We start from the raw sequence: 144,179 nt of genomic DNA, 5'->3' as shown, positions 1-144,179 counted from the left end.
AAGGATAGCATCTTCAACAAATGGTGTTGGGAAAACTGGAAATCCATATGCAACAAAATGAAACTGAATCCCTTTCTCTCGCGATGCACAAAAGTTAACTCAAAATGGATCAAGGAGCTTGATATCAAATCAGAGACTCTGCGTCTGATAGAAGAAAAAGTTGGCTCCGATCTACAGATTGTGGGGTCGGGCTCCAAATTCCTTAATAGGACACCCATAGCACAAGAGTTAATAACAAGAACCAACAAATGGGACTTACTTAAACTAAAAAGTTTTTTTTCTCAGCAAGAGAAACAATAAGAGAGGTAAATAGGGAGCCTACATCCTGGGAACAAATTTTTACTCCTCACACTTCAGATAGAGCCCTAATATCCAGAGTATACAAAGAACTCAAAAAATTAGACAATAAGATAACAAATAACCCAATCAACAAATGGGCCAAGGACCTGAACAGACACTTCTCAGAGGAGGATATACAATCAATCAACAAGTACATGAAAAAATGCTCACCATCTCTAGCAGTCAGAGAAATGCAAATCAAAACCACCCTAAGATACCATTTCACTCCAGTAAGATTGGCAGCCACTATGAAGTCAAACAACAACAAGTGCTGGCGAGGATGTGGAGAAAAGGGTACACTTGTACATTGCTGGTGGGACTGCAAATTGGTGCGGCCAATTTGGAAAGCAGTTTGGAGATTCCTGGGAAAGCTGGCAATGGAACCACCATTTGACCCTGCTATTGCCCTTCTCGGACTATTCCCTGAAGACCTTAAAAGAGCATGCTACAGGGATACTGCCACATCGATGTTCATAGCAGCACAATTCACAATAGCTAGACTATGGAACCAACCCAGATGCCCTTCAATAGATGAATGGATAAAAAAAAATGTGGCATCTATACACAATGGAGTACTATGCAGCAATAAAAAATGACAAAATCATAGAATTTGCAGGGAAATGGATGGCACTAGAGCAGATTATGCTTAGTGAAGCTAGCCAATCCCTAAAAAACAAATACCAAATGTCTTCTTTGATATAATGAGAGCAACTATGAACAGAGCAGGGAGGAAGAGCAGGAAGAAAAGATTAACATTAAACAGAGACATGAGATGGGAGGGAAAGGGAGAGAAAAGGGAAATTGCATGGAAATGAAGGGAGACCCTCATTGCTATACAAAATTACATATAAGAGGTTGTGATGGGAATGGGAAAATAAATAAGGAGAGAAATGAATTACAGTAGATGGGGTAGAGAGAGAAGATGTGAGGGAAGGGGAGGGGGGATAGTAGGGGATAGGAAAGGTAGCAGAATACAGCAGTTACTAATAGGGCATTATGTAAAATTGTGGATGTGTAACCGACGTGATTCTGTAATCTGCATTTGGGGTAAAATTGGGAGTTCATAACCCACTTCAATCTAATGTATGAAATATGATATGTCAAGAGCTTTGTAATGTTGTGAACAACCAATAAAAAAATGTATACAGAAAAATTAAAAGCTAGTTTATTGTTAGAATACTGTTAGGCTGTGTGTCATGTATAAGAAACCCAAAATAACAATGGTTTAAAAAATAAATTCTCTTGTAATTTCAAAAAAAAAAAAAATCCAGTGGCACACACCTATAGTCCCAGCTTCTTGGGAGTCTGAGGCAGGAAGACTGCTTAAGTGGTAAGAATTCGCTCAGTGGTAGAGCACTTGCTTTGCATGTGTGAGGCACTGGGTTTGATTCTCAGCACCACATAAAATAAATAAAGATATTGTGTCTATGTACATCTAAAAAAATTTTTTAAAAAAGATAAGCGTCTTGCTAAATAGCTGAGTTTGGCCTAAAACTTGCCATCCTTCTGCCTCAGCCTCCTGCATTGCTGGGATTACAAGTTGGTGCCACTGTGCCTGGATTTTTTTTTTTTTAATTTTTGAAACAGGGTCTTGCTGAATTGCATAGGACCTTACTAAGTTGCTGAGCTTGCCTTTGAACTGCAGTCCTCCTGTCTCAGCCTCTGGAGTTGCTGGGATTACAGTTATGTACCACCATACCCAACCTTAATAAATTGATTTTTAAAAGAAAAAAATATAATTATGCAATAAAAGAAAATTAAATATTTATACATGATGCAACATGGATGAGCTTAAAAAACATACTAAGTGAAAGAAGTCGTAGGTGATTTATGATTCCAGTTAAGTGAAATATTTAGGAAAAGATAAATTTATTAAAACCATATTTTGAGTTATTCTAGGCTAGGTTGGGAATAGGGAGTGACTGCAAATGAGCTTGAGGAGTTTTGGGGGTGTGTCAAATGCTTTAAGATCAGATTGTAATGATAATTAATTTTACACTTAAGATCAGTAAATTTTAGCTCAGTTTGTATAATTACCAATGCTTGCCTCACATGCAAAAGGCTCTTTCAATCCCCAGCATCACCAAAAAAAAAAAAAAAATCAGTACTTTTTGGTATGTAAATTGTACCCCAGTAAACCTGTTTTTAAAATATAATTGATGTCAGGTGCAGAGACACACTGTAATCCCAGTGGCTCTGAAGGATGAGGCAGGAGTATCAAAAGTTCAAAGCCAGCCTCAGCAACTTAATGAGGCTCTGAGCATCTCAGAGAGATCCTGTCTCAAAAGATAAAAAGGGCTAGTGATGTGGCTCAGTGGTTCAGCATCCCTGAGTTCAATCCCTGTACTTGAATAAATAGATAAAATATAACTGAAACCAGGTACAGTAGCAAATGCTTACGATCCTAGTGGCTAGGGAGGTGAAGGCAGGAGGATTACAAGGTCAAGGTCAGTCTCAGAAAATTAGCCAGACCTTGTCTCAGAATAATAAAAGGGATGGGAATATAGCTTAGTAGTAAAGAGCCCTTGATTTCAATCCCCAGAATGAGTATAAATATACATGTAAACATACATATAAACAAATGCATACATGATATATTTGTGTGTGTGTGTACTTACATTGAGGGGGGCTGGGGATATAGTTCAAATGTAGTATATTTGAGGCCCTGGGTTCAATCCTAGCACAGAGCAAAAGTAGTAATTTGCCATATGATCCGGCAATTGGGCTCCTTGGTATGTACCTAATAACCTGCATACCTATTCTTTTTGTATTTGGGGTGAGTGGTTGGGATCTTATGTTGTTGTCCAGGCTGGCCTCAAACTCTTGGGCTTAAACTGTCTTCTTGCCTTAGCCTCCCAAGAAGCTGGGACTGTAGGTGTGTGCCACTGGATTTTTATAGCAGTTTTTTTTTTTTTTTTGGTGGTGCTGGGGATTGAACCCAGGGCCTTGTGCATGCTAGGCAAGCACTCTTAGCAACTGGGCTATATTCTCAACCCCTATAGCAGTTTTAGTTGTAATTACCAATGCTTGCAAGCATCCGAGATGTCCTTCAGTGTATAGATAAATAAACTAGTAGGTGTATGTAGACAATGAACTACTATTTGGCACTGACAAGAAATGAACTATCAGCTCATGAAAAGCTAGCAGAGAAAGCCTAAATGTGTATTACTGAGGAAAGCCAATCTAAAAAGGCTGCATACTGGATGATTCCAACTACTGTATTTAGCATTCTGGGGACAAACCTATGGAGATAATACAAAGGATCAGTACCAGAGTTTAGGGGGAAAGAGGGATGAACACAGAGCAGAGGATCTTTATGGCAGGGAAATTACTCTGTGATGCTATAATGATGGATAAGTGTCATATATTTGTGAAAACCTAAAGAATATATAACACACAAAGTGTGAACACTTGGCTGTGGTAAACTCTGGATTTGGGAATGATAATGATTTGTCAGTGTAGTGTTATTGATTTAAGAAATGTAGGTAGCATCCTGGGGTGGGATGTTAATAGGCTATGCATGAGTAGCAGAGTATATGGGAACACTAGTTTCTGTTCAGTTTTATTTGTGAACCTAAAACTGCTCTAAAAAATAAGTCTATTTAAAGTGCTATCAAGCCACGAAAAGACATGGGAGAACCTCAAGTACATATACCAAGTGAAAGCTAATCTGAAAAGGCTACATAGCGGTCAACCAACTATGTAACATTCTAGAAAAGGCAAAAATTTTGACACTAAAAAGATCCCTGGTTTCCAGAGGTTAAGGGGATAGAAGGGAGGCATAGGAGTAGCACAGAGGATTTTACTGTAGTAAAACTATCCTGCATTGTACTATAATGGTAACAAATGTACAAGTATAGGGGTGTGGGATGTTGAGATAGCAGAGGAGACTACACATGTGATGGCAGGGAGTACATGCTGTATTTGTGCTTATTTTTGTTGTGAACCCAAAACTGATCTAAAAAATAGTCTGTGGGTCTGGGAGTCTGGCTTAGTGGTAAAGTGTACAATTAATATGTGTGAGGCCCTGGTTCAGTCCCAATATCAAAAAGAAAAAAAAAACATGTCTATAAATTGTGTAATTTGGGCATGGTAGCCCTCCTATAGTTAGTCCTAGCTACTTGGGAAGCTGAGGCAGGAGGATCACTTGAGCCCAGGAATTGGAGGCCAGCCTGGACAACATAGAAAAAATAGGGCTGGTGTTGTAGCTCAGTGTCAAGAGTGCATGCCTAGCGTACCTGAGGCCTTTGAGTTCAGTCCCTAACACTACCAAAAAGAAGAAGAAGAAGAAAAAAAAACATTTGAACAAAATCAGTAACGAAGTATCATGGGTTATTTTGTGGTAAAAGTAAAATACATGTCAACAGCATAAAGTGCAGGAAGACAAAAATCAAAATATATTAATGTAAGAATCTTAAATTGTGAAGTGATATTAAAACCTGGAGTGTGGAGTTGGGTGAGTTCTTTATCTCAGGAATTCAAATAATGAGATTCTCAGACAGTAGAAGGTGAAAATAAAGTAGAAGAATTTATTAGAGCAAAGCAAATTAAAACTCCCACAGTGGGGAGGGGACCTGAGAGTGTTGGGAGTGAATAGCTATTGTATAGGGTTTATATGGATCTATAAGTTTAAGGAAGTCAGTCCCTGGCCCAATCAAAGTATTGATCAGGCATTTTCTTTATTTGGAGAGCCTGTGGACTCTCCGTCATATATATCCTGATTTCCTATGGACTCCAGGTCACATATGTCCCAATTTAAAAATAACATTTTTAGTGGGGCACACTGGTGCACACCCGTAATCCCAGCAGCTAGGGAGGCTGAGACAGGAGGATTGCAAGTTCAAAGTCTGCCTCAGTGAAAAGCAAGACACTAAGCAACTCAGTGAGATCCTGTCAATAAAATACAAAATAGGGTTGGGAGTGTGGCTCAGTGTTTGAGTGCCCCTGAGTTCAGTCGCCAGTACCAAAAATAAAAATATCGTTTTTGTAAGTTTCTCAGCAAAAATTTGTAGCTGCTTTAGTGTGTGCTTTGCTGCCCAGGAAGTCACCCAGGGACCCATTTCCCTGTCTTTTTAGCCTTATCTCTTCCTCCTGATCTCAGTATAGTAATACTTGAAGGTAGACTGTGAAAAACTAAAGATGTGCATTATACACCTTGAAGCAGCTGCTTAAAAAAAAAAAAAGTATAGGTTGGAAACAGGTATAGCTTGGGCTGAGGAATTCAACTTTGTGGTAGAGTGCTTGCTTAATGGATGAGACCCTGGGGTTCAATCTCCAGAACCCCCACCCCCATAAAAAAGGTATAGCTAATAAGCCAACAAAGAGATAAAATGGAGTAAAATCAGTATTGATTAATTCAAAAGAAGGCAGAAAATGAGACAAAGAATAGATGGGACAATTAGGAAACAAATAGCAAAATAATATGTTCAAATATGATCATATCAGCAGTCACATTTTTGACAATCTAAACACCCCAATTGCAGGTTACAGATGATTAGAGTAAAAACCAAGACCTGACTGTTGTCATTCCTGCAGGAAAAGCTCTTAAAATACAAAGACATGAATAGGTTAAAAGTAAAATTAGGTCAAAAGATGTTACCATGCTAACAGTAATCCAATATAGTAATATTGGACAAAATAGATTTCAGAGCAAAGATACCAAGAATAAAGAATGTAATTTCAACTAAGGGGTCAATTAATGAAGAAGCCTTAACTATCCTAAATAAAGACTTAAAAATATACAAATCAAATTATGGGCTGGGGATATAGCTCCGTTGTGCCTGCCTCACGTGAACAAGGCCCTGGGTTCAATCCCCAGCACCACAATTTTTTTTTTAAAAAACACACAAGCCAGGTATGGTGGTGTGTGCCTGTAATCCCAGCAAATCAGGAGGCTGAGGCAGGAGATCACAAGCTTGAGGCCAGCCTCAGCATTTTAGCAGGGCCCTCAATAACTTAGACCTTGTCTCAAAATTTTAAAATGGGCTGAGGTGTAGCTTCGTAGCCGGATGCCCGTGGGTTCAATCCCAGTAACCACCCCCCACAAATAACTTATAGGACAAGTAGGCATAAAATCAGCAAGGATAGCCAAGCACAGTGGTGCACACCTATAATTCCAGTGGTTCAGGAGGCAGAGGCAAGCAGATTGTGAGTTCAAAGCCAGCCTCAGCAAAAGTGAGGCACTAAGCAACTCAGTGAGACCCTGTCTCTAAATGAAACACAAAATAGGGCTGGGGATGTGGCTCAGTGCCCCTGAGTTCAATCTGCAGTAACAACAACAACAAAAATAAGCAAGGATATAGTAGAAGTGAACAATACTATCAATCAAATTTATCTGGTTGATATTTATAGAAGACTCTATCCAACAACAAAATACATTTTTTTTCTGTTACATGGACTGTTTATCATAATAGTCTATGTTCTAGGTCATAAAGTAAGTCTATAAATTCAACAAGAACCAAGACATAGAAAAGTTAACTAGGTATCATTAAGAAAGATCTGGAAAATCCCTAAATACTTGAAACAGTGTACTTCTAAATAATCCATGGATCAAAGAAGAAATCAAAAGAGAACTTAGAAAATATTTTGAACTGGGGCTGGGGTTGTGGCTCAGTGGTACGGTGCTTGCCTAGCATGTGTGAGGCACTGGGTTCGATTCTCAGCACCACATACAAATATAAATAAAGGTCCATCAACAACTAATAAAATATTTTTTTAAAAAAGAAAATATTTTGAACTGAGCAAAACCATATCATAACTTATGGAATTCTTCTAAAGCAAAAAAATGGGATAAGTTTTTAGCAATAAACACCTTCATTTGGAGTATTGGGGTGCAGCTCAGTAGTATTTTCCCAGTATGAGTGAGGCACTGGATTCAATCCCCAGCATAAACAAATCTACCAGAAATTAATGATATGTTTATTGTTTTCAGACCACAGATATGTGCAACCATGCCCAGCTCAGGATGCTTTCAAAACCAAAGCAAGCTGATAATCCCCCTTAAGCCCTCCAGAAACCATTGTTAGAACTGAAGAAGAATCTCAAAATAATGACTTCAGTTTTCACTTAATAAACAAGGAAGAACAAATAAAACTCAAAGGATAAGAACAGAAATAAAAGGTAGAAATCAGTGAAAAACAATGGAGAAAATGAAACAAGATACTTGAATGCCAGGTTTCCTTACAGTATTATTGATAATATCCCAAAGGTGCAAATAATCCAGATGTCCATTAACAGATGAATCAATAAACAAAACTTCGTGTATCCATACAGTGGAATATTATTCAACCATAAAAATGAATGAAGTGCTAGACAGGCCTGTGGCAGGGAACACCTGTAATCCCTGTGACTTGAGAGGCTGAGGCAGGAGGACCGCAAGATTGTGCCCAACCTGGGCAATTTAGCAAGACCATTTCAAAATTTATAAAAGGGATGGGGATGTAGCTCAGTGGTAGACTGTCCCTAGGTTCAATCCTCACTACTCCCCCACCAAAAAAGGGAAAGGGGTACTGATACATTGTATAATATGGATAAACCTTAAATATTTGCTAAGTAAAATAAGCCACACACAAAGTCAAATATGTAGTGTATGACTTCACTGATATGAGATATCTAGAATAGTAAATTCATAAACAAAATGTGAATTAGAGGTTACCAAAGGCTAGGGGAAAGGAACGAGTTAATGGGGAGTTTTATTTTTTTTGTGGAGCCAGGGTTTGAATGCAGGGTTGCTTAACACTGAGCCACATCACCAGCCCTTATGTTTTATGTAGAGACAGGGTTTTAGTGAGTTGCTTACAGCCTCACTAAGTTGCTGAGGCTGGCTTTGAACTGGTGATCCTCCTGCCTCAGCCTCTCAAAGTGTTGGAATTACAGATGGCACCACTGAGCTCTACATGGAGAGTTATTTTTAATATGTACAGGGATTTGTTTCAGGTGATGAAAATTTAAGAAATGGTGGTAATAGTTGCACAATTTAAGAATGTATTCAATGCTTTTGAACTACATAAATGGTTACATGGGAGGCTGAAGTTGTAGCTAGGTGGTAGAGGGCTTGTCTAGCATGCTGGATTCCCTGGGTTCCATCCCAAGGACTGAAATAAATGCTAAATCGGCAAATTTTGCTACACATTTTACAATTTTAAAACAGTGTAATACTAACATAGTAGAGGCTAGGGTTGTGGCTCAGCAGCAGAGTGCTTGCTTAGCACATGCGAGGTCCTGGCTTCAATCCTCAGCACCACGTAAAAATAAATAAAATAAAGATATTGTGTCCAACTACAACAAAAAAACAAATCTTAAAAAAATTGAATTGTACTTTTCTCTTAATTTTTTTTGGGGGGTGGATAATATGGTGATACAGGAATTGCACTCGAGAGGGTGCTCTACCACTGAGCTACATTCCCAGCCTTTTTCTTTTTTAAATTTTGAGACAGTGTTGCACTAAATTGCCAGGACTGGCCTCAAAAGTTGCCACCCTGTCTCAGGTTCCCTGGTAGCTGAGACTATAGGTGTGTGAGCTACACCCTAGCTTGAATTGTGCACTGTAAATGGATTTACTGTGTGGTTATGTGAATTTGTATGTCAATAAAGTTGTTTTAAAAGAATGCATACTGTATGATTTATTTATATAAAACTCTAAAAAATGTAAATGGGGTTGGGGGTGTGACTCCGTGATAGAGTGCTTGCCTGGCATGCATGAAGCCTGGGGTTTGATTTCTAGCACCCCACCCCAAAGTAAAATAAAAGGACTGGGGGGCTGGGGATGTGGTTCAAGTGGTAGCGCGCTCGCCTGGCATGCGTGCGGCCTGGGTTTGATCCTCAGCACCACATACAAACAATGATGCTGTGTCCGCTGGAAAAAAAATAAACAATAAATATTAAAATTCTCTCTCTCTCTCTCTCTCTCTCTCTCTCTCTCTCTTTAAAAATAAATAAGTAAAAATAAAAGGACTGGGAGTATAGCTCAATGGTAAAGCACTCCTAGGTTTGATCCCCAGTACCTTTCCGCCAGCCCCCCAAAAGGACAAAAAACGTATACAAACTAATATATGGTAACAAAAAGCAACTCTAATTCCCTCACTACCTCATTTTATCCCCTTCATTTTTTCAAAAACCTTCTCTGGTCCTTAAGTCTATATTAATATTGGTCTTGGGAAAGTCAGAGGTCCAGACCTCTGAGTTTTCCAGTCTTATCTAATAGAGCATCCTCCACAAATAGTCTACCCAGCAGGCAATTTTCTCCTAAGCTACATTCACAATAAGAAACATTCAAGCCAGGCACGGTGGAGCTCTGGAGACTGGAAGGAGAGAGTGGTCTCATTTCGCTAAGGTAAAGAAGTCATTTGGTACTGGGGTTGGGATCTTAAGTAGTCCTTAAAGTGTGGTTTAAGAGCCTGTGACTTGCTGATAGCTAGGCGGGCCCTGGAACTCCACTTCCCAGGAGGTCTCGGGGCATCGAATGAAGACTGCGTCCAACGATGGGGTGGGACTCAGTCGCTACCCGGATGTGTCGCTGAGCTCTCACAGCTTGTCTTTCCTAGCCCCACTTAAGAACTCCCGGACGCTTCGCCAGCCGGCCAGCAGCAGTCCATCGGCAGCGCTGGATAAAGATCAGACTTTGCCGGGTAACCTTTATGGACAGACAGACCCTCCCACAGCCAACTACCTTCTTCTCTGCTAGAGTCTCCCTATTCCCCCGGGACAGTTGCCTTAGGATTTGAGCTACTCCCTGAATGGAAGGAATTTGCTGGGGGTGGGGTAGAGTGAGATATGTGTAGGTCTGCTAGGTCTGGGAGATTGACCCAACCCTTCCTATTTGTGAATCCTATGTTGTGTGTGTGTGTGTGTGTGGGGGGGGGGCACCTCTCTGTCCCAGGCTTAGTAGTCCTTATGAAACTGGAGTAAACTACCCTTGGTGGAGAATGTGAGGAAAGTGCTGAGTGGGCTTGTGGTTTCTGTGATTGGGTCACTAGACTTGCCCCTCCTTAGGTTAAGTTTCCTAGCGTCAGATAAAAACCCTCCTCCTCTTCCCACACCTCCCCCAGGGTTGGGAAGTGTTCACTAGGTTTCCATCATCCACAAGCGCCTTGAAAGTCTCCTTTGACCAGTCTTGAATCAAAGCAGTCTTCAATGTAAAAAGCTTCATTTGTTCTATAGATAACTAAATTGAAGAAAGTAGTAAATAAAAATGGGAAACTTATACTGAATTGTTTTGGTTTCAGAAAGTTACAGAGTAATTTTACATGGATGTAGACACAGACGTGGGAAGATTGCAACTTGGAGAATGTGTTATAAACAGTACTATTCTGAGCTGATCCTGAATATTGTTGATTTTTTTTTTTTTTGTACTGGGGATTGAACCCAGGGGCACTTAACCAATGAACCTCAGCCCCATCCTCCTTTTTAAATTATTAAATAGGGTCTCAGTAGCTGAGTAGCTGAGGCTGGCTTTTGAACTTGCAGTCCTCCTGCCTCAGTCTCCAGAGCTGCTGGGATTGCAGGTGGGTTGCCACCATGCCTGACTTGAATGTTGTGAATATATGGTGAATATAGCTTAGGAGAAAATTGCCTGCTGGGTAGACTATTTGTGGAGGATACTTGATAAGACTGGAAGAGCTGGGGCTGTAGCTCAGTGGTAGAGCATTTGCCTAGCACGTGTAAGGGACTGGGTTCAATCCTCAGCAGCCACGTAAAAATAAAATAAAGGTATTGTGTCCATCTACAAAAAAAAAAAAAAAAAAAGACTGGAAGACACAGGAGTGCACCACTAGATCTGGCCTTATTTGCCTTTTAATGTATAGCCTATCCTTTCCACCAAACTAAGTTTCTAGTTTTTACCCCTTTAAAGATCCCTCCCAGCAGTGCAGTGCCTAGGGTAGAATCTGGGAGAATATATGGATAGTGGTGGTGATGAGGTGAGGAAAATTGTGCATGATCCTTGACAAGGACAGCATGGTGCCAGATGTTGGAGTTGATATAAACCTTTTCTCATATAGGTGATGCAACCTAAAATATTTTCCTTTCTTTAAATAATTCCTAGCTTTTTCTCAGAGCCCCCAACCCTTTAAAATATTTTTAGCATTATTTTGAGACTTTATAACTATTAAAAATTTCAAACACATACATGAGAAAACAGTGTCCAGAATACATGGGCTTAATACAAATAAGTGAATTGTGCAAAGAAGCCCCCCCCCCCCCCCCCCGCCCTGGGACTTTTGCTAAACCCTGCCTTTCATAGAGATTTTGCTATGAATGAAGGTGTTTATAAGAAGTTGGTACTGCTTTGGATTTTCTTATTTCTGTGATATTCTGACTGCATACTATTACCTAGGCACCCAGCCATTAGTGTGCCATGTATAGTCATTATCTGTAGACCATATATGCCAGGAGCACTAGTATATCTAAACCAAGATAAACAAGTACAGATAACTTTTCCCAGTTATTTTAGGGGCTGAACTTAGGGTACAAAGTAGTCTTTGTGCTTAAGTTTTACCCTGGTTCTGCAACCTACCATCCCCCAATTGTACTGTTGTCCTGAAAGCAGTCCCTTTGAGCAGGAGTTTCACACACTGGATGATATCTAAGGAGGCTGGAAGTGGGGTTGCATAGGCTAACTGATGTAGGAATTCATAGGAAGAAGAGAATCCAGACAGGAAGTCAAAAAAGGCTATTCACAGGGAGTGTGGTGGTGGCTTTGCCCTGTTATCATAGAATTTGTGTAATTGTTATGCCTATTCCTAGGGCATAGTTGCCCATCAGAGCTGAATTATGCTCTGGACTTTTTTTAAGGTATGGGATCTATGGACAGTCTCCCTGGTTAGAATTATGTGAGCAGAGAGCTACCCCTAGTGGGCTTATGTGAAACATGCTCTGAAGGCCAACTTCTCTTTAAACTGACCCATGATGAGGTTTTTTTTTGTTTTGTTTTGTTTTTTCTTCTTTTGTTTGCCTAATATGACAGCAATATGGGAATGTTATTTCTCTAAATTACCAAGGTGAGAAATTCTTGTTTTTATTCCCTGTAACCAAATACATATGACAATCCCCTTCCTCCATGTTCTGACACTTGAAGAAATTAATGTTATAAAGATTGAGTCTGGGGCTGGGATTGTGGCTCAGTGGCAGAGTGCCTGCCTTGCAAGTATGAGGCACTGGGTTCAATCCTCAGTACCACATAAAAATAAATAAATAAAATAATGGTATTGTGTCCATCTACAACTACAAAAATATTTTAAAAATAAATAAAAAAGATTGAGTCTGGCTGGGCATGGTGGCACACACCTATAATCCAAATAGATTGGGAGGCTGAGGTAGGAGGATTGTGAGTTAAAAGCCAGCCCTCAGGGGCTGGGGTTGTGGCTTAATGATAGAGTACTAGCCTCGCATGTGTGAGGTACTGGGTTTGATCCTCAGCACCACACAAAAATAAATAAACAAAATAAAGGTATTGTGTTCATCTATAACTAAAATAAATATATATGCTAGTCTCAGCAATTTAGCAAGGCCCTAAGCAACTCATCAAGTCCCTGTCTCTAAATGAAATATAAAAAGGCCTGGTGATGTGGCTCAGTGGTTAAGTGCCCCTTGGTTCAATCTCTGGTTCAAAAAAAAAAAAAAGAAAGAAAGAAAGAAAGATGGGCTGGGGATGTGGCTCGCCTGGCATGCGTGCGGCCTGGGTTCGATCCTCAGCACCACATACCAACAAAGATGTTGTGTCCGCCGAGAACTAAAAAATAAATATTAAAAATTCTCTCTCTCTCTCTCTCACACTCTCTCTCCTCTCTCACTCTCTCTTTAAAAAAAAAAGAAAGAAAGAAAATGAGAGAGATATAGTCTGCTGAGTGTGGTGGTATACACCTGTAATCCCAACAGGTTAGGAAGCTGAGGCAGAAGGATTCCAAGTTCAGAGCTAGTCTTAGCAACTTAGTGAGGTCCTAAGTAATTTAGCAAGACCCTGTCTCAAAATAAAAAGGGCTGGGGATGTGGCTTAGTGGTTAAGCACCCCTGGGTTCACTCCCCAGTACCGAACAAAGCAAAATTGCAATAACTAAGAATCTAAAGTAGAATGTACTCCACATCATGTACAACCACAAAAATGGGAAGTTGTACTCCATGTATGTATGATATATCAAAATATATTCTACTGTCATGTATAACTAAAAAGAACAAGGAAATTTTAAAAAAAAGAAAGTAGAATGCTTTGCAGCTTAAATCGAGGGCAGGACAGTGATAGGATATTAATATGGGGGTGTAAACATGAGAGCACATGTTTATATATACTTTTGGAGATTATTTGTCATATCATTTACTCTGAAATACTTGTTTCATGAAGAAATGGACAATAGCATGGTGGTGTTGTTTTGTTCAGATAAGGTGGGAAGATGGTATGAGACCTCTGGTTTTTCTAGCATTGAAACCATATTACAGAATTTTTGTCTTCCCTCAGTAGTATAGTATTAGCAGAATTAAGAAGTCCAGGGCTGAGGGTGTTGTTCAGTGGTAGAGCAACATTCTGGCGTTTGAGAAGCCCTGAAATGGATTTCTAACACCACACACACAAAAATAAAACAACAACATCAACAACAAAAAATGAAACAAATGAACAAAATACATCATCATAGCTTCTAACATTTAATGAGGACTGTGTATATGACAGTGATTAATAACTACTACACATATCTTCTTTTATTTAACACAGGTTAAGAACTTGCCCAAGTTCATGAAGCTTAGGAAGCTTTCTGACTCCAGGAAGTCTGACTTCGGAGCCTTGACTCATTTTTTGGTACTGGGGATTGAACCTGGGAGGGGGGGTGCCTTGGCCCTGAAATACATCCTCAGCTCTTTTTATTATTATTTTTTAAAATTTTGAGACAAGGTGCCCAGGCAAGTATCCAACTTACAAGGCCTCTGGCCTTAGCCTCCTGAGTTGTAGGAATAAAGAAAGGCATGAGCCACTGAGACTGGCTACACTTATTTTTTTTTAAATTAATCAATCCCCATTTACTGAACACCTGCAATGTTAGCACCTTTGATAAAGTATATCCAGACCCTATGACAAATGTGTAACAAATAACTATTATATGGTGAGTACCATTTTTCAATCTTGGAAACCTTTCTATGCCTATGTTTTTTAAAATTATAGTTACCATTTCCTGAGTACCTGCAGTATGTTAGCACCTTTGATATAGTATATCCAAACCTTATGACAACAACTTATCATTCATACCTATGTATATGAATAGTTTTTAATCTGTCTGGATTTACAACTACTTTTGAGAATCTGACAACTTTGGATCTTCTTTGAAGAAAAATTTATTTATACACATACATATAATATTTTCACAATCCCAGAGGTGGCTTCTAGAACCAACTAAAGCCTGTCCTCTCACAGTCCACAAGCTCCAGTGGACTGTAAAGTGTAAAAACAGTCCAGTGTAAAAAACTCTTGTCCTATACAAGCTTTCCCAGATTACTCTTCTATGGTGTTAGGGGCACAGGGAGTGTGTGTGTGTGTGTGTGTGGGGGGGGTGCTTTCCTTTCTCTTCCTTCTCAGAAATGTTTATAAAGCTCCCTAAATTAACCAAATATCTCTGAATATTTTTTTTTCTCTTGTACATAGGATTACAAGGGAAGAATGCAGACCATCAAATGTGTGGTTGTAGGAGATGGGGCTGTGGGTAAGACCTGCCTCCTCATCAGTTACACTACAAATGCATTTCCTGAGGAGTATATCCCCACTGTCTTTGACAACTATAGTGCCCAAACATCTGTGGATGGCCAAATCGTCAGCCTGAATCTGTGGGATACTGCTGGCCAAGAAGAATATGATCGATTGCGGACACTCTCCTACCCCCAGACCAATATTTTTGTCATTTGTTTTTCCATTGGCAACCCATCCTCTTATGCCAATGTGAGGCATAAGTGGCACCCAGAAGTCTCCCATCATTGCCCCAATGTACCTGTTCTGCTGGTAGGCACTAAGAGGGACCTGCGAAGTGACCATGAGACAGTGAAGAAGCTGAAGGAGCAGAGCCTAGTGCCCACAACTCCTCAACAAGGCAATTCGCTGGCTAAGCAGGTAGGGGCTGTGAAGTATCTGGAATGTTCAGCCCTGATGCACGATGGGGTACATGAGGTGTTTTTGGAAGCTATCCGGGCAGTGCTTTACCCTGCCTCAAAGAAGAATGCTAAGAAATGTGTTCTCTTGTAGCTTTTGGGTGCTACTTTGGAGACTGCACCTAAAAATGTAAAGGAAGCTTCCTTTGATAGTAGTTGCAGGTGCCAGCATGAGCCATTTCTCTCTTCCCCTAGAAGCCCTAGACTCCTGGTTATTTGGCTTTTGGAGGAACCTAGAAGACAGACTATTTCATACACGGCTGCTTTTAAGTTTGGTATGAACCTTGTGGAGGAAGTTTGTGTGTGTCACAAGTAGTAAAAGGAGATGCCACTGAATGCTGTTCTTTTTTCTACTGGCCAAGCCATGATGAAGCACAGCAGTCTTCATGCTGTCCTTGGGAAGCATTTGCTTGTCTGCTTTGAAATCTAACTGACTTTCTTTGCTGTATCTACCATTGAGCAAGTGCCTCAGACAATGATTTTTAAATCATTGCCTTAAACTTTTAGATATTCTAATATTTTTTGTGATCCTGGGGATTGAACCTAGGGTCTCATGCATGCCACATAAGCCCCATTGAGCTGCACCCCCAGTCCTGATATGCTAATTTTCCCATATTGGTGAAACCTCAGGGTTCTTTACCACTTAACTACATCCCCACTCCTTTTGACTTTTTGAGACAGGGTCTCACTAAATTGCCCAGGCTGGCCTCAAACATGTGATTCTCCTGCCTCAGCCTCCTAAGTAGCTAGGATTATAGGTGTCCTAATATACTGAGTTTTTGAAAGCCATTTTATTTGTTTTATGCATGTTCCCAATGTTGACACATTCCTCTTATTCTTGAGATAAGACATTTTCACAAAAATGGTTAAGCAGCATTTTCCAAAAATCTGAGCTAGTAATAGATGTTCATTTTTAAAGGGTTCTATCTATTGTCTAATAAGCTCAGGAATCAGCAATTTATATAAAACCCATCAGGTTTCTTTACAGTAGAACTTTATAACTTATTATGTATGCATTGTTTCCCACACTTATTTCATCACTGAACATTTTTGGAGGTTCCATATAATACCAGATAATAGTTTCAGAGAAGTTGGGTTAGTGGAAACTGGGAATTCCCAATGAGGCTGTAAAAAAATGCAAAAAGCATAATGTGGTCCTGTTCTTTTTGATGTTTTCCTCATTATGCCTTTGAGACAAATGTTTATATCAGCCATGGACTTATTATTGGTTCCTCTGCTTCAGGAGATGGGTTTGGCATTTAATGATGATAGTGCATGCACTGCAGATAGGGTCCCACAATGAGATCTGCTATTAGATTTCACTAGCACTGTCGACTTGGTGATGTGGAAGTTATTCAATCCCTCGAAAAGCTGTATCTGAGTCTTCTGTGTGGCCCCTTTCCCTCTTAGTCACTTCCTGTAAAATAAACCCACTCAAGGTCAATTCCCTAAATAAAACAAAAACAAAACAATTAAACTGTCCTGCCAATCATTGTCAGGAGTTCTGTTTTTTTTTTTTTTTTTTTTTTTTTGGTACTAGGGATTTTAAGAGGCATGATTTACCACTGAGCCACATTCCCAGCCATTTTTATTTTAAGACAGGGTCTCAGTAAATTGCTTAGAGCCTTGCTTAGTTGCTGAGGCTGGCCTCAAACTTGCAATGCTCCTGCCTCAGCTGTCAGACTCCCAAATTATTGGATTATTGGTGTGCACTATCATGCCTGGCCCAATTTGTTTGTTTGTCTGGTGCTTGTAATGGAACCCAGGGCCTGGTGTATACAAGGCAAGCACTTTACCACTGAGCTATATCTCCAACCCTTTTTAATTTTTTAAAATTTGAAACAGGGTCTCACATAGTTGCTGAAGCTGGCCTTGAACTTCTTTTTATTTATATATATATATATATATATATATATATATATATATATATATATTTTTTTTTTTTTAAAGAGAGAGGGAGAGAAAGAGAGAGAGAATTTTAATATTTATTTTTTAGTTATTGGCGGACACAACATCTTTGTTTGTATGTGGTGCTGAGAATCGAACCCAGGCCGCACGCATGTCAGGCGAGCACGCTACCGCTTGAGCCACATCCCCAGCCCCTGGCCTTGAACTTCTAATCTTCCTGCCTTAGCTTTCCAAGTACCTGAGATTACAGGGTAACTTGTTCCAGTTTTTTTTTTTTTTTTTTTTTTTTTGGTACCAGGGATTGAACTCAGGGGCACTTGACCACTGAGCCACATCCCCAGCCCTGTTTTGTATTTTATCTAGAGACAGGGTCTCATGGAGTTGCTAAGCACCTCACCATTGCTGAGGCTGGCTTTGAACCCATGATCCTTCTGTCTTGGCCTCCTGAGCTGCTGGAATTACAGGAGTGCACCACTGGGCCCAGCTCTTTCTCTTTTAACAGCTCCCAAGAGTTGGAATGTGCCGTCCCCCTTGTGGTTATATAGGATATCAGGCTTTGCTAGAGTTGCTCAGCTTGCCATCTCCCAGTATGCCAGCTTCTCCTTTTCTCCTTGTCTTTTTGACCTTCATTTGGTATGGAAGGAATACTTCTTCATATGGCAAATAATGGTTGATAATTTCACTGTGCATACCCCATTCTACCATGCCAAATAGCACTGGGTTTTTGAGAATTGAGAAATGAACGTCATAAGATCTGTTCTTGGGCTGGGGATGTGGCTCAAGCAGTAGCGCGCTCGCCTGGCATGCGTGCGGCCTGGGTTCGATCCTCAGCACCACATACAAACAAAGATGTTGTGTCCGCTGAAAACTAAAAAAAAAAAAAAAAAAAAAAAAAAAAAAAAAAAAAAAAGATCTGTACTTACCCCTGCTGTGGGTAAAGCATTTATATATTTTGACTGATGTTCCCTGGGATGCTTACAGAACATAAAGGCTTATACAGGCTAGAAACATGGCTGCCACCTGTGTGGCTGTCTATGAGAATTAATGATTTAATTTTTATGGTGCTGGGGACTGAGCCATGGTTTCACACATTAGGCAAGTGTTCTACCACATAGCTACACCCCCAGCCCTTCTTGGGGAACTTTCTGTTTAGCTACTGTCTTTTTTTTTTTTTTTTTTGGTACTGGGGATTGAACCCAGAGATACTTTATCACTGAGCCACATCCCAGCCCTTTTTTATATTTTATTTAGAGACAGGGTCTCCCTGAGTTGCTTAGTGCCTCACTAATTTGCTGAGGCTGGCTTTGAACTTGGGATCCTCCTGCCTCAGCCTCCCAAACCGCTGGGATTATGGGTGTGCACCCCTTTGCCCAAGTTACTGTCATCTTTTTTTTTCCTAAATTTTTCTTAGTTGTAGTTGGACACAATACCTTTATTTATTTATTTTTATGTGGTGCTGAGGATCAAACCCAGTGCCTCACATGTGCTAGGCAAATGCTCTACCACTGAGCCACAACCCCTGCCTTACTGTTATCTTTTCAAGTGACTTTTATTTATTTATTTTGGTACCAGGGATTGAACTCAGAGGCACTCAACCACTGAGCCACATCCCCAACCCTACTTTTTATTTTATTTGGAGACAGGGTCTCACTGAGTTGCTTAGTGCCTCCCTTTTGTTGAAGCTGGCTTTAAACTCGAGATCCTCCTGTCTCAGCCTCCCAAGCCGCTGGGATTACAGGCAAGCAAGGCGCTTAAGTGACTTTTAATTTAACAGTGCCTCCTACTCCACTTTTGCCTAGCAAGTTACTAGGCCTGGGTTTTGTATGGGCAAATAGTTTTCTTCTAATAAATGGAGGTGTAATCCTCAAGTCTGAGTAGGAGTCCTTTTTATACCGGACTGATTTGATGGTCTTGAGTATACACTGACAACTTGTTTTTTATATTTAAAAGGAATTTGTATGAAGATCAACTTGCTGAAATTATTCAAAACAAATGATAATAAACTTTTCTGATTTTACCAGGTCTGTTGCTTTCAAAAAAATCAAAGCAATTCCTCTCCCTTCTTCTTTGAGTGCTTTCTAAATTCTCTTCAAATTGCAAAGGATGAAATAACTATAACTGTCATATTGCACAGTGCACCAACATGTAACTGTAATTGTTTTTCTTTACCAGATAATCAGGGTAGGGAACTGTGTTTTAATATTGACTCTCTCATTCTTGCCCCACATTTATCCATCCTCAGGATTTAGCTTCTCTTCCAGATTCTCATTTTTTTTTTAACAGTGATAAAATATACTTTTATTTACTTTGTTGAGTCAGAGGGTCATAAAAAAATTATTGCTAAAGTAGATATCAGGCAAACAGACAGGTGCTTTAGAAGTCCAGTTACCTTGGAATTTATTTAAACTAAGAGAAAAAGGTCATAATGTTTTCATGCAATACACACTTGGTTCTTTAAATAACAATTGTGACAAATAGCAGAAAGAATTAGGAATGCTGCACTGATGATCCATCCATACAAAACACCAAACATTTTAGGTTGTACATAATTAAAGAAATATCTTACTTTTCAAAATACTGTAATAGCCAATACACAGAGGCATGCCTTAGGTGGGCATAGGAATGCAGTTTTAAAAAGGAAAAAAAATCCCACTGGAACTACTCAATTTCTTTTAAACCACTGAGCAAGAAAAGCAATATTGAACTTCCATACTGACTTTACACAATTTCTATACAGTACCTTGACTTAAATCCAAGAGCAAAAGTTAAAACTCTCCTCCTCTATTTTTGGTAAACAACTGCAGGGTAAACTTAGATGACTTTTCCCTGGATTTTACCTGGGAGTGGCCTTTTTAATATTTTATTTAAAAGAGGGCAGGTTTGGCACTTTTATACTGATGTCACCAATGTTAATATTTCTTGGGATCTCAGGAAGATTCATATTCTTTACAGCTGATACAGCACAGGCTGGAGCTCCCGCTAAGCCAGCCTCAGATTTCTCCAGTTTATTTTGTGCATCAATTTGTGTAACAATCTCATTCATGTTGGTCTCCAATACCATTCCCCCCATCACCATTTCTGCAAGAATATTGTGAACCTTGTCTACATGGAAAATTAAATCCAGTTCACACACATTTTCAAAACATTTGTCTAAGGTTTCCACGAATACTTGAATTAGATCTAAAATGCCGAGTTCACTTTCTGAAGAATCCACACAGAAGACAAAATATAGGGTGGCATAATGTCTATAAATCAGTTTGTTGTCAGATCCTCCAATTAATAATCCTCCTTCTAGGAAATTACAAACATTTTCATCTCTCTTAGATACCAAATGGAAAGTCTCCCGGATGATTTGCTGTTGTGTATCTTCACTGTAGGGCTGGTAAAACTTGGAGAGCCGTGGCTTCCCGTGGTTGTTGAAGATGAGGATCGCCTTGATCATGGCTGGGCCGGGCCGACTGGGTGGGCGCTGGGGGCCAGGGCGGGGGCAGGCACGCGAGCCTCGCCTCGGGATCTTGCCAGGGATCCTTCCCTACCCGCCCCCTCCTGCACGCGCTCCCGAGCCACCCCAGATTCTCATTAATAACAGGTCAGTTAGTTCTGTGCAGGCAATATTTTTTCTCAAACTACAGTTAGTAAATAATTTAGGTCTTGTATGTTACAAGCACTACTACATTAGGGACTAAGTGTAAAGACATATCACTTAATATCCTTTGCCCCTTTCACTATCTCAGCAATATATCCTATGTGTTATTTAAAAAAATGTGTGACTAATTCTGGATGGTAATTGGGTATGGTGTAGTGCACTAATACTAAGTGTACTAGTAAGGAAGAGCAAAACCATGTGTTTGTTTTCTTGGTACTAGGGATTGAATCCAGGTGCATTCTACCACTAAGTTATATCCTCAGTATTTTTATTTTTTTATTTTGAGAAGAGATCTAAGTTGCTGAGGCTGATGTTTAAAAAAAAAAAAAAACAGTTTTGAGGCTGGGGTGTAGCTCATTGTTAAGGCATGTGCTTAGTATGTGCAAGGCCCTGGGTTTGATACCCTGCACCATAAAAACAAAATACTCCCTCAGTTTTACTGAGAGATAGTTTTAGCTACCATAAAATTCACCTATTTCAAGTGTATAATTTAAAAATTTTTAGTAAATTTAGTTGTGCAAACATCACCAAAATGCAATTTTAGAACATTTCTGACTCCAGGAATGCTTCATGCAGTTAATCCCTGTTAATAGTCCACTGCCATTCCTAGACAACCACTAGTCTTTCTTTTATAGATTTGTCTTTTCTGGATATTATATACAATCATACAATATGTAGTTTTTTATAACTCTTCATCTAGCATAATGTCTTCAAATTCCATTTTATATCACATATCAGTACTTAATTTCTTTATTGTCAATATTCCATTGTATGAATATATCTTATTTCTCTATTCATCAGATGGACATTTGGGTTTTCACTTTTTATTATCACTAATATGTGTGTACAACGTTTTTTGTGTATATGATTTTATTTTTTATTATATTTAGTTGCACATGACAGAATGCATTTCAATTCATTATACACAAATGGAGTGCAACATTTCAATTATCTGGTTGTACATGGTGTAGAGGCGCACCATTCATGCAATCATATATGTACTTAGGGTAATGATATCTACCTCATTCCACCATCTTTCCTACCCTCATAACCTCTCCCCACCCTCCCCTTTGCCCAATCCAAAGATCCTCCATTCTTCCCTTCCATCCCCATTATAGATCAGCATCCACTAGTGAGAGAAAACATTCAGCCTTTAATTCATTGGGATTGGCTTACTTCACTTAGCATAATATCCTCCAATTCCATCCATTTACCTGCAAATGCCACAATTTTATTCTTTTTTAATGCTGAGTAATATTCCATTGTGTATATACACCATTCATCCATTATCCATTCATCTACTGATGGGCATCTAGGTTGGTTCCAGTTTAGCTATTGTGAATTCAGCTGTTATAAACATTTGTGTGGCTATGTTACTATAGTATGCTGATTTTAAGTCCTTTGGGTATAAACCAAGGAGTGGGATAGCTGGGTAAAATGTTGTTTCCATTCCAAGTTTTCTGAGGAATCTCCACACTGCTTTCCAAAGTGGTTACATGAATTTGCAGTCCCACCAGCAATGTATGAGTGTACATTTTTCCCCACATCCTTGTACATGATTTTAATTGTTGGGTAGAAAAAGTAGGAGTGAAATTTCTGGGTCATGTGTTACATGAATGAAAAACCATTTTCTTGTTGGTGCTGGGGACTGAACCCAGGGCCTTGAACAGTCTAAGCTCACACTACCAGTAAGCTACACCCCCAAACCTAAAACCATGTTTTGAGTCAAGATTGGAGCCTTTAACACTAATATATTTGAAGTCCTCTTTCACATCCTATAAGCCTCCATCTATCTCTCATTGAATCTGCTTTTCTTCAGGCACAAGCATTTAAGAAGCAATATAGTATATTAAATAACTAATGAAAGGTATATTAAAAACATTTCAGGGGCTGAGGTTGTGGCTCAGTGGTAGAGCACACGTGAGGCACTGGGTTCAAACCTCAGCACCACATTAAAATGAAATAAAGATATTGTGTCCACCTATAACTAAAAAATAAATATTAAAAAAAATATATTTCAGGGCTGGGGATGTGGCTCAAGCGGTAGCGCGCTCGCCTGCCATGTGCGCAGCCCTGGGATCGATCCTCAGCACCACATACAAATAAAGATGTTGTGTCTGCCGAAAACTAACTAAATAAATAAATATTAAAAAAATATATATATATATATTTCAGTGGCTGGGGGGTGTAGCTCAGTGGTAATGTGCTTGCCTAGCATGCATTGAAGCCTTGGGTTTGATCCCTAGTACCATCAAAAAGGTCAATTCTAGGGGATGGGGTTGTGGCTCAGTGGTAGAGCACTCACCTAGCACATGCAGGGTGCTGGGTTCGATCCTCAGCACCACATAAAAATAAAATAAAAATATTGTGTTGAACTACAAATAAATAAATAAATTTTTAAAAAAGGATCAATTCTATTTTTTTTGGCAGTACAGGGGATCAAATGCAGAGCCACTTTACCACTAAGATACATCTCCAGCCATTTTTTAAAAAGAAATTAAAATTACTAAGTTACTCAGGTTAGCTTCAAATTTTTGATCCTCCTGCCTCAGTTGCTTGAGTTTTTGGGATTCTAGATGTGTGCCACTGTGCCTGGTCTAACTACTGTTAGAACATTGTTCCCATGAAGTATCCATTAAAAATATGAGGAAAAGGCCTGCTGCAGTAGTGCATGCCTATAATCCCAGAGGATGGGGAAGCTGAGGCAGGAGAATCACAAGTTCAAAGCCAGTCTCAGCACCCTATTAGCAAGGTACTTAGAAACTCAACGAGATCCTGTCTATAATAAATTATACACACACACATATATAAATATATATGTATATATAAATATATGTATATATATTTATATATGTATATATAAATATATATGTATATTTATATAAATATATATGGATGTTGCTCGGTGGTTAAGCACCCCTGGGTTTAATCCACAGAACCAAATATATATATGGAAAAGCTCTATGAAATGGTACAGTAAGATTTCCAGTTTATATTATAAATACAGACAGATATACATGTGCTTATTTATTTTGTACCAGGAATTGAATCTAGGGGTCCTTAACCACTAAGCCACATCCTCAGCCCTTTTTGAGACAGTCTCCCTAAATTTCTAGGGCCTCACTATGTTGCTGAGGCTGGCTTTAAACTTGCAATCCTCTTGCCTCAGCTCCCAAGCTCAGCAGTTCTTATAGGTGAGAACTACCACTCCTAGCCATGTGCTTATTTTTGAAAAACAAACTATAGGACATACCAGAAACTATAGGAAATGGTTATTTATAATGGATGGGAATGGGATAGAGGTTACAGGCAAGGGAGCAAGACTTCTGTGGGATTGGCTTTTTATTTTTTGGTATTCAGGATTTAACCCATGGGCACTCTACCACTAAGTCACATCCCCAACCCTTTTAAAATTTATTTTTATATCTTAAGATAGTCTTGCTAAGTTGCCAAGGTGGCCTCACACTAGTGATCCTCCTGCCTCAGTCTTCCACATTGCTGGGTTTACTAGTATGCACCACCATGCCTGCATGAGAATAGCTTTTTATGTAGATTTGACTTTCTCTATATAAAATTAACTAAACTGAAAATAAACACTCTATAAGATATGCTTGCAAAATGGAACACAGTTCTTTGTATATACTTAATGGGTTATGTTTTAAGGACAAAAAAACTGCAAAGAACTCCTGAACATTTTTTAGGTTTAATTGTTGGAGTGGTAATGGTTTGTAATTTTTTTTTTTGGTACCAGGAATTGAACTCAGAGGCACTCGATCACTGAGCCACATCCCCAGCCCTATGATGTATTTTATTTAGAGACAGGGTCTCAATGAATTGCTTAGCACCTCACTTTTGTTGAGGCTGGCTTTGAACTCATGATCCTCCTGCCTCAGCCTCCAGAGCCACTGGGATTACAGGCGGGTGCCACCAGCCTGACCCCTGGTTTGTAATTTTGACCAGTAAATATATTGGTGTTGGGAACCAATGTTTACATGGTAAGAGAAACAAGATACACATACAAAGTGGGTAAAGGTGAGGAAAAACCTGTGGTGTTGGAACTATTACTAGTGTAAACTCATTATTTTCTTATTTTGGCTCTTTCTACTGAAAAGGTCGATAAGCAATGACACTCCAAATTTTGATTTCTAAACACCATTCTCTAGTTGAGTGCCTGAGTTCAATCCCTGGTACCAAAAACAAACAAACAAACAAAAAACAAAAGCAACTAGGGCTCCTTTGAGAAATGGCTATTAGCTCCAGGTCAGAGAATATACAGAGAAAACATGATACATATTGTGTCATGAAAGAAGAAAAGTGTTCAAAGATTAATGATCATGTAAAAAGGACTGAAGTGTTTCCCACTGGACAAATTTGTGACAACTGGAGCATCAAAACAATGGTAGTACTATGTTATAAAGCATTAGAGAAATATATATATATGTCAGGCACGATGGTGCATGCCTGTAATCCCAGTGGCTTGAGAGGCTGAGGCAGGAGGATCCTGAGTTCAAAGCCAGCCCCAGCAATTTATTGAGGCCCTAAGCAACTCAGTGAGACCCAGCTCTAAATAAAATACAAAAAAAGATCTGGGGATGGGGATGCAGATCAGTAGTTAAGTGGCCCTGAGTCCAATTCCCAGTACTTAAAGAAAAAGAAAAATACAGCCAGGTGCAGTGGTGCAGCCCTGTAATCTGTTACTCGGGGCTAAGGCAGGAGGATCTCAAATTCGAGGCCAACCTCAGCAACTTGGCAAGGCCCTAAGCAACTTAGCAAGACCTTGTCTCAAAATAAAAAAGAAAAAGACTAGAGGGGCTGGGGTTGTGGCCCAGTGGTAGAGTTCTCGCCTAGCATGCGTGGGGCACTGTGTTCAATCCTTAGCACCACATAAAAATAAAATAAAGATATTGTGTCCACCTAAAACTAAAAAAAAAAAAAAAAAAAAAAAGACGACTAGAAATAGCAGGGCATGATGGTGCACTTTTGTAATCTCAGCTGTTCAGGAGGCTGAGGCATGAGGATTTAGAGTTCAAAGCCAGCGTCAGCAAGGGTGAGGCCCTAAGCAACTCAGTGAGACCATGTCTCTAAATAAAATACAAAATAGGGCTGGGGATGTGGCTCAGTGGTGGAGTGCCCCTGAGTAAAATTCCCGGTACCCTCCCCCCCCCCCCCCCCGCCAAAAAAAAGGACTGGAAATGTAGCTCAGTGATAAAGTGCCCTTGTGTTCAATCCCTAGTACCAATAAATAAATAATAAGGAAAAATAAAAGAAAGGAGGTAATACTTTGTTTACTGAATAAGTTCAGTTTATAAATGTAGAAAGAACTTAATTTGAAAAATCACTTATTTGCGCTCTCCCAATAAAACTGATTCAGGCAATTAAAATCATTGGGTAAAACAGCATTTGGAACTAAATAGTCACAGGATCTCAAAATGTCACCCATAGATTACTTTTTCATTACAGAAGGGGGGAAGTATGCCTTTACCATGGAGAGATCTGTCAGTCACCACTTTATGTAAATGATCAAATTTATTATCACCAATATTGGGACAACAATGTGCCTTCTTATGGCATGTACAATATTTAAATGTAATCAAATCGAAGAAACAATCACCTTCAGGACATGTAATGTTTTCAAGAAAACTGCTTGCATTATTCCCAAATCCAATCTCATGAAAAACAAAGAAAAAAGGCACGTGGGTTTGGCCTAAAGGGAGATGAAAAAAAAAACGCAACGCATTTATGGATCCTGCATTGGAAAATATGTAAAATACTCCAATTAGGACAAGTAGGTAAATAGATACTGTGTATGTTAAACATATATTGAGGGCTGGGGATGTGGCTCAAGTGGTAGCACGCTCCCCTGGCATGCGTGCGGCCCGGTTTGGATCCTCAGCACCACATACAAACAAAGATGTTGTGTCCGCGGAGAACTAAAAAATAAATATTAAAAATTAAAAAAAAACATATATTGACTCGGTTTTTAAAGATGTGATAATGGTTCTGTGGTTACATAATAAGATAACTACTTTTAGGACTGAGGAACCCATGCTAGTGTTTAATTTTTTGCGTTGCCGGTAATAACCCAAGGGCTGTGCTTGCGTGACCACGGAGTTACATCCCCCAACCCACTAACCCACTTTCAAATGATTCAGGGGAAAAACATTGTCAATCTAGGTGAAGAGCCAGTTAATTTTAATAATCTTTCACATTTCCGAAAGTAAGACGTTGTGGGGAAAATCTACTACTATGGGGAAATGTAAATTCAAAACAAGTAATTTGCACCGATACCTCTGCGACAGCTGGGGGCTGCCTGAACAATTCACTGCAAATTTCACTTTGGAAAGGAGCAGTAAAATCGCAGGCAGCACCAAACAAACGAACCGATCCCTACCCTTACTTCCCAGTACCGTAACGTGGTGACCGGCAGTTTCCAAGACACAGGACACTGGCCACGTGACTCCACAATCCCTTCTGAATGGAGAAAGATGCTTTGCCCTTTTCCGGTGCAAAGCGAACGCACGCGCGTACCTGAGGGGGCGGGACCGAACAGTTTCTTTGACCAACCGCTTCCCACCTGCCCAACCTCGTGATCTCGCATGGTCGAATCAAAAACGGCTAGTAAAGTAGTAACACCGATCTATTTCCCTGTAGGACAGCCGGTCTTTCCGGTTGCTTTTTCCCTTGTTCAACTTCCGGTAGGGGCATGTAGGGTCAAGGAGCCCTGTTAGTCACTTCTGTGCGACTGATGTTTTTATTTCCGGTCCATGGGACCAGGCTTGGATTTGCTGCTGTCCGCAGTCGCTGCCGGCAGTACTGCCGCCATCATGTCCGACACGGACAGCGATGAAGATTCTGCTGGAGGCGGCCCATTTTCTTTAACCGGTTTCCTTTTCGGCAACATCAATGGAGCTGGGCAGCTGGAGGGGGAAAACGTCTTGGACGATGTGAGGGGGGGGCGTGGGGATAGGGCTGTGGGTGGTGTGGCTAAGGAGAGTTGAAGGAGCAAGCAGAGTAGAGGCTGCTTAGGAAATGAGAATAGAAGACGTTATTAACGAAAGCGAATAGTACTGTATCTTCATAGATTTTATTAAAGAGTAGTGTAGAGCGAGAGGGTGCAGTTATGGGCAAGGTTGGGGAGAAAAGAGGGAAAACAGGAGACAAGTAAGAAGGTCTGTGGTGCGGGGTGGGTGGCTTTGGAGATTACGTTTTACTTGACCAAACAATTGGTGAACCTAGTGAAGTTGCTTTCAAACCTTTAAAATTAGAACCTTGGAAAATCTTGAAACTACATTTTTGACATCGCTGACTTGGATGGCTCTAGAGCCAGCAACAGTCCTTGGGTTCTAGCCCTAGGCAGCAGAAAAGTGAATGTTACAACCATCGGGGCGAGGGGAAGGGGGCTGACCTCTTCTGGTCCCAGTGTGTTCCAAGACATTCATGACACTGTTACCAGTGTCCAAGTGAAACTAGCTGCTTTGACTTCCCTTTCATTTATTTTCAAGGAATAAAGCTGTTGACCAGTGTTCCCCTTCCCCTACAACACTCCTGCACTAAAGAGTTAAAAGATCAGTTCTAATCCGGATGACCTCAGTGCTTTGGCCTTTATTTGGAGAACTGCTGTTCTTGGTGGTGGTTCTTTGAATAGTCTTGTTACCTTAAAGTGTGGCCATGAAATTGGACATGGTACTTTATTTAATAAAGATCTGATAAATGTGGAGTTTAGTGGATTTACTATACAGTTCTTGAGTTTAGCAAGCACACTGCAGAATCATTTTTCATGTGGATATATGGTGGTTATGAACCAGGGAGTCTGGGACACTTTCGATTCTGGTGCTGTCCCTTTTTCAGGAGTGTAAGAAGCACCTGGCAGGCTTGGGAGCTTTGGGTCTGGGCAGCCTGATCACTGAACTCACTGCAAATGAAGAATTGACTGGGACTGACAGTGCCTTGGTAAATGATGAAGGTGAAGTCTGGGTTATGGGGAGGAAGGTGGGGGAGGAGGCTAGCCACTTACAGCACATGTACTTTTAAAGGGAACTATTTGAAGGAGTCAGAATTCCTTGGCTATTTCTTGAGATTCCCCGCTTTTTATTTATAGGTTGGATTAGGAGTACAGAAGATGCTGTGGACTATTCAGACATCAATGAGGTAGCAGAAGATGAAAGCCGAAGATATCAGCAGACAATGGGGAGTTTGCAGCCCCTTTGCCACTCAGGTGATTCTTTGGTGTCTTGAATATAGAATTCCATTGCATTTTTATGTATGTAGTCTGGGCTTTTCTTTTCTTTTTTTGGGGGGGAACTGGGGATTAAACCCAAGGGCGCTGTAAACTGAACTATATCCCTAGACTTTTATTTTTATTTTCTTTATTTGAGATAAGGTTTTGCTAAGTTGCAGAGGCTGACCTTGAACTTGGGATCCTCCTGCCTAAGCCTCCTGAGTCGCTGAGATTACAGGAGTATACCACCATGTCTGGCTTGGGCTTTGGTTTCTCTGCCTGCTTTCTTTATTTTGGGGAGGGGAGTACCAGGGATTGAATTCAGGGACACTTGATCACCGAGCCAATCTCCAGCCCTATTTTGTATTTTATTTAGAGACAGGGTCTCACTGAGTTGCTTAGTGCTTTGCTTGTCTGCCTCCTGTCATTGTTCCTTCTCCACGTGTTTGCTCTTCTTCCTTTGTCAGTTCCAAGTAGCTGCTATCCTTTTTTGTGTGTTTTCAGACAGTTTTGCCATACTCAAGCTTCTATTCCTCATACTGTTAAGTCTGAAATTCTCAATTAATGATAAGGATGATAATGCTTTCTTTCTTGATCTCTGATATTTGAGTACTAACAGGGTTCATAGCACTGTTTTCAGATGCTTTTCAAAGTTGGAGTCTATGAGCTGGGTGTGGTGGTGCATGTCTGTAATCCCAGTGGCTTGGGAGGCTGAGACAGGAGGATCGTGAGTTCAAAGCCAGCCACAGCAAAAAGTGAGGCACTAAGCAACTCAGTGAGACCTTCTCTCTAAATAAAATACAAAAAAGGGCTGGGAATGTGACTCAGTGGTAAACTGCCCCTGAGTTCAATCCCAAGTAAAAATAAAGTTGGCATCTGTGAAACAAGCTCAGTCTTTGTCCTCAAAGAATTGATAGTACAAAAAGGATTAAGTATACAGTTTCATATACAAATGAGCATTTGTAATTTCTGGCTCAAATTGCTCATTACCAGTATGCTTGCTTACAATATTAGATTTTTTTCCCCATTGTATGGTGCTGCATTGTAGAATCAGAATTTCAAGATTGGTCCCACCTGTAGCCACAGTGAATTTGAAAGGCTTAGGCAGGAGGATCAAAGATTTGAAGCCAGCCTGAACAACTTAGTTTTATTTATATAAAAAATAAAAAGAATCGGGATATAGCTCAGTGGTAGAGTACCCATGAGTTCAATCCCCAGTCCTACCAAAAATATCGAGCTGGAAGATGACTTAGTGATTATCGATTCTTAGCATCCTAATGGATGAGGACAACTTGAAGAGAATTTTATTAAAATGTGAAACTATCAAAAGTTCTGCAGTTAGCTAGTGGCATATCCTAAAATTTAAGAATTCAGTTCGTTAGATATTGAGTACCTGTTTCATGCTATAAACATTGATAGGCAACATGATGCAAAGGTAATAAAATCCATTTTTTTAAATCTTTTGGAGCTCTGTTTCGAGATCTTGAATTTAAAGTGGTTCATCATAGTTTATTCTTGTAGTGCCCTATGCTATCTCTCACTGCTTGAAACTTTTATGTGAAATTGTTTTTTATTGTCCACCTCTTCAAATTAGATTTTGTGCTCTTGAGAAATGCAGATAAAACCTTTTTTTTTTTTTTTTTTTGAGAGAGAGAGTGTGTGTTTTAATATTTATTTTTTAGTTTTCAGCGGACACAACTTCTTTGTTTGTTTGTGGTGCTGAGGATTGAACCCGGGCCGCACGCATGCCAGGTGAGCGCGCTACCACTTGAGCCACATCCCCAGCCCCTGATAAAACCTTTATAAATGCTTGAGCTTAGTGGGGTTGGGGCTGTGGCTCAGCGGTAGAGCACTTGCCTAGCATGTATGAGGTCCTGGGTTCGATCCTCAGTACCACATAAAAATAAATAAAATAAAGGTATTAAAAAAAAATACTTGAGCTTAGTTTTTTTGAGGGCCTGTGAATGGATTTGGGTATTACTTATAAAAAGGGAATTAATGGTATACAAACATAAGAAGTAACCCATGAAAAATATTAGTTGTACACTGTGCCTTCAGGGATACTGTTATTTTGGGGACAATGGAATAAACAAATATAAAACAAATTTTCATAGTATATAAAACAAGCCCACCATAAGCTCATGTTTGTGTATAGTGTTACATTTACTTGTTTTTTCTACAGGGAATTGAACCCAGGGGTGCTTTACCACTGAGCTACATCCTGGATCTTTTTTATTTTGAGACAGGGTCTTGCTAAATTGCTGAGGGCCTCACTAAGTTTCTGAGGCTAGCCTTGAACTTGGAATCTTTCTGCTTCAGCCTCCTGAGTTGCTGAGATTCAGGTGTGCATCACTATGCCCAGCTAGAGTGTTTAGTTTAGTTTTGGTGGAATACCACAATTACTGTCAAATTGCATACCTATTATTTTTGAGTACCTTGGCTTACGCTAAAGGGGAAGTGGCAGCAGCTCTGATTTTTCAGGTTCAATTTTCTTGTCTTTACTAGGGATGGTAAGTTAGTAATATGGGGAAATTGGTCAGCAGGTTTTCTTAAAAGTAATGGAAAACTTCTGAGTAGCAAAAAACAAATATAGAACAATTTTTTAGCACCTTTATACATTACTTGCAATTTGATACCGTAAAGAATTGTAAATCAACATAGACCGTTAAGTGAGAAGTAGGTGGTATAATGAAAAAGAAATGGACTTGGGTTCAGAATGTCATAGGTTCAAATTACAACTCATATTCAGTGTGACTGTGGGCAGGTTATGTGGTCTCTGAGGCTTGGCTTTCTCATTTGTAATAATCTGTTGGTTTTCTTGTTGGTGATAATGTTGATCTCATTAAAATGCCTTGTGAGGGCTGGGGATATAGCTCAGGTTGGTAGAGTGCTTGCTTTGTGTGCATGAGGCTCTGGGTTCAATCCCCAGCATTAAAAAAAAAAAAAAAAAAAAAAGCCTTGGGAGCCAGATGTGGTGGTGCACTCCTCTAATGCCAGCAGCTCAGGAGGTTGAGGCAGGAGGATCACAAGTTCAAAACCAGCCTTGGTAAAAGTGAGGCACTAAGCAACTCCATGATACCCTGTCTCTACATAAAATAATGAAAAAAATAGGGCTGGAAATCTGGCTTAGTGGTTGAGTGCCCCTGAGTTCAGTCCCCAATAGCCCCCCCAAATATGCCTTATGAGAATTTTGATTTGAAAGTGCCTACATAGTATAGTACTGTGGTAGATGCTCTGTAAATGTTAAGTAGCCTTTCTTCCTATGTGATAGATTAGAGAAGTATTATTTGTTGCTCTGGAGTTTTGATTAAAGAGCAAAAGTGACTAACTTGGAGACTGTTCTCACAGGCTAGATGTAAAGTTTTCAATGTCTGGAATAGGGTGACAGTTGTGGAAGATGATAGCCAGGGTCAAACTTGGGCAATACTGATACTGCATCAGTATGACTTAATACAGAATATGAGATACAGAGTATGAGATACAGAATAATTCCTATTTTGTATCATTATTAAGAAGATTATATATAAAATAGCTAAAAATTCCCAGCACATAATGGAAGCTTAATGAATGAAAATTGTAATTACTGCACTAATGATTGATTGGAAAAACATACAAAGCAGCTTGACAGACTGATCAAGGAGAAAGTCAACTAAAATCATAAGGTGGGAGAATGAGGATGGATGTGGCATTGATAGTAACAGAAGGGGATATCTGAGTAGTAAAGTTCTATGGGTGGTAACAGATATGATGGAATTATAGATGTGCTAAGTCAGGGCAAAATAATACAGATTTGGGTTTGGGACTGGTAAGGGCAATTATTGAGAAAAGGAATTTGGGATTATGCAGGAGAATAAAAGAGCATTCAGGACCAAGTATTAAGTGTTGCTGGTGGTTAGAGAGCAATGAAAATAATAATAAACTGCAAAAAAAAAAAGACTGTCCAAGACTTGGGAGATGAGAATAAAATCTGATCTTACGAGAAACTGACAAGAAAATTTTTCATTTCAATTATAGATTGAGCAGGGTGAAGATAAAACAGAAGTAAACAATATGATTAGGAAAAGGGGGATGGGGATATAGCTCAGTTGGTAGAATGCTTGCCTCACATGCACAAAGCCCTGGAATTTAATCAGTAAAGATTTCAAATAGCTTTTGAAGCTTTCTCATGTTCTGTATGAGGTAGTAAGCATTTGGCTAAAACCATGAAATAATATCTTTTTTGAAGGCAGAAGCTATATCTTCTGTTTTTTTTTTTTTGTACCTGTGATTGAAACCAGGGGCACTCGACCACTGAGCCACATCCCCAGCCCTATTGTATTTTATTTAGAGACAGGGTCTCACTGAATTGCTTAGTGCCTCGCTGTTGCCAAGGCTCGCTTTGAACCCATGGTCCTCTTGCCTCAGCCTCCCGAGTTGCTGGGATTATAGGTGTGTGCCAGTGCACCCGGCGTTCTGTGTATTCTTAAAGGCTATGTATAGTGCTTCTTATTGTGCTTTAAATTATCGAGTGGCAAGGAAGCTCAAGGCTATTGTCCAGCATTCTGCATGTTGAGGAGGTAACTACTTTCTTCTTTTTTTTTAGATTATGATGAAGATGACTATGATGCTGATTGTGAAGACATTGATTGCAAGTTGATGCCTCCTCCACCTCCACCGCCAGGACCAGTGAAGAAAGATAAGGACCAGGATGCTATTACTGGTGGTAAGTAAAGACTGTCTGTTATTGTTCAAGGAACAAATTTACATTCATAAATCCAGGCTTTTGTTACCCATATGAGAGATTATTAAATTAAACTGCTAGGAAAGGATAACACTTCTAATAATGATTTATATAATCTCAGATGTTAGTATTAAAGAGAAACTTTACCTTTAAAACATTTAACAGTATTTTGAACTGTAGTCAAGAAGTAGTAGTTTAGGTCAGTGATTCTCAAATCTGACTGCTTATCAGAATTATCTCAAGTCTTTAAAAATGACAGCTTACTCTCATTCTTAGAATGTCTGATTGAGAGAATCTGGGGTAGAACCCAGGAATTTTCAAACGCTTTTCCCACAGGGGAAAAAAAGACTTTCCTAAGAATTTCTGATGCAACTAATTTGCATACTCACATTTAGAAACTACCTGTTCAAAAGAGACAATCTAGAATATAACAGTAATAACCTTGTCATGGGCTTGATTGGGAAGAACACCTTTGGTCTCCTGTATTTTGGTGATATGTTAACCCAAATTTTTTCCTGTTGGAGTTTCAAGCCATTTCTTTTTTAGTCTGGAGGCTGAATGTCACTGTTAACTTTGTGCGTAGATTTTATTTTATGCCAAACAATCTCATCATTATCCTGTGGGCTTAAAATTCTCCATTTTATGGATTACTGAACTGGACAGCATAGGACCTGACTGATATTATAAGTATTACATTATTTTGCTTTTCGTTACATTGGGCACAATATTGGTCACTTATGGAAAGTAGTAAATGTAGTAATAGTGTTTGTTTTCTCTCGTCACAATCCTAGGGTACCAGGTACAAGGTGAGTTGGGCATGGTGGGAAGAAATGAGTTGGATAAGTTTTCTGGGTTGCAAACTAGTAATCTGGGTGCTTGGGACTTTATCCCCTGCCATTAAGCCATGCATTTAGCCTAGAGTGGGTATTGACTGAATTTGAGGAATTATGCTAACAGTTACATGCCAAAGGCGTTTTTCTTCCTTGTTGCAGTGTCTGAAGATGGAGAAGGCATCATCTTGCCCTCCATCATTGCCCCTTCCTCTTTGGCCTCAGAAAAAGTGGACTTCAGTAGTTCCTCTGACTCAGAATCTGAGATGGGACCTCAGGAAGCAACACAGGCAGAATCTGAGGATGGAAAGCTGACCTTACCATTGGCTGGGATTATGCAGCATGATGCCACCAAGTTGTTGCCGAGTGTCACAGAACTTTTTCCAGAGTTTCGGCCTGGAAAGGTACTTACTGTGGAGAGTGTCCATACTGCAAATCACTGACCTCTTCCAGATACTGAGTTCTGTTGTTCAGATGCTGAGTATAGAATGAATAGGACTTAAGGGTTTCCTTATTCAGTAACATAATTGTCTATATAAAAGCTGTTTATGCTATATTAGGTCTTTTTTTGAACTTGTGTATGTTTTTATAGGACATGTGTTCTTATTAGAAATTGTCCTATTATCTCAGAAGAACTAGTCCAAATTATTAAGAGAACATTACTTTTGTTATGTATTTTATAAATCTGAATGTAGCACTCCTCAATTTCTCTATAGTAGAATAGATCCCTTGAGAGTTTTCAAACAAAAAAGCTGCTATTTCCTATCTGACATTGAGTCTCTGACATAGTAATATGTCCTGTGTTCTAGGTGTTACGGTTCTTACGTCTTTTTGGACCAGGGAAGAATGTCCCATCAGTTTGGCGGAGTGCTCGGAGAAAGAGAAAAAAGAAGCATCGGGAGCTGATACAGGAAGAACAGATCCAGGAAGTGGAGTGTTCAGTAGAATCAGAAGTCAACCAGAAGTCTTTGTGGAACTATGACTATGCTCCACCACCACCTCCAGAGCAGTGTCTCTCTGATGATGAAGTAGGCAACACAAAGACCTGGGTTAAGGCCTATAAGGAGAAAAGATACAATTCTCCCTAGCTTATGTCAAAATTGGAAATAACACCTCATCAGGCTGAGTTTTGTGCTAATTATCAGTGATTAATTATGAATCAAGTACAGCAATTGTCCCTTCCTTGGTATAATAGTATTTGATTTAGGTGGGAGTAGCAGTCGCAGGCAAGTATGGTGGGTGATATAGTGCTGAATAAGAAAGTTTGAATAAGAGGCAGAATGTGCCATAGTATACCTCCGTTTTTTACATTCTAACTCCAGGTAAAGATTCCTAGTCAAGAATCATCTTCTTGACTCCTCTAAGTTCTCCTTTTGATTGTTAGTTCCCTATAGACTTAGGATATCTGGGATAGGGAAATTCTCCCCTTTTGACTTCCTTGCTCTGTTACAGATTACAATGATGGCTCCTGTGGAGTCCAAGTTCTCCCTGTCAACTGGAGATATAGATAAAGTGACAGATACCAAACCAAGAGTGGCTGAGTGGCGTTATGGGCCTGCCCGACTGTGGTATGATATGCTAAGTGTCCCTGAAGATGGCAGTGGATTTGACTATGGCTTCAAATTGAGAAAGACTGAACATGAACCTGTGATAAAATGTGGAATGATGGAGGTAAGAAACACTGAAAAAAGGAATCTGTGCTTAGTACTCTTATCACCTTTTTTTTTTTTTCCTAAGCTTTTTAGAAGGGGAGATATGTGGTAGGAAGTGTAGGTGTTTAAGGCTTTTGCTTGGTTTGGTATGATATATCATCCTGGTAATAGCCCTCATTCTAAGGATTCTGTTTGTGAAATAAGCTGTTCCAAATTAGGAGTGGGAGAGGAAAAAATATTCTGTTATAAGGTGGTTCTCTTAAGTACCACTTTTTTTTTTTAAAGAGAGGTAGAGAGAGAGAGAGAATTTTAATATTTATTTATTTTTAGTTATCGGCGGGCACAACATCTTTGTATGTGGTGCTGAGGATCGAACCCGGGCCGCACGCATGCCAGGCGAGCGCGCTACTGCTTGAGCCACATCCCCAGCCCTTAAGTACCACTTTTGATATGTCTTGTGTATCTCTGGTATGATATTTGGAGTGGGAACTGACCAATCAAGGGCTTGTTTCTTTCCTACTTCTACAGGAATTTAGGAAACTTGAGGAAAGCAATGGCACTGATCTTCTGGCTGATGAAAACTTCCTGATGGTGACACAGCTGCATTGGGAGGATGATATCATCTGGGATGGGGAGGATGTCAAACACAAAGGGACAAAACCTCAGCGTGCAAGCCTGGCAGGCTGGCTTCCTTCCAGTATGACTAGGAATGCTATGGCTTACAATGTTCAGCAAGGTGTGCGTCTGTGATGGCTCTTTGTTTTGGGTCTGAACTCGTGATTGTAGTCCAAATTATTTTTCTTTTTTTTTTTTTTTTCATATTTTTTCTTCTGGTAGGGCTGAGGATTGAACTCAGGGCTTTACACATGCTGGGCAAACACTCTACCATTGAGCCATGTCCCCAGCCCATTCTAGTTTCTTTTTTTTTTTTTTTTTTTTAATATTTATTTTTTAGTTACAGGTGGACACAGTGTCTTTATTTTACTTTATGTGGTGCTGAGGCTCGAACCCAGAGCCTCACTTATGCTAGGCGAGTGCTCTACCTCTGAAGCCACAACCCCAGCCCCCATTCTGGTTTCTTATTAGAAAAATGTGACAGCCATTTTGAAGTTAACAAAGCTTTATAGTATACTTTTGTTTCTAAAGCCCAAATTTTTTCAAATTTAGTTTTTTTTATTTCTTTATGTGGTGCTGAGTATCAGACCCAGTGGTTCATACATCCTAGCCAAGTGGTCTACCACTGAGCCACAACCAGCCCCTAAAGCCCCTTTATCTTTGCAATCCTAGAATTTGCTTTTTATCTTAAATAGGTTTTTTAAAAGTATGCCATGCTTAATGTAGAGCACTTTGAAAATGCAGTATAGTGTCAGAAAGAAAATCACCAGTAATCTATCCAGAGATTATCACGTTAAAATTTTGATGTGTTTTCCTTGACTTCTGTTTTGATATATGTGTAGGCATATTTGAGCTCATTTCTGTATGTACGGTTTTATATATTGTACTTTTCTCAGCATATTTTTCTATGTTATTTCATAGTTCTTTGTAAAAATGTTTAATGACATGGGAAATATTTTAAATGAAAAAAAAAAAAGAATCGGTATACCTGATAGTCCATTTATAAAAATGAAAGAAGCAGCAGGCTCTATAACCAGAAAGCTTACTAAAAGGAAATATACTAAAGGGTTCACTGTAGTTATTTCTGATTTGTAAGATTACAGACAACTTCAATTTTCTTTGTACCTTTCTAAATTTCCCAAGTTTTTTTTTTTTTTGTTTGTTTGTTTGTTTTTTTTGGTACTGGGTTTTGAACCCATCCCCATCGCTTTTTTTGTATTTTATTTGGAGATGGAGTCTCACTGAGTTGCTTAGGACCTCAGTATGTTGTAAAGGCTGGCTTTGAACTCAGTAGTCCTCTTGCCTCAGCCTCCCGAGCCCCTGGGATTCATAAGCATGCACCTGTGTCCAACTGTTAGCATGTTTTAACATATCTTTCATTGCCATAATTTACTTTGCCAGTCCTTTATTAAACATTTGGGCTGACTATTAGAAACAATATTGTAATGAACATTTTGTCTGCAACAGTTTGTAAAAATTGAGATACATTGTATCAAATAGGCTCCTTTTTAGGAGCTACATTTGCTTTCTGTTTGCTTAGAATGATGATTGAAAGTGGCATAAAAGTTTTGTCTATTCCTGTTTTTTCTTCCTATTTTGACTAGGTTTTACAGCTACTCTGGATGATGACAAACCTTGGTATTCCATTTTCCCCATTGACAATGAGGATCTGGTGTATGGACGCTGGGAGGACAATATTATTTGGGATGCACAGGCCATGCCCCGGCTGTTGGAGCCTCCGGTTTTGACACTTGATCCCAATGATGAAAACCTCATTTTGGGTATGTTACTGGCAGAGGCCAGTGTACTTTCTCTATCTTTGATAGCTTTCTGCTAAAGTTAAGGGAGAAGAGGAAATCTGAAGGGTTGGAGAAGGTCAAAACCTATAAATTTATAGGTAACAGTTTGAGAGAGCAGAGTTGTGGCTCTGTTTCTAGTTTGTGTGTATTATTTAGGGAAAATTCATGTAGGAATGTGAGAAAGTAGCTCTTTTAAGAGGTCAGGCATTATTATTGTGGGGATTGATATTGGCCAAATTATATTGTTATTTTGTGTGCATGTACAAATATGTAACAACAAATCCCCGCCATTATGTACAACTACCATGCACCAATAAAAATATGGAGAAAAAAGATGTCCTGCATATAGAGTGAATTGTGGACTAAGAATGGTCTGGGAACATCTTTAGGAACTTCAGATATGTCAGTAGGTAATGTAAATCAGGGATAGCAATTCCAGAGTCATTTTTGTTTTATCCCCAGAGATTCCTGATGAGAAGGAGGAGGCTACTTCTAATTCTCCCTCTAAGGAGAGTAAGAAAGAATCATCTCTAAAGAAGAGTCGAATTCTCTTAGGGAAAACAGGAGTCATTAAGGAAGAACCACAGCAGGTCTGATAAGAGAAAAGGGACTTGGGGTTTAGAAGAACAAACAAAGGAAATGGAGAAGGGTAGTCTGACTAAGGTTTATTTTATGGTCTATCATTAGAACATGTCTCAGCCAGAAGTGAAAGATCCCTGGAATCTCTCCAATGATGAGTATTATTACCCCAAGCAACAGGGTCTTCGAGGTACTTTCGGAGGGAATATTATTCAGGTACAAATAAGCATCTTTTCTGTGGTGGAGGGGATCCCATAGCTTTGTTCTGATGAAGGATATGGGTAGATCTTACCTTGGCTAATTTACTAATTTAAATCAGTACTTAATTTTAAATTTTCTATTTCCCATTTTAGCACTCAATTCCTGCTGTGGAATTACGACAGCCATTCTTCCCCACACACATGGGCCCCATCAAACTTCGGCAGTTTCATCGCCCTCCTCTGAAAAAGTATTCCTTTGGAGCACTATCTCAGCCAGGTCCCCACTCAGTCCAGCCTTTGCTAAAACACATAAAAAAGAAGGCCAAGGTATATCTTAATCCTGGTTACAAAAAAGAAGTTATAAGGGCTGGGGTTGTAGCTCAGTGGTAGAGTGCTTGCCTAGCCTGTGTGAGGCACTAGGTTCAGTCCTTAGCACCACATAAAAATAAATTTTAAAAGAAGATGTTTTGTCCATCTACAACTAAAAAAATTTAAAAAGTAATTATAAAAGAATTGTGATGTAGGGCTGGGATTGTGGCTCAGTGGTAGAGTCCTTGCCTAGCACCGGCGGGACTCGGGTTCGATCCTCAGCACCACATAAAAATAAAGGCATTGTGTAGAGTCCATCTACACCTAAGAAATAAATATTTTTAAAAAAATTGTGATGTAAATTTGGAATGTGTTAGATATTATATTAAGGAATTGTTTATTTTCATAGATGTGATGAAATTTTATTTTGGTTATTTAGGAGAACATCCTAATTCTTAGGAGATATATAGGAAAATACTTCAAGCATTATAGTGACTTACAGCCTTCAAAAATGGTTCAGAAGAATTATAGAGAGTTATAGACAAATATGGAAAAATATGAAGTTATATCTAGGTAGTGGGATAATAGGTATTCATAGAACTGTTTTTTTAGTTTTACTAACGTTTGAAAATTTTTCACAATGGAGTTGAAAAAATAGCAAGGTAAAATATTTTTTATGTTTTCTCAGATTGAATTACATCAGTGTGTATAGTTATTGTCCTGTCAGTAGCTGGACTGTATTTTCTTTGTTCTGGACAGATGAGAGAACAAGAAAGGCAAGCTTCCGGTGGTGGAGAGATGTTTTTTATGCGCACACCTCAGGACCTCACAGGCAAAGATGGAGATCTTATTCTTGCAGAATACAGTGAGGAAAATGGACCTTTAATGATGCAAGTTGGCATGGCAACCAAGATAAAAAACTATTATAAACGGGTGAGTCTTTGCTCAAAAAAATTTTATTACTGTAGCTGTAATTACATTACATATCAATGATCTGTGAATATGTAGTTTTATTTATATTATAAATTTCTTGGGAGCATCAGTATTTTTGTGGTTAATATTAATAAGTGCTATGCTCATACAATATTATGTATTGGTTTATTGATTATATCCTGTGATAGTAATTTTAGTTTGCTGTGTTTCTCATAGAAACCTGGAAAAGATCCTGGAGCTCCAGATTGTAAATATGGGGAAACTGTTTACTGCCATACATCTCCTTTTCTGGGCTCTCTCCATCCTGGCCAATTACTACAGGTGAAGAATTCTTTCTATTTCTTATTCTTTTGCTAGGGAAATTGACAGATAAGGAGCTAGTTAGCCCAGAAAGAACCAATTATAATTGATTGAGATACTTTTACATGTATAAATTATAGCAAAGATCTGTATAATCTAAAAATTTTTTAAAATAATATTTTTTCTTAAAACTGGCCCTTAATAATGGGTGGGGTTTTTGATTTTGTTTTTCCTTCCTTTTTTTTTTTTTTTTTTTTCTGTGGTGCTGGTGATTGAACCCAGGGACTCTTAAACACTGAACAGTGCTCTACCACTGAACTACACACCCCCAATCCCTAATTGCGTTATTCTGAGGCTAAATAAAGAAGTTTTCTATAAATACACACTGATAAGTCCAGTAATATCTGTGTGACATATGGAAGTTAATGTAGGATTGGAACAACTGCCACATCTTCCAGACTGTTCCCCTTAAGCTGGAGCAGGCAGGCTCATGATCCTTGCTCTGAGTTCGTATTGCTCATTTCCTTCCCAGGCTTGCTGGAAATTACTATGTGCAAACCACATGGGGAGAGAAAATATTTTCACTTTCCAAAGTCTGTGTGTGCCTGTTAGTGTGTATGTAATGTAAATTTATGAATGTTTAATTCCTTTGTGTAAAATTGGTACTTTTTGGCAATGAGTTGTGATCTTTTTGAGTATTGGACCATACTTGGACCATCTATAGTCCTATGATAATGAAATATGCTTTTTATTTTTTGTTCTAATGGGTATTAGGTACACTGATAATAGCTTTTGCATATTTAAGGGAAAATATGGAGGTCCACAGATGTTGTGAGGAACTCTCTAGCATTGTTCTACCTTGATTTTTGTCTCTTCTTTTTTTTTTTTTTTTTTTTTACTTTTTTCCTTAAAAAGTTTTTAGTTGTCAATGGACCTTTACCTTATTTATTTATATTCATTGCTGAGAAATACCCAGTGCCTCACACATGCTAGGCAAGTGCTCTGCCACTGAGCCAAAACCCAGCCTTGTCTCATTTCTTTGGGCAATCTTTGCCATTTTCCTTACTCTTTTACCTAATTTATTTCACTAATGTTATTGTGTATCCTCCAGCTTTTTCTTTATCCCTTACATTTATATTCCATTTCCCTTTAAGGGTGTGTGCGTGTGTGCAAGTGTGTGCGTTGCTAGGGATAGAACCTAGGGCCTTATCACTGGGCTACACTCTCTAGCCCCTTACCACAATCTATCCTTCCTCCCCTTCCCACCTCCCCGCTTCCCTCTTTTGCAGTACCAGGATAGAACTTAATGGGTTATACAGGCTAGGCAAGCACTGTACCTCTGAGCTATATCCCTAGCCCTTTTCAAATTTTATTTTCAGACAGGATCTCTCATTAAGCTGTTCAGGTTGGTCTTTTTTTTCTTAATAAAAGTAGTCTTATAAATGAATGAATAAAACAAAGGTCCATCACCTTTGTTTTATTCATTCATTTATACGTGGGTGCTGAGAATCGAACCCAATGACTCACACATACTAGGCAAGTGCTCTATCACTGAGCCACAACCCCAGCCCCCAGGCTGGTCTTGGACCTACAACTCTGTCTCAGCCTTCCAAGTTGTTAATATTATTGGCATGTGTCACCATGCCTGGTTCCATTCTCCTTTTTTTGGTACTCGTGATTGAACCAGGGGTGCTTAACCACTGAGCCACATCCCCACCTTATTTTACTTTTTATTTTTTATTTTATTTATTTTTTGAGAGAGAGAGAGAATTTCAATATTTATTCAGTTTTCAGCAGACACAACATCTTTTGTTGTTGTTGTTGTTGTTGTTGTTGTTTTGTTTTTTTTTTTTTGTATGTGGTGCTGAGGATCGCATGCCAGGCAAGCGCGCTACCGCTTGAGCCACATCCCCAGCCCTTATTTTACTTTTTATTTGGAGACACTGTCTTGCTTAGTTTCTTAGGCCTTGCTGAATTTCTGAAGCTAGCTTTGAACTTGTGATCCTCCTGTCTGAGCCTCCTGAGCCCCTGGGGTTACAGGCATGTGCCATTGCACCCTACCCCCTCCATGCCCTTCCTTTGTAGACTCATTTTATTAGTGGCAGTGGGGACTGAACTCAGGGATGCCTTACCACTGAGCTACTACAATCCTAAACCATTCTCTTTTTTGGGGGGGTACTAAGGATTGAACCCAGGGGTGCTTAACCATTGAGTCATAGGGTCTCACTGAGCAGCTTAGAACCTTGCTGAGTTGCTGAGGCTGGCATTGAACTTGGCAATCCTCCTGCCTCAGCCTCCCAAGATGCTGGGATTACAGGCATGCACCACTGTGCTGGCACCAGCCCATTTTTTAAAATTTTGTTTTGAGATAGGGTCTAAGTTCTCCAGGGTGTCCTTAAACTTGAGATCCTCCTCTTTAGCCTCCCAAGTTGCTGGAATTTCTGGGATTACAGGGTTGCTCCACTACACCCATTCTTTTGTAATCTCTTAATGATCCTTTAATGTCTTTTTGTAATCCTTTTTCTGTCTACATTTCATATTCAGAACTTTTCTCACCTGTATAATGAAGATTGTCCCCTTTCTGTCAGCTTCTAGGATTTTCTGGGAAGGCTTTTCCTAGACTCATAGACTTCTTCCGTTGATCCCCATTTGGTTTCTACTTAAACTACATTTAATATTTCCTTATTGTCCCCTGTCCTCCTCTTTTCTTGTGTTTAGTTGTCTTTTCTGGCATGCTATTTCATTAATTGTTTTTTTCTGATTTTTTTTTTTAACTAATGCGCTAATTATATATATGTGTGTGTGTATACACACACACACACACACACACTATGGATTGAACCCTGCAGGTACTTTTTACCAATGATCTTACAGCAGGATCTCACTAAGTTGTTTAGGGTCTTGCTAAGTTGTTAAGGCTGGCCTCAAAGTTGCAGTCCTCCTGTCTCATTCTCCTGAGTTGCTGGGATTGTAGATGTGTCCCACCATGTCCAGCTTCAGTAAATATTTTGATCTTACCTGTTGTGTGTCAGATGCTATGCAGAGATTTAGAGCAATAGCATACTAATACTTGTTAGTTTATAAAGTAATTTTTACATGTAATCTTCATAGCAATCCTCTGAAGTATAGGCATTTTAAATATCTCCATTTTGTAGAAAATTAAGCTCAGAGAAATTAAAAAACTTATCCGACTTCATAGAACAAATGGCAGAGCCAGCCTCGTCTGAATCTGAATCTTATATTTTCCTCTGACTCTAAAAGACAATGAGTAAAAAACAGTCTAACCTTTCTTGATGTATTCCATATGATAGTTCATTTATTTTATTGGATAAACTTAGACTAATGGAGCAAGTTTGATTTTCCTTTGTCATTACTTGACTGAATTTCCTAGGACTAATCTGTCTGATTTTTGTGTTTACTTTTGTTAGGCATTTGAGAACAACCTTTTTCGTGCTCCAATTTATCTTCATAAGATGCCAGAAACTGACTTCCTGATCATTCGGACAAGACAGGGTTACTATATTCGGGAATTAGTAGATATTTTTGTGGTTGGACAGCAGTGTCCCTTGTTTGAAGTTCCTGGGCCTAACTCCAAAAGGGCCAATACGCACATTCGAGACTTCCTCCAGGTAAAATGGGAGTGTGGGTCGGGGGTCAGGATGCATAAGAAATGGGTATCTGGATTTGGGGACACAGGAAAGATGAAAACATCTGAGCTCAGCAGAGAAAGGGACCCTGGTGAGGATATCTATCCTTTCCTTTATCTAATAAAATACATTTGGTTTGTTGGGCAGGTTTTTATTTACCGCCTCTTTTGGAAGAGTAAAGATCGGCCTCGGCGCATCCGAATGGAAGATATAAAAAAAGCCTTTCCTTCCCATTCAGAAAGCAGCATCCGGAAGAGGTTAAAGCTCTGTGCTGACTTCAAACGCACAGGTCATCAGCGTGACCAGTTACTTTTCCTTTCTGTAATTTTCTCATAATTTCAAAGAATTATGATGATTGAGTTAAAGGATAAGCATACAACTGATAAAATAGATTGATGGCCTTTGGAAGGAGAAAGTAGCAAATCTTCTAACTATGGAAGTTTAGATTGCTTTTTTTTAAAAAAAATATTCTTTTAGTTATTGATAGATCTTTATTTTATTTATTTATATGTGGTGCTGAGAATTGAACTCAGTGCCTCATACTTGCCAGGTAAGTGTGTTACTGCTGAGCCCCAGCCCAATCTCAGCCCCAAGATTGCTTTTTTCATGGCTTTTTTTTTTTTTTTTTTTTTTTTTGTACTGGGGATTGAACAACCCAGGAATACTTTACCACTGAGTTACATCCTGAGCCCTTTTTATTTTGAGTCAGGGTCTTGCTAGATTGCTTAGTACCTCACCAAATTGCTGAGGCTGGCCTCGAAGTTGAGATCCTCCTACCTCAGTCTCCCGAGTTGCTGGGATTATAGGCATGTGCTCAGTTTTTTTTTTTTTTTTTTTTAATTAAATGATAGCTACTTTTTTTTTTTAATATTTATTTTTTAGTTATCGGCGGACACAACATCTTTGTTGGTATGTGGTGCTGAGAATTGAACCCGGGCCGCACGCACGCCAGGCGAGCGCACTACCACTTGAGCCACATCCCCAGCCCATGTGCTCAGTTTTTGATTGCCCTTTTTTTCTAAAATTTTTTGTAGTTATAGATGGACAGAATGCTTTTATTTTTATGGTGCTAAGTATTGAACCCAGTCCTCTCACGTGCTAGGCAGGCACTCTGCCACTGAGCTACAGCCCCAGCCCTTGATTGCTTTCATGATGTTTGAACACTAGGGAGTTCAGTGTGATTGTTGGATGTTTTAAAATGAGATTCTGGAAACTTAACAGGACTTTTCTTGGTCAGATAGTCATGTTAATGGTGGTGAGGTCTATTATCATTTACATCATTGCCTATTTCAGTCTTTGGTTGCTCTACTTTCATTGTCAATAAATGTCAGAACCTTTAGAATTCAAAATGGTGTTTTTGTATCTTTTCTAGGGATGGACTCAAACTGGTGGGTACTGAAATCTGATTTTCGTTTACCAACTGAAGAGGAGATAAGAGCCATGGTGTCACCAGAGCAGTGCTGTGCTTATTATAGCATGATAGCTGCAGAGCAGCGACTGAAGGTGAGCAACTTCGTAGGTACTGCTTAGGCCTGTGACTTAGAGATGAAAGTTACTAGGTTATTAACAACTACCTAGAAATGCAAACTTTATGTGGTAATTTCTCTACTGGGAGAAACTACAATATACCTAAATCATCAGTGGGAAGACTTAAGGAAGGACTTGGGGTTTACTTGTTTATTTGGGCTCTTAACCGTGGAGCCACATCCTTAGCCCTTTTTGAGACTGGGTCTCAGTAAGTTGCTGAGACTGGCTTTGAACTTGTGATCCTCTTGCCTCAGCCTCCTGAGGTGCTAGGATTACAAGCATGTGCCACCATGCCCATTATTGTTTTGCTTTGAAAATTGGTGCTTATCCATTTGGGTGGTTAGTTCAATCTCTATAAGATGAGCATATAGGGGCTGGGTGCTGGGGTTGTGGCTCAGCGGTAGAGCACTCGCCTAGCACGTGTGAGGCCCTGGGTTCGATCCTCAGCACCACATAAAAATAAATAAAATAGGGCTGGGGATGTGGTTCAAACGGTAGCGCACTGGCCTGGCATGCGTGCGGCCTGGGTTCGATCCTCAGAACCACATACAAAGATGTTTTGTCTGCCGAAAACTAAAAAATAAATATTAAAATTCTCTCTCTCTCTCTCTCTCTCTCAAAAATAAATAAATAAATAAAATAAAGATATTGTGTCCAACCATAAAAAATAAAATATTAAAAAAGATCAGCATAGGGCTGGGGATGTGGCTCAAGCGGTAGCGCGCTCGCCTGGCATGCGTGCGGCCCGGGTTCGATCCTCAGCACCACATACCAGCGAAGATGTTGTGTCCGCCGAGAACTAAAAAAAAGTGAATATTAAAAAAAAAAAATTCTCTCTCTCTTAAAAAAAAAAAAAAGATCAGCATATAAGCAGGGGAAGTGAGCATCTCTATTTAGTTTTTTTTTTTTTTTTAATGGGTCCTAACTATCCTTATATCAGCTAGTAAGTTCATCAATAGCCTTAGGATATATACAGTGGTGATAGAATAAAGACTTTACAGAATTTACTTTCTATGCAAGATATACTTTAATATTTGATATTCAGTAGAATTTGTGCTCTTTGTGTTGCAATTGCATGAAATTGTCCTCTTCCAGGATGCTGGCTATGGTGAGAAGTCCTTTTTTGCTCCAGAAGAAGAAAATGAGGAAGATTTTCAGATGAAGATTGATGATGAAGTAAGACTTTACACTCATTTTTATTAGAACATTTCATTCATCTTTTTAAGGAAATAGCTGAATTGAGATACAATTAACATACAATAAGCTGCACATATTTAAAGTCTACTATTTAATATATTTTGACATATGTTTATACCTCTGAAATTCTCACTACAAAGATAAGTGTTAACTCTCACCTGCAAGTTTCTTTGTACCCCCTTCCAAGTCCCTTTGTCATACCTCTTTCTTTCCTCTTTGTGCCCTGGTAAGCACTGATCTGTGTTCTGTCAATATAGATTACTTTGCATTTTCTACAATTTTAAGTCAATGAAATTATACACTGTGTTTTCTTCCTTCTTTAAAAATTGTAACAAAATGTATATAATAAGGGCTGGGGTTGTAGCTCGGTGGTAGGAGCACTTGCCTCTCACGTGTGAGGCCCTGGGTTCAATCCTCAGCACCACATTAAAAATAAATAAATAAATAAAAATAAAGATAATGTGTCCATTTACAACTAGAAAAAACAATTTTTAAAAAGTATACATAATATTAAATTTAGCATCTTAACCTTTAAGCAAACAGTTCGTCGTACATTCACATTGTTTTATAATCAATTTCCAGAATTGTTTATATCTTGCAAAACTGAAATTCTGTACTCATTAAACAACTCCATTTTTCCTTACCTTCCACCACTGGCAGCCGCCATTCTAATTTTTATTTCTGTGATTTTGACTTCTGTAGATACTGCAAAGGTTTTGTTTGTTTTTGTGGTGCTGGAGATGAAATCTAGAGCCTTACTTTGCTAGGCAAACTCACTGAGTTTCACCACATCTCAGAATTTCCTTCTTTTGTAAGGCTTAATAATATTCCATTATATATGTAATGCCACATTTTGTACATTTATTCATCCATTGCTGGGCATTCTGGTCACTTCTATAATTTGGCTATTGTGAATAGTGCTGCTGTGAACATGTATACAAATATTTCTGCTTCCAGTTCTTTTGGAAATAAGATTGATGGATAATATACTAATTATGATATTAGTACTTGTGTTTAAAGCTTGTCCATACTGTTTTCTATAGCTGCTGCACCATATCATGTTCCCACCAGAAGTGTGCAAAGGTTCTGATATTTTTAATATCTTTGCTAGTATTATTAGTCTTTTTTCCCCAGCACTGGGGATTTAATCTAGGGGTGCTTTACAACTAAGCTACATCCCCAGCACTTTTATTTTTTGTTTTGAGACAGTATTTCATCAAGTTGCAGAGGCTGGTCTCAAACTTGTGATTCTCCTGCCTCAGCTTCCCAAATATAATAGCCATGCTAGTGGATGTAAAATAATATCTCATTGTAACTTTGATTTGTACTTTCTTAATAACTGATATTGAGCTTCTTTTTATGTGTCTTTTGGCCATATGTATATCTTCTTTGGAGAAATGTCTATTAAGAGGTCTTTTCCCCATTTTCTAATTAGGTTTTTTGGTATATTTTGTTATTCAGTTGTAGGAATTATTTAGATATTCTGGATATTAACCCCTTATTAGATAAATGATTTGCAAATAGTGTCTCCCATTTCAGGTAGGTTGCCTTTTGACCTAACTGATTGTGTCCTTTGATGCACATTCTAAAGTACTCCTGTTTTCTGTTTTTACTTTTGTTGTTTGTGCTTTTGGTGTCGTATCCAAGAAGTCATCATATCCAATCTCATGAAGCTTTTCTCCTATATTTTCTTCCTAGAGTGTTAGTTTTAATTCTTACATTTATTTTTTTAAAATACATATTTTTTTAGTCGTAGGTGGACACTTTATTTTATTTATTTATATGTGGTGCTGAGGATCGAACCCAGGGCCTCACACATTGCTAGCTCTACTGCTGAGCCACAATCCCAGCCCAACTCTTACATTTAGATCTTTGATTTGTTTTTTTTTTTGTTTCTTTGTTTTAATTTTTTTAGTTGTAAATGGACACAGTATCTTTATTTCATTTATTTTTATGTGGTGCTAAGGATTGAACCCAGTGCCTCACGCATGCTAGGCAAGCACTCAACTGCTGAGCCACAACCCCAGCCACTTTGATCTGTTTTGATTTAATTGTTATATATGTTATAAGGTAAGGGTCTAACTGACCTCATTCCTTAGCACATGGATATCCAATTTTCCTAGCACCATTTGGTGAAGTTTATTGTGTGTATCAATAGTTTATTTCTGTTATTGCATAAAGTATTCCATGGTATGAACTACCAGTTTGTTGACTCACTTTTGCAGGAATATTTTAATAATTTCCAGTTTTTTGGTGTATTTTTTCTTTCTTTTTTGGTACTGGGACTTGAACCCAGGGGTTCTTTGCCCCTGAGCTACATTCTCATCACTTTTAGTTTTTGAGACAGTATTTTGCTAAGTTTCTGAGGATCTTGCTAAGTTTTCCGGTCTGTCCTAGAACTTGGAATCGTCCTGCTTCAGCCTCCTAAGTTGCTGGCATTACAAGTGTGAACAGTCATGCCCAGCAGTTTTTGCTATTATGAATAAAGCTATTTTAAATTTATTTTTTCTCTTGGACAGATACCTAAAAATGGAATTGCTGAGACCTAATAATAATATCATATGTAACCTTTTGAGAAATTATTGTATTGTTTCTCTATGGGGACTATACAATTTAACATTCCTAACCAGGAGTATAGAAGGTTTCCAGTTATTCTCTGTCCTCATCAACACTTGTTATTTCTCTTTTTTAAATTTTTGCTTACCTTGTAGGTGTGAAGTGGTCATTCATTGTGTTTTTCTTAAATTATTATTTTAGTTGTGAATAGAATTTATTTATTTATATGTGGTGCTGAGAATCAAACCCAGTGCCTCACACATGACAGACAAGCCCTCTACCGCTGAGCCACAATCCCGGCCCTCATTGTGGTTTAATATTCCATTTTCTTAAGCAGGAGTGGTGATATGTGCCTGTAGTCCCAGTTACATGGGAGGCTGAGGCAGGAGTTTAAGGCCAGCCTGGACAACATAGCAAGGCCCCAAGTCAAATTTTTAAAAAAAAAAATTTTTTCATAATGGCTAAGAGAGTATCAAGCATCTTTTTATGTGCTTATTACCACCTAGATATAATCTTTGGTGAAGTGTCTGTCATTTCTTTTGTCTTCATTTTAAATTTTTTTCTTATTGATTTGAGTGTTTTTTATTCAAGACATTTGTTCTTTATCAGGTATATGATTAACAGAGATTCTCTCCCAGTCTGTGGCTTGTCTTGTTTTCATAGTATCTTAGGAAGAGCAGAAGTTCATCTTGTCAGTATTCTCTTTTGTCACTTGTGTTATACCTAAGAAATTTTTTCTAACACAAGTTTGCAAGAATTTTATGTTTTCTACTAAAGTTTCACTGCTTTAGATCTTACACATAGATCCATTTTAAGTTCATTTTGTATTGGGCATAAGGTAAGATTTAGGGTTCATTTTTTGGATATGAATGTCAATTTATTTACTCTAGTATCATTTGTTAAAGAGTCGAATGATCTTTTACAACAGGAATTTGATCATATCACGTTCCTGCTCAGAAACTTTCTCAGGCATCTTTTTTTTTTTTTTTTTTTCTTATAATACTGGGAACTGAACCCTGGGGCACTTTAACAATGAGCTACATCCCCAAATTAATTTAGAGACAGGGTCTCACTAAGTTTAAACTTAGGGCCTTGCCAAGTTGCTGAGGCTAGCATGGGCCACGGCAATAGGCAAGGCACCTCATTTTCTAAAGAAATAAATTGTTAGAATAATTCATAAAACTAAATGGTTTGGATCTTGCACATAATACTGACCTCCTTTAATTTCCTGACACTGCCTTGTACTTTAAGCTCCAAACAAACTGAAGTTAATTCAGTTACTTAAATTTCTTTGTCTTGCCTTTCAGAATTTTTCAGATGTTATTCTGTCTACCCAGAGTAATTTTTTGCCATTTCTCCACTATTTGACCTTCATCTACAATTTATGTTTTCTTTGAGGCTTTCCCTGAATTTTGAATTTATTCTCTCTCTGAATTCATATTGCATTATCCTCCTTGTCTTCTTTATGTATGCATTGCACCTTTTACTATCTTATGGCACTGATCACATTGTATTGAACTGGATTGGCTCTTTGCTTTTTCCTCACTAACATGAGGTCCATGAAAAAGTGTAGTACATACATATTTGTTAAATGAGTGAATGACTGTAAAAAGAAGCAGGAAATGAGGTCATGAAACTAGAAGGAAAGAGTTTGGATGTTTTCCACCATAAAAAATGGTAGATATTTGAGGAAATAGACATGCTTAATGATATTTAAATATTGCATAATATATACATATATCTAAATGTCACATGGTACCCCATATATTAGTACAGTTTTTATGTATTAGTTAAGAAACAAAAACACTATAATACATCTTTAAGATTGGAATGAAAAATGAGAATGTCTTAAGAATTTCAGAAGTTAAAGATTCTTATTAGCCTTTAAGATTGAATCTTAAATAGAGAATTGGCCATTTTCTAACTAATTGTATATACTCTTGTCTGGTCTTTGTGGGTAACCACATTTACTGCTTGTCTTCTATTTTATGGGATTAGTAGATGCCTTTTTTTTTTTTTTTTTTTTGGTTACAGGGATTGAACTCACGGGCACTCAACTACTGAGCCACATCCCCAGCCCTATTTCGTATTTTATTTAGAGACAGAGTCTCACTGCGTTGCTTAGCACCTCGCCATTGCTGAAACTGGCTTTGGACTAGTGATCCTCCTGCCTTAGCCTCCCAAGTCACTGGGATTATAGGCATGCACCACTGTGCTGGGCTAATAGATGCTTTTGATCAAACCGGTAGCAGGGATAGAACACACTTTAGTTTAGTGATGCTATGGTTGTAGCCACTGCTTTGAAAGCCAATGTTTAACTTGTTTTTATAATATAGGTCATTCTTTTTTTTTTTTTTTTTTGGCAGTACTAGGGATTGAGGCCAGTGGTGCTTTTCTGCTTACCTACATCCCTTGCCCTTTTTATTTTGAGATAGCATCTCAAAAATTTCAGAGGCTGGCCTTGAACTTGCTGTCCTCCTGCCTCAGTTGCCTGAGGAACTGTGATTATAGGCATGCACCACCATGCCCAGCATAATATAGGTCATTTTTTTTCACATTTTTTATTGGTGCATTATAGTTGTACATAATAATGTGATTTATTATTACAATTTAGGACATCCTTAAAAAAGCCATTTGAGCAATTGGACAGTGAAATGTTATCACAAGGTGCGCAGTGAAGCCTGTTTCTTGTATTCTTTACCATGGTTGAGATTTTTGACCTCTATTTAATATCATGATTGAGTACTAGGCAGCGATATTTAACTGTTGATCTTCATAGACAATTTAAGAAAGCATGAAATTGCTCATTATAATTATTCTCTTTCTTGATAAGGGCTACACATACAATAAATGTTTCCCACAGCTCTGAGATTCTTTTTCTGTCCCTTAGGTTCGCACTGCTCCTTGGAATACCACAAGAGCATTCATTGCTGCCATGAAGGGCAAATGTCTCCTAGAGGTGACAGGGGTGGCTGATCCCACAGGTTGTGGTGAAGGATTCTCTTATGTGAAGATTCCAAACAAACCAACACAGCAGAAGGTGAGATTGTCCAGATTTATAGAAGGAGAAAATCAGAGGAGGAAGAAATGAGGATTATGGAGTAGAGGGCTTGAAGAGTGGTTCAGTTGGCAAAATGACTTACATACCTACTATAAAGAGTTCATCTTAGGATTCTCACTTGTTTTTGTTTGAGGTAGGATGATAAGGAGCCTCAGCCAGTGAAGAAGACAGTGACGGGAACAGATGCAGACCTTCGTCGCCTTTCTCTGAAAAATGCAAAGCAACTTCTACGTAAATTTGGTGTGCCTGAAGAAGAGGTGAGTGTAGAAGAGGGAAACTTAGAGACTTTTTATATAGAGAAAGTCTAGGAGACAGATACAAAGAACTATCTGAGGAACTTTGTAGTATAGGTTATAGTAAATCTTGTATACTATTTCAGGAGTTAGCTTTCAAAAGCTTTATGTTTAATCTGCTGTGGGATGATTTTGTTTTGGGTCTGTCTATGTAATCATGTGCTTTGGTTTTTTCTTTTGAAATCTGTAAATTGTGTGTGTTTGTGCATTTGTCTCGTAGATTAAGAAGTTATCCCGTTGGGAAGTGATTGACGTGGTACGTACAATGTCAACAGAACAGGCCCGCTCTGGAGAGGGGCCCATGAGTAAATTTGCGCGTGGATCAAGGTTTTCTGTGGCTGAGCATCAAGAACGTTACAAAGAGGAATGTCAGCGCATCTTTGACCTACAAAATAAGTATGTTTCAGTGCTGCAGAAAACTCCAGCTGGAAGGAGGGGAAGGGTTTTGTTTTGTTTTAAGGTGCAAGGGATTAAACCTTTCCCATGTAGGCAAGTGTTTTACTACTGAATCACATCCCCAGGCCCCAGATATTCTTCTTTTTGAAATATTTATTTTTTAGTTATAGGTGGACACAATATCTTTATTTTTATGTGGTGCTGAGGATCGAACCCAGTGCCTCACACATGGTAGGCGAGTGCTCTACCTCTGAGCCACAACCCCAACTCCAGATGTTCTTTTATAATGAAAATTGCTCAAGTACTTGCTCTCCTCAACTTGTCAAAGGTTTTGAATGTGAGGAGGTGCTAGATTTGAGCTGTAGGTTCCATGGCAGCTCTGAAGGCCTACCTGGCTGTGGTAATCATATAGTGTCACAGGGTTTTCTCTGAAGGCTCAATTGTGAGAGAATTGGTAGTGTGCTATTAAAAGTGACCCAAGTACTGGGTATGGTGGAACATATTTGTAATCCCAGCCACTTGGGAGGCTGAGACAGGAGGATGCAAGTCTGAGGCCACTCTGAGCAACTTAGTGAGACCCTATCTTAAAATTATTATTATTTTTTTTTTTGGCAGGCAAACCACATCCCCAGCCATTTTTATTTTGAAACAGGGTCTCGCTAAGTTAGCTAGGGTCTTTTCTAAGTTGCTGAGGCTGGCTTTGAACTTGTGGTACTCCTGCCTCAGCCTCCTGAGGCACTGGGATTATAGGCATGCACCATTGCACCTCCCTTTCTCAAAATTTAAAAATAAGCAGAGGTGCTAGGAACATAGTTCAGGGATAAGAATGCTCCTGGCTTCAGTCCCCAGCATTGAAAAAATAAAGTATCCAAGTCTTTCTTTATTTCTTAGCTTAGTCTTGCTTTCTTTCTCCTTGTTTTCTAAGTGTACGAAAATTGAAAAGTTGTATTAAGGGGCTTATGGTTTAGTGACTTTTGAATATGTTTTTTGACAATTGAATCCCCAATTTTCTATTCTTGCCTACAGCCCCGTCTGTTTAGGTCTTTCTGTACTTTAGTATTTCCCAGGTCTTAAATTAATATTTGTTTTTTTCTTTTTAGAGTTTTGTCATCAACTGAAGTCTTATCAACTGACACGGACAGTAGCTCAGCTGAAGACAGTGACTTTGAAGAAATGGGAAAGAATATTGAGAACATGTTACAGAACAAGAAAACCAGCTCTCAACTGTCACGTGAGCGGGAGGAGCAGGAGCGGAAGGAACTACAGCGGATGCTACTGGGTGAGGGTAGTGGCTTCACAGACAGACAAGAAAGACAAGGATCAAAAAAGGAGTATAAATAACTGCAGACTATAACTGAGGCAAAGCTGGAGGCATAAGAAGTAGGGATGAGTGTAAAAAAGGCTGTAGATGAGGTAGAAAGATTTCTGCGAGCTGGATTCTAGGTTTGTCGTTGGGGGACAAATTGAAGAGATGCGGCCAATCCACTACTGCCTCTGTCTGTATCGAGTACCTGGCTAAGCCAGGGCTATCAGTGTTGTATTTAAAGTGAGATTTCTGGGCATTTATCCTAGAAGGAAAGAGTTACTAATATAAAACCTATGGCTGGATTTGGGGGCTGTCCTTGAACCCTCTGAAATTATATGTAAAATTCTTTGCAAATGTGCATTTTCTGAGAAGCTTCATGACTTTCAGAGGATTCTCAGAGGAATCTCAGATGCTAAAGAGTTAAAAATAACCAACCAATTGCAGAGGGTGAGGTCAGTGATAATGACCAGAACTGGGTTTGGGATATGGGCATTAAGGGGGAAAAATTAAGGCCACCTTAAAGATTTCATTCTGACTTTCTAGAAAGATGTTTGTACCATTAATTTCAAAGAAAAAAAGCAGGAATTTTGGAAGAGAATGTGTAATGTGTGGAATTTGAGGTTCCCATGCCACTTCCAAATATAGACATCAAGCAAGTAGTTGAAAACTTGGGTACTTGCCCAGCATACATGAAGCCTTGGGTACAATCCCCAGTACCAAAAACAAAACAAAAACTTGGATGTAGTATTTAAATGAAAAAAGCTAAAAATGAAGATTTGAATGACTATTTTCATTCACAGTAGTCTTCCCTTTGTTTCCCCCACCCTGTAAAAATTTTGTATAACTTCATTGTTCTGGCTTTGTAAAGATGTGCTATAGCCCTTCCACCAATGTGGTCCTCTAAGTCTTTGCTAATGTGGTCCTGAACCACAGTATATCAAATGGAAATTTATTAGAAAGTTGGTGGAGTCTCAGGCCTTTATTAAAATTTGAGAAGTATACACTAGGCCTTAAGACTCTGGGCTTATTTCTTTGGTGTCATTTTCCTCCTGAGTGCTTCCTTGGGTATTTTCATCAACTACTGCCTGCTTGGACTTTTCTATTGCCCTGCTATTCAGATGAATTAGAATGTAGTTACTTCTCCGTCTCTTTTCAGAACCTTTTATACATGTAAAAACTGAAATTGGCAGTGGTAAAATAAAGCCAGGAAAGGATAAATCAGTGTATTCTTGGAGCTGGTGGTGATATCGTTGCTTTCTATAGAAGCATAGTTTTATGGCATGTTGAGGTACCATGTCTCCAGCCCCAAGAAAATGGCCATTTGGGTGGTAGGGGGAATGTTTGGAAATCTTTTTCTACCTTACAGCAGCAGGCTCAGCAGCATCAGGAAACAATCACAGAGATGATGACACTGCTTCTGTGACTAGCCTTAACTCTTCTGCCACTGGCCGCTGTCTCAAGATTTATCGTACATTTCGAGATGAAGAGGGGAAAGAGTATGTTCGCTGTGAGACAGTCCGAAAACCAGCTGTCATTGATGCCTATGTGCGCATAAGGACCACAAAAGATGAGGAATTCATGTGAGTTTGATTTTCCACTTTTGAGTGTGATAGGGAGAATAATGGTGAAGATAAGGTAGATAGTTGAATTTTAGTGACAGGTTTTGGCATAGTTGTCCCTGAAAGCCAGCTGAATTGAGAACCGTGTTTCCTTTAGACTTTTGAGTTTGAACAGTGCCAAATCACTGAGAAAATTCTATTTCTGCTGTAAAATAAAGGCATGTCATGTTCCACCAAGGTTCTTTGCATTTTGATTGTTTGGTTTACAAAAATCTTAGTAAGGTGCCAATCTGCAGATGGAGGACTGGCTAGCAAGGGAAAAGGGAATGGCAAGTATCTCCTTTTATTTCAGTCCAGATGGATTATTTTTGTTCTGGGATATTAGCTATCAGGACAATGTTCTTGGTTTGGGTTTGCTTACGGTTCTGTAATTTCTCCCCACCCCCATCATTTAGTCGAAAATTTGCCCTTTTTGATGAACAGCATCGAGAAGAGATGCGAAAAGAAAGACGGAGGATTCAAGAGCAATTGAGAAGGCTTAAGCGGAACCAGGAAAAGGAGAAGCTTAAGGGGCCTCCTGAGAAGAAGCCCAAAAAAATGAAGGAGCGTCCTGACCTAAAAGTAAGTATAATGTGGAATGAGCAATATTAATGAAGCAAAGGAAGAAAGCAGCATCCCTTTTTCCTTTAATTTTGTCATCCTCCCTTACTAGGAATGAGAATAATATTGTGGAAAACTAGTTTGAATTGAATTGGCTCTTTGGGTATTATCAGAAAGAGTGTGACACTAGACCAAATCTGATGCCATTGCTGTATTTGGGTATCATTTATACTCATTTGAAATATTTCTAGGAGTTGAAATAGACTTGGTGGATTTTTTACATGAACATGAATGCACACATATGTAAATGTATGTATATATGTGTGTATATATACCAAGAATGCACACATTTTTTTTCCTTTGCACCTAAGGCCTTGTGCATGCATTCTAACACTGAGCTATATCCCTAGCCCTATTCTCTTTTAAAAATTTTGTATATTGAGCTGGGCATGGTGACATTCTCCTATAATCCCAGCAACTTGGGAGGCTGAGACAGGAGGATTACAAATTCAAGTGTTGTGTCATAGCACTTGGCTCCTGCCTTGATTTATTTTTTTACATTTTTATTATTTGTTCTTTTTAGTAAATATACATAACAGTGGAGTATATTTTGACATATTATACATATATAATGTATAACTTATTCTAATTAGGAACCCAATCTTGCAGTTGTACATGATGTGGATTTTCACTGATGGTGTATTCATATATGAACAAAGGAAAATTATGTCCAATTAATTATATTCTTTCCTGTTCCCTCCCCTTCTCCATCCCTTCATTCCCTTTTGTCTAATCCACTGAACTTCTTCCCTCCTCCCTTTATTGTGTATTAGCATCTGCATATCAGAGAGAATATGTGGCATTTGATATATTTTTTTTTTTTTTAGGATTGGCTTATTTCACTTAGCATGATAGTCTCTAGATCCATCCATTTACCGGCAAAAGTAAAAAAATCATTCTATTTTATGGCTGAGTAATATTCCATCATGTATATAGACCACATTTTCTTTATTTATTCCTCATTTATCTGTGGAAGAGCACCTAGGTAGTCTCCATAGCTTAGATTTCATGAATTGAGCTGCTATAAACATTGACATCTGCCCTGATTTTTTTTTTTTAAAAGAAATGTTTGGCTTCTGGATTTCATTTTATCTTTCATGTGTCATGCACTTTTGTCCAGTGGCTTCTATTGATAGGTGCATAACAGTTCTATTCAAGCAAAAGTTCTCAAGCTGTTTTTGTTGCTTCCCTGCATTATTATGTTTCTTACCTGCTTGCTTCTGATATACTGTACTTATCTCTAACATGTTGACATATTTTTTTTCCAGCTGAAATGTGGAGCATGTGGTGCCATTGGGCACATGAGGACAAATAAATTCTGTCCCCTTTATTATCAAACAAATGCTCCACCTTCTAACCCTGTTGCCATGACAGAGGAACAGGAAGAGGAGTTGGAAAAGACAGTCATTCATAATGATAATGAAGAACTTATCAAGGTGGAAGGGACCAAGATTGTCTTGGGGAAACAATTAATTGAAAGGTAAGTGATACCTAGCAGGGAGTGCTACAGGAAAGATCTGAAAATTGGTGGTGGGGGTGGATGCATTGGTGTTCTCTAAAGTGGTATTAAGGGTATAGGAACTTTGATGGATTTTTCTCAGAAATTTTTGCCAGTAGTGAAAATTATTGCATTATATTATGCTTCACTTCTTGCCCTTGTGCATTCTTTTTCTTTCTTCCTTTTTTCTTTGGTACTGGTGATTGAACCCAGGAGTGTTTTACTACTGAGCTAAATCATCAGTCTTTTTTTTTTTTTTTTTTTTTTTTTAGATAGTATTTCACAAAGTTGCTGAGGGTCTCCCTGAGTTGCTGAAGCTGGCCTCAAACTTGCTATCCACCTGTTACAGCCTCCCTAGTTGATAGGTTCACAGGCATGTATCACTGCATGCTCAACTACTTCCTAACTTTTCTGAATCTTAGATTCATTTTGCAAAATAAAATCACCCTTACTGGGGTAGTTAAGAAGATGAGCCAGGCATGGTGGTGCCAGCCTATAATCCCAGCAACTTTGGGAGGCTAAGACAACTTAATGAGACCCTGTCTAAAAATTTAAAAAAATATTTGAAAGGGCTGGGGATACATAGCTCAGTGATAGAGCCTCTGTGGGTTCAATCCCTAGAACCAGGAAAATAAAAATAAAAATGAGAGTGACTATAAAGCATATAGTATGGTACCTGGAGTATTGTAATAGATGCAAGAGAACCCTGTTATATTTTCAGGGACTCATTATGTTTACAAGATCCCTAATCTGAATGGTATTTTGATAATACATGATCTAAAAAGGTTGGGAAGACATATAAACTATGCTAATGTTTGTCTTTGGCCCTCAGAGAGTCTAATAAATAATAAAATGTCGTTCTGAAATTGGCTTCTCCAACTTTTTAGTTTGAAACTTCAAAACATAGAAAAGTTCAAAGATTTAGCTGTATGTAGCACATGCTTATAATTCCATCTTACTTAGAAGACTGAAACAGGAGGATGGCAAGTTCAAGGCCTGCCTTAGCAAATTAGTGAGATCTGTCTAAAAAGTAAAAAGGGCTAGGGGATATGGCTTAGTGGTAAAGTAACCATGGGTTCAGTTTCGAGTTATAAAAAAAACAAGTTGAAAAAATTTAATATTACTATTCATCGTAACTCACCAGTTGTTCACATTTTGCTTCATTTGTTTTATTCTTGTATACCTAAAATGTTTTTTTCTGAACCTTTTGGTAGTAAGTCACAGGAATCATGACTTTTATTCCTAAATTCTTCAGCACACATCTAAGAATACGGATATAATGACATGGTAATATTCTCATACCTCATGAAGTTAATATTAATTCAGTAATATGTATTTGGACCATATTCAAATTTTCCTAGTTGTCTCAATGTTCTTTATTGACCTCCCCTCATTCTGGATCCAATCCCACTTCAAACATTGGATAAATTTTGGGTCTCTTTTTAATCTAGAACTGTCTTTCCTACCTTTTATTTATTTATTTTTGTGTGTGTGTGTGTGTGTGTGTGTGTGTGATATTGAAGTTTTAGAAGAGTCTAGAACAATTATCCTATAAAATATTTCATTTCTGGTTTTGTGTGATTGTTCTCTCATTGGTTAGATTCAGATTAAATATTTTTTGGCCTGCCATTTAATTCATACATAAGTGATACTATACACTTCACTGTATTAGAAAACATGTAATGTTAGATTTTCCCACTAGTTTTGTCATCTTGTTAACGTAGTGATTCCCAGATATAGTAACAAAGGTAAATAAATTTTTCCCTTTGGAATTAACATGTGGAATCTATTCTTGAATCTTACTGGTTTTAGCACCCATTGATTATCACTGCCTGGCTCAGTTATTTCATTGGAGGTTGCAAATGGGTGATTTTTCTAATTTTGACATCCCTCTACATAGATGGAATTTTTCTATAGTTCTTTCTTGCTGGGTGCAGTGGAGCATGCCTGTAATCCCAGTGGCTTGGGAGGCTGAAGCTGGATGATGGCAAGTTCAAAGTCAGCCTCATCAATTTAGTGAGACCCTGTCTCAAAATAAAAAATAAAAAAACTAGATGGTGACATGCCACAGTGGTTAAGCGCCCATGGGTTCAATCCCTGGTACTAAAAAAAAAAAAAAAATGTTTAGCTGAGTATGGTGGTGCACTCCAGTAATTCCAGCAGCTCTAGAGGCTGAGGCAGGAGGATCACTAGTTCAAAGCCAGCCCTCAGCAATGGCAAGGTGCTAAGTAACTCAGTGAGACCTTGTTTCTAATCACAGAATAGGGCTGGGAATGTGGCTCAGTAGTTGAGCGCCCCTGAGTTCAGCCCCCAATTTCAATCCCTGGTACTAAAAAAAAAAAAAAAAGTTTTCTCCTCTCCTTTTAAAATTATTACTATGGATTCTGAATTTCTTAATTTGTAAATTCAATGTATTTTAATCAACATCATTAATTTCAATGCTTAGATAATAGCCTAACTTTCACTCCTTTAAGCCAGATACTGTCATCTCTTTGAAATGACTCTGTAATTTTTTTTGAGAACTTCTTTTGCTTTTTGGCATAAGGTGTGTTACAGGCTCTCCTTGAATTTTCCTTATCCCACACCTAGAAATGACCATTACTCCAGGGAGCACAGGTTCTGTTATTGGGAAATAGCATTTAGAAAACAAGATCTGGATGTTAGATGTGCTTATTATCTCTGAGAATGCTTCTAGGCATTTTTAGTGAACAGAACTGGGAAATGTACATGTATTTTAAATCACAACTTCATACTGATACTTTCAATTCAAATTGTACCTATAGATTGAGTCTTCCTCATCCTTTTCTGTTTTTGTAATCACATTTTTTTAGTCTTAAAATGACACAATATCATTTATTTTATGTGGTGTTGAGAATTGAACCCAGTACCTCACTCATGCTGGCAAGCACTCTACCACTGAGCTACAGCTCCAATCCCCTCCTCTGTTTCTTATTTGTATCTTTTTTCTGATAACCAGTATTAATGTATTTATTCATTTGCTCTTATAAGTACAAAATAGTTTCAGAATTACTGTATCAATGCCATTACTTACAACAAAGCTATAAAATAGATTCAAGATGTGTTTTGGAGTTAGTCCTTGAACTGTATCTGCTGAAGTAGTGCAATCAAAGGTATTAACTTTAAAATATTTTTTAATTTATTTTTGTGTATAAATTTTAAAATCAGTTTGATATATTTATCTGTATTCAGTTTTAGGTTTTTTTTCTTCCATCTTTATTTATTTGTCAGTATCTATAGTAGGTCATTATGTTTTAAAGCACATTAGAAAAGGAAAATGTGATATCTCGATCCCTTACAATAAAAAGGAAGAAGGTGGATGGATTTTAATGATTGAGGGAAACCCAAACTAGTTTTTTCTTAATTTTTAAGTTCTTTTTTAAATTTCTTTGTCTTTTCTGTTCTGAATGAGTCAACTTTTCTAGCCCTTAATTCTAGAACAGAACATTAGAATTAGAGGATTCTTAAAATTCCCTTAGCCTAGTTCCCGCATCTTCCAAATAGGAAGCTGGGGTAAGGTTGTGACTTGTTTACTTCTTTACTAATTTGGAGATAGTGTGAGGCCTTGCTTTGATCTGAGCCTTAGAAGGTGGATGTCCGGCCTTTAGTTTGGCTTTTTCTTTCCCAGGCTCATGCTCAGGTACTTTGGACTTTTTTGTTGTAGTTGCTTTTTTTTTTTCTGGGAACTAGAAATAGGGTCTGCATGCTATAAAAGTTTTATTGATTGCAGTGCAGATGAGGTTCGCAGAAAATCTCTGGTTCTCAAGTTCCCTAAACAGCAACTTCCTCCCAAGAAGAAACGACGTGTTGGAACCACTGTTCACTGTGACTATTTGAATGTGAGTATCTGCATTGCCTGCTTTTATCAGATGGGTTCTCATTGATTTCCTATTCTGTGACCTGTCTTTGACAGCTTTAGATTTAGGTTCTCCCTCTGGTCTTTCCCTGAGGATTTTTCATGCTGTTCATTACAAGATTTCTAAACTATATCTACTGAGGAAATGTGATTTTGTAATTTTTTGTTTGTTTTTGATAAAGCATTCTGACTTATTGTTTCTCCTTAGAGACCTCATAAATCCATCCACAGGCGCCGGACAGACCCTATGGTGACACTGTCATCCATCTTGGAGTCTATCATCAATGACATGAGAGATCTTCCAAATGTGAGTTCATTACATTGGATATCTAAAGTAGGAATGACAAGGCCCTTTGTTTTATCTCTGATTTTAGATAGAGGGCAGTAGCATATAGACCTAGGTTCCTGGAACTCCTAATTTTTTATGGTGTTGTTTTTATATATTTTTTAATAGTACATTAAATAGACCTACTTTATTTAGAAAGATTCCTTTAAGAATTGATGGCCAGGGAGATAGATAAGATGTGAGAGTCTTCAGGTATTGGTTCTGGCAAGTGTTTTTTGCTCAAGAATGATGTTGGCTGTTGTTTTCACAGACATACCCTTTCCACACGCCAGTTAATGCAAAGGTTGTAAAGGACTACTACAAAATCATCACTCGACCAATGGACCTACAAACACTCCGTGAAAATGTGCGCAAACGCCTCTATCCATCTCGGGAAGAGTTTAGAGAACATTTGGAGCTAATCGTAAAAAATAGTGCAACCTACAATGGTAAGAACCACATGTTTCTTGACTGCCAAGGTCACCATTAAGATCATTGTTATCCCTTATTGGGCCTAAATTCAGACTTGACTGGAACAATTGAAAGAACTACAACGTATTAGTGCATTTGTGGGTATGAAAATCAGGCAATGCATAGTTTCTGTCACTTAATAAAAAATATCACTTTTTATTTCCACTGTTTAATATTTTTATTGTCCATTTTTAAAATTCTTTTTAGATATACATAACAGTAGAGTGTATTTTGACACATTATACATAAATGAAGTATAATTTATTCTAATTAGGATCCCATTCTTGTGGTTGTACACAACGTAGATTTTCCCTGGTGTTGTATTCACATGAACAGGAATGTTATGTCAAATTTATTTTACTGTCTTTCCTATTCCTATCCCCCCTCTCTTCCCTTTCCCATTATTTAATCTTAATATATTCTCGAGAATTTGGAGTCTATGTTGAAATGAAACAGTTGTATGGGGAGTGGTGGGAAGATGAAATAGTCCTAGGTAAGTAGTAGAGTGCCGCATTAAGTGGGGATGGAATTTGTGTGAAGTATACATTTGTGACCATATTTGCTGTGTGTGAATCTTTGCCTTGGCCTACAAATATGTTATAGGGACTATTATGTGTCCACTTTACGAAGAAGTTGAAAAGGCAAGGAAGAAGAAATTTGTTTCTAAGACTCAAAAGACATGAACGATACAGCTTCTGCATATAAAGGATTAATATTTTCTGGTTTTCAGTTGACTCCTTGAGCACTGATGTGTAGGGTAGAGATTCAGAGTATAGATAGAATATAAATAATGACCCTGCTGCTTACTAATTGAATTACTGTAGATGTTATTTAACCTCTCATAGCCTTTCTCATCTGTATGCATGGAACAATAGTAGAATCTAGATTTTAAAACCTTTTACAAGCCAGCCCAACCTATTTATCTACTCTCATGGCTAATGATCAGCTTCTATATTTACTATGTAGACTCCTATAACACTTAGCCATTATATTTCATTAAAAATTCCTTGGGCTGGGGTTGTGGCTCAGGGCAGAATGCTTGCCTCACACATGTGAGGCACTGGGTTCGATCTCAGCACCACATAAAACTAAACAAATAAAGATATTGTGTCCATGTATAATTAAAAAAAAATACTTTAAAAAAATTTAATGCTGTTTCTTCATACCTTTATGGACTTCTCTTTGACGTTCCTTTTCTTCCCTTGAATGGTGAATTTCCATTTATATTTAAAATAACTTACCAGATTACTCAAAAGACTCATTTTTCTGTTTTCTGTGCCCCAGCACAATTAAATCAACTTTCCTAGTCTTAGTATATCATAATTATCTATATATATATCAGCACTTTGTGACTTCCTGCAGAAAGTATGTTTCTTATTTATATTCTCAGGGCCATGTAGGCATATACAAGGGAAGAATAAATTTGTTAGGTCCAATTGTCATTCAGATTGCAAGGATAATTACTTAAAAGCAAATTTTTTTTTTTTTTTTTTTTTTTTTTTTAGTTGTAGTTGGACACAATACCTTTATTTTTATCTATGTATTTTTATGTGGTGTTAAGGACCGAACCCAGAGCCTTGCACATCCTAGGTGAGTGCTCTGCCACTGAGCCACAACCCCAGCCCCACAAAATCAGTTTTTAAGAGGAATGGAAAGGTAAAAGTTGACTGAGGATACAGACCTTGAGGTGCCTACGGGTCACTGAAGTGAAGATGTTTGTTTAAAAAAATTGGTAATTTCTTGGGCTAGGGATATAGCTTAGTTGGTAGAGTGCTTGCCTCACATGCACAAGATCCCAGCACCACAAGAAAAAAAATTGGTAATTTCTCAGCTGGCTGCAGTAATGTATGCTTCTAATTCCAGCAATTGGGGAGGTTGATGCAGGATCACAAGTTTGGGGTTGGCCTCAGCAAATTAGTGAGATCCTGTCTCCAAATAAAAAATTTAAAGGGCTTTAGGATGTAGCTCAGTAGTAGAACATTCCTGGATTCAGTCCCTGATACTGTGTGCACACACAAAAAATCTCCCAGCCTTATATCCCCCTCTAGTTCACTCTATTTTCTTCCTCATACTGAATGCTGATAATAGTAGAAATACCACCAAGTGCTTTACTTGAATTTTTTCTTTACTTTGTTGTAAGGAAACTTTGAAATGGGTACTGTTTTACTATTTATTTTTCAGATAAACATACAGGCCAGTACCATTTAAATGACTTGACCAAGGTGATCATGCAGCTACAATGTGGCAAAGTACAGATATTTTATTTTCAGTGTAGCAATGTTAACCTAGGTATATCTAATTCCACAGCCTGTACTCTTTTTTTTTTTTTTTTTTTAAAAGAGAGAATTTTTTAATATTTATTTTTTAGTTTTCGGCAAACACAACATCTTTGTTTGTATGTGGTGCTGAGGATCGAACCTGGGCCGCACGCATGCCAGGCGAGCGCGCTACCACTTGAGCCACATCCCCAGCCTCTGTACTCTTAATTACCATGATTCATATACTCTTCTCTGCCTTTGTGTGTGTGTGGGGTGGGGATTACTGGGGATTGAGCCCAGGAATACTTTACCACTGATCTACATCTGTAGCTCATTATTTTCCCAATTGTCTTCTGTTTTCTTTTTTTCAGTGCTGGGAATTGAACTCCGGGCCTTGTACATGGTAGGCAAGTGCTCTACCACTGAGCCATACCCCCAGCCCTTTTTAACTAACTAATTTATTGTTTTGGAACTGGGGATTGAGCTTGGATACTTTACCACTGAGCTACATCTCCAGTCTTTTCTATTTTGCAATGGGGTCTCACTAAGTTGCTGAGACTGGCCTTGAACCTAAGATCTACCTGCCTTGGGCTTAGTGGTAAAGCACTTGCATAGCATTTGTGGGGCACTTGGTTGGATCCTCGGCACCACATAAAAATAAACAAAAATAAAGGTATTATGTTCATCTGCAACTAAAAAAAAATCAAAATCTTAAGGAAAAAATAAAAAAGATCCACCTGCCTCAATCACCTGACTCACTAGAATATTATTTTTAATTATTTTTATTTATTTATGTAATGGTACCAGGGATTGAATCCAAGGCCACTCAGTCACGGAGCCACATACCCAACCCTTTTTGTCTCAGTTGCTGTAGGTCTCACTGATTTGCTGAGAGTGAATTTGAACTTGCGACTCTTCTGCCTCAGCTTCAGCCTCATGAGCCACTAGGATTATAGGCAAGCACCACTGCGCCCAGTCATTATTGTCTTTAATATGAAATGCTTCATGGACTTATGTGTCATGTTTGCACAGGGACCATGCTAAGCATCTCTGCATTGTTTGAATTTTTAATATATGTGCTGCTGAAGCAAGCCCTAGGGTATTAGGTTCTTAACTAAATATGTTAAAAGGCATAGGAAACTCTTGCCTCTAGCATTTAATGGTTACATCTCTTACTATTCTCTCTGTAGGTCCAAAGCACTCATTGACCCAGATTTCTCAATCCATGCTGGATCTCTGTGATGAAAAACTCAAAGAGGTAAAACAGGCAATGGGACATAAAGGTGGGGAGTTATGGAATTTAGGAAGTAGGGGATTTGTCAGGAGAAAGGTATACAAATTTAATAGGAGAAAGAGTGGCAGAGGCTTAGTACATGGGAGCCTTAGAAATTTTATAGGCCAGTCCTTTTTGTAGATGGGAAAGCTCAATCCATATGGAAAAAAATGACTTGTTTTGGGCATCATGACTATTAAATAGTAAAGTTAAGATTAAGATCTAGAACATTATTTAACTCCTTAGAAAGAGGGAAGGAAATTGACTTCCCTGGGAGTTCCCTGTCACTAAGAGACTGATTAATGTTTTGGCAGGGAAGAATTTTAATTTTTCAAATATAATGTATCTATATACCGTCTTACCAAATAAAACTGTGGCACTTTCCAAGCTCACAAAAGCACAAGTGTGATGATCATGTTACTATTGAAATAGTTCACCAAAGGATGGATAATTAAATGGTCAATAAACATGAGAAAATTTTTAACTTGATTGATCATTGGGGAGATGTATATTTAAGCCACAGTTAAGTACTACTAGTACCCATTAGAAAGGATAAAATTAAAAAACAAAACTATGTTGAGGTGGATGTGGAACAGTGGGAACAGAGTTTTTTAATATACAGAGTCTGAAAAGAATTTATTGGGTTAAGTTCTCTTTTATAAAATTATTAATCAATAGTGACTAATCAATGTTTAGTGTGTTTAGTAATATATGGTTCTACATTTTAAAAAAAAAGCCCAGTATGATGAATAAAGCCTTATTTACTAAAGGTGTTTTTGTTGTGGGAGCCAAGCTGTTGATGTGCAGGGATGTATACTTTTAGTGTTCTAGAATGTAGAATATCTAAGGAAGTTGTTGAAAGATCCTTTTTGACCCTGTGGAGTATCTCTCTATACTTTTCACCTAGAACCAAATGATATTTCAGAGTTCAACTTGTTTGGGGCAAGGGTCATAAAAAAGCTTGCTGAACCTTAAATTATCCTTAATTTTTTTTTGAAACAAAGAGAGAGAGAGAGAATTTTATTATTTATTTTTTTAGTTTTCAGTGGACACAACATCTTTATTTGTATGTGGTGCTGAGGATCGAACCCAGGCCGCGCACATGCCAGGCGAGCACGCTACCGCTTGAGCCACATCCCCAGCCCAATCCTTAATTTTTATATGGGGATTGCACCACAGGGAAACATCTGGGAAACTTTTAAAAAGATACTCCTCATCTTTATATTTATATCTGGGAAACTTTTATCTTGGCTTGGTTTTGTTTTATTTCAGAAAGAAGATAAATTGGCTCGTTTAGAGAAAGCTATCAATCCCTTGCTTGATGATGATGATCAAGTGGCATTTTCCTTCATTCTAGACAACATTGTCACCCAAAAAATGATGGCAGTTCCAGACGTAAGTGGTTTCTGCTGAATATTGTGAGGGGAAAGGAAAGAAAGTATAGTATATGTATGTGTATATTATATTCTTAACAATTGTGTATGTCAGGTTATAGAAACTCGTACATAATTTTAAATGTCAACATTTTTACTGTGTGAGTACTCCATTATTAAAATCAAAGATGCCAAAGCCAGGAGCAGTGGCATACACCCATAATCCAGCAATTTGGGAGGCTGAGGCAGGAGGATCAAAAGTTTGAGGCCAGCCTCAGCAACTTAGTAAGGGCCTAAACAAACACTGTGATAATAACCGTGTTTGTTGTCTTTTGGGTGTGGGGGGTGGGGTTTGCCATTTTCAACTTTTTGTCAGGGCTATCATCAAATCTATTTTATTGATTCTATGAACCACTTTGTTGTAATGAGCCTTCCCAGAAATTCTGAACCGAGTTTTCTTATGCATTGTAGGCATATGTTCTAAGTGTGTAATGCTGTAAACTTTCTGGATGAGACTTAGAAAATTTATTATTTTTTCATGTGTGTAGTACTAGGAATTGAACCTTAAGAATAAGGAATTTTAACTGTTAATGATCAGGGCATAGGAACTCTTATTAAAGGGACCCCTGAACTCCTTAAATAATACACAAAAGTTTATATGAACATGAGTTTTTCTGGGGAAAAGGTCTATAGATTGCATCAGGAATATTTGTGACCCAACAAAAGATGAGCATATCTGGTGTAAAGAATGGTTTCCAGTGCTGGGGTTGTGGCTCAGAGGTAGAGTACTTGCCTGGCATGTGTGAGGCACTGGGTTCGATTCTCAGCACCACATATAAATAAGGACGGTCGACAATTAAAATATATATTTTTTAAAAAGAAATGAGTTAAAAAAAAAAAAAAAGAATGATTTCCAGCTAAGCATGGTGGCACACACTCTGTAATATGACTTGAGAAATTGAGGCCAGGGGGATTGCAAATAAGAGGCCAGCCTGTTCAGTTTAGTGAGATTCTGTCTCAAAATAAATTTTGAAAAGGGTCTAGGATGGGCTGGGGTTGTGGCTCAGTGGTAGAGTACTTGCCTAGCACATGTGAGGCCCTGGGTTCAATTCTCAGCACCACATAAAATAAATAAAAGGTATTGTGTCCAACCACAACTAAAAAATAAAATATAAAAAATATTTTTAAAAAAGTCTAGGATGTACCTTAGTGGTAGATTGCCGTGGGTTCAATCCCCAGTACTGTAAAAAATTAAAAACAAACAAAAAAGAAAAACCATTTAATTTCCTGTGCTTGCCTTCTTTTTTACTAGTCCTGGCCATTTCATCACCCAGTTAATAAGAAGTTTGTTCCAGATTATTACAAAGTGATTGTCAATCCAATGGATTTAGAGACTATACGTAAGGTGAGTGACTTGGTCTGAAATGCGTTTTTTTGTAATTGATATCTTTTTATATTTGTATCTAAGTTTCTGATTTTTTTATGTCATAGAATATCTCCAAGCACAAGTACCAGAGTCGGGAGAGCTTTCTAGATGATGTAAACCTTATTCTGGCCAACAGTGTTAAGTACAATGGTGGGTATTTCTCTTTTTTTTCTCTCTTTCCATCGATCTGTCCATCCTCCATCCATCTAACATTAGTTAGCTTTATTAAAGTGTATGCAGCAGCCTTGAGAAGTGGTAGTCAGCTGAATCAGTCAAGTGATTTAGTCTGCTTTTTTTTTAAACAGGCACACATGTTAGTGAGCTGTAAAGCTTGCTATTAAACTTTTAATGATGAAAAAGTAGTCGATGCTTACTTTTGAAATTCTGTAAAGCACAGAAAAATGAGGTGCGAATAAAAATCAAATGGATATTACTTTGGGCTTTGAGTCATCACTGCGTTTCCATAAGATATGAAAACTTACCTATGCCCGAGGCCCTTAGATGGAGCTTAGGGGAATGTGTGACTTTCGAACATGGTAAGTTTCCTTGATGCATGGAGTTGTATTCAGTACATGAACTAATTGAATAATACATGCTAGGCTCTGTGCTCGTTACTTAATCTCCTGATAGTAAAGATGTTCACTGTTCTCAAATAATTCACAATTCAGTTGGTAGAGTTAAAATGCAGCTTGATAAGGGACATAACAGAATGATGTATAAAGTGCACTAGAGGACAGTAAGGTAAGGAGTATCTTAACCTAAGGGTTAAGGAGGGCTTCATAAACAAGTTTATGAAGTTCATTTCTGAGTAACTCACTTCTTAAGCAAACATTGAATTGAGTACTTTATATATGCTGGCATAATAGATATTCCAAGTACAAAATCAAATTAGATATAGTTCCTTCCCCAAAATTGGTTATAGCTTAGTTGGGGAAACAGAAAAGAAAAAAAAATTAAAATACTTATGTTAGAAACATGTACAGCGTATCACAGGACAGACTAAATGAGAGTAAGATGTAGAGGAAGCTTTCTGGGAAAGTTTTTCATGAGCTGGGATCAATATAGTTTGCTAGGCAAAGCATATGAAGGAGAAAATGTTCTAGGTAGTGAGAAGAGCAAGACACAAGAGACCCGAAATTGCATAATAGGTTTAAGAAACAAGTTGTGGATGCAATTAAATGTCCATGTTAGTTGGTATTGTGGTGCATGTCTGTAATCTTCAGCAATTTGGGAGGCTGAGGCAGAAGGATAGATCACAAGTTTGAGGCCAGCCATGGCAATTTAGCAAGACCCCGCCTCAAAATGAAAAAAAGAAAAAAGGGCTGGGGATATTACCTGGTTTTAGAGCACCCCTGGGTTCAGACCCTAGTACCACAAAAAAAAAAAAAAGTACATTTTGGTAACTGACTAATGAGTTATGTGTTTAGAGAGAGGTAGGAGTTGCATCAGAAGGCATTGTGCATCGTACTCAGTAATTTTACTTTATCCTAAATGGGAAAACAACAAAGCAGGGAAACAATAATCCCACAATTTTTTTTTTTTTTTTTTTTAAGAAAAATAGAAGAGGGAGATAAGGGCTTTGAGAGACTTTTTTTTTTTTTAACATTCTGAGGTCTCAACTAAGAATCCACATGATAATTTGATTTTCCCCTATAATAACAGTTTTATTTATGGTGGCTCTAAGTTTAAGAGACAGAGAATTGGAGGGAGAAAAGGGAGAAGATCACGGAAATGGCATATTCTGGAATATTCAATACCATGGAAGAATAAAAGAACAGGACAAGTTCAGGGAATTATACTTGACTATATCATGTATGTTTCATTAAAGGAAGTAGTAGATGAGCCTTCCATTTTTATTCCTTTTGGGTTGGGTTGAAAGAATCTGCTTTCTCCCTTGTACTCTTCTTATTGGAAATTAGAGAGTGAAAATGCCTCTTGTCAGGTCAGTTACCTCTCTGTTATTATTTCTGGAAAACACCTAAAGCTAATTATCTAAAAACCTGGTGATGGAAGTGTTGGTGGGTTTACAAATGTCTTAACAAAAAGACTGAATAAAGCAAGTGATGAGCAAAAATTACAGAAAGTCTGGTTGACTTGGTGATGCCTGACTTAAGACAGAAGGGATAAAGCAATAAGAAAAAAACCAGAAGATGCTAATAGTAGAAGCAGCAGAGGGCAGATGGATGAGTCACAGAAGACAAAAATAATAGCTAGTCAATATGAATAAACATTCCATTGCACAAATAATCAAAAATGCAAATTGAAATTAAGAGGTACCATTTTTCTTTTCACCTATTGGATAAATTCAATATTTAATGAAAGTATTCAATGCTGGTAAGGCTGGTGCTCTTACATATTGGTTTTGGAAGTATAGAATTGTGAGACATTTGGAAAGCTATCTGGTAGTCGAGGGACTTAAAAATAGTTAAGCCAACAGACTTTATAGTCAGGTAAACATACATGGGTAAAAGGTAAAGAAATAAAGATCATGCTAAGCATTCATGTGCTCTTGGTGGAAAATAATACAAATGCTTTAGTGGACCATAAATGTTTATTCACCTACTGAACAAGCTCAATATTTAATGAAAGGACTCAATGTTGGTAAGGCTGATGCTCTCACATTATTGGTGTGGCAGTATAAAATGATGAGACATTTGGAAAGCTGTTTGGTAGCTGAGAGACTTAAAAATGGTTAAGCCAACAGACTTTATAGTCTGGTAAACATGTATGGATATAAAAATTAAGATGATGCTAAGCAATCATGTACTCGGTGGAAAATAAATTAATACAAACTTTAGTGGCCTATAAATGATCCTTCAAAACCTAAATGGTTAATATAAAGGAATGATTATAGTGTCATCTATTTAATTAAAAGCTTTTTTTTGAAATAACCAAAAAATGCTCACAATGTTAAATAAGAAAAGCAGAACATAAGGCTGTTTGTTTCAGTCATACTGTTTTTTTTTTTTTTTTTGTTTTGTTTTTTTTTTTAAGATGTATATACATAGGAAAAAAGGTTGGGGGAAACACACTAAAGTAATAATAGTGGTTATTTCTGAGATAAAGGGTTAGGACTGTTTTTTATTTTATCCTTTATGTGTTTTCTCCTGGTATTGGAGTCAGGAAACTTTTCCTAGAGGAAGTAACTACTGAGCTGAATACTGAAGGATGATGATCATGATCGCTCATTATTGAGCAACTACCATGTCAATCAGATAGTCAAGTGGAGAAGGATAGGGGTAGAAGTTCCAGAGAGAGACAACATAGATGGAAAAGTAGATGGGAGTGCAAATAGTTAAGTTTAGCTAGAGTGCAGAGTGGGAGCTAGCTAGGTTTTGTAGTTGAGGTATGATTTTAAAGGTAGACAAGGGCCAAATCACGAAAGGCTTATTACATCTCATTAAGTCATTAGGAGAGGGGGGCATACCAAGTGTTTATTAAGATAATTCTGGAAGCTATCCAAAGAATGAATTGGAAGTGGATGAGATATGGAGACCAATAAAGAAACTATTGACGACAGTCCAAGTTAAAAATACTAAGGTCCTGAACGAAGGTAAGTAGCATTAAGAATGAAAAGATGGAGACAGATTGTGGAGATAGAAATTGATACCTTCATAACTAGACCAGATGCAAGCCTGTGATAAGAAAGCATATTGGAATTGAATCTTTCAGAGGTGAAGCAGTTTTCAGTAAAGACAACATTCTGGATATAGCCTAGGATATGTTTGGCTGTAGTGGAGGTGCAAACCATTTTGCCCTGAAAATCTGCAGGTTTTTTTCCTTTCTTCCAGTACTGGGGATCAAATCCAGGGCTTCTCACATGCTAGTCATGCATTGTACCACTGTGCTACATATCCAGCCCTTATGTTTAGTATTTAGTTTTTGAGATTGGCGAGTCTCACTATTTTTCAAGGTTGGTCTCAAACTCCTGGGCTCCAGTGATTCTTCTGCCTCAGCTTCCTGAGTGTCTGGGATTACAGGTACCCACCATCATGCCTGGCTCTTATTTTGATTTCCATTCAGATCCTTTACATAAATATTACATAGAAGCATATTTCTATAGTACTTTATCAACTTCACTAGTTACATATTTAGATCATATATATAGCCAGAATGCTTTATGCTAAAATTAGGGGTTATTAGGTAAAAAAATAAAAGGTAAGTAACTATCCTTTTAACAGTAACTAAAAGGATGCAGTACTTACACGAGGATTCAGCCTTGTACTTGGCGACAATAGACTGTATGCTGTAGAATTCAAGCCCTTATGCTTTCTACCTACCACATAGGTGCTAGATGAATATCAGAACCTCTGTTCATGTTCAAATAGGATTTAGAAAGAACATTAATTATGTTAAGCCCAAAATGTTAAGTTGGTAGACTTACTTTCAGTAGTCCCAAAAGGTATACAGTATTCTGTTTTGGTTAAAGGAAAGATCTATTCAGATAAATCCCTTCTTAAAAACACCATACTTTTTCCTTTTTTGCCAGATTCATCAAAGCCATAAGAAACAGTTGGTAGAGGCCTCACTATTTAATATTTGGTTAAATAGGTGATGCTAAGCTAGTAATGGTGAGATCCCTTTTCCCAAAGATTCCATGGCAAAGTTCTCTTCCAGTGTGCTTATTCTTTTGTTTTTTATCACACACAGGATTGAATCCAGGGTCTTACACATGCTAAGCAGAGCTCTACCTCTTGAGTTACATCCCCAGCCCTTTTCCAGTGCTCTTAAAACTAAAAATCAAGTTCAGTTTAGAAGTCCTCTATTGGGCTGGGGATGTAGCTCAGTTGATAGAGTGGTTGCCTAGCATGCACAATGCACTGGGTTCAATCCCCATCACCACACACATAAGAAAAGAAATCCTCTATCTTCAGGATGGACTCTCAGGTAGGGCATGTGCCATAAAACCTGAGGGCTGGATACTTCAGAATGCTCAGTCGGACCACCATGATCTAGATATAAAATAAATTTGCCAAAAAGGAAACTTTTCCTTAAGAGGTTTTTTTCTCTTTTGGTGTGTGGGGGACAAGTATTGAGGATTGAACCCATGGGTGTTCCACTAAGCCATATCCCAAGTCCCCCTTTTTTTTTTTTTTAAAGATTTGTTTTAATTGTCAATGGACTATTTATATGTGGTGCTGAGAATCAAACCCAGTGCCTCACACATGTTAGGCAAGTGCTCTACCTTGGAGCCACAACCTCAGCCCCCAAGCCCTTTTTAATATTTGATTTTGAGACAGAGTATTGCTAAGTTGCCAAGGCTGGCCTCAAGCTTCAAATCCTGCCTCAGCCTCCAAGTCACAGATTAGTTGTGAGCCAGTGTGCCCAACAGAGAGGGTTTTCCCTCCAACACTTTTGAATAATTCCAAACATTCTGTGAACTCTGATAATTGTTAAGTTTATAGAATCCTTTGCCTGGCTTTGTGGAGTCTTGTTCTGCACATGTCCACCTTAGCATTCAGCCAGAGATTAAAGGGAACCTCTATAATATTGGAGTTCATTTTGACATAATCATATGTGGCATGAAATATAATTTGTTCCACTTCAGTCCCTAGTACTTCCTTACCCTTTTTCCCTTTACTGGTCTTCTAATTATTTAACTTTTTAAAAATTGGTGCTTTATAGTTATACATAAATGAACTTCACTGTGGTATATTCATAAACATATGTAGCATAATTTAGTCAATTGTATAGTTCCTCCCTTTTCCCATCTTTCCTGCCTCCTCTATATCCCCTTTCTTTAATCCATTGGTCTTCCTTCCATTTTTATGGGATTCCTCTCCACGCCACACCTGTTTTATTTTGCTCTAGCTTATTGCTTTTGAGAGCATTCAACCCTTGATTTTGAGTATATCTTATTTCACTTAGAATGATGTTCTCCAGTTCTATCCATTTACAAGTAAATGCCATAATCTCATTCCTCTTTTTGGCTGAGTCAAACTCTATTGTTTATATATGCCACATTTTCTTTATCCATTCTTTGACAGACACCTGGGCTGGTTCCATAACTTGGCTATTGTAAATTGTGTCATTATAAACATTGATGTGCTAGTATCACTAGAATATGCTAATTTTAGTTCTTTTGGAGAAATACCAAATAGTGGGATAGCTGGGTCATCCATTCCTGTCTTTTGAGGAATCTCCATATAGCTTTCCAAAGTGGTCGTACTAATTTGCAGTCCCATCAATAGTGTGTGAGTGTACCTTTTCCCCCACTTCCTCACCAGCGTTTTTTTATTGTTTGTATTTTTGATGATTGCTATTCTAACTGGAGTGAGATGAAATCTCAATGTAATTGTTTTGATTTGTATGTCCCTGATTGCTAGGAATGTTGAACATTGTTTTCCCATGTTAGCCATTTTGTATTTCTTCGTTTGAGAAGTGTCTGTTTAGTTCTTTTGCCCACTTTGGGGTTTTGGCTTTTTGGTGTTAAGTTTTCTGAGTTTTTATATATTCTGGATATTAATCCCGTCAGTGAAGCAGCTGGCAAAGATCTTCCATTCTTTAGGCTCTCTTTTCACACTTTTTTCTTTGCTGTTCAAAAGCTTCTTAATTTGATGCCATTGTACTTGTTAATTCTTGGTCTTTATTTCTTGAGCTTTAAGAATCTTTAAGGAAGTCAATACCTTGATTATCAGTATGTTCGAGTGTTGAACTTGGTTTTTCCTCTAGCAATTGTAAAGTTTCTGGTCGAATTTCTAGGTCTTTGATCCACTTTGAGTTGACTTTTGTGCAGGGTGAAAGATAGGGATCTAGTTTCATTCTTCTACATATAGAGATCCAGTTTTCCTAGCACCATTTGTTAAAAGTCTATCTTTTTTTCTCTGCCATGTTTTTGGCACCTTTGTTGCATATTAGCTGACTCCATCTTTGTAGCCTCTGAGGATTTTAAGTTATTTTTCTGTGGAGGTCCCTCCTCACCAATCTACCCTGCATTTTCCAGCTGTCTTTGTTAGCCTCCTCAAACTCAATCTGTCTCTACTTTGGCCTGGGTTCAGCAGAAACCTCTAGCAGAAAGCTGGGGGCTCACTTCCAGGAATTTCCTTTCTCTCAGGGATCACACAGTCTTGCACTAAATTTTCTGAAAACACTTGTTTCATTTGTTTCCCCACCCCACCCCAGTTTTCTGATTACAGTGGCAGGACTAATCTAATAGTAGTTACTCTATCATGCATAGAAGGTCTTAATTTTATTTATGGTATTTTTGTCTTTAGTATAATTGTTCAAAAGATCTTTCCAACCCCCAAAATGCCTGTGTTTTTTCTAATGAATGTAATTTTTCCCCTTTTCATTCTTTCATTTTTTTATTGGTGTGTTACAATTATGCATAATAGTGGAATTTGTGGTTAGATATTTGTACATGTACAGGATATGGCAATATATTTGATCAGTATTGTTCCCCAACATTTTCCTTTTCCTTCCCTCCTTCACCCTGATCCCTTTCCTCTATTCTACTGGTCTCCCTTCTATTATTATGAGCTACCCCTTTTCTTTTCCTTTTTCCTCTCTATCTTCCACATATGAGAGAAAACATACAACTCTTGGCTTTTTGAGTTTGACTTATTTTGCTGGATTCAGTGCTCTCATGTTCCATCCATTTTCCTGCAAATTATATAATTTCATTCTTTATGGATGAGCAATACCACATTTCCTTTTCCATTCATCCACTGAGGACACCTAGACTGGTTCTATAATTTGGCTGTTGTGAATTGTGCTGCTATAAATATAGGTGTATTCATGTATTGCTATAGTATGTTGACTAATTCCTTAGGATAAATTCTGAGGCTTGATGTACTGGGCCATATGATGGTTCAATTCCTAGTCTTGTGGAACCTCCATACCAATTTCCACAGTGGCCCTATTAGTTTGAAATCTCACCAACAGTGTGAGAGTGGTTCTTTCCCCCCCACATCCTCTTCAATGTTTATTATTGCTTATATTCTTGATGGTTGCCATTCTAACTGGAATGAGATGAAGTCTCACTGTAGTTTTGATTTGCATTTCTCTAATTTCTAAAGATGTTGAATATTTTTGCATATACTTGTTGACCATTTGCATTTTCTCTTTTGAGAAGTATCTGTTTAGTTCATTTGCCCATTTATTAATTGGGATATTTGGCTTTTGGTGTTAAGTTTTTTTAGTTCTTCTGGATATTATTCTGTAGCTAGCAAAGATTTTTTTTCCCCATTCTCTAGGTTCTTTCTTCACATTATTAATTGTTTCTTTTGCTGTATAGAAGCTTTTTTTTTAAGTGAACGTAATTTTATTTTTTTATATTTATTTTTTAGTTATAACTAGACACAACATCTTTATTTTATTTATTTGTTTTTATGTAGCACTGAGGATTGAATCCAGGGCCTCACATATGCTAGACAAGCACTCTACTGCTACAACCCCAGTCCCTGTATAGAAACTTTTTAATTTGATGTCATCCCATTCCTTAATTCTTGATGTTATTTTATGAGCTTTAGGAGTCCTATTGAGGAAATTGTTGCCTCTACCTGTATGTTAGGAATGTTGACCCTATATTTTCTTCTAGGAATTGCAAATTTCTGGTGTAATTGCTAGGATTTTGATCCATTTTGAGTTGACTTTTGTGCAGGGTGAGAGTACCATTTGTTAAAAAGGCTGTCTTCACTATATATTTTTGGTATCTTTGTCGAGAATCAGATGACTATCTGTGTGCATTTGTCACTGAAGTCAGATATTGTGATGCTTCCAGCATTGCTTTCTATTCTGGGTCTTTTATTCTTCCAGATGAATTTTAGGATTTTTTTTTCAAGTTTTTGTGTCAATGATATTTTGACAGAAATTGCATTGAGTTTGTATATTGCTTTTTGTAATATGGCCATTGTAGCAATATTAATTTTGTCTGTGCATGATCATGAGAGGTCTTTCCATTGTCTAGTGTAGTCTTTAATTTCTTTCTTCACTGTTCTAAGTATTCATATAGATGTCTTTCATTTCCTTGGCTAGATTTATTTCTAGGTATTTTAAATGTCTATTCATTTTTAAAAATATAATCTAAAATAAAAGGTAAATATCTTAAGTTTTCTTTCCCAAATGATTAGTCAAAGTGTTTAAGTTATATTTATGGAACAGTCTATCCTACTAATTGAAAGACTACTTTTATGACTAAATTGTTATGTGTTCTTTAACTTAGCTGGGGGCTCTCTATTATGCTTCATTGACTTATTTGTCTAGATAATGCTATTATCACTAGATAATATCACTGTTTTTATCACTAGGCTTCAAAATTTTCAACTTATTAGTGTCTTCACCTATTATTCCAACTAAACTCTAGGCTCATATTTGTTAGATTCTAACTTGCCCTTAAATAAATTGTATTAAAGCTCATTTAATTTATGGATTAATTTGTAGAACAAGTATGTCTTGGGTTTTTTTCTATCAATTATTGGGGCTAAGATACAACTATTACCACATAAAGTCTCTCACATCATTAAAGAGAATAAAAATTCCCCAGTCCTGCTTTAGCCTCTGGGTGTCATTTTTTTTGTCTTTCTCATTACAGCCAGACTTCTTTTGTTTTTATTTTATACATAAAAACTTGTCATTTTAACCAAAATCTTTGGCATTAAGTACATTCACAGTGTTGTGCAACCATTAACACTATCCATGTCCAGATTTTTTTTGTTGTTGTTATTCCAAACAGAAACTCTGTACCCATTTATCAATAACTCTTCATCTACCCCTTCCTCCAGCTTCTGGTAACTTCTATTCTCCCTCTGTCTCTGTGATTTTACCTATTCTAGGTATCACAATTCATGCAATATTTGTTCTTTGTGTCTGGCTTATTTTGTGTAGCATAATGTTTCCAAGGTTCATTGATACTATGGAATGTATCAAGATTTCATTCTCTTTTTATAATAGCCAGGATTTTTGAGTATGTAACATCTTTCTCTGTTAACTATTCATGCTTTACTTAGCTTTAATCAGGCTTCTATCCTGCCCAGTCTACCAGGTAAACAGGATCACAAAATTGCCAGATAGAATAGGTTAGTACCTACTTGATCCCTATCTTGACCTCACATTGGTCTTCTACATTGTTAGTCAATATACCATTCCTTTCTTGAAGCTGTATTGTGATTGGCTTATGTGACAACTTTCAACTCTTTATTTTATTCTTACTTTTTTAAACCATTTCTTTTCGGTTCTCCTTTGCTGAGTTTCTGCCTATTCCTCTAACTTCAACTACCAACTCTTTCCTAATGACTCAACCATATGCTAGGTAAAATCAGTATTCCCCAATCACCTTCTAAACCTCATGGGTGTCCTGGTGGAACCTCAAACATACCTTCAACCTTTTATCCTCTTTCTTCCAACTTTCTCTTTCTCTCTTGACTCACTTGTTTGCTATTTAAAGCCTGGGTTTAATGGAGCATTAACATTAGTCACGGGCTGGGGACGTGGCTCAAGCGGTAGTGCGCTCGCCTGGCATGCGTTCGGCCCGGGTTCGATCCTCAGCACCACATACAAACAAAGATGTTGTGTCCACCGAAAACTAAAAAATAAATATTAAAAAAAATTAGTCATGAGGTACACCCAGAAGTCCCAGAGTTATTATTAATTCTTGTCCTAGAATAATAAGTCAACTTACAAATTAAGTCTAAACACTGGCGAATGTCCCAGTGTTTAGATTTACTTGGTTTAAATTTGTTGCCCACGTTCCTGTCAGATCCTTTTTTAAAAAATTGTGCCTCTTAAAAGCTGAAACAATTAAGAAATATATAAAATTAAACGTTCATGCCTCTACCCTCCTACTCCTGTCTCCCATAGTTTCATCCCCCAGAGATAACAGTTTGGTATATATCCTTATTTTTTCTGTGCTTGTATAAAACATGTTTGTAGTTATGCATCGTTTTAGAAATTTTGCTTTATAAAAATTGCCATTGCCATTTTATACATGGTTATTCCATATTTGTTTTTAGTATGGTGATTGAACCCAGAGAGGCACTCTGCCACCCCCTGCCCTTTTTATTTTGACAAAGGTTCCTGCTTTGTTGCTGAGGCTGGCCTTGAACTTACTATCCTCCTGCCTCAGCCTCCCAGATCATTGGGATTATAGGTTGCACCACCATACTCAACTCTGAGTATTTTTCTTTAACTTTTAATTTTGAGTTAATTATAGATTTAGGAAATTACAGAAAAACAGTACTAGTGTCCTGTGAGCCCTTCACTCAGCTTTTCTCCAATCAAAACTAGGAAATTGATACTCATGCATTAATGCTAACAAGATTACAGACCTAATTCAGTTTTTGCCCTTTTAAAGCTCTGTATTCATTTGTGCATGTGTGTGTGTATATACTTCTGTGAAATTTTATGCCATTTATAGGTTCTTGTATCCACCACCACAATCAAGATTTAGAACTGTTCTATCACCACAAAAGAACTCCCTATTTGTATTTGCATCCCACACAGAAGCACCCACTGTCCCTGTCACACTTAACTATTCTCTATCTCAATAGTTTTGGTATTTGAATAATATGTGTAACTATTTGAAATTTAACTTTTATCACAAAGCATAATTCCCTTGATATCCATCCAAATTGTTAACATGTAATGATAGTTCACCTTTTAAATTTTTGAGTAGTATTCCATTGTATGGATATGTCAGGTCAGGATTTGTTCATTCATTATTCATTGAAGGATGTTCAAGTTTCTGGTATTTTGTTATCATGAATAAACCTGCTATGAGCATTCATGTACAGGGCTTTGTGTGAATATGTTTTCATTTCTCTGGGTAAATACCCAAGAGTAGTATGTTTAGTTTGGTAAGAAGATGCTATATTCATTGTGATGGCATCACCATTTTATATACTCAGCAGCAGTGTATCAGTGATCTATTTTCTCTATAGCAATTTGTTATCAATACTTCTTTTTTAATTTTAGCTATTCTATCATTTGTGGCTTTACATTTCCCTAATGGCTTATAATGTTGAGTGTCTTTTCATGTGTGTATTTTCCATCTGTATATTTTCTTTTGAGAAGTATTTCTTTGGCTCAGGTGGTTTTTTTTAATTAATTGTTATTATTAATGAGTTCTGAGGGTTCTTTATTCTAGGAACATAAGACTTTTATTACATATATGATTTGCAAAGATTTTTCTCCCAGCCTATACATTACCCTTTCACACTCCTAACAGTATTTTATGGAGAACAGAAATGTTTAATTTTCTTGAAATGATTAATTTTTTCTTTCATGGATTATGATTTTGGTGTTTGTTTGTCATTGTCTCATCTAAGTCACAAAGGGTTTTTCTTATGCTTTCTTCTAGAAGATTATAGTTTAAGCATTTTATATTTAAATCCATGATCTATTCTGAATTAGTTTTTGTGTATGGTTTGAAGTTCAGGTTGAAGTACTTTTCTTTTCCCTGTGAACGTTCAGTTGTTCTAGTATCATTCATTGAAAGGACTAGCCTTTTCCTGTTGAATTGCTTTGTAATACTTCTATAAAAAAAATCTTTTGAGTTGGTTGGTCCATTGATCTGTGTGTATCTGTCTCTGTGTACCCGCCTTGAGTACTGTAGCTGTATAGGAAGACTTGTCTTCAGGTAGAGTGATTTTCCCAACTCTTTTTCAAAACTGTTCTATATTCTAGTTCTTTTAACCCTTCCACATAAATTTTTAGTAGATAATCTGTATGTACAAAATTCTTACTGGACTTTTTTGATAAGCATTGAATTAAACCCATAGTTCATTTTGGGGAGAATTGATATATTCACTGATCTTCTTCCCGTGTTATTGTATGTATATGTTTTTTTTAGCACATTCCATTTCATGGATTGTATGCATTGTAATTTATTTACTTGATAGTCATTTGTAGTTTTCTGTAATGATGGCTTTCAGTTTTTCACTTTTTATATTTCATTAATACTGTGTACTTGTGGGGAAAAAATATCTGAAAGAAAATTTGATAAATGTTCTAAAATTGTGTTCCCAAAAGGTTGTACCTGTTTATTACAAAAAAATAGTAATTAAGGAGAATGCCTTTTTCCTTGTAACACTTGAGATTTGTCACTGCTATAAAATCTTTAAAATAATCAAATGATGTTCTGTAAAATGGAAGTATGTGATTTAAAGTAATGTTTCATCACAAAAAGTATGGATGTACTCATTGACCAAAAGAAAGAAAGAAACTGTAGAATTACATAACATGAAAAGAAAAAATTTCACCTCTTCTTTCCTCATCTCCCATCTCATTCTCCATAGTAGCCAGTGTTAGGTTTAATATGAAATATGCTTTTCTTTTTTGATGCTGTAAATCCTATATATACATCGTGTTTACAATTTGCATTTTTCATTTGACAATATGGTATGGATAATTCTTCATGTAAATGTGTGATTTTGTTTAAGGAAAATTTTAAGTTAGACAAATAGTACATGCCTTTCTTCATCAAATTCATCAAATAGGACTCAATATGGCAAAGGATGTTATTATGAATGTTTCTGAAAAGATACCTAATTGGATTTCCACTGTGTTTTAAACTAATTATAGCTGAAATAGAGGACAGTTGCCCAGTGGTAACTGTTATTTTGCATTTCATTTCTGTGACAGTACTGCTTTGTTCAAAATTTCAATTTCTGCTTAAATTTGATTGGGAATAGATATACAATATCCATAACTCACTAGATCTGTTGTGCTCTGTATTGAGATAGTGATACAGCAGCCTGTTAAGGCAGCATCTCTCTAATATCCCATGCTTGTAATGAGATAGTACACTCTCTTGGTGAAAAATACACATAAGAACATTCTAAGGGGCTGGGGATGTGGCTCAAGCGGTAGCGCGCTCGCCTGGCATGCGTGTGGCCCGGTTCAATCCTCAGCACCACATACAAGCAAAGATGTTGTGTCCGCCGAAAACTAGAAATAAATATTAAAAATTAAAAAAAAAGAACATTCTAAGTCTACATCAAATTTCACATTTTCAAAAATATCAGTTTGGGAAAATAAAGATGATATTTGTTAAAGGAAAAAGACATTGAGGAAAATAGACTTTTGTATCAGGGCTGAAGTTTCTGTAATGTGTTTTCAAGGCAACTCTGGTACCAGGAGCAATAAAACTTTTCCATGAGGTATTATAAGTCAATGTTAACTTTCTTATGTTCATCTTATGTAAGTTATTGTGGTTGGTATACAGAGTTGGGCAAAGTGTAGAAAGAAAGATGAACACGGGTAGATATAATGGATTAAATCTGGTGAGAGCTTAAATAGCTGTAATCTGCATGAAGGCAGGAATCAGGGCTGTCATACATAACCATATATCTTAGGATAATGTATGGCACATAGTAGTAAATATCTGTTGAATGACCAAAAGGCCAAAGATATAAAGGTACGGTACAAGGAAAGACAGTAGAGAGTGGTGCTATAGAAGCCATTGAATTAGTTACCAGGAAAATGTATCAGTTTTATATGTAACAAAAGGTTGCAACTAAGGTCAGGTCTGGAAAATGTTCACTGGAAGTGGGCAGTTAGTGAGTATATCATTGTTGACTGGGTGAAAACAATTTCATTGATGTGGTCTATAACATTGACTTACTCTGATAGTTGTTCCTTTCCCTACTGTTCCTTAGTACTTTAAACTTTATTGAGATTATGAGTATGTATTTTCCATGATGCCTTGAATGTTACCAAGGTTAAGGACCTGAGTCTTGTCTCACATTTTTTTTAATCATCAGAGCTGCTATTATACCTATCATATATTAGTAAATGCTTTAAAATGAGTTAAAATTGGGCATGGTGGCACATGTCTATAGTCCTAGGCACTGAGGAGGCTGAGGCAGAAGGATCACTTGAGCCCAAGAGATGGGGGCTATCCTGGGCAACATAGTGAGACCTTATCTCTAAAAAAAAAAAAAAGTTATGAGTATAGTGGCATACACTTGTAATCCTAATGATGCAGGAGGCTGAAGCAGGGGGATTGCAAGTTTGAGACCAGACTCATCAACTTAGCAAGACCCTGTATGAAAATAAAAAATAAAAAGGGATGTAGCTCAGTGGTAGAGTGCCCCTGGGCTTAATCCCTATCTAGTATCCTACCACCACACACTCACAGGAGAGTCAAGTCCTACTGTAAATTTTATTCTATAGTAAAAGCTGTTATTCTATAGTAAAAAGGTATCTATAGTGATAAGACAAGGAATGGTGGTTCATTTAGAGTAAAAGGAGGCATTTTTAAGTTCTTTGGGACTTTTCATGAGACAGGCCCTAAATGTAAATCCTACCTTTGGCTAGTGAAATTTATTACTCCAGTTCCTCTCTAAATAATTTCTACCTTCTAGAATGTCTTGTCCAGATTCTGAATGAGGTTCTATTACTTGGGTTTGAGAGACTAAATCTCTTATCTTGGAAGCTAAACATCTTAAATGGTATATGACCTTCATTCTACATAAAGGATGTAGCTACAGTGTGAAAAATGAGGCTAACTTCTCTTTACTTGTATGTTCTGGATTTATTTGAGACAAATACTAAATAATTGGGAAACCAAGGGGGAATGGGAGCAGGAAAGATGGTGGAATGAGATGGACATCATTATCGTAGGTAGATGTGTGACTGCACATATGGTGCAACACTACATCATGTATGACCAGAGAAATGAAAATTGAGCTGCAATTGTGTATAATGAATCAAAATGCATTCTGCTGTCACATATGCCTAAGTAAAATAAATAAATGAATTTTAAAAAATAATTGGGAAACTAGAGCTCATCTCCTTGAGCTGTGTGGATTTAGTATAGTTGAATTTCATAATCTAATTTTATTAGAAATTTAGCTATGCTATTTGTATTTTTTTTTTCTTTAAACCTGGTACTGATATTTTTTTTTAAATCTTTGTACTGCTACTGAGATTTTATCTTATTTTTTAATTTTAGTGATTCACATTGGAATAACTGCATATCCCCACACCATTCACAGTCAGGATAACAATTTATGCTTGTTTTGGCACAGTACTCATTTTCTTAGAAGGGAATTATTTTTAGTATTGTAGAAAAACTCTCAAGGGAAATGTGAGCCTCAGAGTAGTAATCACAAACCTTTTCTCCTAGATTGCCCAGAACTGCTCACCTATTCAATTGGTGGTTTTCTCTGAACCTTCCAAATTGCTAGCAGCAGTAATGCTTGTTTTCCCCCCTCAAACTAGAATTATAAAGCTTGTAACTTTCCTTTCTTCTCACATCACTATAAAAAGGGAAATTAACTTAGAAACAAGGAAAGGAGTTGGGCCTGGTGGTGCATGCCTATAATCTCAGCAACTCATGAGGCTGAGGCAGGAGGATTGCAAGTTCAAAGCCAATCTCAGTAACTTAGCAAGACCCTTCCCTATCTCAAAATAGAAAAAGGGGTGCTGGGCATGTGGTTCAGTGGTTAAGCACCTCTAGGTTCAATCTCTAGTATCAAGGGAGGGGGAAGGGATTTTTTTGATTTGGGTGATATACCAAATTCTCAAACCTAACATTGGAATTACTGCTATTTAAGGACATTTGAATTATATGTGATTGTGTAGACTCTGCCAATCTTTGTTCTGAGGCAAAGTCTAAATAAATACATTTCTTCAACAAGACATTTGCAGTTGCTTTGGCCATGATTTGAATAAGAAGAAAATGAAATATACTCAGAAAACATTTCTTCTTTAAAAATTTTATTTGTTCTTTTTAGATATACATGACAGAGTATATTTTGACATATCATACATACATGGAGTATAACTTATTCTATTTGGGATCCCATTCTTTTTTTAAAAAAAAAAGAGAGAATTTTTTAATATTTATTTTTTAGTTTTCGGCGGGCACAACATCTTTGTTTGTATGTGGTGCTGAGGATTGAACATGGGCTGCACACATGCCAGGCAAGCGCGCTACCGCTTGAGCCACATCCCCAGCCCCAAGGATCCCATTCTTGTGATTGTAATGATGTAGAATTTCACTAGGTATATAGTCATATATGAACATAGAAAAGTTATGTTTGATTCATTCTACTGTCTTTGCTATTCTCATACCTGCACCCCATTCCCTTCATTCCCCTTTGTCTAATCCAATGAACTTCTATTCTTCCCTCTCTCCCTCTCCCTTATGTGTTATCATCCACATATCAGAGAGAAAATTTGGCATTTGTTTTTTTTTTGGGGGGGATTGGCATATTTCACTTAGCATGATAGTCTCCAGTTCCATCCATTTACTGGAAAATGTCATAATTTCATTCTTTATGGCTGAGTAATGTTCCATTATGTATATACCACATTTTCTTTATCCATTCATCTGTGGAAGGGCACCAAGGTTTGTTCCATAGCTTAGCTATAAACATTGATGTGGCTGCATCACTGTAGAATGCTGATTTTTAAGTCCTTTGGGCATAGTGTGGGATAACTGGGTCAAATGGGGGTTCCATTCCAGGAGGAAAACAATCTCTTGATTTATATCTTATCTTTCATAGTCACTTTGTTTTCATTCTGGAAATTGTTTTTTTATAATTTAATTCTGACTTTCTGTAAGCAACCCCTTAGGGACTGGGAAACTGGAATTTAGTTTTTGTTTAGTCTTTTTCTCCCCATAATAGCCCCAGCATCTTTATTATTCCTATAGAGGCTCTATTACTTTTTCATGTTTCTTCACCAGACTTCTCATTTCTTAAGCTATAAAGCCTAAAGATGATCACCTTACTTTTTATAAGCTACTGATTGTCAAAGAATATATAGAAGCATTTTTAGCTTTATGGAGGTGATTGTGGAGGGAAATAATTATTTTTTATTCTGAACCATCTCTGGCTATCTTTATGTGTCCTAAATATCTGGATGATCAATGTAGATTTCTTTCCAGTTTGTGTATGTGTATGTGCATGCACATTTTACATAGGCAATGTGAGTTAGGACACAAGTTTTATATATATATATATATCTTATCAAGAATGAACAGTCTGTATTTGCAAGAGCATTTACCTGAAAGGGACTTCTTTGTCATATAATTGCTAGTACTAATCATAGTAGGTGTGGCCTGAAAACTTCACATGTACACATGGTATATTTTTTAGCATTTGTATCCTGATAAACAGGTTTAATTCAAGGATTACCTCCTCTTGAAGCCTTTCCTAATTCTTTCCCTCTTACCTCCAAAAATTGGCCACTTTTTGCATCTGTATTTTTTGCTACATTATATGGCTCTACTTATTTATAGTCTATCTCACTGTAGAAAACTATAAGCTTCATGAGAATATGGCCTGTATCCTACCTGATTTTGTAATTGGCAATGCCTAGCACGTAGAAGACACTGAGAAATTATGAGTACAAAATTGAATGAACAGTATATTAAAGAATATTGTAGCACAATTAAGGCATGGATTGAAAACTTAGGCCTTTAGGGTCCAGGTGTCCAGAGTTAAGCAGATCTGGGGACTGTGGTAACCTGGAGAACACATGCCTATATCAAGGGAGCAGCTGCTACTCAGCTGCATTGTTGGTATTTTGTGGAAATGCTGATCCTATGTTAGCATATCTTTTTTGTTGTTGTTGTTGTTCTTTTGAGTTACACATGACAGTAGAGTCTATTTTTGTATATTTATACAAGCATGGAATATATCTTATTCTAATTAGGATCCCAATCTTGTGGATATACACAATGAAAAGATTCACTGTGGGGCTGGGGATGTGGCTCCAGCGGTACCGCGCTCGCCTGGCATGCGTGCGGCCTGGGTTCGATCCTCAGCACCACATATAAACAACGATGTTGTGTCCGCCGAGAAATGGAAAATAAATATTAAAAAATCTCTCTCTTTCTCTCTCTCTCTCTCTCTCTCTCTCTCTCTCTCTTTAAAAAAAAAAGATTCACTGTGGTGTATTCATATATGTGCATAGGAAAGTTATTTCGGATTAATTCTACTCTCTTTCCTATTCTTGTCCCCTTCCCTTACCTTCATTTCCTTTTGTCTAACCCACTCAACTTCTATTCTTCCCCTCCCTGCCCTTCTTGTGGTTAGCATCCACATATCAGTGAAAATTCAACCTTTTGTTTTGGGGGATTGGCTTATTTCATATAATGTGATAGTCTCCAGATCCATCCATTTACTGGCGAATGTCATAAAGTTGTTTTTCTTTATGGTTGAGTAATATTCCTATGAGATAGATTGATAGATAGATAGATAGATAGATCACATTTTCTTTATTCCTCTGTTGATGGACATCTAGGTTGGTTCCATAGCTTAACTATTGTGAATTGTGCTGCTGTAAACATTGATGTGGATGCATCACTGTAGTATGCTGATTTTAAATCCTTTGGGTATAAGCCAAGGAGTGGAATAGCTGAGTCAAATGGTGGTTCCATTTCTAGTTTTTGAGGAATCTCCACACTGCTTTCCAGGATGATTGCACTAATTTGCCATCCCACCAACAGTGTATAAGTGTACCCCTTCTCCACATCCTCACCAACATTTCTCATTACTTGTATTCTTTTTTGATACCAGGAATTGAACCTAGAAGTGCTTAACCACTGAACCACATCCCAGCCCTTTTTTATATTTTATTTAGAGACAGGGTCTTTCTGAGTTGCTTAGGGCCTTGACAAGTTGCTGAGGCTGGCTTTGAACTCACAATCCTCTGGCTTCAGACTCTCACTCGAGAGCAGACTAAGTTGGTTAAAATTCTTTAGTAGACAATATAAAACATGATTTTTTATTTGCTCTTTTTAGATACATATGACAGTGGGGTGTATTTTGAGATATTATACATACATGGAGTATAACTTATTCTTTTTTTTATTGGTTGTTCACAACATTACAAAGCTCTTGACATATCATATTTCATATATTAGATTGAAGTGGGTTATGAACCCCCAATTTTACCCCAAATGCAGATTGCAGAATCACGTCGGTTACACATCCACAATTTTACATAATGCCCTATTAGTAATTGTTGTATTCTGATACCTTTCCTATCCCCTAGAGTATAACTTATTCTAATTAGGATCCCATTCCATCTGTTTGGTTCCTTTGCCCATTTATTGATTGGGTTTGGGGGTTTTTGTGATTTCTTTTGGTGTTAAGCTTTCTGAATTCTTTGTGTATCCTGGAAATTAATGCCTTATCTCAGGAGAGGGTGGCAAAGATTTTCTCCCCTTCTGTAGACTCTCTTCATCCTCTTGATTGTTTCCTTTGCTGTGAAGAAGTTTTTTAGTTTGAAACCACCCCATTTATTTATTTTTGGTTTTACTTTTTAAAAATATATTTATTTTTTAGTTGTAGTTGGACACAATACATTTATTTTATTTATTTATTTTTATGTGGTGCTGAGGATCAAACCCAGGCCTCACATGTGCTAGGTAAGTGTTCTACCACTGAGCCACAACCCCAGCCCTTGGTTTTACTTCTTACACTTGAAGAGTCTTTTTAGGGAAGTCAGTTCCTGAGCTGACATATTGTAGTATTTGGCCTAAATATTCTTCCAGTAGGTGCAGGGTTTCTGGTCCAATACCTAGGTCTTGGATCCACTTTGAGTTGAGTTTTGCACAGGATGAGAGGGATTAAATTAGATTTTACTACATATGGATTTCAGTTTTCCCAGCATCATTTCTTGAAGAGGCTATCTTTTCTCCAGTGTATATTTATGGCACCTTTGAGATAATTGTATTTATGTGGGTTTCTCTCTGAGTCCTCTGTTCTATTCCATTGGTGGTCTTGCCTGTTTTGGTACCAGTACTATGCTGTTTTTGTTATTGTAGCTCTGAAGTAATAATTTAAGGTATGGGATTGTGATTCCTCCTGCTCCACTATTCTCTCTAAGGATTGCTTTGGCTATTTTGGGCCTCTTATTTTTCCAAATGAATTTCATGACTGCTCTATTTCTATGACTAGGAATTGCATTAAATCTGTATAGTGCTTTTGGTAGTATGGCCATTTTGACAGTATTAATTCTGCCTGCAAGAACATGGGAGATCTTTCCATCATCTAAGGTTTCTTATTTCTTTTCTTAGTGTTCTGTAGTTTTCATTGTAAAAGTCTTTTATGTGGGTTTCTCTCTGAGTCCTCTGTTCTATTTCATTTTTTTGTTTGTTTGTTTGGTTGGTTTTTGTTTTTTATGGGTTTTTTTTTTTGAGGCTATTTTGAATGGGATTGTTTCCTTAATTTCTCTTTCAATTGATTTATCATTAGTGTATGGGAACATGATTGATTTATGGGTGTTAATTTTGTTTGCTGCTACTTTGCTGAATTCATTTATGAGTTCTAGAAGTTTTCTGGTAGAGTTTTTGGGTCTTCTAAACATAGGATCGATGTTGTTGGTAAATAGAAATAGTTTGATCTCTTCTTTTACTGTTTGTATCCCCTTTAATTTCTTTCTTTTGCCTAATTGTTCTGGCTAGAGTTTATGATTAGTAGAAGTGGTAAAAGAGGGCATCCCTGTCTTGTTCCCAGTTTTTAGAGTGAATGCTTCCAGTTTTTCTCTGTTTAGAATGATGTTGGCCCTGGGTTTGTTGTATATAGCTTTTTCTATCCTGAGGTATGTTTCCCCTATCCCTGGTTTTTTAGTGTTTTAATCATGAATGGGTGCTATGTTTTGTCAGATGCTTTCTCTATATGTTGGCACATTTTTTAAGAGAAGCCAGACACCTGGGATTTTATGTGAAATCTCCCAATTGTTACCCAAGTAATTTTTTAAAGCTTTTCATTGAGATATAACTTATGTATAGAAAAGTGTATATTATAGGTGTATGACTCAATCCATTTTTACAAAACTGAATTAATTTTTTTGTATGGGCCAAATAGACTGGGTTGACTTGTAAGCTCAGGTTATTTGGAGAACTCTATGATTTAGTTAAGAATTAATTTGGACTGGGGTTGTGGCTCAATGGTAGAACACTTTCCTAGCATGTGTGAGTCACTGGATTCAAACTTCAACATCACATAAAAATAATAAAAGAAAAGTATTGTATCCATCTACAACTAAAAATATTTAAACAAAAAGAATTCACTTATAGGAAGTACCTTTGAGGAGATACATCATCAAAATGCAATGTATAGACATTGTTTGGGTTGTGATTCAAAGATAACAAATGTAAAAGAAAGAACATTTGTGAAATAATTTGGTATTGTGAATCTTGACTGGTTGCACAATAATGTTAAAGACTTAAATTATTTTAGACTTGATATAGTTGGGTTTTTGTCAAGGGAGTGGTACTGGGGATTGTACCGGGGGACTGGCACATACTAGTCAAGTGCTCTCCCACTGAACTATATCTCCAGCCCTATTTGATTTTTATTTTGAGACTGAGTCTCACTGAGTTGCCCCAACTGGCCTCAAACTTGAAATCCTCCTGCCTAAGCCTTCAAGTTGTTGGGATTATAGGCATGTGCCACCTGGCCTGGCTTTAGTTGGGTTTTTAAGATAGGTTCTATTGTCTTTTTCAGTAGATGTTATGTTTAGAGCAGTTTTAGGTTTGTGGCAAGATCAGGTGGAAGTTACAGAGTTCCAGTCCATTCCTGCCCCCATGTACACACAGCCTCCCCCACTGCCAACATCTCACACTAGATCTAGTGGTATATTGTATGAATTGGTGAGCCTATGTTGACGCATTATTGTCATCCAAAGTTCACAGTTTACAGAAGGATTCATTCTTGGTGTTGTATATTCTATGATTTTTGGCAATTGAATTACCTGTATCCATCATTTTAATGTGGCATACATAATTTTTTAAAGTATGCTTAATGACACATACTGAACAATTAATTTATGTATGTAATTATATGAAGCTGAAATTTGCTTCAAAATAACTTGGGAGGAGTCTGAAAAGTTCAATTATAAATAAAAGAAGATTAGCCATGTGTTGATAGGTGCTGAAGCTGGTTAATAGGTACATGGAGTTCATTATGTTAGTCTTTTTTTTTGGTCGCAGGGATTGAACCCGGGGCACTTAACCACTGAGCCACATCCTCAGCCCTTTTTTTTTTTTTTTGAATTTTTTTAATATTTATTTTTCAGTGGACACAACATCTTTATTTTATGTTTACATGGTGCTGAGGATCGAACCCAGCGCCCCACGCATGCCAGGCGAGCACGATACCGCTTGAGCCACATCCCCAGCCCCAACCCTTTTTATTTTTTATTTTGATACAGATTTTCACTGAGTTGCTGAGGCTGACTTTGAACTTGTGATCCTCCTGCTTCAGCCTCCTGAGTGGTTGGGATTACAGTTGTGTGCCACCACCCCTGGCTATATTAGTCTATTTTTGTTTTTGTGTTTGAAATTCTCTATTTCTAAAAGTAGAGCAAAATTCCAAGTTTAAGATGAAGCATGATTTTTTTCTGAGTCTAGGATAATGGACATATTGCTGGTGACAGAATATATAAAACTCTGAAACTAAAGTTTGCAAAGTTAATGGCATTTTCTTATTTTATTTATAGGGCCTGAGAGTCAGTATACTAAGACTGCTCAGGAAATTGTGAATGTCTGTTACCAGACTTTGACTGAGGTAGGTGATAAGAAGGAGTCCCCTTATGATCTAGCTCCCTGAAGTCTTTGTTTCCTTGAAAGAAGAGCCTTCCCTAACCGTCCTATTTTAAGATGCAACATCCTACCCTCTACTCTCACTCTAGATCCCCTATGTCCTTTCCTGCTTTATTTATCATTTATGTTCTGCCACTAGATTAAAAGTTCCTTGAATACTGGGGTATTTTTGTCTGCTTTGGTTACGTTTTTCTTTCTAGTGCCTAAAACATTGAACAAATTCATTGTCTTTGTTTCTCAGTATGATGAACATTTGACTCAACTTGAGAAGGATATTTGTACAGCTAAAGAAGCGGCTTTGGAGGAAGCAGAATTAGAAAGCCTAGACCCAATGACCCCAGGGCCCTACACTCCTCAGGTGAGTCTGAGGGCTAGTAATTTTCTCTAATAATTTTCTTATTGGTTTGGGAAATTGGGAGCATGTTAACAGATCTATTACTGAGTTACCGTTCTTCTCTGTCCTTCCTCTTCATATGCCTTTCGTGTGCTTTCTTGTCTTCTCAAAGGCTAAGGTGAGTGAGGGCCATGGGTCTTGGTGGCCTTGTTAAATCCAGAAGAGGCAGCTGTGGGATGAATGAGTGGGTGGGGTCTTAGTTGTTTAGACAGAATTTGGGAATACTAGATCATCCCTGAATCACTCTAGTTCTTTTATCCATAACTTTTGGGGTCCTAGGACATCCCTTAGAATGCAAGCTGCTTGGTTCTAGATACAGGCCACCTTGTTTCTGTGCCTTATAAATGCCTAATTACTCATTCCCTATGGCTGAGATGTCACTCATTTTCCTGGATTGACTCCCTCTCCTGGTAAATAAAAACAGGTGATATTTATAATGTCCTAAATTTATGTGTCCAAAAAACTAGAAAGTAAGGTAAATAAGGCTTTTAGTCTTTCTGATCTGAATATACATAATAACATACTTGAATATACTTAATAACATACTCTAAGAGGGTTGTCATATGTCCAGAGTAGAAAATAACAGGCTATAACTGGTGCTTGGTTTCTGTATTGGAGACACTGGTAGGATGGGAAACATGAGGTTTGACATAAAACAGTTCTGGGCTTGAGTCTTAGCTCTGCTACTGTCTAGCTTTGTGATCTTGGGAAGCTACCTTTCTAACTCAGTTTCCTTTTCTCTAAAATCTACTTTTCAGGATCATTGTAAAAATCAAATGAGTTACTTTGCCTCACACCTAATGGACATTGAGTTAATATTTGTTTTCTTCTCTGTATGAATGTTTGTAAAGGTCCCCAGAGGCAATTTCACATTTAACCAAATATTTTAATGCAGAATTCTCCCACTCCCACAGGAAATTTTTTCATTCTGCCCAAGTTTCACTCTGAACTTATAATGCAACGTATGTCATCTCTGTTGGATTATTGCTGTCTCTTTGTCTCATCTGTGCGCTCTCCCTATCTCTTTTACTCTCTCTTTCATCCCAAAACCTAGGTTACTGAGGGGCCAGGTATAAAGAACCCTCAGATACTTCTTCAAGGTCCAGAACAAGGAAAGGCTCTTGGAGTGTGTGGGCAGATTGGGTCAAGGGGGCTTGGGTGAGTGATGTTGCCCAGGAAGGCCCTATTTGCTAATAGGCCCACACCTTCCACAAGGTATTTTCTGGTAAGTTAAAGCCTGGGTATTAGCCACTGTTCTACAGAGGAGTCCAGCCACTGAGCAGCACCTTGTTTGCCCAGATCCAGGATAGTCTAAGCCTAGTCCTCTAGTGAGTCAAAGCCTCAAGCCCAAAAGTCATCTTTCTTTCTTCCCTACCCCCTCCTACACTACCTCATGGCTGAGGAAAACCCATCAACTGTTCTCTTTCCTGAGCATTAGCTATTATTTGATATAGTTGGAGTATTTCATATGAAAAGTAGGGTATAAATAATACTGTTTAATTTTCCTGGTTTACCCTTCATCATTCCTTTCACTCATACATATACATTTTAAGATAGTATGCTCAATACATTGCCTCTTAACTTGTGGAAGTTGCACATGAGTGACTGCCCTTACCCATTACTACTCTCAAATCCAAACGTAATTAGAAAGTTTTTGTGTAAATTTAACATGTCATAATATAATTTTGATTGTATAGAAACATGGCAGTAATCACACCTTATTTTCAACTTCTAAATGGTTGTAGTCAGTAATATATTTTTACTCCATTCTTTCCACTTAGTTTGCATTAGATCATACATTCAGCTTTATACTTTAAAACTATTTGTTTTGCATTTTCCTACACAGTCCTTTCTACTTTCCCCAACAGGCTTTAAGGTTTTGTAGAAATTTCATTCCCTCATTTTCCCTTCTTCTGTTCCATCATGGTTTATCTGCTTTGTAATGCTTTAAACTCTTTTGCTTCTTTTCCTCCAAAACCTTCTTCTTAATCAGCCTTGCTTGCTTTCTTTTAAAAACACATGTAACACATATGTGGGTTTTCTATTAATAAAAGTAACACATTTGCTGGGCAAATTGGAAAATACAAGAAATAAGTTGCTGGATATCAATTCCACCACTCAGAAAGAACATCCACCAGTTAATATGTTGGTGTGTGTTTTCTTGCATCTGTGATGTACATGTGTGTTCATAGTCACAATTTTTGTGAGGGGAACCAGGGATTGAACTAAGGGGTACTCAACCACTGAAACACATCCCCACCACATCCCCAGCCCTATTTTGTATTTTATTAGAGACAGGGTCTCACTGAGTTGCTTAGTGCCTCACTAAATTGCTGAGGCTGACTTTGAACTCGCGATCCTCCTGCCTCCGCCTCTTGAGCCGCTGGGATTACAGGCGTGCACCACCGTACCCAGCCCCATAGACACATTTTTAAAATTAGATTGATCAATATAGATGTATGTCTTATTTTTTTTACTTTATGTTATGAACATTTTATCTAGTCCTTGCTGTCATTGAATAGTCCATTTGCTAAACCCTGTTCTTTTCAGGGAAGAAAAGAGGGAAAGGATCTGTAATTTACTGAGTGCCACCATTGGATACCTCTCCCTCTTAATTTTCATAACTCTGTAAGGTAGACATTAGCATCCGTTTTTTACAGTTGAAGAAACCAAGGGTTAGAGAGAATAAGTCATTTGTTAAAGTTACTTAGCTAGCAAGTGGTGGAGCCAGAACTCAAACCCAGGGCATTTTGCTTCAAAGCCCATGATTTTTTTCCACACAGTTTTGTTTTGTGGCTTACTCTGACAAGCTCATAAACTGTCAAACCATTCCATGCTCTTATAAGAATTGAAATGCTTTATTCTATTTCCTCTTAAATGTCTCTAAATCAAATAATCAAAATAGCACTGGTGTGAAGCCCTGAACCTAAAAACAATACAAGACTTAAGAAAAAAGTAGGTTATTGACCAGAGAAGCTATTAGAACATAAAATTGTCCTTAGCTTTTATGCATTTCTGCTTTAGGCTTCTTATTATATACACCTGATGCCTATCTGCTAGAATAGGCAACATTTGTAAGATTATAAAAAAAAAAATTGTCCGTAAAGTTATGCCAAACTGTTTTCTCTTTAACTGGATTGCTCTGCATGACCTTTTTCTGCAGTGAATGCTCTAAAGGGAAATTCTCTGTTTCCTTTCCCTTCCTTTGGTAGAAGCTAAATTATATGTTTTGTGCCACAGCCTCCTGATTTGTATGATACCAACACATCCCTCAGTATGTCTCGAGATGCCTCTGTATTTCAAGATGAGAGCAATATGTCTGTCCTGGATATCCCCACTGCTACTCCAGAAAAGCAGATAACACAGGTAGGGCGTTTTTGTTTTTGTTTTTTTCTCTTTGTGTGGTTGGTAGTATGCCTGGGGGGTGAGGGGTGGAGGAATGGTGGGGGTGATATGACATACATCATGAATGACTGGGTCCCTTGGCCCTGTGAATGAAGGCTTAGAAATGTGATTGGGGGACGCAGGGGGTAGGGAACAGGTTACATGACTGGCATTGTCTTCTGTCTGTTCCCATGGGCAGAGTCAAAGCACAGCAGAATTTCAGGGAATGTCCATGTGTATAAAAGTTTACGAGGCGTCAGAGCAACCTAACAGGTGATGGAAAGACCAACCGCATTCAGAGTTCAAAATAATTGTCCTGCTACTTTGTGTATGTTATAATCTGAATTAAGACTATTTATAAAATTAAATTTTAAAAATTGGCCTTTTCAAGAAGTATCAGAAGATACTCCTAGTGTGAAACCAGAAATCCTACAGTTATTCTCAGTCAGGGTTCCACTGGAGAGTATAAATCCCATGAGGGTTTTTCTAGACCAAAGAGTCTAACACAAGCTGTAACAAAACCCTGGGTTAGAAAGGAAACATCTCCTTGTGACGATACAGTTAAGAGTAGACCAAGGACTTTCCAGTCCTTTGGTTTTCTTACCCTGGCTGTGATTTCCAAAGAATGATTGGGGAAACTGCACATGCCTTGAGCTGTGTAAATAGCCCCCACTAGCAGTGGGTTTGGCTGAGATATCAGGGAGGAGCATCTGTCCTGGGTGAAGAACCCTGGGTTAACTCCCCCTACATGCACGTCCCTCAATGATGTGCTATTTGTGTTCCTTACTCAGATGCGCCAGGGCCGAGGTAGGCTGGGCGAGGAAGACTCTGATGTAGATATTGAAGGGTATGATGATGAGGAGGAGGATGGGAAACCTAAGACTCCAGCCCCAGTGAGTATACTTACAGAAAGCTTATGGTTACATTATACCCTTATATGATAGGAGCCCCAACAGTACAGGGCAGGCCAAATCCCAAGGTGATAATCAGAGTGTCTCCATAGTGAGCCCTGATCCAACTTTAATCCTTGGACCAGCTAAACAAATCTATCCACCAAAATTATTTAACTTCTTGTGAGGCAGCAAGGGGGGTGGTATGGGACTGGAGGTGGCTTCTGGTTTCTTACTTAGTCAGTTGATGGGGCATTGACCCTCCCTGGTCTCATTCAGGAAGGTGAAGAAGGAGATGGTGATCTTGCAGATGAAGAAGAAGGAACTGTGCAACAACCTCAAGCCAGTGTCCTATATGAGGACTTGCTTATGTCTGAAGGAGAAGATGATGAGGAAGATGCTGGGAGTGATGAAGAAGGAGACAATCCTTTCTCTGGTAAGTCTTGCTCCTTTGCATTTGCTCCTATAAGTTCTTGGCCACATTTGTTATTATCCAGAAGCTGCCTTTTTTATTGACGTCCCATTAACAGACATGAGACATACTAAGCACTCACCCACAGGATGACCACGTTCATTAGCCTTAGAGGAACTGAGAAACACAACACAGCAGGTACAGTAGACAACAGTGGAAAAGGCAATGCCTAAGTGGCAACTTGGATTTGGATATTTGCTGAAGATGAGAATGAAATATTATATGTGGCAACAGGGAAGGAAATTAAGAAAAAAGATAACTGTTTAGGGATGTATTCTGGATTAATGTCAGTAGTAGGGGGAAGTAATGGAGGGGATGTAGGAAATAGGTTGGACTGAAATGAAGAAAGGAAGTTGTTAACTTAGATTCAGATTCTAAACTAGATCTTTCCACTGTTGACCCTAGGCATTTTACAAGAGAGGCATCTGAGGTAAGGAATACAGACAAGATGCCTATGTAGATATATGAGAGGAACTGATTTTGGAAGACCAAGCTAAAGATGTTAATTCTGCCAAGATTATCTTTTTATTTATTTATTTTTTTTGTACCTGTGATTGAGCCCAGGGGTGCTTTACCACTGAGCCACACCCCTTCCCCTTTTTTATTTATTTATTTATTTATTTTTAGAGAGAGTGAGAGAGGGGAGAGAGAGAATTTTTAATATTTATTTTTTAGTTCTCGGCGGACACAACATCTTTGTTGGTATGTGGTGCTGAGGATCGAACCCGGGCCGCACGCATGCCAGTCAAGCGCGCTACCGCTTGAGCCACATCCCCAGCCCCCCTTTTTATTTTTTGAGACAGGGTCTCTCTAAGTTGCTTAGAGCCTTGCTAAATTGCTGAGGCTGGCCTTGAACTTGGAATCCTTTAGTCTCCTGAGCTGCTGGAATTATAGGCATGTGCCACCACACCCAGCCAAGTTTATCTTTTTTTTAATTTGTTCTACTTAGTTATACATAATAGTAGAATGTATTTTGACAAATTGTATACAAATGGAGTACAACTTCTTCTTTTGACTGTACATGGTGCAGAGTCACACCAGTAGTGTAATCATACATGTATATAGGGTAATAATATCTGTCTCATTCCACAGTCCTTCCCACTCCCACTTATCTTTTTTTTTTTTTAGTATTTTTTTAGTTGTAGAGGGACACACAATATTTTTGTTTATTAGTTTATTTTTTATGTGGTGCTGAAGATCGAACCAGTTTCTCACACATGCTAGGCAAGCGCTCTGCCACTGAGCTACAGCTACAGCCCCCCGGTTTATCTTTTAACGAACCAGAATCTGTCTCTTTTTACAGCTATTCAGTTGAGTGAAAGTGGAAGTGACTCAGATGTGGCATCTGGTGGTATAAGACCCAAACAGCCCCGCCTGCTTCAGGAGAACACAAGGATGGGCATGGAAAATGAAGAAAGCATGATGTCCTATGAGGGAGACGGTGGGGAGGCTTCCCATGGTTTGGAGGATAGCAACATCAGGTAATGGGCAGCAACATGCTACAGGGCTGTGGCATCAGTGCCCAGCTATGATGTCAAAGGGTCTAGCATCAGATTGCTTTCATCCAGCAAACATTTCCTGTGCACCTACTAAGGCCAGGCATTGTGCTAGGCCCTGGGGAACCAGAGGAGCAAGATATATCCTGCTGTTGAGGAGCTCTTCTAGTAGAAGAGAAGTGACACAAACAAATCATTACAAATACAATGTGATAAGTGCTAAAACATAAGTAGGTACAAAGTGTCAAGACACTATTGAGGAAGGAGCATCTCATTCTTCTTGGTGTAATCAGGGAGAGTTTCACAGACAAAGAGAACATTCGAACTGGGCCTTATGGGATGAATAAGAGTCTACTAAGTAGATATTGTGGCAGTAGATGGGTAGGTCTTAACAGACAAAACAATATATTCAAAGGCACAAAAATAAAACATAAAATGTATTCCAAAGCAAAGGGAGATTGTTGGGGAGTAGTTCCAGAAGTAGCAAGAGGTTAGTGGAGGATCTAAAGCATGCTAAAAAACATTTGGGTTTGGTTCTATGGGTATTAGGAATTATCACTTTAAGGAAAAGGAATTAACATCAGGTGTACATGTTACATAACTCTTAGGGCAATGTGGGACAGATGATGAGGGTATCAACAGGGTTTTATTAGGAGGTAGGGAAAATGAAGGGGCATATTTATTTAAGAGTTAGTTAAAAGGTAGATAATTTGAGTTAGAAGGTAAGGAGGTCAGGTAAATAATGAAAGGGAATGTTACCAAGATAGCAAAGAGGAAGAATGGTATTAGGGTGAGATAAGCAAGGAGAGAAAAATGAATTTGACTTTGGGTATGTTGGATTTAATATACATATGATACATCTAGCCAGCAAGCAGTTAGGAATCATACTTATTTTAGCAAAGATGTAGTTCCTTCCTTTAACAAGTTTAGTCTACAGGAAATCTAACACAGGTAAACAGGAAAACACAGTGTAACATAAAAAGCACTGTGGCAGGCAATTATGGGGTTTTTCTGGGGTTTGGGGAAGGGGGGGAAGGGAGCTGGTTAAAGAAGGTAACTATGGGAAATATGAATACTTATTAGCTACATAAAGAAGAAAGCAGAGGACATTCCAAAGACCAGGAAATTCTTGAGGACCCAGAGGCATGAAATATTTTTAGAGAATACAAATAGATAAGTGTGGCTGGAGCTTTTGATTGATCCACGTAGGATATTTAATAGAAATGATTTAACAGGCTAGTGATGTACCTGAGTGGTAGAGTGCTTGCTTAGCATACATGAGGCACTGGGTTTGATCTCCAGCAATGCTAAATAAATAAATGTTTTAAAAAATGATTTAAAGAGATAGATAAGGACCAAATTTTGCAGGACCTAAAAGTTTTGGTTAGGCATTGAATACGAGTAGTATGATCTGATTTACCGTTTAGAAAGATTGCTTTGTTCCCCAAAAGAAAATGGGCAAAAGACATGATTTAATAATTCACAAAAGAAATGCCAATAAGTGCGTGAAAAATGGCTTACCTAATAATCAAAGAAATACAGTAAAACAATTGAATTGCAGTTTTTTAACCTATCAGACTGGTGAAGATTAAAATGGATTATAATGCCCAGTGTTGGAAAGAGTGTGAGGAAAAAGACATTCTCAAACTACTGGTGGTAATGTAAATTGATAAAATACAGTGAATGGGAGAGAGGCATTACAATTTATCACTATAAATAATTTTTCTAATGTACATCCCTGTTGGCCCCAAAATTCCATATATAGAAAATTATTCTGTTGGAGTAATAAAACACCTTCGTTAAGATGTTTGTATAAGGATGTTTATCACAGCATTGTTTCTAATAGTGGCAAAATTGGAGACAGTTTAAATGTCCTAGTAAGAGATTGTTAAATAAATCATGTTACAGCTCTATACAGCAGAATACCATGCAGCTATTAAAATTATGCTATAGACTTGTTTATTGACACAGAAAGATGTTCATTATAATTATTAGTGAAAAAGCAGATTCCTGAAGAACATGTAGAGTACCTCATTTGTAAATTTTAAACAAATGTTTAAGCATCTAAAGTGCATAGAAAAAAAGTTGCAAGGTCATATACCAAAAGATTATTTCTGGATGGTGGAGTTATTGTTTTTTTTTTTTTTTTATGGTGTATGTTCTAATTTTTTTAAAATAGTGAACGCGCATTGCTTGTGATTTTTTTTTTTTAAGTAAAATTCAGAATAAACAAACAAACAAAAAATAAAGAGCACTCTGGCAGAAGCATGAAGATTTAATTGGAGGAGAGCAGGACTAGAGGAATGAAGACTTATTTCAGTAGTACAGGCCAGAGATAACAAAGGACTGAGCCAAGGCAAGCAGTGTAGGCATGGAAAAGAGGGATAGAAACAAGATATACTAAAGAGAGCATCTTTAAGATTATTGATTAAATTTGGATACATAGGTGAGCCTAAGTATAAGTGGTAGATGGAATCTTGAGTTTGTCAGAGCGTTTGTGGTCATGTTAGTTGGCAGTGTGTGTTGTTCATATGTAGGAGAGTTTTGTTCTTGTGTATATGAAGTTGGCAAGTTGATATTTTTGAACAGGATCATTTTTCTCTCAGGGGCATGTAGAACAGTACAGAACCAGTTACTTTAGTGTCCAGGGGAGATGAGATGGGCTGATCCCTTGGTGGCACTGAGAATGGGAATGGTCAGCTAGAGGACAATGCCCGAGCTTGAGAGATGACATGTTTCTCTTCTCAGTTATGGGAGCTATGAGGAGCCTGATCCCAAGTCGAACACCCAAGACACAAGCTTCAGCAGCATCGGTGGGTATGAGGTATCAGAGGAGGAAGAAGATGAGGAGGAAGAGCAGCGCTCTGGGCCGAGTGTACTAAGCCAGGTCCACCTGTCAGAGGACGAGGAGGACAGTGAGGATTTCCACTCCATTGCTGGGGACAGTGACTTGGACTCTGATGAATGAGGCTTCCTTTGGGCCTCTTTGGTCAGCTTTCCCTGTTCTCCAGCCTAGGTGGCTCACCTTTGCCCAATTTGTTCATATTTGTACAGTGTCTGATCCTGAAATCACCAGATTAACTAACACCTTAGCCTTTAATAATAGGTAAATGATACTAAATCACCTCTCCTGATCTTCTCGGGCAATGTCACCCTTTGATTTGAAACAAAGCAACCTGCTTCCTCCCCTACTACTACCAAAAAGAGAGAGCAAGCTCACTCTTTTCTAGTGCCCTCATTTAACTCCATTTATTACTTTTGATATACTTTTTCCCTGGGGAAGGAGGAGAAATTATGAAAGGATTAATAATTTTATGTCCTCTTGGTATATTAGAAATTTTCCAAGCATGGTATTATTTCAACTTTCTAATTTGCAGGCTGGAATAGATGAGAACACTCCTGCTGGAACAGAGAATTGGGTTCTGGTGGGTTTGTACCACACTTTAAAAACAAACCTGTTGGACAGACTGTCCATTAATTTATTAATTATTTGATTATACAATGCCTTGTTCCTAAAGAATTTGAGGCAAATGACTTAAGTCCTCTGAAACAGCCTGTATGTCAGAAATGATATGTTGCCATGTAAATGTGTTCTGTTCCTCCTCCCTGCCCCCACAGGGGAAATGGTAGGTAAATGGTAAGTTCCTTAGGGCAGAAGACTGTGTCTTCTGTTTCTTTTCATGCTTAGGATATGGTTCTGTGCAAAATAGCTGCTCAGTAAATGTTCCTAGAATCACTGAACCCTCAAAAGATGTATTACTGAGTATCTGCTCTATGATTAGCACTTTATCAGATCCTTGGGATGCAAAGATAAATAAGGCACATTCCTTTTACTCAAAGGGATAAAGCTGTGGGGGGGGAATGGGAATTTAAAACATGTTAATAAATCATTATAGTACTGTGAGATAAGTGCAATTAAGAAGCTAGCTATTAAGGATAGGGAAAAATAGAGGAGTGATCATGTTTGAAAAAAGTCAGGGAAGTCTTCCCGGAGGTAATTTTTAAGCTGATTATTGAAGAATAAATTAGTAGGAGCTTGCCAGATGGAAAAGTCCAGGCAGAGTGTAACATGAAGTGAAAAGGCCAAAATCTAGAAATGGCAGAGTGTGTTCCTAGTTTGTTTGTTTGTTTGTTTGTACCTGCCTTATTTCAGAAAGGATTTAGGTGGTTTATGATCCAGTCTCTTCAGTGCCAGAATGGCTAGAGATGAGACTGAAAGATGGGCAGGAAGCATATCAAGAGCTTTGAATTTGATGCTAATTAATGAATTTTATATTATGGAAACTGAAAGCTAGAGGAGTGATATAATCAGATTTGTGTTTTAGAAAGAAATTTTCTGTATATCTAATGAAGAAAGAAATTGAAGAATCATGTAACAGACATGTATGATCTCATTTTTGTAAAAGACAAAACCATGTGTGTATATTTATATGTGTTTATATGTACTTGTATATGCAAAGGAAAAGGTCTGAAAGGATATATGCTAAATTGTTCATGATGATAATCTCTGGGGAATGGGAATGCAGGGGAGGGGGTTTACGTGGTTGTATGTATACTAGGTGGGTATTGTGTTTTTATTTCTGTATTGTTTGAGTTTTTTTTACAATTATGTATTATTTTCGTAATAAAAAATTTTAAAATTCCAGTAATAGTGTGGAGAATGGTTTGCATGGGAGCAAATCTAGATCAAGTAAGGGGGAATGGAGCCATGAGTATTGGGGTCGGGAGGAGGGAGATGGATTTGAGACTTCTTTAGAAGGGGTAGAATTAATAAGACTTTGACCTATTGACTTTGGGGGATGAAGAAAGGAAGACTAGAAGGTGACATCTAGAATTTTAGTTTGGGAAATTGGATGGGTATATGATATTCATTCAGCATTCATCAAGCCATCTGTTTTTATCAAGCAGTTCAACACATGCTAATACAGAAGTAAGATATAGCAAGGAACTTAAGGTCTAGAATGAGAGATATGTAAATAGACAATAAAAATGGTCATTCCAGTAAATGGTTATTTACAAGATTTCCTGGTAAGAAGAATGAGTTCTGAACCCTGCCTGTGCAATAAGGAGACCCTTAAATGACAGACCATGAAGTATAAGGAGTTTATCAGAGATTGGGGTGCAAGACAATCTAGACAAAGGACATAATATTTAGGAGTACAAAATATATCCATGGAACTACAGGTAGCTCTGGATGGCTGGAATATAGGGAACATGTGTAATATAATGATTCCAGCTGGGCGCGATGGCATTTGCCTATAATCCCAGATGCTCGGGAGGCTGAGACAGAAGGTTCGTGAGTTCAAAGCCAGCCTCAGTGGCAAGGTGCTTAGCAACTCAGTGAGACCCTATCTCTAAATAAAACACAAAATAGGGCTGGGGTCGTGGCTCAGTGGTTGAGTGCCTCTGAGTTTAATCCCTGGTACTTCCCCATCAAAAAAAAAAAAAAAAAATATATATATATATATATATATATATATATAATGATCCCAAGCCTTGGAATCAAATGCTTATTTTAGAGCAATCACTCTGGCAGCAGTATGAATGTGTCTAGAGTAGAGAGGAGTGATGATAGATGAGAGGTGATGGAAACCTGTTAACTGAGGCAATGACAGTAGGGATGGAATGAGAAGTATGTCTTAGAGATAGATAATGGAAACTAAGAGTCAGTGGAACCTAGGGTTCTGATTTTAGGTGACAGAGTAAATGGTGATACCATTCCCTGTAAAAGTTGAGGGCCTTTGGAAGGTGGGGAAAATTGCTATTTGATTGGAAGCATGCAAGTTTGAAGTATGGCCAGCTATAAGGCTTAAGATTTGTGCAACCTTGTGAAGAGGTGAAATCACCCAGGAGCATAGAGGACCAAATCTTGGTGAAGACCAATAATGTGCCATCAGAAATAGAAAAACTGAAGAATGGTATTTCTCAAATTGAGGAAGGAGTTTTAAGAAAGAAAAAAAGACACCATATATGCCAGAGATGTAAGTAAAATCAGGTCTGAGAGACAGCCTTTGAATTTGGCAATGAGAAGGTTCCTGGTGACCTGAGCTAGCAAAAGCAGTTGAGCAGAGTAATGAGATTGAAATGTAGCCAGAGGCAGGGTGAAGAACAGATAGATGGGAGGTGAGAAAGTGATGATGAATAGAGATCATAGACCACTCTTTTCAAGAAATTAAGCTTTGAAGAATAAAAGAGGTAGTCTTAAAATTAAAAAAAAAAAGAGGTAGTCTTAAGGTGGAAGATAAATAGGCCTATGCTTACAAAGTTATAGAATAGGTGGGGTTTGATTTCATTTAGGGGACAAACAAGTCTGTGTTTGCGTATTTACAGAGTATACAAAAAGATTGGGCAAGATGCACTTCAGACTTGATGCTTCTAGGAGTGAGGTGGAATGGAGGGGCTGACTTCATTCAAAACCTTTCTGTTTAAGCATTTTTGCTTGTTTGTTTTTATTTTCTGATGGTCACTGAGGAAAATGGGAGCTGGAACTGACTAGAGAGCCATCAAAGGATTACTGGGTATTTAATGCACAAATGAGGTACTGTTAATTTTAAATGGTACCAATTTATTGTGTGATTTTTTTTTTTTCTCCAGGGGTGTTTAGCAACAAAGCTATCAGGGTATAGAAACAGAAAAGGTTAAAAAAAAAAAAAAAAAAAGTCTGAGTTGAAGACCTGGTTATGAGAGAGAGACTGGTGGATTTCATTTCATTTACCCTTTCTTGATTATTTTGTACCCATCTAGTGTTGGACAAGTAAATGTGAGAGTATGAGAAATGATAAAATATAAAACAGTGTACTTTGAAGGTACAGAGAGGGACATCTAACACCAACCCTGGAGCTAAGGGAGATCTTCCCAGAGATAACTAGTAGTTAGCTGGACAAAGAAGGCATCGGTATTGGGAATGGATAACATTCCATCAGAGAAAATAGGATGTGCAAAGAGCATGTGACTATAAATAGGGGTGGCTAGAGTATGGTGCACATGGAAGAAACTGGTAAGAACCAAAACTAGAATTAGGATGCAGACCCTGGGAAGCTCTAGATATTTTTCTAAGGAATTTAGATTTTATCCTAAAAGCAGCATGGACCTTTTCATAGACTTGGATTGCTTTAGTAGCAATTCAGAATGTGAATTTTATGAGAATAGGACTGGAAATGATTGTGACAGTCATTTTAGGCAAGGCATGAGTTGTTTTTTTTTTTTTAATTTTTTTGTTTTTAGTTGTAGTTGGACATAATACCTTTATTTTATTTATTTATTTTTATGTGGTGCTCAGGATTGAACCCAATGCCTCACACATGCTTGGTGAGCACTATACCACAGTTACAACCCTAGTCCCCATGAGTTCATTTTAAGATAAGAACAGTGGGCAGAGATTTGAGAGAATATAGGAGGTAGAATCTATAAAACTTGGTAAATGATTAGATGTGGGATGGGATGTTTCTGTCCGTCAGTTAATAAATATTCATTAAATTTAGTGCTAAGCATAGTTCCAGATGCTCTAAATGCAGCAGTGATTTTGTAAAACATAGTTCCCTCTCTTGAATAGTTTAGAATTTAGTAGGGGAGGTAGAAAAAAATAAGAATGAGAGAAGTATTATGAAAATAAAAGTGATGTGAAAGGGTGTGAGATGAGGGTTCTAATTTAATGGTCAGAGAAGGCCTTGATGGGTACCTGCCATTGTCATATAAATATGTATTTATTGCTTTGGTAAAATTAAAATACTTTTGGGCTGGGGATGTGGCTCAAGCAGTAGCGCGCTTGCCTGACATGCGTGCGGCCCGGGGTTCGATCCTCAGCACCACATACAAACAAAGATGTTGTATCCGCCGAAAACTAAAAATAAATAAATAAATATTAAAAAAGAATCTCTCTCTCTCTCTCTCTCTCTCTCAAAAAAAAATAAAATACTTTTTAAAATTTGAAAACATAAGCAATGAAAGAACCATAAAAGATACTTTAAAAACCTGACCCAAGAAGTATGGGGAAACTGGGTTACACTATTGAGGAAAACCAGAGGACAGGAGTTTCAAAGGACAGAAAGGTCAGCAGTGTCTAGAACTTAAGAAAGGGCAATCAGGTAAGGCCTGAAATTTGTCAGCTGGATTTGACAATTGGTGAACCTAGTGAAAGCAGTTTATTTAGAATGGTGAGTGCAGAAACCAGATGGCAGGTGGGTTGGAGAATTGAATGCGAGGAAGTAGAAACAGTTTCTGGGAGCTTGATTTGATAAAATAATAGCTATCGTTCATTGTGCCAGCCTCTCTGCAGGGAGCCCTACTTAACTGACCTCATCTAACCCTAAACAATCTATGAGATAGGTATTATTATTTTCATTTTACAAATGGGGAAATTGTTCAGGGTCACACCAGGAGAGGTATTAGCCTTGGACTGGAGAAGGACTACCATTAAATTAAAGCCAGAAAGATGAGTTATTGTAGGGCTGGGATGTAGCTCAGTAATAGAGTGCTTGCCTGGAAATGTGATCGCAGGTTGATATTTGCAAATCAATGTGAAAATAACCAAGGTTTTTTTTTTTCTGTTGATAGTTGAAGCTATTTTCCCCCCAGTTCCGTGGCTTTAGGACTTATAGTACAATATTTGCTAAATAAAAGTCTGGTGCAGTGGCACACATCTATAGTCCCCACTACTCAGGAGAATGAGACAGGGATCACTTGAGCCCAGGAGTTCAAGACCAGCCTAGTAAAATAGCAAGGCCCCATCTGAAATAAATAACAAAACACTGATTCCTATCTAGGGGAGAACAGTAGTTGTCTGTATATTTTACAGAAGTCCAAGTGATTCTCCCCACTACCTTTCTTTTTTTTTTTTTTTTCAGTGCTTGGGATTGAACTCAGGGCATTGCTCATACTGGGCAAGCACTACACCACTGAGCTACATCCCCAGCCCTCCTAGTAATTTGAGACGTTTGGGAAACTGATCTAGCAGCCTTCCCAAATTAATATTATCCTTTGTATCAGCTGTTTTTAAACTAGTGCACATCAGTATGGGGTAGGGATTACTTAATGTAAATCTCAATTCCTGAGCTTGAAATATGCATTTATAATATGCCACTTGTAATTCTGATGCAGATATTCCACAAAATAATAACAGCAGCATTTTAAATAATAAATATTTGGTAAGCATAAGTACTTTAGAAGAAATATAGAGCCATACTTTTTAAGTTATTTGTATAATATTGCAAATATAGCCCTTGCTTTTGGTTCATAGTAATAATCAAGTTTTTTAAAATAATGAATTGTTCTTAATATTTTATATTTTATCCATTTATAAATGTCATTTATAAACTATTAGAGTTACATATAAATTCTGCAAAGTTGGTTTAAATGGATACAAGACTTTCAAAATCATTTCTTTTAAATTTTGCTTGTATAGGTTTGGATTTTCCACATTTTGGGGACTCGGAATCCAGTGTTTTCAGTCAACTCCGTATTACGGCTTTTCAACTTATTTAAATATCCACTCATCTTGATTTACATTAAAATAAAAGTGTGTGCATATATCCTGTGTTTGTGACTCTATCACTTATATACTACAAATAAATATTTTCCATAAAAATTTTTATTTAGGCTGGGCACAGTGGAGCATGCATGCCAGTAATCCAAGCTACTGAGGAGGCTAAAGCAGGAGGATCACAAACTCATGGTAACTTGTGAGACCCTGTCTCAAAATAAAATTTGAAAATGGCTGGGATATAGTTTAGTGGTAGAACACTTGCCTAGCATATATGAGGCCCTGGATTTAATCCTCAGCACCACAAGAGAAATTTGACTTAGTTATCCTATAATATACGAAAGAAGTGTTCAAATAGCAGAATAAGCGGCTGGGGTTGTAGCTTAGTGGTAGTGTGCTTGCCTAGCACACATGAAGCACTGGGTTCAATACACAGCACTACATAAAAATAAATAAATAAAAGTATTGTGTCCATGTATAACTACAAATATTAAGAAAATATCAGAATTAAATTACATTTTGATAGAAGGCATGTCATATCAGTAATGACAAAATTACCCTCTCTTCCTATGAAATCAGGACTACCTTAAGAGAAGGAAAAGGCTATATTATAAAATTGGAGGCAACTAAATGGTCAAAAGTAGAGAAATCATTAAATACTTAGGAAGGAAAAGAATCTATAAATAAGAAATACAGATGGCTGGGACACCAGAGATAATGTTGCTTCTGTTGTTGTAACTATAAAGTGTACCAGTAGTAAGTTTATCAGAAGCTGCTTATTTTAGACCAAGCATTTCCCGAATTTCTCAATCCTAATTTTTCCATTTTGCTTCCTTTAAAATGATATTCGCATAGTGCTGGGCACATAATATGACCATGTGTGCAAGAGTTTTTAAACCAGAACGTCTGCCCCCACAATATTCAGGATTGAACTCAGCCTTGCTCATGCCAAGTATAAGCCAGCCCTAAACCAGACTTTTTGTTTCTTTTTCCCCCAAATACATGGGGGATTAAGATAAACTTTGAAAGAAAATAAAAGTTCTGGACCAGAGTTGTGGGTGAGTACCTCCTAGATTTGTGGTAGTGGGGAGATTTATTAAAAAAAAAAAAAAGGGCTGGGGATGTGGCTCAAGCAGTAGCGCGCTCGCCTGGCATGCGTGCGGCCCGGGTTCGATCCTCAGCACCACATACAAACAAAGATGTTGTGTCCGCCGAGAACTAAAAAATAAATGTTAAAAAAAAACTCACTCTCTCTCTCTCTCTCTCTCTCTCTCTCTCTCTCTCTCTCTCTTTAAAAAAAATAGTATTCAAGGCTTGACTCTGATCTACTGGTCCTCTATTAAAAAAAAAAAAACAAACCTTCAATTGACAGGGAAGGGTTTCCCCTCATCTCCAATCCCTGCTTCAGAAAACTTGATGAAATTTCTCCAGTATTGCAAAATTTCTTAGGTTTTAACACTTAAACTCACAAGCAGCCCAGGAGGGATGGTGCACACCTGTAATCCCAGCAGCTCAGGAGGCTGAGTTAGGATTACAAATTCAAAGCCAGCCTCTAATCAACTTAGTGAGACCCTGTCTCAAAAAAAAAAAAAAAAATGGCTGGGCATGTGGCTCAGCAGTAAAGTGCCCCTGGGTTCAATCCCTGGTACAAAAACAAACAACAACAAAAAAGTGCCAATTGATTGCTTATCAATAAGGACTTCTCAGTCTTTTACTTTTGTTCTGCTCCATCAAACAGTGGTTTAAAATCATCTATCTTAACCTCTTTGGAAGGTATGGACAACTTGCAAACTATAATAAAATACAAAAGCTGTGGATCCTTCCTCCAGAAAAAAGTGCACATTACACATAAGGTTTTGTATGTAATATCAGGCATGTTTGCCACCCGGTTAAATAAACTAAGTTAAAAAAAATGGTATAGTCTTAGGTTTAAAGTGATTCTCTCCTCAAAGGACTCAAGTCTCAAACAATAGGGCACAATTTAAATACTCCTGTATTTTAAAATTAAGGATCATAGGCAGCCAAGCATGGTGATGCATGGCTGTAATTCTAGCTACTTGGAAGGCTGAGGCAGTAGGACCATAAATTTGAGGTCAGCTTGGGCAACTTAGCAAGACTCTGTCTCAAAATAAAAAAATAAATAAATAGGGCTATGGATGTATCTCAGTGGTAGAGTATACCTAGGTTCGATCCTCAGTAACCCCCCCCCCCAAATTGCCAATTTATAATGGAAGGAAAGATTAGGGAAACACATTTTGTTCTCTTAAGGTACATTTACAAATCATTTTACCCCCTTGAGCCTTCTAAATGCCAGGTAGAACTCCAGACTCTAGTAGAATCTTTCTGGACAAGAAGGAAAAAAAGCATTTCAAAAAAATCCACATTTCCAATCCATGTTCTATAGAAAAATCATAATGTGGTAGTTTGAAATACAGGCTTTAGTGTCATACTCAAGTGGCTCTCACCACTTATGTGACCTTGAGCAATTTATCAAGGTTTTATGCCCTCAATTATATGACAGGGTTATAGTGAGAATCAAAGAATATTGTGCCTATAACATGCTTAGCACAGTGCCTGCCTGTTATGGTTTGGATATAGTTTGAGTGTATCCCTCATTGAGGGTTCGTGTGTTGGAAGCTTGGTTTTCCATGTGAAAATGTTGGGAAGTGGTGATGTATTTAAGAGGTGGGGCTTAGTGTAAAGCAGTTAGGACAAATTAAGGGTGCTACTCTTGGAAGGAGTACATTAACATACTATCCCATTAGTTCATTAGAGGCTGAATTGTTTTAAAAAGTAAGCATGACCCCCCCCCCTCCCTATTCTCTGGCTTCCTGTCTCACCATGTGATCTCTTCCTCTCATGAGCTCTTCATGATGTCATCCATCATGATGTGACACAGCCAACGAGGCCCTCACCAGAGGCTAAATAGATGGGACCCTCCAATCATGGACTATAATCTTCCAAAATTGTGAGTTAAATAAACCTGTACTCAGCCTCAGGTATTTTGTTATATCAACAGAAAATAGACTATATGCTGGCACATAGTAAACACCCAGTATATGTTAGCTATTCTTGTTAATACCTTTCTGAATAAGCAATAGTTCATACATTTAGGCCAATTGGAATTATTTTAACTATCCTTAACTTAAAATCTTAATGTTAATTTCCAAACACCAGTTAGTCTTCTTGTATTGCAGACTAAGTAGAAATCCTGAAGAGAGAAGTTTTTCAAAATTTTCTGAGACCTTTCAAACTCCCATCCCCTTAATAATTTTCTCATATTCAGATTTGCTTCCATCATGACCCAGAGTTGTATTCTCAGTGCTTTGGTGAGTCCCTGTTTCAGATGAAAGTGTATAAAAGTAGGGGAGAAACTTCAGAACCACTTATTGACTTTATCTGATTCTAGTAAGTCTAAAAAACAACTTTTCAACATACTTGACTATCCTCTATTTGAAATAAACTCTTTATGACAAAAAATAAAAGCAAAACACAAATACTTGAAGGCACTAGACAGTTCCATGTACTATAATACAAACACTTGTGGATATGAAAAAAGGCATAGGAATTTATTTACCACTAACTTTTGTAACTTAAAAATTATTTTAGCTTCCAAATTTCTTCACATATTTCCAAAATCCAAGTTAAAAATAATGATTTAAGATTTTAAATGGTTTGCTTCTTATTTCATTTTCTCTTATTTCCTTTTTTCTTTCAACTTTATAATCAAGTTGTGAGCTAATGGATGTAACTTATATCACAAGTAAGTATGAATTCTCCTAATTTAGAACAACAAATGCCAGAATGTACAGAATTTGTTTACCCTTTAACTCAATCCCAGCATGATTTTTTTTAGAGAGAGGAGAGAGGAGAGAGAGAGAGAGAGAGAGAGAGAGAGAATTTTTTAATATTTATTTCTTTTAGTTTTTGGCGGACACAACATCTTTGTTTGTTTGTGGTGCTGAGGATCGAACCCGGGCCGCACGCATGCCAGGTGAGTGCGATACCGCTGGAGCCACATCCCCAGCCCCAGCATGATTTTTTTTTTTACCTTGTTAAATTGCTAAGTCTGGTCATGAACTTATATTCCTCCTGCATCAACCTCCTGAGTCACTGGAATTACAGGTGTGTGCCATTGCACTTGGCTTTTTTTTTTTTACCTTTTTTTTTCAGACAGGGTGTTGCTATTTGCCCAGGCTGACCTTGAACTTTTGATCCTCCTGCCTCAGCCTCCCCAGTAGCTGGGATTACATTTTGTGCCACCTCACAGAGCTGCATGATTTTTCATTAATATTTATAAGTAAGCTTATTCACAGTAAATGCATACATTCAATTAATGTAAATTTTTACACCCCAGTGTATTTGGTTGATTTCTAATTTGAAGAAGTCAACCCATTTTGGCCAGAACATGGTGGTGCCCACTAGTAATCCCAGTGACTTGGGAGGCTGAGGCAGGAGGACTACAAGTTCAAAGCCAGCCTCAGCAATTTAATGAAACCCTCAGCAACTTGGCAAGAACCTGTCTCAAAACAAAAAAAAAATAAAAGGGCTGGGGATGTAGCTCAGTGGTTAAGGGCCCTTGGGTTCAATCCCCAGTACCAAAAAAAAGTCATTTTATAATATATAAAATTGTATAATACATACATTATATAAATTATATAAATTCTAGGTTTTTCTATGCATACCTCTAATTACTCAAGCTTCAGGCAGTTAAGACTGCTTTTAATGTCAGCTGGAAACTGCCTAGAGCTATCCCTTGGTGTCACACGTTGCCATAGACCATGTCCTGAGAGTTAGTCTCGATATATAGGTCAAACAGGCTATGTTGTTCTGTGCCCTAATTATAAATTTTAATTATCTCTTCTTTCTTCCAGCATATGCTATCCTGCATTTTTCTGGGAACTTATTTGCTTGGCCCATTTGTAATATACTGCTTTAGAGCTTAGAGACTGTTCAAAGATGCTATTGTGCATGATTTATAAAATAAACTAGATGACATCTGACATTGTTCTCAAATTAAGATAACATTAGTGTCTAAGAACATAGCTCTAAAGTTAAATTCCTGTGCTCAGATTCTGGACTTTTTTTTTTTTTTTTTTTTTGGCAAATCCCAAGGGTTTCTGATCTCTGAATTTAAAATGATAGGATTATTGTAAAGATTAAATGAATGGCCAGGTGTGGTGGTGCATGCTTGTTTAGCAAGACTCTTGTCTCAAAATAACTTTTTGAAATTAATTAATGTATTTATTTATTTTGACTGAACCTGGGGCACTTTACCCCTGAGCTACAAAGTCTCACTAAATTGCTTAGGACCTCACTAAATTGTCAAGACTGGCTTTGAACTTGGGATCCTCCTGCCTCGGCTTCCCAAGTCACAGCAGTTACAGTTGTGTTGTGTCACCACACCTGACAATTTAAAAAAAAAAGGGCTGGGGATATAGCTCAGTGGTAAAGCACTTCTGGGTTCAATCCCTAGTACTGCCAAAAAAAAAGATTGAATGAAATAATACATGTATAGTGCTTAGAATATTTTTGGCATACAGCAAACGAGTGTGTGTGTGTGTGTGTGTGTGTGTGTGTGTGTGTGTGTGCTGGGGATCAAACCCAGGGCCTTTGCATGCTAAACATTTGCTCTATCAATAATCTATACTCCCAAACCCAACAGGTGCTCTCATAGAGTGCAGGAGGAAGTATAAATTTGTATAAGTCCAATATTTTTATTTGGTTCTGGGATTTAATCCAGGGCCTACAGCATGCTAAAAGCACATGCTCTTTCACTGAAGCCTTAGAAAATAAAGAATAAGCCAGGTGCAGTGGCACATGCCTGTAATCCCAGCAGCTCTGGAAGCTGAGACAGGAGGGTCCTGAGTTCAAAGCCAGCCTCAGCAATGGCTAGGCACTTAGCAACTCAGTGAGACCCTGTCTCTAAATAAAATACAAAATAGGGCTGGGGATGTGGCTCAGTGGTCAAGTGCCCCTGAGTTCAGTCCCAGTACCCCCCTCCCCCACCAAAAGGAAAAGAATAATAAAACCATGAAATGCACATCTACCACCTAACTTGAAAAATTACATTTCTCTTCAGTAGTTTTATTTTTACATAATTTCAGATTTATGGAAGAATTGTGAAGAATTGTGAATTATTACTAGTGTTATTAACCTTGATTAGTAGGTTAAGGAACTGTTTGCCAGATTTCTGTACTACAAAATTATTTTTTCTATACTCTTCTTTTTTTAAAAAAATATTTTTTAGTTGTAGTTGGACACAGTATCTTTTTTTTTTTTGAGTAGTTTTCAAAACACTTTTATTCACAAAAGAATAATGGTATAATTGTATAATTAATATTTTGTAAGATAAAAACAAAGTATTTTTTATTAAACTTTTTTTAATTGGTTGTTCACAATATTACAAAGCTCTTGACATATCATATTTCATACATTAGATTGAAGTGGGTTATGAACCCCCAATTTTACCCCAAATGCAGATTGCAGAATCACATCGGTTACACATCCACAATTTTACATAATGCCCTATTAGTAATTGTTGTATTCTGCTACCTTTCCTATCCCCTACTATCCCCCCTCCCCTCCCCTCCCAACTTCTCTCTCTACCCCATCTACTGTAATTCATTTCTCTCCTTGTTTATTTTCCCATTCCCCTCACAACCTCTTATATGTAATTTTGTATAGCAATGAGGGTCTCCCTTCATTTCCATGCAATTTCCCTTTTCTCTCCCTTTCCTTCCCATCTCATGTCTCTGTTTAATGTTAATCTTTTCTTCCTACTCTTCCTCCCTGCTCTGTTCATAGTTGCTCTCATTATATCAAAGAAGACATTTGGTATTTGTTTTTTAGGGATTGGCTAGCTTCACTAAGCATAATCTGCTCTAGTGCCATCCATTTCCCTGCAAATTCTATGATTTTGTCATTTTTTATTGCTGCATAGTACTCCATTGTGTATAGATGCCACATTTTTTTTATCCATTCATCTATTGAAGGGCATCTGGGTTGGTTCCACAGTCTAGCTATTGTGAATTGTGCTGCTATGAACATCGATGTGGCAGTATCCCTGTAGCATGCTCTTTTAAGGTCTTCAGGGAATAGTCCGAGAAGGGCAATAGCAGGGTCAAATGGTGGTTCCATTGCCAGCTTTCCCAGGAATCTCCAAACTGCTTTCCAAATTGGCCGCACCAATTTGCAGTCCCACCAGCAATGTACAAGTGTACCCTTTTCTCCACATCCTCGCCAGCACTTGTTGTTGTTTGACTTCATAGTGGCTGCCAATCTTACTGGAGTGAAATGGTATCTTAGGGTGGTTTTGATTTGCATTTCTCTGACTGCTAGAGATGGAGAGCATTTTTTCATGTACTTGTTGATTGATTGTATATCCTCCTCTGAGAAGTGTCTGTTCAGGTCCTTGGCCCATTTGTTGATTGGGTTATTTGTTATCTTATTGTCTAATTTTTTGAGTTCTTTGTATACTCTGGATATTAGGGCTCTATCTGAAGTGTGAGGAGTAAAAATTTGTTCCCAGGATGTAGGCTTCCTATTTACCTCTCTTATTGTTTCTTTTGCTGAGAAAAAACTTTTAAGTTTAATTAAGTCCCATTTGTTGATTCTAGTTGTTAACTCTTGTGCTATGGGTGTCCTATTAAGGAATTTGGAGCCCGACCCCACAATCTGTAGATCGGAGCCAACTTTTTCTTCTATCAGACGCAGAGTTTCTGATTTGATATCAAGCTCCTTGATCCATTTTCAGTTAACTTTTGTGCATGGCGAGAGAAAGGGATTCAGTTTCATTTTGTTGCATATGGATTTCCAGTTTTCCCAACACCATTTATTGAAGATGCTATCCTTCCTCCATTGCATGCTTTTAGCCCCTTTATCAAATATAAGATAGTTGTAACTTTGTGGATTAGTCTCTGTGTCCTCTATTCTATACCATTGGTCCACCCGCCTGTTTTGGTACCAGTACCATGCTGGTTTTGTCACTATTGCTCTGTAATATAGTTTGAAATCTGGTATCGCTATACCGCCTGATTCACACTTTCTGCTTAGAATTGCTTTTGCTATTCTGGGTCTTTTATTTTTCCATATGAATTTCATGATTGCTTTATCTATTTATATAAGAAATGCCGTTGGGATTTTGATTGGCATTGCATTAAATCTATAGAGAACTTTTGGTAGTATCGCCATTTTGATGATGTTAGTTCTGCCTATCCATGAACAGGGTATATTTTTCCATCTTCTAAGATCTTCTTCTACTTCTCTCTTTAGGGTTCTGTAGTTTTCATTGTATAAATCTTTCACCTCTTTTGTTAGGTTGATTCCCAAGTATTTTATTTTTTTTGAGGATATTGTGAATGGAGTGTTTTTCCTCATTTCCGTTTCAGAAGTTTTGTCGCTGATATACAGAAATGCCTTTGATTTATGCGTGTTGATTTTATATCCTGCCACTTTGCTGAATTCATTTATTAGTTCTAGTAGTTTCTTTGTAGACCCTTTTGGGTCTTCTAGGTATAGAATCATGTCATCTGCAAATAGTGATAATTTAAGTTCTTCTTTTCCAGTTTTTATGCCTTTAATTTCTTTCGTCTGTCTAATTGCTCTGGCCAGTGTTTCGAGAACTATATTGAATAGAAGTGGAGATAGAGGGCATCCCTGTCTTGTTCTGGATTTTAGAGGGAATGCCTTCAACTTTTGTCCATTCAGAATGATGCTAGCCTGAGGCTTAGCATAGATAGCTTTTACAATGTCAAGGTAAGTTCCTGTTATCCCTAGTTTTTCTAATGTTTTGAACATAAAGGGATGCTGTACTTCGTCAAATGCTTTCTCTGCATCTATCGAGATGATCATATGGTTCTTATCTTTAAGTCTATTGATGTGGTGAATAACATTTATTGATTTCTGTATGTTGAACCATCCTTGCATCCCAGGGATGAATCCTACTTGATCATGGTGCACAATTTTTTTGATGTGTTTTTGTATTCGATTCGCCAGAATTTTATTGAGGATTTTTGCATCTAGGTTCATTAGAGATATTGGTCTGTAGTTTTCTTTCTTTGAGGTGTCTTTGTCTGGTTTCGGAATCAGGGTGATGTTGGCCTCATAGAATGAATTTGGAAGAGCTCCCTCTTTTTCTATTTCCTGAAATAACTTGAAAAGTATTGGTATTAATTCTTCTTTAAAGGTTTTGTAAAACTCCGCTGTATACCCATCCGGTCCTGGGCTTTTCTTGGTTGGTAGTCTTTTGATGGCTTCTTCAATTTCATCCATTGATATTGGTCTGTTCAAATTCTGTGTATCCTCCTGACTCAGTCTGGGCAAATCATATGACTTAAGAAATTTATCGATGTCTTCACTATCCTCTATTTTATTGGAATATAGGTTTTCAAAATAATTTCTAATTGTCTTCTGTATTTCTGTAGCATCTGTTGTGATATTGCCTTTTTCATCCCGTATGTTAGTAATTTGAGTTCTCTCTCTTCTTCTCTTCGTTAGCATGGCTAAAGGTCTGTCGATCTTATTTATTTTTTCGAAGAACCAACTTTTAGTTTTGTTAATTTTTTCAATAGTTTCTTTTGTTTCAATTTCATTGATTTCCGCTCTGATTTTAATTATTTCTTGCCTTCTGCTACATTTGCTGTTGTTTTGCTCTTCCTTTTCTAGGGCTTTGAGTTGGAGTGTGAGCTCATTTATTTGTTGGTTTTTTTCTTTTTTTGAGGAATGACCACCAGGCGATGAATTTTCCTCTTAAAACTGCTTTCATTGTGTCCCATAGATTCCGATATGTTGTGTCTGTATTTTCGTTTATCTCTAAGAATTTTTTGATTTCCTCCTTTATGTCTTCTGTAACCCATTGATCATTCAGTAACATATTGTTCATTTTCCATGTGATATAGGATTTTTCCTTCCTTCTTTTATCATTGATTTCCAGTTTCATTCCATTATGATCAGATAAAATGCATGGTAGTATCTCCACCCCTTTATATTTACTGAGGGTTGCCCTATGGCATAATATATGGTCTATTTTTGAGAAGGATCCATGTGCTGCTGAGAAAAAAGTATAGCCATTTGATGATGGTTGATATATTCTATATAAGTCAGTTAACTCTAGGTTATTGATTGTGGTATTGAGTTCTATAGTTTCTTTATTCAACTTTTGTTTGGAGGATCTGTCCAATGGTGAGAGAGGTGTGTTGAAGTCTCCCATAATTATTGTGTTGTGGTCTATTTGATTCTTGAACTTGAGGAGAATTTGTTTTATGAATGTCGCAGCACCATTATTTGGTGCGTAAATATTGATAATTGTTATGTCTTGTTGGTGAATGGTTCCTTTTAACAGTATATAATGACCTTCTTGATCCCTTTTGATTAACTTAGTCTTGAAGTCGATTTTATTCGATATGAGGATGGCCACCCCTGCTTGCTTACGAGGACCGTGTGCGTGGTATATTTTTTCCCATCCTTTCACCTTCAGCCTGTGTATGACTTTTCCAATCAGATGTGTCTCCTGGAGGCAGCATATTGTTGGATTTGTTTTTTTAATCCATGATACCAGCCTATGTCGCTTTATTGGAGAGTTTAAGCCATTAACATTCAGAGTTACTATTGATATATGGTTTGAACTTCCATCCATGTTTGATTGTTTATCCTTTTTTAAAAAAATTTTAGTTTGTTTCTCCATGATTGTCTTTCCCCTCGCCCTCTGTCTTTACTGAGGCACTTCCCACTGATGGTTTTGGTTATTGTTTTTCATTTCTTCTTCATGTAGTGTTTTGCTCAAAATGCTTTGCAATGCTGGTTTTCTGGCTGCAAATTCTTTTAACTTTTGTTTACCATGAAAGATTTTTATTTCGTTGTCATACCTGAAGCTTAATTTTGCTGGATACAGAATTCTTGGTTGGCATCCATTGTCTTTCAATGTTTGAAATACATTGTTCCATGACCTTCTTGCTTTCAGTGTCTGTGATAAAAAATCCGTTGTTAACCTTATTGGTTTGCCCCTGAATGTAATCTGTCTCCTTTCTCTTGTAGCTTTTAATATTTTCTCTTTGTTCTGTATATTGGATATCTTCATAACAATGTGTCTTGGCATTGGTCTACTGTGATTTTGTGTGCTCGGTGTCCTGTATGCATCTTCAATTTGTATATCTGTTTCCTTTTTTATTTCTGGAAAGTTTTCTGTAATTATTTCATTCAGCAGGTTACTCATTCCCGTGGTTTGAATCTCTGTACCTTCTTCTATCCCGATGACTCGTAAGTTTGGTTTTTTTATGTTATCCCATAACTCTTGGATGTTTTTCTCATGATTTTTTACCAGCCTTTCTGAGTTGGCTAGACTCTTTTCAAGATGATATATTTTGTCTTCATTATCTGACGTTCTGGCTTCTACTTGCTCCACTCTGTTAGTGATACTCTCAATTGAGTTTTTAATTTGGTTTATCATTTCCTTCATTTCTAGAATTATTGTTTGATTATTTTTTATAATCTCTATCTCCTGATAAAGATGCTTAACTTCTTCTTTTATCTGTTTATGAAATTCATTCTCAATGTGTTCTTTCGCTGCTTGAATTTGCTGTCTTGTATCCTCTTTAAGGTTCCATTCCATCTGTCTAAGGTGTTCCTTGAGTTCTTTAGATGACTATTTTTCTGATGACTCTAGGTCCTCCTGAATATTTAGGCTGTCCTGCATGTTTGTACTCCTTTTCTTCCTTGTTTTTTGAAGGTGCTCATGTTACTTCTTGTTCTGTTTGACTGCTGAGTTACTGTTTACTCCTATACATTAATTTGATGCTTGGGAGGAAAGGTATTTGAAGGGAAGGGAAGAAGTCACTAAAGAGAATGAGAGTAGGCAGGTAGAATTCAAGGAAAGGGGGATAAGAAAAATGAAAAGACTAAAGAAGAAAAAATAGGAACTAAAAAAAGAAAAAAATTAAAAAATAATAATAATAATAATTAAAAAAATTAAAATTGAAATTAGTAGAAAAAAAATTTTTAAAAAATTAATAAAACAACAAGAAAGAAAAATGAAAATGAAAGAAAAACCCAAATCAAAAAAAAAGAGAAAAGAAAAAGAAAAAAGAAAAGAAAAAAAAAACCTAATAAATGCTGTCTTAGAGTTTGATTAACTTCTCTTCCAGTAGATGGTGCTGTGCCCACCAGGTCAAGTTTCTCCTGTCAATACGCGGGAACCAATCACTGTGCAGCAGCTCCTCCCAGACTGGGCGAGTCTCCAATCCTGAGTGTCTAGGGCCTCCTCTTGTGTCTAGTCACTTCCCACTTTTTCTCTAGCCAGGCCCCTCTCACCACAATACTGGCTACACGCCAGGTCTGCTGCTCCCGGGAGCCCTGTTTTCATGAATGACTGGGCACACTCTTCCAGTTTGCCATTCCCTCAGACCCTAAGTTTGTAGAGCTTGGGGCTGAGAATCCTCAGCGGATTTTACTTGCCCTCCGGTATCCACTTCCCCGTAGCTGGTGCAAGAGACCTCAGCAGTCAGCCCTGGTGGGAGCGGTAGTTCCGCGCCGCGGGTCCCACACCACCTCTGATTCCCTGGGGCTGGCTGTAGCACTCACGGGAGAGCTGGGAGGGGCCCTTACGGGAGAGCTGTGAGGGGCCCTTAAGGTTTCCCCGATGTGTGGAGAGGGAAGGCTAGGGGATCACACACCTGTAGCTGCAGGTTTCAATGAAGTTATCTCCTCCGCAGCAGTCTGATGACGTCGTTTCCCTTTGCCGGGCGACCAATGCAGCGGGTGGGTCCTTCTCTCCCAAGCCCCGTTTCAAACCTGTGGCCACTACTTATGAAGGCTCGGTAGGCATTTACCTTTGTAGGATGAGAAGGGCTGACCCGTTGTTTCAGCCGGATGGATTAATGCTGAGTCATAGCTGTTTGTCTGCGGGAAGCAGGTGACCGGGAGTTTGAATTCAGCCTATCAGGGCTCAGTGCGTGTTCTCAGATCACTTGGATTTTAAATTGTCACTCATCAGCTGTTTCATTTAATTCGGCAGCTCACTCGCGCGGTGAAGAGTCTGCTCTATGGTGCTCCACGGGAGGCGGCGGCCTGGACACTGTATCTTTATTTTATTTATTGTTATGTGGTGCTGAGGATCGAACCCAGTGCCTCGCATGTGCTAGGCAAATGCTGAGCCACAACCCCAGCCCCTTCTATACTCTTTAGAAGCAAGTCACTAAATCCAACTCACACTTGAGGGGAAATTAAGTTTCATCTCCTAGAGAGAGCCATATCCAAGAAGTTGTGGACATACATTAAAATTGCCACAGTAATTAACAAATATGTATTATTTTTCGTTCTGGGGATCAAACCCAGGAGTGCACTACCACTGAGCTACATCCCCAAGCCTTTCTATTTTTTGAGAAAGAGTGTTGCTAAGGTGCCAGACTGGCCTTAAACTTGTGAGCCTCCTGCCTCAGCCTCCTGAGTTTCTGGGATTACAGTCATGCTCCGTAACACCCAGCATAATTAATGTTTGATGGACTCCTTAGCATTTTTTTTGTGTGTGTATGGTGGTGGGGATGAACTCAGATTCTTGTGCATGCTAGGCAAGCACCCTTATCACTGAGCTACAATCCCCATCCTGCCTCCTTACATTGACACTTTCTAATTTTATTATCATTATAAATATTACCTGTGCTATCATTCACCTCATATTTCTTCATTCATGAGCTAATGATGAGTTTATTTTCCTTTTTGAAAGTCACAAGGTATTTGTATGACAGCTTCTCAAACATGTTTGACTATTATAGTCATTTGGGAGTACTTGTTTAATTAGAGGTTTTCTAGATTCAGTGTGTCTGGGTATGAGCTTGGAAACTAGGGTTTTTTTTTGGGGGGCGGGGTGCTGGGGATTAGAACCCAGGGCCTTGTACATGCAAGGCAAGCACTTTACCAACTGAGCTATATCCCCAGCCCAGGGAAATAGTTTTAAAAGTATTTTAGGTTCTTATCCACTCCACCCCCTGCCCCAGGTTATTCTTTTTACTAGACCAAGTTTGAGAAACATTGGTTTATAGCATTTCCCTCTTCTCCTTTTCCAGTAGCCAACATGGACACTTATTATTCTGTAGTTTGTTTTATAGTGTCCTAATTTATATAGTTTATAGTTTCATTTTCTTTTTTGAAACTTAGGAAATCTGTACTTTCCCATCTTCCACAAAGTCAGGACATTTGAATGTAAACTACATGAGAGATTTCCAGATGATGATGATGATGATTCTTCTTCCTTGAGAACTTCACTGCTTTTCAAAAAAGGACAGAGTTTCTCTGTCTCTCTCTCTCTCTCTCTCTCTCTCTCTCTCTCTCTCTCTCTCTCTGTGTGTGTGTGTGTGTGTGTACTGGGAATTGAACCCAGGGCCTTGCAATGCTAGGCAAGTGTTCCACCACTGGGATATGCTCCTAACTCCCAGGAGTTTTTCTTTAGGGATTTGTGCTTATTATTTCACTTCTATCATGATAATTTCTGAAGCTATCATTTATTATTAATTACATAACATGCCAGATATCATGTTTTATGTTGTAAGTGATCCATATGAACAACACTTTTGTAGGTCAAAATTAATGTTGGCAATTTAATATGATTTGACCTAATGTATCATCTCCTTTAAAGGAGATGCTCTGGAGGTAGGTGGTACTATGCCAATTTTACAGATAAGAATACTGAACATCAGAAAGATAAATGATTTTCCTAAAGTAGCATATTTATAAATGATAGAGCCCAGATTTGAATACAGGTCTGTTTCCAAAACCTATGTTTTAAAACAAAGTACCTTTAAAGAAAATGTCATGTTGATAATTTTTGGAATATAGTGTATACCTTACCAAAAACTGCCGCAGTCCGGCTGCAGCAAAATAACTGGGGGGTGATGAGCAACTTGTGTAGATTGATACAGCAGGAGTGGGAGCCGTTTATTGTAGGACAGGAGGGGTATATATACATTACACACAGCTTATTTTAATTAACATAAACTAGATACAGCAGTCAGTCAATAAGGAATCTCCACACTTAATGGCTTGCTGGCGTTACTTCACAAACCACTCCCTCTGGCAAAATGCCAGGCACCATCTTGGCTTGTTTACAGACCTTAACATTTCCCCCTTTTGTTTAATTTAAATAACGACCATAGTGGTTTTTACACAAACACCACAAACAATCTGCTACAAGCAGAAGGGGAGAATACAAAATGCCACAATACCAAGCCAATTGATGGCTCCATGCAAGAAGCCCTTGGAAAAATTATACCAGCAATGACACCATTTGTAAAGATACCGAGTTACAATTTGTTGTAGATTACAGTTTGTTGTCTCAGTCCAGGTAAAGCAGTGTCTCAATAGATTAACTCACAGTCTAGGTAAATCACAGTCCAGGTAAGTTCTGCAGGCAGCTAGCTTGTTCCGAAGTCTCGTCTGGTTCTCAGCAACACTGGAAATTCTTCCACCTTCGTCTTCACTGGCACTGGGATGAAGGCAGGAACTCCGGCAATGATGCTAAAGAAAATCCTGTAGTATTTCAGCAGGCACTAAGAAAACAACCTTCTGAACAATTTAGCACATTATCTCAAGTTTTTTTACATTTGAAATAGGCCTTAATGGCGCTCCTTACTCATTAGCTTCCAGGTGTGAGAGAACCATTGTAGTTACTGGCCTTGGAAATGATCAAACTTCAGGGACATGAGTTGTCTTCCGCCTGCAGCGTCCTGTCCTGGGCAGCCCCAGATGGCCCCGGGGAGAGTCGGGGAGTGTTTAGGACTCAAACTGCCACTGGGCACAGGGAGCAAGAGCCTGCGAGACTGTGCCTCTGGGTCAGGTTTGGATTTGACTCTCGAAGTGGCATCCCGCTGGGGGGGGGGCTGGAGCCGCCGCTTGGAAAGTCCTTGCTGTGCCATGACCGCTGGGCCGATTCACACACCCTCCGGTAATGAAAAGTATTTAGTAATAGCCTTTTTTTTTTTTTAAGAGAGAGAATTTTTAATATTTATTTTTTAGTTCTCGGCGGACACAACATCTTTGTTGGTATGTGGTGCTGAGGATTGAACCCGGGCCGCAGGCATGCCAGACGAGCGCGCTACCACCTGAGCCATATTCCCAGCCCCAGTAATAGCCTTTTGCTGCAACTTTTTTCCTGATAATCCTTCTTCTGAACTTTTTCTTTCTGACTAGAGTTCCTGGGCTTTTATCAACACATGCCCTAACTATTCTTGGTTCCATTGGGGTGCCTCTTTCCCTTATCAATTTACCTAACACCCCTGCCATATTTTCATCACAAAGACAATACAATACACTGAGACAAAACAAGACACAAACATACTGTATCAATCTTCTCCATTTTCTCAAAATGGCCATTTTTCCTCTCGCCCTATCTGCCTAGGGACGAGCAGATTTGCTCACGTCCTATCTATGGACGGGCAAATTTTTTTCGTCACTTACGCCCGAGTGTCCCAGGGCTCCCGGTACGGGCCACCATCTGCCGCAGTCCGGCTGCAGCAAAATAACGGGGGGGGGGGGTGTCGAGCAACTTGTGTAGATTGATACAGCAGGAGTAGGAGCTGTTTGTTGTAGGACAGGAGGGGTATATATACATTACACACAGCTTATCTTAATTAACATAAACTAGATACAGCAGTCAACCAATAAGGAATCTCCACACTTAATGGCTTGCTGGCGTTACTTCACAAACCACTCCCTCTGGCAAAATGCCAGGCACCATCTTGACTTGTTTACAGACCTTAACAGAAAACAATTCAGGCAAAACTTCAGTTGCACAGAAGGAATAGATTCCGTTGTTATACAGCATGTTGAGTATGATTAAGAATTAAGTATATTTATGGGCTGGGATTGTGGCTCAGCGGTAGAGCGCTCCCCTAGCAGGGGCGGGACCCAGGTTCAATCCTCAGCACCACATAAAAAAAATAATAAAGGCATTGTGTTGTGTCCATCTATACCTAAAAAATAAATATTAAAAAAAAGAATAAGTATATTTCAAAATAGATAAAATGATTTTAAATGCTCTCACCACAAAAAAATGAATATGTTGGGGCTCGTGATGTGGCTCAAGCGGTAGCGCGCTCGCCTAGCGTGCGTGCGGCCCGGGTTCGATCCTCAGCACCACATACAAACGAAGATGTTGTGTCCGCCAAGAACTAAGAAAAAATAAATAAATGTTAAAATTCTAAAAAAAAAAATGAATATGTTAATTAGCCTGATTTGATTATCTCACAGTGTATATGTATAATGTAACTTCATGTTGTACCTCATAAATATGTACAATTATTATTTGTCAATCCACCAAAGGAAAAAAAATGATACTGGGGATTGAACCCAGGGGCACTTTACCACTGAGCCACATCCCAGGTCCTTATAATTTTTTTTTTTTTTTTTTTTTTTTGAGACTGAAAAACCAGCCTCTACCTCAGAGCGAAGCCTGTCCAAGGAAGGGGGCGTGACCCTTGTCCTTGGAAAGACCCACAGAGCACTCCTAGGCACATACCCACCCTGCTGAGTTGTTTATCTACAAATAACAGGAGAGATCTGCTGCACCAGGTGTCCCTGACTCAGTCAGGCTAGGTGGGGACCCATAGCAACCCCCTAGCAGCCACCAATCAGCATGAGATAGGGAAATACTTGGGATGCTAGATGACCCTCCCAGTAGTTTATGGTGGTTGATAACATGTTGGGAAACCATGTAGTTCAGCAGTACTCCCCTCGTGGCTTAAACCAATCAGTTCAAACGAATCCCTCTCTTGTAAGTAACCAATCACCCCTACCCAACTTGTTCCCGCCAGTGAATGTGCTAATCATGGTTTAGAGTTGTTTTATGATTTTCCCTAAGAGATGCTATGATGTATGTGGGGTCCCTGCCTTCCCCAAAGAGTGTATAAAATTGCTGCAAACCCTGGGCTCGGGGCCTCTCAGCATCACCAGTTGCTGTGTGCCACGGAGGACGGAGCTAGCTCGCAATAAACACCTTTTTGTTGCTTAACATCGATCTTGGTCTCTGGCGGTCTTTTGGGGGTCCCAAATTCAAGCATAACAAGACAGGTTCTTGCTAAGTTGCTGAGGGTCTCACTAATTTTCTGACCTTGAACTTCCAATCCTCCTGCCTCAGCCTACTGAATCACTGAGACTACAGATGTGTGCCACCATGCCTGGCCACTATAAATAATTTTTGTTGAGAGCCACAGCCGAAGGGGTCCCAGCAAACTTCCAGCTGCCAGCAAACTTCCAGCTGCCAGCTGATGATTGGCTCACAGCGGCCCCAGCAAACTTCTCGCTGCCAACTGATTGGCTCCTCTGCGGTGATGCTCATTGGGCTGTTTCCCTGCCCTTTCAGACCACGGAGCTACTCATTGGGGGACTTTTTTTGGCTCCGCCCACATGACCCAGCCAATCAGCCTCAAGAGCAGGAGGAGTGGGGGAGGTTGAGGCGCTCGTGGGAAGCTGGTGGTGGCAGTTGGGCTCTGAGGGTTTTCCTGAAGAGCTGTGTGGTGCAGAGTGTGTGTTCTAAAAATAAAGTTCATTTCTTTTGACAAGTGGCTCCTGAATTGTGCCCAGCCAGACTGCAGCAAATTTTCTATAACAAATGTGTATTACTTGGGCTGGGGATGTGGCTCTAGCGGTAGCGCGCTCGCCTGGCATGCGTGCGGCCCGGGTTCGATCCTCAGCACCACATACCAACAAAGATGTTGTGTCCACCGAGAAGTAAAAAATAAATAAATAAATTCTCTCTCTCTCTGTCTCTCTCTCTCTCTCTCTCTCTCTCTGTCTCTCTCTCTCTCTCTCCTCTCTCTTTAAAAAAAAATGTGTATTACTTTTGGGCTGGGGATGTGGCTCAAGCAGTAGCGCGCTCATCTGGCATGCGCGGGGCACTGGGTTCGATCCTCAGCACCACATAAAAATAAAATAAAGATGTTGTGTCTACTGAAAACTAAAAAATAAATATTAAAAAACATTCTCTCAAAAAATGTGTATTACTTTTATAAAAATGTCAAAAGGATATTTTGGTAAAATAAAGAAGTCATTTATAATCTTTTTATTGCAATAGAGTAACTTTTCATTTGTGCATTTCACCTCCCAATCTCTATTTCCACAATTGCATAATTTTACCAAGATAAGAGTCATGGTGTACAAAGCATATTTTTTTTAACTTTAAACTTTTAGAAATTATTATTGTATAAGAATTATTAGTCATCGTAAAAATTAGACAATATAAACAAAAAGTGATATAATCATATAATCCTACCATCTGGAGAAAATCTCTGTTAACTTGTTTGTGTATACTTAACTTCCAGGCTCGTTCTTAGAAACTTATGTCCACACAATGTACATGATTTTTTTTTTCAAAGTTAGTTCATACTTGTACATAACACTTTATAGTATGCTAACATATTGTAACCACTTCCATATTGTTTTGTTTTGTTTTGTTTTTTTTGAAATATTTTTTAGTTGTCAATGAACCTTTTATTTATTTATATGTGGTGCTGAGAATCAAACCCAGTGCCTCACACATGCTGGGCAAACACTCTGCCACTGAGCCACAACCCCAGCCCACCACTTCCATATTATTGTGTTATTAGATTGTTTCCAAGATTTTCTTTATATATTTTTTTTTATTTTTTATTTTTTTTTAGTTTTCGACGGACACAACATCTTTGTTTGTATGTGGTGCTGAGGATGGAACCCAGCACCGCCTGCATGCCAGGCGAGTGCGCTACCGCTTGAGCCACATCCCCAGCCCAAGATTTTCTTTTTTTTTTTCACTAATCATACTGTGTTTTTATTTCGATTTAACATTTTTTCAAGTACTCTACTGTGTTTTAAATACATGATAAAGAAAATTATATATTATTTATCTGTATATAGCAAAGCATTATGAACTACCATTATAATATTTACATGTAATAACAACTAGTTATTTTTTACTATTCCAAATAAAAATCATCATATAATAAAAATTGACATAAAAAGGAGTATTAACAAATTTCATGCTCAAAACTGGAAACTGAACTTGAGATAGAGTCTTGGGGTGCTAAAAGAAGGAGTTGCAGATGTCCTGAAACCATGTGAATTGAAGCCAGGCTCCAGATGGAACCAAATGCTAATTTTGACAATGCCAGAATACATATGTTGAAGGAAAAACTAAAGCCATTACTATTGTTTCAAGGTCATTTCCAGAACCACAGTGTGCCTTATGTTTCCAAGATTTTCAATTTTAGATAATATAGTAATCAGCATTTCATGAATGTAGCTTTTACTTCTGTCAAATTGTCTCTATAGGGGGATGGGGATGTAACTCAGTGGTACAGCACTTAACTAGCTGTGCAAGGCTCTAGGTTCAATCCCCAGCACCACACACACACACACACACAGAAAAATTGTTTCTCTAGGGCAAAGGATGTAGCTCAGTGGTAGTGTGTGCTCCCACAATTGCATAATTTTACCATTTAAGTGTGCTCAGCAAGAAAGAAATAACAATTGTTTCTCTAACATCAGTTCTTGAGTATAGAATTATTAGGCCAGGGGTCAAAAATAATTATTTAAAATTGTTACCTATGTAATACACCGTTTAAAAATCTCAACAGCTCATAATGAATAGCAATTGCCTCCCATCCCCTTTGATTTTCATCTCTACTCACTTTTCACAGGAGCAACCACTTTGATCTGTTATGAAAATATTTATGGCTTTTGATAAATAATGTCAAATCATTTTCCAAAAGTTTTGTTATCTCTTTATCTTGTCAGCAGTCATATGTGAATAATTTCTCTACAAATCTGACAACTTCAGATGGTACTTAAAGACTTTTTTTGCTCATTTTCATTTGTTTAATAAGCATTCCAGCACTTAGTAAACATAACAATTGAAGATACAAATAAGAATGAGACAAGCCTTTGCCCCAGGTGTCACAGGCAGCCAGACTGACACAAGAAGCAAAAACCCGAGAGTACAGTTTGGCCAATGCAATGGAAGTATGTGAAATGAAGCAGGAGAATTGCAAAGTAATCGACTTTGCAAGGTGTGGGTAGGACAGGTGAGGGTAAGGAAAAGCTTTACAATACAAAAAATCTTTTGAGCTAAACCTGGATGGATAGTGGGGCTTGGCAAGTGGGTTGGATGAGTATATTCCAGATAATACTATCCAAAAGTCAAGGCCATGAACCAGCATGGAATGTTTGTAGGAATGCAGGTATCCAGGGGAACTGGAGCACTAGGGAGGGAAGATAAGATAAGGGAAAGGTAGGGAAGGCAGAGCAGATCATGAAACAGTTCCTAAAAGGAGTTTGAACTTTATCTTGATCTTCCTTGACAGTGAAGAATTTTAAAACAAATGAAAGATGTAATTAGATCTGGTTTGCTTTTAGAGAGGGTAACTCTGGCTTTATGGAATGTGTTGAATGTAGTGGCACAGAGAAGGGGTCAGGCTTTAGGAAAGAGCACCTATCGCAAGACTTGCATTAGTTCAGGTAAAGTGATGAGGACTTCAGCTAAAATAATTATAATTGTATTAGAGAATGTGGGATAGATTTGGGAGATGTTTAGGAGGTAGAACTCAACCACTTTTGATGATTAATTGTTATTGGGAGGCAAGGAATAAGCAGTCAATAAATATTTGTAGTGTGGCTGGCATTATTCTAGGCTCTGGTGATAAAGCAATGAAAAACATGGATATATGGGGCTGGGGATGTGGCTCAAGCGGTAGCGCGCTCACCTAGCATGCGTGCAGCCCGGGTTTGATCCTCAGCACCACATACAAAGATGTTGTGCCTGCTGAAAACTAAAAAATAAATATTAAAAAAACTCTCTCAAAAAATTATTTTTTTAAAAAAAGGAAAAACATAGATATAATTCCTTAGTCTTGTGGAGCATACAATCTATTGGAAAACAGTTTATAAGTAAATACAGGGGCTGGAATTGTAGCTCAGTGGTAGAGCACTCGACTAGCATGTGCAAGGCCCTAGCTTGGATCCTCAGCACCACATAAAAATAAGTAAATAAAATAAAGGCATTGTGTCCAATTATACCTAAACAATAAATATTTAAAAATAAGTAAATACAGACTATGTTAGTGAAAGGGTAAAGTTTCTAAGCTGCAAAGCCTGAATTAAAAAGTGAAAGACCAGGTATTGTTAAAGACCAGGTATTGTTAAGTTCCTCTGCTACACCCAGAACCTGAAATTCCTGAGATAGTTAAGCCTAGGGCCCTGTGCAGTTTGTCACGTAAGCATACAGGGCCCGAACCAATCAGTTTGAATGTGTACCCCGCTTAGGAGTGACCAATCACTCCCGCCTGACCTGTTCCTGCCAATGAATGTGCTAATCATGTATGAGAGTTGTTGTTCAATTTTCCCGAGCCTCATGCTGATTTGTTCTGATGTATGCAAAGCCCCCCCCCCAAAAAAAAAGTGTACTTAAGCACTGCTTGACCCCTCCCCGGGGCTCTGGGCTGCTCTCCCTTCTTGAGTGAGCCTGGAGCCTCAGTGCGCTGAATTGGATCCTCAATAAATCCCCTTCTGCAATTGCATGAGTCAGTCTCTTGGTGGTCTCTTCCTCCAACTTTTCGCGGGTCCCTTACATTAGAAATAAAAGAAGGGGGGGCTGGGGCTGGGACTCAGTGTTAGCACACGTGCCTGGTATGGTAAAGCACTGGGTTTGGTTCCCAGTACCATGTATTAAAAAATAAATAAATAAAGATCTATAAGCAACTAAAAAATATTTTAAAAAAAGAAATAAAAGAAGGGTGAGATATTAGTAATAGTGACTGGGTTTGGGATACAAGGAACCTAGAGTAGACAGAGAAAGTAGACAGGGAAAGTCTCTACTGGGGAGGTGACATTTTAGCCAAGACTTGAAGATAAGAAAGAGCCAGACTTGCAATGAGCCAGGAGAAGCTAGTTCTAGCAGAAAGAAGAGCAAGAATTCGAAAGGTTCAGAAGCAAAAAAGAGGTTGTTGTATTTGAGAACTAAAATGTTGCTGGAATTTCTGGGAGTGTAATGAGCAAAAGAAAGAGTGGAATTCTTCCTAGTTTTTGTCTTGGAAAAATAGGTAGGGCATGGGAATAACAGTGAAAGAACTTAAGAGAAGGTGTAGGTTTTGGGTTAAGGAAGGTAATGTAATGATATGTCTGAGATATCCAAGAGGAGATGTTCAATAAGCAGTTAGAAATAGCAGAGCTCAGGAGAGAGGTTGGGTGGTTGTGTCATTAGCGAGTGGGCAACAATCACAGATATAGAGATGAGATCATGGTCAAGGGCAGAAAACTCAGGAAAAGACCCAATATTTAATTTCAGGGCAAAGATAGGTGAACCAACAAAGTAATTGAAAACTAGCACAGAAAGTGTGTAATTGAGAAGCTAGAGGGAGAAAAGAATGTGAGGAATGAGGAATGATTAGTATTTAAAATTCAACAGAGAGGTCAAGTAAGCTAAGAACTGAAATGTATCCATTGAATTTGCAATTTGGAGGTCAGTGGAGTAGTAGGAGTAGAAATACATTTGAACTGACTTGAACAATTGGACAAATAGAAAAATGTAACTTATAAAATAGTGGGCTGGGAATGTTGCTCAGCAGTAGAGTACTTGCCTAGCACACAAGAGGCCTAGGTTTGAACCCCAGCACTGCACACAGACACACACACTATATAATTTTTTAAATAACAAAAATAATATAATACCAAGGAATAAATCTAAATAAATAAAAGATTTTCAAGACCTTTATGAAGAAAATAATGACATTCTGCTGAAAAATATTGAAGATCTCAATAAATGGAAAGGCATTCTAGACTGATGAAGGACAAGACTCAATATTGTCATGATGTCCTATATTGGTCTATGGATTCCAATGTATTTCCATGAAAATTCCAAATGGATTTTTCATACAATTTGACAAAAATAATTCTAAACCATATGTGGAAGAGGAACTGATTAAAATTAACCAAAGAGGCAAATGAAGTGAGGGAACTGGAACTTCCTCTTTCAGATAACAAGGTTTATTATAAAGGGCTGGGGTTATGGCTTGGTGGTAGAGTGCTTGCCTATCCCTTGTGAGGCTCTGGGTTAAATCCTCAGCACCATATAAAAATAAATAAATAAAATAAAGGTATTGTGTTCATCTACAATTTAAAAAAAATTTAAAAATTTATTATAAAGCAATAATTAAGAGAATTTGGAATTGGCACAGGAACAGAAGAATGGAACAGTAGAATATAATAGCCTAGAAGCAAACCTGAACATATTTGGACACTTGGCAAAATATAGAAGTGGAATTGTGGATCAGTGGGCAAAGGATGGACTGTTTAGTAAGCAATACTGGGAAAATTAGTTATCCATGTAGGAAAAGAAGAAAGGGAATCTTTATCTCATACCTTACACAAAAACTAATTTTATATGCAAAGCATATATTTAAAACTTTTAGTAGAAAATATGAGAGTATTTATATAATCTTGGCATAGGGAAGAATTTTAGACAAAAATATAAAGCACAAACCCTACAATAAAAGTTGGATACATTTGACCATATTTTAAAAATAAAATTTTGTTAATCAAAAGGTTATTTTCGGGGCTGGGGCTATGGCTCAGTGGTAGTGAACTTACCTAGTGCACATGAGGACCACTGGGTTCGATCCTCAGCACAACATAAAAATGAAATAAAGATTGTGTGTCCACCTACAACTAAAAATTAAATATTAAAAACAAGACAAAACAGGGGGCTGGGATTGTGGCTCAGCGGTAGAGCACTCGCCTAGCACGAGCGGGACCCGGGTTCAATCCTCAGCACCACATAAAAATAAAGGCATTGTGTTGTGTCCATCTACATCTAAAAAATAAATATTAAAAAAAGACAAAACAAAAAAGGTGTTAGTTTAAAAAGCCACATGGACTATCAGAAGATATTTGCAATTTATATGAACTGATCAAGGAAACTATCACGAATATATAGCTATATATCATTATGTATGTGTATGTGTATGAAATACTAGTATTTCACAGAAGAGGAAGCAGGACTGGCCAATAAACATATGAAAAGGTGAGCTACCTCATCAGTAATCAAGGAAATGAAAATAGTGTTCACTTTGAGATTTATTTTATACCCATCAGAAAAATATGTAAAAGTCTGATAATGTGAGCTTCGTCAGAGATATTAAGCTAGCAGATGTATAAATTGGCACAATCACTTTGGGTAAATTTGACATTTAATAAATCTGAACATGGTTTTACCCTATGACTCAGTAATTCTAACCTTAGACATACAAAATAGAAAAAATCTTGCACAAAAGTGCCAGAAGACTTGTACTGCAATAATTTATGAGTGTTAATAGCAGCACTGATCTTAATAGCAGGAATCTGGAAACATCTTAGATGTCCTTCAATGGAGAATGGTTTAACAAATTGTGACATAATCATAAAATGGAAAACTACATTGGTGAAAATGAATACCTACCATGATGAGTATCAACATGGAATGAATACCATAAACATGATTTAGAGGGAAAGCAAGTTCAGAAAATTCATACAGTATGATTCTGTGTATATAAAGTTCAAAACACAGGTGAGAAAGTTATAATGAAAAGCACAATTCCTCATAGTACTTTCATCATGTGGGGAAGGAAAGCAGTACAATCTAGAAGGGTTTACAGAGGACTTTTGCCAGGTGCTGTTGCACATGCCTGCAATCACAACCATTCTGGAAGCTGAGGTAGGAGAATCACAAGCTCCAAGCCAGCCTCAGCAATTTAGTGAGATCCTCAGCAACTTAATGAGACCCTGTCACAAAATAAAAAGTAGCTCAGTGGTATAGTGCCCCTGGGTTCAAACCCCAGTACCAAAATAAAAGATGGAGACTTCAGAGGCTATGGTAATGTTTTGGGGTTTTGTCTTCATTTTTTGAGGTGCTCGGGATCAAAATCAGGGCTTCATGCATGCTCGGCAAGAACTCTACTACATCATCAGCCCATATTCTCTTCCTTAAACTAATTGGTAAGTACATGGGTGTTCCTTTTATCATCTTAAAAATTATATATGATAAAATACTTATATACAGAAGCCCCTTGAATTAAAATGGGTTATGTTCTGATACCCCCAACTTAAGTTGAAAGTATTATAAGTCAAAAATAGTATGCACCTGTAGTCCCAGCTAGTTGAAGAGGCTGAGGCAAGAGGATAACTTGAGCCCAGGAGTTAGAGGCCAGCTTGAGCAACATAGTGAGATTCCATCTCAAAAAAAATCGTATTTAATATGTCTAATCTACAGAACATCATAGTTTAGCAACACAGTTTACTACCCTTCTGATTGTGTGGCTGACCGAGAGCATGTCTCCATACTCTTGTATGTGTGTCTGTGTGTATTCTTTTGTATTTAGGATATATATATATATATATATTTATTTTTTAAAGAGAGAGAGAAATTTTAATATTTATTTTTTAGTTTTCGGTGGACACAGCATCTTTGTTTGTATGTGGTGCTGAGGGTCGAACCCGGGCCGCACGCATGCCAGGCGAGCGCACTACCGCTTGAGCCACATCCCCAGCCCATGTATTTAGGATATATTTTATCAAAGTTTCTAAGCTGAAAATGTAGTGATTAGAAGGTGAGAAAGAAGCTAGGCTAAAAAAAAATAAAATAAAAATTAAAAAAAAAAGAAAATAAAAATTAAAAAAAAAAGAAGCTAGGCTATCAAGGGAAGGAGAATGATAGTAATAGCCAGAGGGAGAAATGGAATCACTCGTAAGATTTTTAAAAACTTCCAATATATGACCATGTTTACAGGCTTCATTCATTCATTCAACAAATGTTTATTGAATACCAACTAGGTACCTGGTACTGTGCTGAGCCCTGGGATACAAAGCTGTATCTATTCAATTATGTAGTTACCCACTGTTCTAAGAGCTGTAAATAATTTATTTCTTAATTAGTTAAAAAATATTTAGAAAGCTGATTACAGTGGTACACACCCATAATCCCAGCAACTTGAGAGCCTGAGGCAGGAGAATCACAAGTTTGAAGCCAGCCTGGGCAACTACGTGAGCCATTGTCTCAAAATAAAAAAAAAAAAAAAGAAAAAGAGATGGAGATGTAGTTCAGTGGTAGAGTACCCCTGGGTTCTATCCCCAGTACTGAAAAAAAAATGTATAGTGATCTTAGTATTTTTTTCACCTAGTTTCCCCCATCTTGCATAACTATACTGTAATATGCAACCAGGAAATTGAAAGGATATAATCCACAAACTTTATTCAGATTTCACCAGCTTATGTGCACTTGTATGTGTATGTTTTAAGTTCTACGAAAATTTATCACATGTGGAGTAGTGTGACCACCACAGTCAACATACTGAGCAGTTCTAGATTGGCAGGGTTTTTTCTTACTTAAAGTTGTTGCTCCACTGTCTTTGGATTTGCATTATTTCTGATGAGAAATCTGCTCTCCCTTTTACCTTTTTTTCTTCTGTACTTGACATGCCTTTTTTCTTTGACTGCTTGTAAGATTACCACTGATGTGTGTGTAGGGGTGTGGGGGTGTATGTGTGTTACTATGTTGCCCAGGCTGATCTCAACCTCAGCCTCCCAGATACAGGCACATGCCACTGTACCCTGTTTCTGAATTTCTTTCTTTCTTTTTTTTAGTTGTAGATGGACACAATACTTTTATTTTGTTTATTTATTAATTTTTTTATGTGGTGCTGAGGATCGAACCCAATGTCTCACACATTCTAGGCGAGTGCTCTACCACTGAGTCACAGCCCTAGCCCTACTCTGTTTGTGTGTTTCAATTGTGAAAAATAAGGCTGGGTATATTGCTCAGTGGTAGAGCACCTGTCTAGTATACTTCAGGCCCTGGGTTTTATCCCTAGCACCATATAAATAAATAAATAAATAAATAAATAAATAAATAAATAAATAAATAAATAAAGGAAGGAGAGATTCAATTGTGGTAATATATATAACAAAATTTTCCACTTTAAATATTTAAGTCTCTCTCTTTCTCTCTCTCTGTACTGGGAATTGAACCCAGGGGTGCTCTACCACTGAACTATATCCCTAGCCCTTTCTACTTTTGATTTTGAGACAAAGCCCCACTAAATTTCCCAGGTTGACCTCAAAATTACAATCTTTCTATCTTTGCCTCCTGAGTAGCTGGGTGTGCACTACTGTGCCTAGCTTATGCTAATACCCTTTATCACTCCAAACAGAAACTTTGTACCTTCTAAGCAATAACCTCCATTCCCCTTTTACTCCCAGCACCTGGGGATTGCATATATATGTGTGTGTGTGTGTGTGTGTGTGTGTGTGTGTGTGTGTGTGTGTGTTTGTATATATAAGATTACCACTGATGTTATAATATATGTTGTTTTATATATATGTTGTAATATGTGTGTGTGTGTGTGTTTGTGTATATATATATATATTTGTGGGGGGGTGGTGGTGCTGGGGATTGAACCCTGGGCTTCATGCATGCTAGGCAAGCACTCTACCACTGAGCCACATTCCTCAGTCCCTGGCTAATAAATTTTTTTATCTCTATGAATTTGCCTATTGTAGTTCTCTCATATAAATGGAATCACAATATTTGTCCTTTAGTGTTTGGCTTATTTTACTTAACATGATATTTTCAAAGTTCATTCATCGTGTAGCACACATAAAATGATATTCCTTTTTATGGATGAAAATATTCCATTGTAAGTATATACCATATACTGTTCATCCACTCATCTTTTGATGGACACTCCTTTCTACCTTTTGGCTATGTGAATAATGCAGCAATGATTTTCATGTACAATAATCTGTTTTAGTGCCTTTCTTCAATTCATTTCAGTATTTGTGTAGGAAGGGAGTTTCTGGATCATGTGGTAATTCTAGGTTTAACTTTTATGTTTTTTTTTTTGTAATGGGACCTTATGCATGCTAGGCAAGTACTTTACCACTGAGCCACATCCCAGCCCTAGGTTTTACTTTTTGAGGAATTGCCAAAATGTTTTCCACAGCAGCTGTGCTTTTCATAGTCCTAACAACAATGCACAAATGTTTGTATTTCTCCACAGTCTCATTAACACTTGTTATTTTCCATATTTGTAAAAAACATAGCATACAGCGGGTGTGGGGGCACATGCCTGTAATCCCAATGACTGGAGAGGCTAAAGCAGGATGATTGCAAATTTGAGGCCAGCCTCAGCAGTTTAGTGAGAACCTCAGCAACTCAGTAGGGTGCTGTCTCAAAATACAGAAGATAAAAAGGACTAGAGAGGGAACTCAGTGGTCAAGTGATCCTAGGTTCAATCCCCAGTACCAAAAAACAAAACAAATAAGAACAACAAAAAATATAGATAGTAATAACCTTCCTAATGGATGTACAATGATATATCAATGTGATTTAGATCTATATTTTTCTCATGACTAATGATGTTGAGCATCATTTAATATGCTTATTGGCTAGCCATCTGTATGTCTTCTGTGGAAAAATGTCTGAGTCTTTTACCCATTTTTTTTTTTTTTTGGTGGAAACTGGGAATTAAACCCAGAGATGCTTAACCATTGAGCCACATCCTCAGCTCTTTAAATTTTTTATTTTGAGACAGGGTCTCACTAAGTTGCTTTGGACCTTGTTAAATTACTGAGGCTGTCTTTGAACCTGCGATCCTCCTGCCAGAGCCTCCAGAGTGGCTGGAATTACAAGTGTGCACTACCACACCCAGCTCTTTTACCCGTTTTTAAAAAATATTTATTTTTTAGTTGTAGTTGGACACAATATCTTTATTTATTTTTTTTTTTTATTTTTATGTGGTACTAAGGATCGAACCCAAGGCCCCTCACATGCTAGGCGAGTGCTATACTGCTAAGCCACAACCCCAGCCCCTCTTTTACCCATTTAAAAAAAAATATTCATTTTTTCAGTTATAGGTGGTAACAATATCTTTATTTTATTTTATTTTTTAGTATTTATTTTTTAGTTTTCGGCAGACACAACATCTTTGTTGGTATGTGGTGCTAAGGATTGAACCCGGGCTGCATGCATGCCAGGCGAGCGCGCTACCGCTTGAGCCACATCCCCAGCCCAATATCTTTATTTTAATGTGGTGCTGAGGATCGAACCCAGTGCTTCATGCATGCTAGACGAGCACTCTACCTCTGAGTCACAACCCCAGCCTCTCTTTTACCCATTTTTAATTAGGTTGTTTTTGTTGTTCAATTGTTGGGTTCTTTAGAGAGTCTGGATATTAGTCCCTTATTAGGTATATGATCTCCAGTTTTTTTCCATTCAATGGCTTGTCTTTTTACTCTGTTGATAATGATCTTTAATGCATAAATATTGTGAGTTTTGATGAATTCTAACTTGTTTTTTTTTTCATTGACTTTGCTTTTGCTGTCATAATCAAGAAATTATTGGTAAATCTAATGTCATGAAGATTTTCCCCTGTTCTTTCTTCTAAGAGTTTTATATTTTTAATTCTATCATTTAGGTCTTTAATCCACTTTGGGTTAATTTTTGTACATGTTATGAGTCAAGGGCCTAACTTTATTCTTTTGCATAGCACCATTTGTTGAAGAGACTGTCCTTTCCCACTCAAATGTCTAGGCATTCTTTTAAAAAATCAGTTGACTGTACATGTGAGGATTTATTTCTGGGATTCCTATTTTATTCCATTAATCTATTATGGTTTAGATATGAATGTCATCCAAAAGCACATGTGTTAAAGGCTTGGTTATCAATGAAACAATGTTCAGGAGGGTGGGGTTGGGAGGCTTTTGAGAAGTGATTATATCTTAAGGGCTCTGACCTCATCAATGGATTAATGCGTTGATGGGTTCATAACTGATGGCATTATTGGGAGATGGTGGAAACTTTAGGAGGTGAGCCCTAGTTGAAGGATGTAAGTCAATGAAAGGGTACTTCTTGTCTCTATGCTCACTCCCCACCCCCCCGCCCCAATTTATCTATCTCTCTTCCTGACTGCTATGAAGTGAAGAGCTTTCCTCCACCAGGTCCTTCCACCATGATATAGAAACCTTGGGGCCAGCCAACCATGGACTGAAACCTCTGATACTGTGAGCCAAAATAAATCTGTCCGGCTTTTTTAAAAATATATTTTTAGTTGTTGATTGACGTTTATTTATTTATTTTTATGTGGTGCTGAGGATCAGACCCAGTGCCTCACACATGGTAGCAAGTACTATACCACTGAGCCACCCCAGCCTTTGTCCAGCTTTAAGTTGCTTTTCTCAGGTATTTTGTCACAGTGACAAAAAGCTGACTAACACATTCTGTATATCTATCATTATCCCAGTACCACACTGTTTTGATTACTATAGTTCTTTGGTAAGGTTTGAAATCAGGAAGTGGAAGTCCTCCATTTTCCTTCTGTCCCCCCCCCCCCTTTGGTTGTTATTTTAAGATGGGTATCAATTGCTATGTTGCCCAGGCTGCTAGTCTCAAATTTGCAGGCTCAAGGGATCTTTGTACCTCAGACTACTGAGTAGCTGGAAATACAGTCATGTGCCACCATACCTAGTTTTTCTTTCTTCTTTTTCGAGATTGTTTGACTCCTCAATATTCCATGAAATTCCATGTGAATTTTAGGATGGGCTTTTCTATTTCTGAAAAAAAAATTGTTATGGGCCAGGCTATATGGGCAATGACCAAACAGACTCCATTTTACCTCGAGACTCCATATCATGTAAGAAATGCTTCTCCCATGGAAAAGACCTGCCTCTGTACCCATTAATAGTTACCTAGCATAGCATACTTGGCAACACAAAATAGCAATTCTTATACAATGTAAAATTGTTCTCTTTGTTTCCATTTCTCTTGGGCAATGTACCTTGTCAGAGATTGATTATCTAGATGTTAGTAACCATTCTCTAACTTATACTCAACTAGGGTCATTTTGACCAGCTTCCCTTCTGCTTGCTTGCTGCTATGCCAACCTGGAAAGGCCCGTGGGATATACTAATGTACCCATTGTACCCATTGCATTGTCTCGCTAACTGCCCAATTCAGCTTCTGTACCTGCTTGCTTGTAGCTACGTCAACCTGGATGTAGTTTTTGCGATTTTTGCCTTTAAAAATCCTAAATGCTCAGGCTCAGTGCTGTTCCTTGTAGAGACAGTTATGGGTTCTTCGGGGGGCTATTTACATAGAGATTGCATTAAATCTATATATCGCTTTGGAGAGCACTATAGTTTGAATCTTGACCCAAAGGTCCATGTGTTGAAGACTTTTTCCCCAGGGTTGCACTTTTGAGAGAGAGAGAGAGAGAGAGAAAATTTTTAAAATATTTATTTTCTAGTTTTTCAGTGGACACAACATCTTTATTTTATTTTTAACATCTTTATTTTATTTTTATGTGGTGCTGAGTATCAAACCCAGTGCTCCGGGCATGCCAAGCGAGCATGCTACCGCTTGAGCCACATCCCCAGCCCTAGGGTTGCACTTTTGGGAGGAGGTGGAACCTTAGGGAAATGGAGCCTTGTTAGGAATTCCTTAGGTATTTAGGAGTGTGCCATTGGGACTCTGACCCCCTTTTGTTCCTCTGTTTTGCTTCTTGTCCATGAGGTGAGTGGTGTTGCTCCGCCAAACACTCCCACCATGACTGCAAATTGGTGCAACCACTCCGGAAAGCAGTATGAAGATTGCTCAGAAAACTTGGAATGGAGCCATTTGACCCAGATATCCTACTCCTCGGTATATATCCAAAGGACTTAAAATCAGCATACTATAGTAATGCAGCCACATCATTGTTTATAGAAACTCAATTCACAATAGCTAAACTATGGAACCAACCTAGATGCCCTTCAACAGATGAATAGATAATGAAAATGTTCTATATATACACATAACACAATGGGATATTACTCAGCCTTAAAGAAGAATGAAATTATTGCATTTTCAGGTAAATGGATGGAGATGGAGAATATCATGCTAAGTGAAATAAGCCAAACCCATGAAACCAAAGGCCAAATGTTTTCTCTGATAAGCAGATGGTGATCCATATGGCTAGGGAAGAATGGAGGAACTTTGGATTGGGTTGAGGGGAGCGAAGGGAGGAGAGGGATTTGATGATGGGAAGAATGGTGGAATGAGACAGACATTATTACACTATATACATGTATGATTACACAACTAGTGTGACTCTGCACCATGTACAGCCAGCGGAATGAGAAGTTGTGTTTCATTTGTTTACAGTGTGTCAAAATGCATTCTCCTATTATGCATAACCAATTAGAACAATTTTAAAAAAAAGATGAAAAAAACGAAACAAAACACTCCCACCATGATATGCTGCTTTCCCACAGGGCAAAAGCAACAGGGCCAATTGATCCTGGGCTGGAAACTCCAAAACTGTGAGCCAAAACAAATCTGTTCTTTAAGTTGATTATTGCAGATATTTTATTTAGTGATGGAATGCTGTCTAACACAGGGAGTATTGTAATTTTTTAATTTGCTATGGATTGAATCCAGGGCCTTACACATGTGAGGCACATGGTCTACCACTGAGTTATATTCCCAACCCTTTTTAAAAGAGACTCTCTTTCACTGAGTTTCTCAGGCTGGCCTTGAACTTGCAGTCCTCCTGGTTTAGATTTCCAAGTAGCTGGGATTACAGACATGCACCACCATGCCCAGCTTGAGTATTGTCATCTTAACAATATTAATTCTTCCAATCCATGAATGTTATCTTTCCGTTTATTTACTTCTTTTGTAATTTTTTTTCAGCAATGTTTTATAGTTTTCATATATAAGTCTTACACCTACTTAGTTAAATTTGTTCCACAATATTTTATTTTTTTCAACGTTATTGTGAATATAATTGTTTTCTGAATTTACTTTTTTTTGAAGAGAGTGAGTGAGAGAGAATTTTTTAATATTTATTTATTTTTTTAGTTCTCGGCGGACACAACATCTTTGTTTGTATGTGGTGCTGAGGATCGAACCCGGGCTGCACGCACGCCAGGCGAGCGCACTACTGCTTGAGCCACATCCCCAGCCCAATTTACTTTTTGAATTTTCAATGCTGGTACATATATAATAACAAAAGTTATTATATATTGATTTTGTACCCTACAACTTTGATGAATTCATTTAACACATTTTTTAAAAAAAACTTTCAGTTGTAGATGAACATGATACCTTTATTTTGTTTATCTTTATGTGGTGCTGAGGATCAAATCCAGCACCTCACTCATGCTAGGCAAGTGCTCAGCCACTGAGCTACAACCTCAGCCCCTTAACACATTTTTTGATACTGAAGATTGAACCCAGGTATGCACTCTACCACCCAGCTACACACCATCCCTTTTCTGGCTTTATATGTTTTTGTTTGTTTATTTATTTGGTACCAGGGATTGAACCCAGGGGCGCTTAACCACTGAGCCACATTCCCAGGCCTTTTAAAAACTATGGAATGCTTCATGAATTTGTATGTCATCCTTGCACAGGGGCCATGCTAATTTTCTCTGTATTGTTCCAGTTTTAGTATATGTGCTGCTGAAGCAAGCACTCTGGTTTTGAGATGGGGTCATGCTATGTTGCCCAGGCTGGCCTTGAACTTGCAATCCTCCTGCCTCAACCTCTTGAGTAGCTGAAATTACAGGCCTGAACTATCACCCCTGGCTAGCTTGCTCTTCATGGTATAGTTCTTTTTATGTTTCTTATGCTTGGTATTTATTATGATTCTTGGATCTCTGTTTATAGTATTCAT

The 144,179-nt window shown here is 38.0% G+C and overlaps 2 protein-coding genes and 1 pseudogene across 13 annotated transcripts; 2 read left to right on the top strand and 1 right to left on the bottom strand.

Moving 5' to 3' along the window:
• Positions 1-9,808: 9,808 nt before the first annotated feature.
• LOC308639101 (rho-related GTP-binding protein RhoG-like) lies at positions 9,809-17,335 on the top strand. Of its 3 annotated transcripts, none has more exons than XM_081277112.1 (3): positions 9,810-9,965; positions 14,039-14,122; positions 14,960-17,335. In XM_081277112.1, the coding sequence occupies exons 2-3, from the start codon at positions 14,060-14,062 to the stop codon at positions 15,548-15,550; spliced, it is 654 nt and encodes a 217-aa protein (XP_081133238.1). In that variant the 5' UTR covers positions 9,810-9,965; positions 14,039-14,059; the 3' UTR covers positions 15,551-17,335. The 3 variants fall into 3 exon arrangements, with proteins under 3 accessions (XP_081133240.1, XP_081133238.1, XP_081133239.1); XM_081277113.1 differs by lacking the exon at positions 9,810-9,965 and adding an exon at positions 9,980-10,841; XM_081277114.1 differs by lacking the exon at positions 14,039-14,122 and having other exon boundaries at positions 9,809-9,965.
• Positions 17,336-20,213: 2,878 nt separating this feature from the next.
• Positions 20,214-20,922, bottom strand: LOC308639704 (AP-3 complex subunit sigma-1-like; annotated as a pseudogene). The gene has a single exon. The product of its transcript is annotated as an AP-3 complex subunit sigma-1-like (transcript).
• Positions 20,923-27,753: 6,831 nt separating this feature from the next.
• On the top strand, positions 27,754-109,542 carry TAF1 (TATA-box binding protein associated factor 1). Of its 9 annotated transcripts, XM_081277359.1 has the most exons (40): positions 27,919-27,954; positions 28,859-28,960; positions 29,109-29,225; positions 30,911-30,980; positions 33,811-33,930; positions 34,941-35,182; positions 35,588-35,806; positions 36,231-36,449; positions 36,959-37,166; positions 38,650-38,826; positions 39,307-39,434; positions 39,532-39,639; positions 39,777-39,950; positions 40,692-40,865; positions 41,082-41,186; positions 44,594-44,794; positions 44,960-45,101; positions 46,185-46,315; positions 47,435-47,515; positions 52,983-53,132; positions 53,291-53,410; positions 53,667-53,842; positions 54,943-55,121; positions 56,515-56,728; positions 57,163-57,328; positions 58,636-58,847; positions 62,614-62,722; positions 62,948-63,046; positions 63,336-63,513; positions 66,984-67,051; positions 68,339-68,461; positions 69,752-69,844; positions 69,931-70,015; positions 93,266-93,333; positions 93,610-93,726; positions 97,003-97,128; positions 97,938-98,039; positions 98,316-98,472; positions 99,812-99,989; positions 102,753-104,577. In XM_081277359.1, exons 4-40 carry the CDS (start codon positions 30,974-30,976, stop codon positions 102,970-102,972), a joined length of 5,376 nt encoding a protein of 1,791 aa, XP_081133485.1. In that variant the 5' UTR covers positions 27,919-27,954; positions 28,859-28,960; positions 29,109-29,225; positions 30,911-30,973; the 3' UTR covers positions 102,973-104,577. The 9 variants fall into 9 exon arrangements, with proteins under 9 accessions (XP_081133486.1, XP_081133482.1, XP_081133480.1 ...); XM_081277356.1 differs by lacking the exons at positions 30,911-30,980; positions 102,753-104,577 and adding an exon at positions 109,405-109,542 and having other exon boundaries at positions 27,756-27,954; positions 28,859-28,973; XM_081277354.1 differs by lacking the exon at positions 30,911-30,980 and having other exon boundaries at positions 27,760-27,954; positions 28,859-28,973; positions 35,004-35,182.
• The last annotated feature ends 34,637 nt before the right edge of the window (positions 109,543-144,179 follow it).

The sequence above is a fragment of the Spermophilus citellus genome (genome assembly GCF_964194105.1).
Source record: "Spermophilus citellus genome assembly, chromosome: X".
In the NCBI taxonomy this organism is placed as follows: Eukaryota; Metazoa; Chordata; class Mammalia; order Rodentia; family Sciuridae; genus Spermophilus; species Spermophilus citellus.
Note: the sequence above shows the minus strand (reverse complement) of the source record. Positions and strands in the feature narration are given on the sequence as shown.

Excerpts from the sequence above, each read along its gene's own strand:
- LOC308639101 (XM_081277112.1), top strand. The coding sequence starts at position 14,060 with ATGAAGCTTAGGAAGCTTTCTGACTCCAGGAAGTCTGACTTCGGAGCC. Across the intron at positions 14,123-14,959 it reads GAGCCTTGACTCATTTTTTG|GATTACAAGGGAAGAATGCA; the intron begins GTACTGGGGATT and ends TCTTGTACATAG.
- TAF1 (XM_081277352.1), top strand. The coding sequence starts at position 27,775 with ATGGGACCAGGCTTGGATTTGCTGCTGTCCGCAGTCGCTGCCGGCAGT. Across the intron at positions 38,827-39,306 it reads TGATGAAAACCTCATTTTGG|AGATTCCTGATGAGAAGGAG; the intron begins GTATGTTACTGG and ends TTTTATCCCCAG. Across the intron at positions 62,723-62,947 it reads TTCACTGTGACTATTTGAAT|AGACCTCATAAATCCATCCA; the intron begins GTGAGTATCTGC and ends GTTTCTCCTTAG.